This window comes from Cygnus atratus, chromosome 23, assembly GCF_013377495.2.
Source record: "Cygnus atratus isolate AKBS03 ecotype Queensland, Australia chromosome 23, CAtr_DNAZoo_HiC_assembly, whole genome shotgun sequence".
Classification (NCBI taxonomy): Eukaryota; Metazoa; Chordata; class Aves; order Anseriformes; family Anatidae; genus Cygnus; species Cygnus atratus.
Window position 1 is genome coordinate 5,827,476 of NC_066384.1, and position 138,530 is coordinate 5,966,005.

Sequence of the window (138,530 nt, forward strand, 5' to 3'; positions counted from 1 at the left end):
TCAACGGAGACGCAACTGCCCCCCTGGAGCTCAAACCTTGCCTCCCCCCCAAACCATTCCCCCCTCTCCCAAATCATCTCTCACCATTTTTTCGCTGCCAAAGCAAAAAGTCCTGTTTAGGATGATGCCAGAAAGGACAGATTTGCCCCCAAAAGCCCGACCTGCCGGAGGGGGGGCGGAGGAGCAGCCGAGGATCCGAGGGGGGCAGCGGGCGCTGCCAGCCTTCGCTGAAGGCACAACGTGGCCTCGGGCTGAGAGGAGGAGGAGGAGGAAGGCGCGAGTATGCTGGGACACGGGTGGTGCTCAACGAAAGTGTACTCAGGCACTTCAAATTAAAAAAAGAAGGAAAAAAAAAGAAAACATTCATTATATTCATTAAAACAGCCTGAAAGGGCCGTGTTGAGAGCAGCGTCGGTATTGCCAAATTCAAGCATTCGAGTAGCGGGGGCAGAAACCCCAACACGTGGGAACGTCCGGACGGGCAGGAGGTGGTGGCTGGTGGCAGGGCGCGATGTCCCCAAGGGTCCCGGGGGTGGTGGCACCGCGGGCAGCCCGGCCCCAGCCCCCTCGGTGCAGCTACGGGCGCCTTTTGGGAATGAGAGCCCAGGTCTGTGCCATCCCGGCTCCAAATCTGATGCTTTAGGAAGTTCTCCACGGGACAGTGACGAAGCAGCCCCGCTTGTGCCATGCTGCCACCAAGCTGCAGTTATCCCCCGCAGGTCCGAGCTGCTCCAAACAGGCTGGGTTTTGCCCCAAATCCCCTGTGCTTCGTTCCTGCCCGGCATGCAGGAGGAGGACGCGCTGCTCAAATTAAAAACCAGGTCTGAGAAACAGAAGAAAACGGTGTCCGCTGACCGAGCCCACGTCCCCACTGTGTCCCCATGTCCCTGCCATGTCCCCACCGTGCTGGCCCATCCCAGGGGGCTCGGGCACAGCACGAGCTGGGTGCTGCAGCACCGGGGGCTTCCTTGGGTCTTTCGTGGGCGACCTGTAGATGTCGTGGCCTTGCAGCTGTCTGCTCGGGGAGCCGACCCGGCGGTGGAGCCCTTGGACTTGCTCAAGCCCCTGCTCGGCTCTGGTTTTGGGGTGCGGGGCCCCCCGGCAGCGGGAGGAGGGCGGGGGGAAGCGGCTCGGTGTGGTCCCCGTCCCCCGGGATGGTGGTGGTGGCGTCAGGCTGCTCCCAGGGGTCCTGTCCCACGCCGGCCAGGGTGGATTCAGGGCATGGGGTTACCCAGACCTGGGGAGCAAAGGAGAGAGGTGGCGTGAGGGCTGGTGCTCGTGTGTCCCCATGCGTCCCCACGTGTCCCCGTGTGACATTGAGCGAGAGGACATGGAGTCACGGCCACCAGCACCCACCAGTTGCCCATCCCTGGGGACAGAGACCCGTTGGGGTGGCCGGTGGTGGTCCTCACCCTTGTCTCACCAGGACCCCCAGCCCCAGCAGTGCAGGGCAAGCACACAATGGGGACACGGTGCCACCGCTGCAGCTCCACGAGACCCGGACCGTGGCGTGGGACATGCACATCCTCCTTCTACCTCTGGGTGGAAACCCTCCCACACGGCCAGCTTTAATCCAATTACAGCTAATTGGGAGCTGCCTGAGAGGCTTTAATTTCACAGGCTGTAGGCAGAATGGATTCATCCTGCCTCAAGTGCCTGTGGAGACACAAGGGACAGCAGCCTGCAGGTATGGCCCCGGGCAGGGGCTGGCACAGAAACAGCACGTTTGGCCCCAAAAAGAAGCACTGTGGGGTCAGATGGTGGAAACCCACAAAATATCTGGCTCCTGTAACAAACTTCCAGGCCCTGTGAGCCCCGGCGTCTCGCTGGCTTGAGCTGCAAACCAAATATCCGAGCTGCTGCCATAGCACTGGGGGCCCAGGTACACCCCCCCCCCCACCCCGTCTTCTCCCGCATGTTCTATTTAAAGCAAAGCCATGAGGGTTTTGCAACCTTCATGAGAGCCCCTGTCCATCCCTGCGATGGATTTGGGATTCTCAGCCTCAACCCCTGCTCACATCCAGCAGCACTGGGAGGAATTTGCTCCTTCTGTCTCACTTGTACGTCCCTGGGAGGACTGAAATAGTGTGGGGCTGGTGCCGGGCAGGTGGGCACCAGGACCAAACCTTCCCAAACACCTTTCCAGAGCCCTGACAGCTGCAGCACACCGGGATCATTGCCAGCACTTTCCCTTTTCCATCGCCCTTCCCTGGTCCCAGCCCCTTCTTCTCCCCCAGCCCAGGTCACCCCAGCCCCGGTGTCAGCCTGTGGTGCTCAGGCCGTCTCCTCTCCCCAGTTTCCCCCCAAACCAACCCGTCTGCAATGGAAACCCTATCAAGGTGCTATTTGCCCCACAAAGGCAGATCCAAAGGGTCCCCCCCATGGCAGGGACCATCCAGGGGACACCGCGTCCCCAGGGGATGGGCTGACCAGGACAGGGCACCCGAGAACACCCCGGGGTGGTGGGTGCTGGCACTGCTCCTGGCAAGAACCTGACGATATCTCGAATGCATTTGTTTCGCCGCAGTCCCCTCTTTGCACATACAGTTGCCTGGTATGCCCTTGAATTTGCATATGAGACTTAAAATATAATTAATTGTTTGCAACCAGCAAAGCCCGAACGAGGCTAATCCCTGTAGATTTTGCAGCCTTATCTCATTTGAGCATTTGTCTAGTTAAGCTTAATGGGCAGGGGAGAGGAAAGAAGTCGCCGAGTGCCTCGCCCCTGGGGGGCCTGGCCGGGCAGAGCCCGCACCTGCTGTGCCCCCACCCCACAGCTCCTGGGTGCCACCCAGAGAGGGGCAAAAATCCCCTCAAACCATCCAGCACCCAGCTGAGCCCCCAGCACCCATCATCTGGGTGGCCCAGGCTTATGGAGGTCCCCATTCAACCCACGATGAAGCAAAGTGGGGTGTGAGCCCCTTCCGAAATCCACTTTCCATTGCGGCAGAGCACACTGGTGGCCCCAAACCCTTTTTGGGTCACACAGGTGGCCCGAGGGGGTTCTCAGGGCCCTGAGCAGCCCCAAACCCGCCCCCGGTGCGCACTCACGTGTACAGCGGCTGTAGCTGTAGGTGCGACGTCTTCTGGGGCGCCTGGTAGCCATAGGAGTCAAACCCGCCGATGAAGTCGACTGGGGAGAAGGGAGAGCAGCGGGATGAGCTGGGCAGGGGGCGAGGGGCTCCCCCCACCCCGTGGGGCCTCGCTGCACCCCGGGGATGCGCTGCGCCCGGCCGCGATGCACGGAGCCGGACCAGCCCCGGCACAGCAGCCTCGTGCGAGGGCTGGACGAAGTGGGTGAAATTACCCTATCATTGTCTGCAGAGCGGGCATTTAAGGGGAATTACGGAGGAATTACGTCTCATTTAAAGCATGTAATTTAGGAGGATCGCAGACACCAATACAGCAGCTCTCGTGCCCGCCGTGGCCGCGTTGCCAGCCCGCTGGCTTAATCCTCCTCCGGCGCTGTGAGTGCGGAGGGCAGAGTCCAGGGCCTCACCGGAAGAGATAGGGCAGCACGCAGGGCACCCAGGGCCTTCCCCACCCCCATCCCCATCGGTACCCTGCAGATGTAAGGTCTTTCTTTGGTGCTGGATCCCATGGCAGCATCGGGAACACTCCACGAGGCCAGGCACCGCAGGAGCTGCAACGCAGCCACTTGCTCAGGAGCGACCCCACAAATGCCCCCGGATCCGAAATTCGCCTGGGTTTGCCCTCGAGGGAGGCCGCTCGCCCCTTATTTGTCTTTCTGACTTAATATTCAGCCAGCTCTCAATTTTGATGGCACCCATCCATTTCCAAATCTAATAAGATATTCCATTAAAAAGATACATTTGAATCTCGGCTACAGCGGCATTAATATTAAAAGCGTATTGAACGCCCGAGTTTGTTTGAGTGTCGCGCAGCCGCCTGGAATGCAAACACGCTTCAAAGACAGCGGTGGCAGATAAGCCCCATGCCAGATCCCCGGATCCATAAGTGAGTTATTACAACAGGCAGGGTCCAATTTCACACAGAGATTTTTGCCTTTCTGCTACAGCGGTTACAGAGGTGGCGGCAGGGAGAGCGCACCCTGGAGATGCTGAGCCCCAGTCCCGGGCTTCCTGCAGCTCCCCCAGGGTTTTTCCCAGTGCTATGATGGGATCCAGCACCAGCAAAGGACCTCGCACCTCCATGCACCCACCCGGATGCATTCTCGCTAGGACACGGGGGATGCCGGGCGCTTCTCGGTGGCTTTGCTGCGCTGGCGGCCGCAGCACATCGCTGCCTCTGCCCGGCTGCTGGGGCTGCCAGCTGGCATGAATTAATTAATGGCAGATGAGCTTTTAATGGGGCTGGATGGCCACGGCCGTAACTGCCTGTTTAATTGTTGTCGGGGTACTCAGCACTTCCATACGGGTGGTTGCGGTGATTATTGTTGGAGCGAAATGCACGATGTAGATTATAGAAGAATTAGCCCGCTTCTTGGCTTAAATTTCCCTTTCTGCCCCCGCTCAGAAGCACAACATATCCTACAGGGATGGTGGGGATGATTTGCTCCTGTCTGGTGGCTCTGGCCATGGGTCTGTCCATGGGGACGCTTGCCAGGAGGACACAATATGTCACATTTCCTGGTCTCCGCGTCCCATGGGGCTGTCGGAAGGAGGAGGCAAGGGGAGGCTGAAGCTGGGAGGTGTGAGGATGGCTGCAAACCCACTGAATCCGATGCTGATCTCCTGCACCCCGTGGTTTGGGCTGCGGCACGGTGACACCTTGGGGTGCCAGCAGCAGAATGCTGTGGGACCCCCTGCTGCCAAGTGCAAACCAGCACCTCCCAAACAGGGCAGGAAACAGCGAAATGGGGACGGGAGACATCTAATGGGGCTGGGCTCACTCCAGGGGGGAGATTTGCTCTGGATTTATCAAGGCTCAGAGGCTGCTGCATGCAGCAAGGGCAATGGCTTGGTGATGGTCCCTGCTGTGATGCAGGTCTGGAGGCCCTCAGGGGCATGCTCTGTCCCAGGGGGGTGAAACCCCACGCTGGGTGGCACCAGTCCCATTCTGCACCCCAAGGTGTGACCGCTGCCATCCCACAGCACCCGTGGGAGATGTGGCAGCTCAGGGCTGTGACACAGAACTGGAGGGACTGATGGCATGAGGTGATATGTCACACCCCGACACAGTGCAGCTGCCTTCTCAGGGAGGGAAAAAGGGGCAAAATCCCAAATAAAATGATCCCTTCACCTGCCCCGAGCCAGAGCTGCCTGCGCCCCATGCTATCTGGGATGTTTTTGCAGTGCTGCAGCTCGCCCCTGTGACTAATAGCAAAGGCACTCACAGCTGTCTTCTTCCTCCAGAAACACTTTGCTGACATAGCAGGCGTAGACGAAGCCAAAGAGCTGCAAAAGAAAAAGCGGGCAGAGAGAAGCCGGTTATCGGGGCGAGCGGCACCGCGATGAGGGTGATGGGGGGAGGATGGATGGAGCTGCTCCTGGCGCTGCGATGATGCCAGGGAGCACCCGGCTGGATGCTGGCTTGGGGCATAGAGGTGGGATGCCTCCGGACCCCAACTCCCTTGCAACCCCCGGGGCTCCCCAGGAGCTTTGCACCCACATACGACCCTTTCCCCTCTGCCGTTTTGTCCCCGAGGTGAGAGCGTCACCATCTCATTAAGGGGGGATCCTGCACTTCCAGCACACAGCGCATCCCCATGGGCTCAGACTCCCAGCAACGTGCTGTCACCGCTGTTCTCCAGCTCACAGCACCCGTGGGACGCCAGGCGGGGAGAGGAGCAGCGCCCCCGGTGCCCCGTGCCACTGACGCATCACCTGCCTGCTGGGCTCTGCAACCCCCTGGTCCTGCAGCACCCAGCCCGCACCGTGCCATGTTTTGGGGAACGCAGGCATGGACAGGGACCTCGCACGGGCCCCGTTTGCTCCCCTCTTCCCAAACACAGCTGAGCCAAAGCCACCCACGAACTATAACTGGGACCGAGGTGTGGCAAGGTGCTGGGACATCTCGCTGGAGCCCAGCAGCTCGGAGGAAGGTGCCGGGGGGCCCTTACCGCCAGGAAGATCTGCGCGGCGCTGCTGACCACCTCGATGTACTGGTAGTCCAGCAGGCAGCCGCTGACCGTGATGACGTGGTGGTCCTCGGGCGCCAGCTTGGAATTCAGCACCGGCGTCACCAGGCAGCCCGGCCCGTTCTCCATCCACCACGAGCGGTGCAGTGAGGTATTGAAGGTCATGATGAAGTCCCGGTCCTGCGGGAGGGGAGCAGAGGCACCACCTTGGACCCAGGGCTCCCACCTGGGCTCACAGGGTGGGTGGACAAAAAACGGGCTTTTCCAACCCGAGGATGCTCCACGAGTAAAATCCCCACTGCAAAGCTGCACGGACGTGGTGCTCTCACTGCCCACTGCCTGGAGCCCCCACTGAGGGCAGGTCAGCACCGGTGGGTGTGTTAATGAAGTGCATCCAATTAACCCACTCCTCTCCCTATCCCAAGGTTGCCACCCCCAGGGTTTGCTGCCCCTGCACCAGGCGTGCACGGTGCTGAGCTGAAATTCAGCACCAGCAGGGGCTTGGGCTTGCTCCCGGGTTTCAGCTCCTAAAGCCATGTGCTGCGCGTTCCTTCCACGCAGCCATCTCCACTGCGAAGTGCAACGCTTCATCATGACATTAATTTTGCTCTTTCCATGTGAGAGCTGTCATTTAACATCCCAGGCTCAGGCTAAGAGTGCGCTGGTGGCCGTCTCTCTGTGGTATTTTCAGCCACCCTGGGTATTTTCAGCTGCCCTGTCCATCCTGTGCATCCCTGGGGGTTGGGGTCTCCCCGTCTTCCCTTGTCACTGGAGCAGCACACAGACCCCAGAAACCCTCCCAGAGCCCCAGGAGACCCTGGAAAAGTGGGGCCATGTAGCACAGCATTTACAGCAGGATGGAGACCCTCCTCTGCTCTATCTCCCTACTGTCGTGTTTGGAAGTGATGTCACCCAACTCACACCGCCCACAAAAGCCAGGCAGTGCTCAGAGCAGGCAGGGGATTAATGAAGTTCCCAGCTCATCAGCCTCACTAATTTGGTGCCCCCGAGGACCCTCCTGCACCACACCACCACGTTGCTCTCCCACTGGCCCCATTGGTGTCCCCTGCTCGGCCAATCCATCCGTCTGTCCATCCGTCTTTCCCACCACACCCCTACGGTCAGCGCTGCACCCGGCAGCACCCATCCCTGTGAGGATCCCCCAGCACTGGGGGGTGCTGCACCAGGGGCTGGGGGCACCCCAGGGGCTGGTCCCAGCTGCCCCAAAAAGCAGAGCCAGAGGCATGGGGAGGGAGAGGAGAAAGGGGTGGGATGGAAGCGGTGGGATAGGATGGGTTGGGGGAGGGATGGGATGGAAGGGATGGGATGGAAAGATTGGGACGGAAGGAATGGGAGTGGAAGGGATGGGAAGATTGGGACAGAAGGGATGGGATGGGAATGGAAGGGATGGGATGGGAAGATTGGGACAGATGGGAGGAGGAAGGTGAGAAGAGGAAGGCCAGGAGGCTGCAGCACCCAATGCCACGGACACCTGGGGCTTACCTGCGACAAGTGCCCGACCTCCAGGTAGAAGCAGATGATGAAGGCGTTCCAGCCGACCCACAGCACCAGCCACACCGCGTACTGCCGGCACAGAGCGAGGCGGTCAGGGCGCGACGCCGTGCGGCACCGCGAGCATCCCCCATGCCCTCCCGCTGCCCAGCTCCCCCCAGTTTAATGGTACCCACCATGATGAGGTATTTGGATCTGTACTGGATGGTCCCGAAGATGCCCAGGATGACAGCCATGATGTGTAAAAAATTGGCCAGGATGGGCGCCCACTGGTAGCCCAGGAAATCAAAGATCTGCCGCTCCAGCGCCGCTATCTGGAGAAGAACAAAGGAGGGGACAGCGCAGGGAATCAGTCACCGCGGCAGCTCCGCGGACATTAAAGGCAAAGAGCATTGTGTAATTAATGAGAAATCCCATGGACAATTAGTTACAATAGACTGAAACGTCTGCATGATTCATTGGCCGGTGGCAGGCAAATACATCACGGCGGGCGAGGAGTTACTGGGAACGTTCCCTGGCGGGTGCTGGGGATGGGGTAGGGGGAGCCGTGAGCCTTCCTCCCCCTCCACGATGCCCTGTGTGCCTCGGTTTCTCCACTGCTCAGCCTGTGCCGGCAATAATTCCCGTCCCATTTAGGGCACGGCCTCCCCTGGTATTTTACAGGACATTTTTCTCCCTGTCCTCACCAGCTCGCCGCGTGCCTGCCCCACGTGCACCGCCCTCCCTGCTCAGCGCCCCTCCGTTTTGATCGCCGTTATCTTCTGTAAGCCACGAACACGGAGTCAGAGCAGCTGTAAATACCACACGGCTGCCAAAATCAAGGACGGGCACTGCTGTACCCGCCTGTGAGCCCCTTGTTTATTTATGGCTGCATTTGCCACCAGCTCTGGGTCCGTTACTCCTAATTACAGAATTAGCTTCAGAAAAGGTGGTAACAGAGGTGCACCATGCGCCCTGGAGCGTTTGCTGACTGTTTTAAGTTAAAAAACAGAGATCTGAGGAGTGCGTTGCAGTGGGTTTTTAGGGGGCTTTGGGGTGCACGCATCAGACACCCCCATCCTCCTGGGGCCAGGGCAGCAGCAACACATCTGCGGCGAGATGCATCTCCAGCAGCATTGCCAAAGAAAAAACAAAAACAAAACCTCTTTACATTTATCTTTCTGACAGCCTGGCCCCGGTTCTTCTCTCTCAGAGATGCCCCAGATTTACCCAGCAAAGCCAGCGAGCTGCAGACCCGAGTCCTCCCTGCAGCAGCTGCCCTCTGCACCGCCCTGTGCCTCAGTTTCTCCACCGTGAACCTGATGTGTGTGGGGGGAAAACGCCACAGAGGGGGATTATTGTTAAAAAAGAGCAATTTGGACAAAAATCAACACGGAGCTGTGGCTGGCTTTGCTTGCAGAAGGGCTTTGGGTGTTTGCTGGAGGCGCTGGGCTTTCCCGAAGTACCCCAGGGGATTTACAGCTGGGGCTGCCCCCAGGGCCACAGCACCGACGCCCCGTGAGACCCTGTTGGACCCTTCAGCCCCGCTTAATGAGCCCTAATTATAGGAGAAATAAACGAGGTGGTGAAAATCCTTCCCTAAGTGCTTTGCAGGCACAAACCACAGCAAACGTATCTCATCCTGCCTGGCCGCCAACGTGCCCTCAGCTGTGCCTCAGTTTCCCATCCACAAAGCATCACCTGCGTTAGTGCTCATTGAGCTGGGTTAGTGAGAGCTCTAACTAAGGGACATTTTAGCCAGCAGAGGAAAGCCATCCTGGCTCTGTCACACCCGACACAAAGCTACCATGGAGCCCCCGCAGCCCCTGGGGCTGGGCTGTTTGCATTGAGGCTTAATTCACTCCCGCGCTATTTAAACTCTCCAAGGAAACAGCCTTTGGAAATACTCACAACTGGGCTGTAAATCTTTTAAATCGAGGGATGTAAATAATAAATGATACAAGGAGCGTGGTGCTCGGGTTTTATAGCCATCCATCGATCTGGTGGCTGTTGACGGAGCTGCTTAGCAGGAGCGAGACCCAAAGCTGCAAGGTTTTGGGTAGCGGCAAGCCTCCGACCCAAGGGATGGGGCTGGGAAGAGCCCCCAGGAGCATCCCATGGAGCCAGGGGATGTCCCCGGTGCCACGCAGCTCCCTAACCCCAGCTCATCGAGCTGGAACAGGCTGGAAGAGCAAGGATGAGCTGAGAAGAGCCCAATCGAGCCGCACAGCCCAATCCTTCTTCATTACACAGAGAGGCAAAATTAGCAGCAGACACTGCGGCCCCCCCGTGGCTGAGCGAGGGCTGCTAATTGCACCGACAAATGATGCCAGAGCTGCCCCAGCAGGTAAACGCTGCTCCGCGTGCACCATTACTTGAGCTTATTCCCTCACCACTAAGAGCAAATCCTGCGTCTTTCAGCCTCGTTGAATCTTGCTTAAAGCGAAGGAAAATAAGGAGACAAAGAGCAAACGTGGAGATGTTGCAGCGAGCGCTTAACGGGCTGCTCCAGCACCCAGAGCATCCTCTCCCCACCCTTTAGGGGAAGGCTCCAAGGCACCCAGTGCCACGTGGTTACACAGTTTTGGACAATACATGAAATGTGGCCCCAAGCAAGGCAAGGGCAGCCAGCAAGCCCATCCGCAGGGCTCTGTATCGCCTGCGAGAAGCCTCCAAAGAACCTGAGCAGCCTCCAACCCCCAAAACTCAGCCACTTGCAGAGCTCAGTGCAGCTTCCCTGTGCTGTCCTCCTTGGGTCCCAGGTACCAATTTCCATGCTAATAATATCCCATTAACCACCCACCCTCGTTAGCACCCTGCTCCTCCCCTCCCCCCGTTATTGCACCAATATCGCAGGTGACGCTCCTGGGGGCACGGGACTGGGCAGCCCCACACCGGCTCGCTGCTAATTAAGATAATCCTGCAGCTGATCAATGCAAGGAGTTTTAGGGCTCCCTCTTAATTAAACACTCTCTAGTTCATCGATCGGCCCAAAAGTTCCCTTTGCAGCAAATCATACCAATTAGCTGGGCACAGGCGCACGCCAGAGTCCTGTTAATTGAAACACGGTCCCCGCAAAGATTTAATTGTAATCAAGGAGCCGAAGTGCCTGGGCTCTGTCAGAGCATGGGGAGGTGCCCTGGGGACAGCAGGGACAGGGCTTGGCCAGACCCAGAGCCCAAGGAGCCGGAGCAAAATGCGATTTTTTAGTGGTGCTGACACCAAATTCAAGTGGGAAGGAGCTTCCCATTGCTGTCGTCCCCAGATCGCCCATGGTCGTGGCACCATCGCTCCGCCGTGCCCCGTGACGCTACCTGGATGAGTTTTCCCAGCCCTTTGCTCGCAGCCTGCACTAAGTAAATCGTGAGACAAGGGCGGAGAGATGAGCTCTGCTCCGGCTGCATGGGCAGAGCTGCGCAGACCCAATTCACCAAACAATTCGTGCGCACCCGCGCCAGATTTCACAGCAGGCTGGAGGTTTCACAGCTGCAAAGCCCCAAATCCCTCCTGCATCCGAGACCTCCCAAACCAGAAACCTTCCTGCCCAGCAGCTGCAATTTTTGTTCTCTTATTGCTTCCACCCCTGTGGGTACAAGATAAAATAATAATGGCCGTGGTGACAGTGGCCGGGGGGCTGCAGGACTTTGGTGGCATTTGTGGGGCTGTGGCAGGAGATATGGGGCTCTTTTCTGCCCCGTGGCACAAGGACCTGGGGGAAATGGGGAAGAGCATCACCCACCCATGCTATACCTCTCTGAAACAACATGTCTGCATAGTGGCAACAGAGTTTGGGGCCGTCCCTTCTCCTCATGTCGCCAGGAGCCACCACGGCCCCAACCCCCCTGCACAGACCCTGCCTGGGGTTTACGGGGGCTGGAGCCAGCAGGACGCGGCAGCCGACCCTCACATCACAACTGTCACAGCTAATGGCTCTTAGAGCCCTGTCCAAAACCACTTAATTACCACCGAGAGAGGCAGTGGCCAGAGGACGTGGCCGTGGGTGGACACAGTGACCCCAGGGCACGCGTGTTGTGAGGACCCCGCAGCGCCTGCATTATTTCCCCTCGTCCTCCCCCGGGGATGCTCCGTGGCTGCAGACCCCCCCGCGCTCCATCCTCTCGCCTCAGCTGCAATGGGGCTGACACGTTTGCTGACACAGATGCATAAATATATTATCCCGGCCCCCAAAGCCTCAATAATTAACCGGTGGAGAGAGAAGGGAGCGAGCTCCCATGCTGGAAAAAAAACCACGCTGGGGCTGGGGGAGGCTCCCCTCCACCTCCCCGTAGCCACAGAGGAGCTGGGGGGGGGACACAGTCCCTCCGGTCCCTCCCTCCTGCTTGCTCCTGAGCATCCCCATGGGACCAGCGAGAAGGATGAGGCCAGACACCCCAAAAAGCACCGCAGCTGCTGCCTCTTCCTTGTCCCCCTGCAAAGCCGCGGAGCCATGTGTGGATGCTGAGCGCAATGCGTGCGATGACTTTGGCTACCGCAGCCTGGACAGATCCCGTCCCGCAGCATCTCCTTGGGATGCTCCAGCCCCGCAGAGAGGAGGTAGCAGGGGAAATGTCCTCGCTTGCTGTGCCCTGCCGGTGCCACCTGTCCCTGTAGTGCTTGGGGACCCCCCCGTCCCCTCCCCACGCTGCTCCTGGCTGTTGCGTGCTTCCAGCCCGGTGCCTCCTCCCAGTGCTTGGGGAGAAAACAGGAGCGATTTTCCCGGGTTGTGTATTTATGGGCTTTTAAATTAAAGAGCAAACAAAAGCACCGCGGCGTGCTGGCTGCCACCACGGGACCCCTGACACCCCCTGCCCCCGAAGCCCAGGGGCACTGAGGGATGTGGGACCACGGTGACACAGGGGACAGGTCCCCGAGGGGTTCCCAGCCCATTTTCCCGTGGTGCCTCCTCGGGGTTTGCACAGCGGGGACGGCCCCGGCCAGGCCCCCACATGCCCTTCCCTGCCCTGGGCTCATCCTGCTCACTCTTTCTTACATGGGCAGTTTTGCTACGGAATAAGAGTTTTAGATGTTTTTCATAAGCAGAATGCTTTCTGGGGGAGAAATGTCATCTTCTTCCTGAATGAAAACTCTTTGTGTCTTTTCTTGCCCCCCTCTGGGAAATATCAGGAGGAAAATACTCCCTTCACCTGCCAGCATGGCTTTGTTGAAAGCCTCTGAAGTGCGACGGGCAGGTTTCCTCCCAGCTCTAAATGTCAGCAGCAGAGCCTGGCGACTTCCCCAGGGAAGCAGCAGCAGAAAAATGGTGTTTTTGGTGGCTGGGCAGGAGGAAATCCCCTTTTTTTTTTTCCCTTTTCCCCAGTCTCTACCTCCAGCTGCCCAAATTCCGCCCTGGCTCCTTGCAGCAGAGCTGCGTGGTGCTTCTGGAGGCTCAAAATCCCCAAACCTGGAGCAGGACAACGTACACTTGTGCACGGTGCTTGGAGCGGGAGCAACACCTCCCCTGCTCCCTGGTCCCCAAATGTCCCCAGCGCCTTGGTGTCCGCGGTTCCCTTGTTGTGCCACAAATCTCTCATCAAAAGCTGAGCGAGGGAGAGCAGGCAGCACGGGGAAAAGCAGCTGAGAAAGGCAGCCAGTGCTGTCCTTCAGTGTGGGACAGGATGAACAACCATGGCCCCTGCCTTCAGACAACTGCTTTGGGGCTGAGCAGACTGGGAAGCAGCCGGACATCCCAGTACAGCATCCCAGTATGGCATCCCAGTACGACATCCCAGTATGGCATCCCGGTATGACATCCCAGTATGGAACCCAGTACAGCATCCTGGGATGGCATCCCAGTACAGAATCTTAGTATGGCATCCCAGTACAGCATCCCGGTACATCAACAACATCCCAGTACAGCATCCTAGTATGGAACCCATTACAGCATCCCAGTATGGCATCCTGTGCCAGCCAGGCATGGCAGGAGATTGGGAAGGGACATCACTGGTGCCTGCTGCTGGCATTTGTCCCTTCTAATGCGGCAGTGGTGTCACCAGCCAGGTGATAGGGGCTCCAGCACCAGTCCTGGGACCGCCAAGGGATGCTGAACCCCTTCCAGGTGCTGGGCTCCGTGCACTGGTGTTGGACCCCTGGGGAAAGCCCAGGGGGGCCCTCCAGGAGGGCTCAGGTCTTGGTGCTGCTCACATCCCAGATCAACTTCCCAGGGGGTCCTGGAGACCCACACAGCCCAGAGCCCATGGGGGGAAATAGGGTAGAGGATGAAAAGATGAAACCCCAAATGTGAGATGCTGCAGGGGGGATTTTTAACCCCAGCTCAGCATCAAGGATCAACGATCCCAATACGATTCTTGGCAAGGCGACAACGTGCAGCTCAGCTTTCGGGGGCTGCAGCGAGGCCAGAGCAGGCGGCAGAGCAGGATGCGGCCCCCGGGCCTCCTGCCACGCTCAGCGGCACCGAGCTCGATGTCAGCAGCAGCATCTGGGCGCCGGGGCACAAATCCCTGCTGAAAGCCCCGCGCACAATGCGGCAGGCTTAAATCCACCCGTCCCGTCCCCGCGGCGTGGCAGGAGCCGAGCGCGGATTCATTGCCCCCCGACGGGCCATTATCCTTCAGCCGGGCTATTTCCTTCTGAACACCATATGCCGGGGGCTCACCAGGGATTTACTTTCATTTAGCTGCATTTGAATAGATTTTTTCCATCGCAGATTCCCTTCTGCTGCGGCCAAAGATGCTGCGAGCGCAGCTCCCTGCTGAGCCCGCGCCGGCCGCGGCTGCTCGCTGCCAGAAATGCCCCGTTTCTGGGAGGTTTTGCAAGAAATCCTGGGGTCCGGTGGGAAACCCTGTGGTTAGATATGTTGGGCAGGATCCGACCTGGCAGTGGGGTGTCCTGCGGGAAGGGAGGTTTGCTGGAGCCCCCAGGAAGGTGGCGGCACTGGGTGTCCCCAGGCAGGTGCTGAGCGGTGCTGGGCTGAAGAGAGCGCGTGGGACTGACCGATGGATGGAGCCTGGGCCGGATCCTGCCCACCAGCGGGGCACCCTGCGCTGGGGCACCCCCAGCACCGCACCCGCACCCAGGAGCCGCACATCTCCACTTAGGGAAATTGGCTGCGATTGAAATCAATGGCAAGCGAGCGAATTGACTATTAACGAGGTGCAAATACCGCTGCGAACCCAGGGACTTCATTTAATGACTTGGAAACAAGTTCTTGACCTACTTCCGACTTGCAAAATCCTTCGCGAAATCGCAGGCGGCGGCGCAGACGAAATAAATTAAAGGAGCCAGCGCCGTGCCCCCATGCAGCGGGCGGTGATGGGCTGCCCTGCGGGCAGGATGCGGCCCCAGGGCCCAGCTGCAGCCCCCCTGCATCACGGTCATGGCGCGAGCACGAAGTGGGTGAAAAAGGTACAAATCGGGTCTTTTGCTGATGGTTGTGCACCGAGGTTGAAGAGAGTGGGCTTTTTTTTTTTTTTTTTTTCCAGCCTCTGCAGGCTTTGTTAGCCCAGCAAAGCCCCTGCTGGGACCTCTCTGCCCCCAAATCCCAGCACTGCTGGATTCACATCCTCACGGATGCCCTGATCAATGGGACGAGATTGTGGGGGGGCAGGCAGAGCTCTGGGGTCCCCCCCGGGCTCCCCATCACCTGCCGAGCCCCGGCCGGCCCTGGCTGTCTCTTGCCATTTTTTCCTCCCCGTTATTTATTTAATTTCGCCGGCCGCGTTGCCATGGGAACGCAGCAGCAGCCCCGGCTGTCTAGACGCTGCGCCCCAGGAGCCCGGCACGTGGGCAGGATGCGACCCTGGCACCCATGGGTGCACCCACCGCGAGCATCAGCACCGTCCCAGGGCACCCTCCGGGCCCCGGCACCCCCCGGCCCCTTCCCAAAGCTGCCCCAGCTCCAACAGCCCGGGGCTCTCCCTGGGGGATGCAGCCCCGTGGCAGCTGATGGTGCCAGCCCACGGGTGTCCCCCAAAAGTAGTCCGAAAGTCACCAAGTGCTGCACAAGGCAACTTACAGCCAGCACCCTCCCATTTTTGGGGTTTGGCTCCAGTTTAGGGAACGGAAACTGAGGCAGAGCACAGAGGTGCCTGATGGGGGGGCGAGCATCTCAAACAGCTCACATCGGGGACCCCAAATCCCTGCCGGGGCTGTGACACCACAGGCAATGGGCTCGGTTCCTCAGGGTGAGCCGAGGTGGGACCCACAGGGCAGGAGACCCCCCCAGAGCCCCCAGACCTCCGAGACAGCAGCACCCCAACAGCCCTGCGCGCCCCCAGACCCACCAGGCTCCCGCTGCCTCCGCGCTCGGCGTGCGTCACCCCGCGTCCCCGCAGCGGTCCCTGCTGTCACCCTGCCCTGCGCAGCGAGGAGCCCCAGGCGCTCCAGCAAGGGACAAGCCGGCTGAGCATCCTCTCTGCAACCCAAAAGCGGGGTGGTGGGGTCCCACCGCGCAGCGGGGCTCTTCCCGAGCAGCCCCATCCCACCCACGAGGAGCTGTTTGAGCTCTTCTGGAAACCTCCGCGCAGCCAATGGTGGCAGCCAGCTCATACGGAGGCTCGGAGCACATTCAAGTACTATTTATACTGCGCACAGGCTGGAGATACAATATTGCATCTATTATTTTTACAGTTATATAAATGCTGAACCGGAGCGATAAGGCTGAGATGAGACTTGGGTGTTTTTTTTTTACCGCCGCTGACAGAAAGACAAGGAAGTCAAAGTGATTCATTCCCACACTTCCCCACCAGAAGTTGCCTCCCGGTCGACACCCTCCTGCAGACAGGCTCCATCTGACAAAGCATTTCATGGGCTGCTTTAATTGTCCCCACAAATGGCCTCAAAATGGTCCCCAGGGTCCCTCAACTGAGGTTGACAGGGGGGTGGCCCCATGCCTTGAGCTGGCATCAGGGTCCTGGGGAGGGATGGGTGCAAGGGACGGAGCAGGGACACAGGCAATGGGCCAGACCTGCCCTGGAGCTGCTGCTGTGCCTCAGTTTACCCACCTGGGAAATAGGTTAAGTCCTGCTCTGTTCAGCATCGCACGCAGGAGCATCTGCAGAGGATGGCTGGGCTTTGCTAAGGAGCACAGTGACAAATGACATTGCCACCATCTTCTCCTCAGGGATATCCCCACGTCCCTATATGCCCTGGATGTGCCACTTTGCTCCAGTCGCTGGCCCCTTTCTTGAGCCGTGGCAATTGAAGAGCTCCTTTCATTAACATCCAGCTGATGGGAACAGCGAGCGATGGGATGTGACGGAGGCTTTGGTGGAGCTGAGCAGCCAGGGCCACCAGCACCGCCAAGAGGGGCTGGTTCCTCTCACCCTCATTGCCAGGCTAACGGGGAAACTGAGGCATGGAATGGCAGAAGACCAGAAGCCCAAACCCTGGAGGAAGGCAGACACCAGACTGAGAGCAGCTCCTGGCTGCAAACCCATGGAAGCACCAGTGGGGACGGCTGGGTGGCCTGGGGAGAGACTCGGACCTTTCTGAATTACTACTTGTAGCCTAAGTTAGGCCAAAGGGAGAAATCAAGGGAAGAAAAGACCTGGGCAATGGCCATGGCCACCCATCGCATCGCATATCGCATCCCATCCCATCTGATACTGCCTCGTCTACGTATCCATACCATCCCAATCCCATCCCATCCCACCCCATCCCATCCCATCCCATCCCACGGCAAACAACCCCCCAGGCCCAGTCCAACACAGTTTCCCAATCCCCAGCTCAGCCTCGGTGGCACCTCGGCTCCCCCAGCCCTGTAGAAGCCACGAGGGAGATGGCCCCAGGTCGCTGTCCCCGCCGCAGGACACGTGGCAGTGACACCAGACCAAGGCACTGGCACCCAGCTGAGGGCGGCTGCTGGGCCAGGGCACGGAAACGTTGGCAAATGCCCTCCTGCAAATGCCAGCTCCAAACAAACACGCTTTCAGACAAATAAAACTGTGATTAATCAAGCACCTCAATTAGACACAATGAGCCACGGCTGATGATTAAGCCAAAGACTCACAGCAGAAAGCACATTAGCAGCATGGACACTTGGAGGCTGAGAATTAATTAAAATGTAGCAAAACCCCCCTAAAAAATCCCTAGTAAATGGGGGAGTGCGTGGAGGAGGGGGCTTTCCCCACGGGTCTGGGGATGCCGAGCAGAGCCATGTCCCTGTCCCAGCCCGGCTCCTCCGTGTCCCCAGCGGTGACACCGGGGACGTGGGCACCTCCACCAGAGCACGGCTGCTGTCCCAAGGCAGCCTGAGGGATGTGCCCTGCACCTGAAGGGCATGGGGGAGCCTGGCAGATTGTTTGTAGAAGCTCGATGCTGAATTATATTATTGAATATAGAAAGTTGTCTTCTTGCGTTAACACAATATAGGGGACACCCACGGGGAGGTGACAGCGAGGGTGGCTCTGGCCAGAGGTGCTGGTGGCCTCGGGGAGCTCCCACAGCTTAAATCTGGGGGATGCAGGGGGACAGCAAATGAGGTGGGAGGACAGGAGAGATACAGGGAACCCAAATCCCTAAATATCAAATTCTGGGGGTGAGAGACCAGCCTCCAAAAACTTGCAAGCCCCCAGCTCCTGACCCGGCTGGGATGGGAGGGCTCATGGTGACACAGCTCGAGAGCCGAGCACGGGGTGAGGGCGAGATTTGCTGCCGGCTCCTGGCTCCCAATAAAAGGCACCGTTTGGACAAGGATTAAGCCGCAGGCAATTTCGATGCTAATTCTTCTGGTTAAGTTCTTTAGTCCAACATCTGCAAGAAGCAAGAGGTAATTTCCCCCGGATCTCGAACAGCGACTCAAAGACGCTGCTAATATAATCTGATAGAGGGGAGAGGGGCGAAAAGAGAAAGGGAAAAAAAATCCAATTTACTGACTTATTTAGTGACACCTTTCGTAATCAATTCTCCCAGGAAAGAAATACTGATTAAAGCCAACCGTATTGCTATGGAAACCGGCAGTCCCTCCTCCCACGACATGCAGGCTGCAAAGAAAATCGGGCGAGGAATCTGCCTGGTAACAACCGCGCTAATGAACCGGGGAGCAAAAATAATCCCCCGGAGCATCGCCGCCGCCAAAGGAGCAGCCGGAGGTGGCCGCTGAGGAGGCGAAGCCGCACGTGGCTCTCAAATATTGGTTTTAATGGCAGGGCAGAGCTGCCTGCCAGGAAGGATGCCCCTGGGGCCCTTTCCCACATTGGGGATGAGGGGCTGGATTGGTGCGCGGAGGTGGCACCCACGGGTGCGCTGGGCGGAGGGCTCACCCTGACCTAGAAACCCTCCCCCAAACCCCATCCATCCTCCCTGTCCCATCGCGGAGGGCACCCAGGTGTTCCCCCCAGCCCCTCCATCCACCAGCCCCGTCCTTAAGCGCCCATCCCAGCACCTTTAGGAGCTGCCCTCCCTCTCCTCCCACCTGCTGGGTGCCCAGCCACCGCCTTGGCCGCTTGCCCTCGTTTTTCAAGCCTCTAATTCGAGCCACTTAGGACGGGGAGTGACAGTGGTTACGGGTTTCATATGCACATATTAAAGGCGAGTTATTGTCAGCCAGGGAGACGGATGGGCCCGGCAGGGAGACGCGGCGCTGGTGGCTCCATAAATCTTCCCAGGGGCGGAATGCAAAAGCAGCACGCGGTGGGAAGCGGCCGCGGACGGCGGCAGCACGAGGACCAGAGCCAGAGCTCAGCTCCTGGGGGCTCCCCCGAGCAGCCACAAGGCTCTTTTGGGGTTCTTTAAGGAGCGATGGGCTGTGCAGGACATCATTAGCGCTGCCGTTACTATTTAGGAATTTAATAGCAATCCCATTTATTGAAAACCCAACAGCCCAAAACCCATCTTCCCACACCGGCAGGAATATTGGTGCTGGAGAGGCACAAAAGCTGGAAACAAATGGGCACGCATGTATGGATGTGCAGCCCTAATAGAACTGGAGCCCTTCATATTTCCAACAATTGCTGCACGTTAGCAAAATAACAATTGCTGTTAAGCATGCTGCCACCTTTCCCATTCATCACGGCGAGGATTTAATAAGGCGCCTTAGCAGAGCGCGCCGTGACCACCAGCACATTATTAAACGCAGCGATTAGCAGCTGCAGTGGATGGGAGCTCATTAGAGACTTCTTAAACATCCATAAAAATTGCTTTTATTAATTGGTTATTCCTCTTTTCATGCCCACCGCATTAGGCTGGCACCGAGATGCTGTGAGCATTGGGGCCGAAAGGCTCCAACCCGCCCCGAGCACCCCAAACCCTACAGCAGGACATCAGCCACCCGTGTCCGATGGGGACACGGGACTGTCCTCCACACCAGGCTGAATCCCACTTCAAAAGGTCATAGGGGGATGGGTTTTTTTTTCCCCCAAAAAAAACAGTTTCTTCCCCCGAAAGCCACCTGGGATGGATTTGCCAGCTGGGACGCGCGTGCTGCCCCAGCTTCTGCACCCAAAGCGTGCCTCTGCCCTAAGCCATCGCCTTTTTGGTGCTTCCCTATGGGGGAAGAGGATTTCCACGTACAATTTCAGGGGAAAACCCAGCAGGACAGCACAGATGGCCTGACAACAGGACTGGGGGCCCCACTGGGGTCCCCACAGATGGGAAACGGGGCTGTCCTCGCTCAGCGCAGCACCCAGGAGCACCCAGCAGCACCCAGCCCCACCTCCTCCTCCTTGGGGTCCCCGGCCCCATTAAGGACGGTGGTGCTAATTGCAGGGAGGATGCGGCCCATGGATAATTCATGGCGGGAAGGGGATGCGGGCAATGCCCATCGTTAGGGCTTGCTTTGCTTTGTCTGGTGAGTGCCACCTCCCCAGGGTGCCCCGAGCTCGCAGCCTCCCCGCAGCCCATTGTTCGGGTGCTCGAATTAAAAATAATTGGGGCTGGGAGCCAGCGAGGGCGGGTGCAAGAGACACAGCCCGAGGAGAGCCGATGGCCCCAGGGGTGACGATGAGGGGACAGGAGGGGATGGGGATGTGCTCCCCCGGGGCAGGAGGGGACCTCGCCAGTGGTGAGCTTCAGAGAAAAAAAAAAAAAAAAAGAAAAAAAAAAGGCCTTTAATAATCAATTGGTATTTATTGAGCGGGCCGTAACAATAACAGCCTCCTGCTGCCAAATTAAATCCGTGTTTGGAGTCACCGAGTCAGGGACGTGCTGCGAATTCCTAGGTGGGTAAAAAGCCCCGGTGCTGATCCCAAACCAACCCCGCTGCTCCCGGGGTGCCCTCGGTCCTCACACGGTGTGGGGGCTCGCTGCCAGCCCCGTCCCTGCAGCTGCCCAGGGGACGTGCCCCCCGCAGTGCTCCCGCTGCCCCCCGCTGCTCTGGGGGGGGAAATTGAGCCAGACGTTGCAAAAATGGGTCAGGATGGACAAAAATGGGCCAGGATGGATGAAAATGGGCCGGGACGGACGGCATCGCTGGGGGAGTCAGGTCAGCTGCTGGGGGTTTGGTAACTGCCCAGCGAGGGGCTGGGTGTGGTGGTTTTGGGGGGACAGGAGGGGACAGGAGCAGAGGGGGGCCTGGAGGCACAGATTGGATGCTGGTGAGCCCCCTTGGGCTGTGGGGAAGGGGCTAGGGCCAGGTGTTGGGCCTAAGTGGGGAGAAAAGGAAGAAGGAAAATAAAAGAAAAAAAGGGAAAAGGGAAAATGAAAAAAAAAAAAGGAAAAAGGAAAAGGGAAAAGGGAAAAGGGAAAAGGGGAAGGGGAAAAGGGAAGGACCCCGGTGTCCCCGCGGGACCACAGGAGCGTGCCCAGGGGATGAGGTATCAGGCAGTGCCCCAGCCCCAGGGTGACATGTCCACAGCTCCCTGCAGCCCCCAGCCACAAAAGGGGACGGGGTACATGCCCCAGTCCCATCACTTCCCAAATCCCTTCCCCCAAAGCTTTTCGTGTTCCAGTCCCCATCGGGAGTCCAAACCGAGGCATCGGCTCCTTTCGGTGTCCCCAAGCTCTGCTCCTGGCTCTGCCCTGCGCGCGTGCAGCAGGGAAGGAATGCACTATTGATCGAAGAGACCAGACTGGCCCAGAGCACTAATTAGCCCTAATCAAGGCAATTAGCCTGAGAGCCAAACAGGAGGTCAGCACTCTGACCTTGGTCCTTGCCCTGCCTCGGGTTGTGTCCCCTGTGTGTGGCAGTGACCCGGGCCAGGCACAGCGGCTGCGTCCCCTGCTCAGAGGAGACGCGGGGTGGCCAGTGAGGATGAGGAGGGTGCTGGGCCACAGCCCAGTGACAGGAGAAATGGTGACAGAAACTGCCCGGAGCATCTCTGCACAGGGATGCCCTTGTGTGGGGTCCCAGCCCGACACCCCCCAAATACCCCTCTGGTTCCTTGGGGCATCAGAGCACCTCTGGCATTCACCCCTCAAAATCTACCCTCCTTCAGCCCTCTCCTGAAGCTCCTGTTTGCTAAAACCCCCTCGGCACCACCGGGACGTGCCGCCCCTGTGCTGGGCACCCCGACACAGCCCCGCATCCCTTGGGGCTCCCGGCATCGGGTCCCTCGTGGAGCATGGGGAAATCTCACCCCAGAGAGGGTCCCCGTGCCCACGGCACCATGCACCCACTGGGAAAATATGATAATCCTGAATAATAAGGCAAAACATGCAGGTGTGGGATCCCAAGGGCACCCACAATCACCTAAAGCTGGGGGGCTTTGGGTATCTCCACGGGGAGCGCTGCGTCCCGCACCGTGGCCTCTGCCTGGGTGCAGGCTGATGGGCAATTGGCGTTTTCTCCCCCAAATCTCCTTCTGCCACAGAGTGAAAAGCGAAAAATGTGCGAAATTTCCCAGCCAACCACGTCCGAGTGGTTATTAATCTTATTAATAAAACACTTGGGGTTTAATGTCCTGTTTAAATATGATCGGGCTGCTCTGTGCCAACTTTTCCTTTCCATTTTTTCCAGGCTGTTACATACATATTTTGAAAATTGAAATGAATAGTCACTTGCAGGACAGGGAGAAAAGATGCCAGCGGTCCCATCCCGCACCGTCCTACCTCCGAGCATCCTGCTGGGGTGGGATGTTTTGTCCGCACACAACTCAGCCTCTTCCCAGGAGACCTTAAACTCCTGATGCATCCCCTCCAGCCAAAAACCACCCCCAGCTCAGTGCTGTGATGGGGACAAGGATGTCCCTGGCCACCCAGGGGACAGGGATGCACCCCACATTGCTGGATGAGGCCGTGCCTGCAGCGCTGCCTGGCCGGGCGCCGCAGCGATCAATACGCAATAACCTGCATCTGCCGGCCGGCGCTGGAGGAGCTATCAGACGTGGCCGGCGCTGATGGGAATGTCACAGTTTTGTGCCTCTTTCCTCTCTGCTGCCTGTTTCTGGTGTTTTTCCTCCCCTTTCCATAAGGATCTCCCCGTGGCATCGGTACCCAGCGATGGCTGCAGCACCCATGGGTGCCCAGCCCTGCTCTCTGGAGGGAGGCGATGCCGGCAGGATCCTGCTCCCAGGGAGGGCATGCAGTGCCTGCGGGATCACAGAGCCCTTTTCCAGCCCTATTTCCCACCATGGACCATCGGCACAAGGCTGGGAGGATGCTCACTGCTGTGTCAGCACTTGGTGAAGCGGGATGTCAGTGCCATGGGCTCAGCGCTGGCTCTGGGTCCTAAATAGGGACCTGAGCCATGGAATGACCCACGGATAGGATGTGGGTTCACTGGTGGCTGTCCCCTAATTTCCCATTAAGACCCCACAGGCTGTTTTTTACCAGCAGCTTTCCCATCCCATGGTTACGGAGTGCTTGAATTTCAGGGCGATGAGTTTTGAGGCGTCTGATCCCCAAATCCTTCTCAAATAATGAGCCCCCCTGGTTCCCCCCGTGCAGCAACCATCTGCTTGTCCAAGAAATCCAGGCAGAGGAGCCCGTGTCTCCCTCCCAGGGGGAAAATGTTGGGGTGCAGCAGTGCCAGAGGGGCACGGGCTGGGGGGGAGCATCTCCCTCTTTCCCATAGGGACGTCATCCCCCCTGCCCCCTCACCGCCCCTACACCAGCCGGCCCCACCACCAGGAAGCTTCACCCTCCCGAAATGTCTCACCTGGGCAGGGCGAGGCCCCTCTCTGGCACACCAGTGTCTGCTGGAAAATAGGATTTCTAGCCCAAATTAAACCAAGTAGGCCCGGACTGAGGTGTTACTTCCCCACACGGTGATTATCTCCCGGCCCGGAGCTCACCCGGAGGCAGAGTTCAGAGCTTGCAAATAAACAAAGCAGCCAGGAGCGCGGCCAAGATGTTTATTGATCCGGGAGCCTCGGGCTCCCGCTTCGCTCCGCAGCCAGCAAAAGCCCCGGGCGTGTGTCACCGCTTCCGCTTGTCACCACGGGGACGGCCCGGCCAAAGCCAGCACGACGGGTGCACGGGGCCAAGTCCAGAGCAGCCAAATGGAGCAGGGCAGAGCTGCTGTCTCCTCCAGCAGTGCTTTTATGCCTTCTCCCACAGCACCGAAAGGGGTGCTGAAGGTTCCCCAGCCCAGCACGCAGCCCCTCGAAGTCAAGCCCCAGCGCACTCTAACGCTTCCCCAGCTTCCATCCTCTGATCCCAGCTGCATTGATTTTTTATCGTGCTAATTTTTTCTAAAGGAAAGCCACGCGGGGCTAAATCAAATCGCTTATCAGCAGCTAAGTACTATTATGTTAACGCCGTTACTTTTATCAGCCAAACTCGTGAGCTCATTGAGAAAAAAGACCAAGTTTTGTTGGACAAGGCTCATTTTGCGAGACATCAATTACGCCACCGTCTTTTCGGCTTTGCTGATCACATCATGCATCAGCCTCTCCTTCCTGTGCTTTTGCAGGTCTTCACATCAAGCCAGGCTGCCCACGGCTTTCTGGCTCACCCCAGTCATTTTTTCTCCACCCCAGCCCTCCAAGACATTTTTTCCAGCCCTCTGAATGGTTCCCATCGCTCCCAGCTTTGTTGCGGATCAGCATTAATGATTTAGAGAGATCTTCCAGTGGTCCCTTTAATACTCTTGGGTGCGCATTAGCTAGCCCTGCAAATTTAGACATACTGCGCTTTAATAGCGGTTTTAATTGAGAGCTGTAACACCATTCCTTCCCAAACGCACACCAATAAACCTTTATAGCAGACTGTCAAGCACAGCTCTTTGTATGAATAATGCAGGCACACGTGTGCACAACAGAGGATGCTCATGCACGCAGACGTCTCACCATGCTGGGATGCTTCTCCGTGGCCACCTGCACCCATGCTCCCTACCGCAGCTCCCGGGGTGGCCGCACAGGTTGGTGACAAGGTGGGTTGGGGTTTCTGCACCTGCCTGGGCACACGCAGACCTCTGATACATGCACATGTCATCGCCGGATCCCCTCGGTGCTGCCCACCCTGGAACATCCCCAGCCCTGCCCACCAGCTCCCGTTGCCCCGCAGCATCCCTGGCCCTCGCAGCATCCCCTGGGCACGCACCCACCATGCCTGGCCCGTGGCGAAGAGGCGCGGGGAGCCGTGGGGTCCTCCATCCGTGATGCCGCTGTCAGCCCCGAACCCAATTTCCATGGCAACCATGCAAATGTGAAAGCTTTCCATAATCATTAGGGAGCAGAGCTGAGCAGTATAAACAGTGACTGCAGTAGATTACATGCCTATTATGAACAGTCGCGGCTTCTGAGCACTGGTAATTATACCTAATTGTGCATTTAATTGTGTAATTGAAAACCCACATCCAGAGTTCAGCCCGGGCTCCGTTCCCCCCATCCCTGGTGGTGGGGGCAGCTCCGGTCCCGCCGCTCTCGCGCTGGCCCCAAGCATGGGCTCGGGCATGACGGCAACCATGCGAGGACAAAAGATGCCCGCAGCCATCAGAAGCTCTCACCAGCGATGGAGCCGGTGCCAGCAGTGGGTGTGCGCCCGCGGGGTGCACGGTGCAGTGGGGACAAGGGGGGACGACCCCACTGAGGGTTGGCTGTGGTGTCCCAAAGGGATGGCACAAGGCAGAGCCAGGGACTGCAGTGGATGGGACCATGCGCTGCCCTCACCCATCCTTCATTAAGCCGACGCCCTGGGGTCACTCGTTAGCTTCTCTCCCAGCTCCTCGTGCGGGCTCGGTCATTGTAGGTCGCATCCTGGAGGCTCGCATGTAAGAAAACCCCTCGGTGGGATGGGCAGGTGGGATGGGACAGACACGCGGCCCCACTCTGCCTGCACCTCTGACCCTGGGAGGCTGCAGGAGGAAGGAGGCCAGTGTTGGCATGGCACAGCACGGCATGGCACACTATGGCACTGCTTGGCATGGCACGGCACGGCATGGCACTGCATGGCATGGCACACCATGGCACGGCGCGGCACAGCACCGTCTGGGCAAGCTCCGGCAGGCTCAGCCAGGCGGGAGGCACCAACAGAGCTTTGCTTTCCCAGCCAATTAAAGGAAAAGGAGAGGAACAAAGAACAGAACAAAACACTTCGGAGAGATGCCGAGGGGTGGTGGGAGTGGGGCGAACAACGAGGCGCCCCCCTGCCTCCGCACCCCACACCCAACCAGCCCTGGGAGGAAGGCGAGGCAGTGGGGCTGCCACCTCCAGCCGCCACCATTAGGCTTCAGAATCAACAAGAGGAGCAGCTCGCAGCTCCCGCGTGCTGGCGGCGGCGAAGGGCACGGCAGGTTTGTTTTTCATCTGGCCAGCTCAGCAGCTTTACTGCTCGCATAAAGAAAACATAAATTCCCCCGACAACATCGGGCGTCCCGGGGAACGGCTGGTTTAATCAGCAGCCATGAAGCCGCCAAACTCCCAGCCCCCAGCCCAGCAGAGCCACTTCTGTGTTGCGAGCTGACCTGATGCTAGCAGCATTGTGGCCTCTTGTTCCTGGATAGTTGGCATAAAAACAGAGTTTTGATTTCATTTCATCTCATAATCATAAATATCTCCAGCCAGCCCCTCTTGAGGCTGAGTCGTTGCGTGTCTGGCAAATGACTCACTGGTTTCTTAGCCTTTTCCTTGGAAAATCATAAATAGAGGCAAACTCTGGCTGGCATTTCTTCTCTCCCAGGAGTGGAAACACCCGGCACTTGCAGCCCTGGCTCACTGCGTGCTTCGAGGCAGCGGTGAAGGAGCATTTGCGATATCTGGATGATCACAAGGGCTGGGAACCATTGCCTGGGGTGCCACAGCTCATGGCCACGGGGCTGGGCAGAAGTTTGCAGGCAGCAAACCAGCCCCTGGCCTGGTTCAGGTGCCACCACGCAGGGCGGCCCGCCTGGAGGAGCATCCTCTGCCGTGTGCGGCCTCCGGGCTCCTCTACTCCCAGAGACCAGGACTTGTGCCACCGCTGCAAGCCCCAACCCCACACAGAAGTGGCCCCGCCTTGCTGCCACCCCACCGGCACTGGGTGCTCAGGGGCATCTCCCCGCACCCAGCAGGGCTCAAGCTGCTGCCTTCTGGTAGCCCGGAGCCAGCGACGAGGCTGGCAGGGTGCTGTGGTGGCCACCACCGCCTCAGGGAGCTCCAGCTGGAGCACGCACATGGTCCACAGCCTGCCCAGAGCCCCGAGCAGTGGCAAACATCCTGCACTGGTGCTGGGATGAGGCAGGGTGGCTTCGTCCCACAGCAGGAAGGCGTTTCTGCCCAGGCTCCCTCCTGGAGAGCATCGTGCGGCCTGGGAGAGTTGGGAGTACCCAGGGGTAGAAGACCCACCAAAAAGGGACAATTTTGGAGCCCATCCTTGCCGCAGCAGCACTAGGACACACAAGACGAGGATGGGGTGGAAAGCCCGGCCTCAGGCTGCATCACAAAGTTTCCCGGTTGCGTGCAGGAGCTGCTCTCCCAGCCTAGGAGCTCACACTGATTTGTTTCATTTCCGAAAATAAACGCATCAAAATCTCCTCTCTTTACAGAGCTGGAGTATTTCCCTGCAAAATAAATGCCAACAAGACTCTTGTTGAGTTGAGCAGCGAAGGAAAAAGTGACCGAAAGCCAGGAAACTCCCGCACACAAGGAAACACCCATCATTTTTATCCTGAATAAGCGGGAACAGAAGCGAGGCGCAAAGCAAGACTTCACCGACTAAACCACAGCAGCGGGGAAGTTTCAGGGCACGGAAGGCGATTCCCGCAGCATGATGTTCTGCTTCCCCAGCACCAATTTGCTTTGAAGCATCCCTTAGCCCCAGGAAAAGCCGCTCGCCACCTTTTGCAAGGTCAGAACAACTCCGCGGCCATGGCCTTCTGAAAGATAAAAAATGAATGGGAGCGACGCCGGGAAGAAACTGCCTGTCAGCAGGATGCCACCATCATCTCCAAAGCTCTCTGCAAGAGCAGACACTGAGCCTGTTTCCATCACACACATCACCGCCTCTATCCACAGCGCTCCGCCGCCTGGTCACCCCCCAGTCCATGGGGACATCGCAGGCTGGCCAGGCGACGTTTTGGCAATTCCCTCCCTGTTTCCCTTGCCACGACGAGCCCCCGACAGTCGCTGAATGGTGGCAATGTAATTCCACGGGTGCCACTTGGCTACCAGGTTCAACAAACCACCCGCCTGGAAAAGCGCCTGGATAATTAATTGCAACCTCCGTGGTTGCTGGTTTTATCAGAAACCCCCCGAACGCCCCACATGCTCCCTTCGGCTGGCCCTCTGACACCAGCCTGATGAAGATGGATTCGCAGGTGGTGGAAAGCACGACACACAATTATTGCAAATATCCACGATCCCATTAAAACGAACCCTGTCTGTCCTCTCTTCCCCCAACGTGTGAGTGTCCCCAGCCCGCGAGCAGACCGGCCCCACTCAAAAGCAGGAGTTTGCAAAGTGCCGTCTGTGTCTCCAAGTTTTGCTGTTGCCACATCTCAGGCAAGGGACCCGCACCCCAAGAACCATCCGTGGAGCTGCTGAGTGCAGGATGGGAAGCCACCCTCAGCAGCTAACTCGGAGAAAAGAGACTGCAGCTGGAAACAAAGCTCACACCTGCTCAAGACACATCCCCAGGCACTGACAGCACTGGGAACTGTTTCAAATCCGTCTCCTCTTCTGCAACTCCAGCAAGCACTGGATTGAAGCAGGGGAGGAGGGTCACATTTCTTTTCTCTTTGCCTTTTTTTTTATTTGGGTCGCACTGAAGCATCCCCAAGCTGGTCCCACAGCAAGGTCACCGCTGAGACGGAGCGGGTAGCGGTGACAGCAAGCATTTCGCACTAAGCACAACCCGGCATGCTGATGAGTGCACGGCCCCTCGGCTTACCAGCTGCAGGCAGCAGAATCCAACCAGCGTACATCTCCCATTGCATCTCCCCATGGTTTCCCAGCCGGAGCCTCGGATTTCCCCCACCGTGGCTGCGCGTCGCCTTCCTCCAGCTTCTCACCAGCCTCCCCTTCGCCAGCAGAACCGCCACCCGCGGATCATCAGGGGGGCACCAGCAACATGTCCCGCTCTCCAGCCTCCGGCCAGCCTCGGTACTTTCTTCACAGCAGCCCTGCCGCCTCCCGCACCCTGCCAGGTTAGCACAGAGGCGGGCTGGGCTCAGAAAGGGGCATCGCCCCCCTTCCCCGCCTTCCTCCCCGGAGCCCCGCTCCCCCCTTCCCCGCTACAACCCCATCCCCCGGCGCAGGGGCCCCGGGGCCGCGCACACCTCGCCACCCATCCCCGGGGCGCGCAGTTTTGCGCGGAGCCCGCCCGGCCCCTCTATTGTCTCTCCCGCACAGCCGCGCTCCGCGCCCCGGGGGCGGGCGGGGAGGAGGCGGCGGGTGGGGTCGGGGGGCGCGGCGGGCAGCGCTGGACGCGGCCGCCGGAACAAGGCCACCCGCGCTCCCAGCGGGGCCCGGCGGGCGGCGCGGCCGGGCGGGGGGCGGTGCGGCCGTGCATGCCGCGCCCGCGCCGAGCCCTTCGCGGCTTCCGGGCGGCCGCGGGCGGCGGGAGTGCGGCCGCCTCCCCGCAGCCGGCGGCGGGCGCGGCTCCCGTTCGCGCCAGGCTTTCGTTAGCGGGCAGTAGTTTTGCTTTTTAATTGCGGATTTTTGTTTTATTTTTTCCTCCGGAGGAAGGCTGAGGGGGGAGACCTGCAGGGTTAGATCCTGGTATGTAAGTGGAAAGGGCTGGAGAATCGCTGATCCCCCCCACTCTGCCCCAGCCTGTGTCCCTTGTGGTCCGCAGGTGGGTGGTGCCTGGACACTGAGCACAAGGACCCCACAGCCACCTCCTCTGGGGGCACCCTGGGGTGGCCGTGTCGGGGCAGCACCTGGGCTTGCAGGGTTGACAGATGCTCAGCCCTGGGAGCAAAGCCCCGGTGAAATCCCCAACAGAGCCCTGGTCACACATGGCTTCCCAGGGCTGGGAGCAACCTCTGCCTGGACAGACACCAGCCATCTGGCTTTGTGCCTCTGCTCCCACAGGGCTCAAATCTGGAAGATTTGGGCAGGAAGGTGGGTGCAGAGAGAGCTGGCAGGGTATGGCCCCTAACAGCCATCCACCCTGCTTGTCTTTGTTCTTTCTCCACAGCACACCTTCTGGGGGAGCGGAGACTGCAAATCTGCCGAGGAAAAACTGGGATGGTGCTTTTCCAGTGCGTGAGAAACCTCCCCCAGAAATGCCACCCAGCAGAAGAACCTAGGAACACTTCACTGCTTTTCAGTTCCATGCTTTCTTAAACCTCAGCCCCGATTTTTATAGCAAAGCATGTACTAAACCATTCCTGAGCACAAAGGCACCAGAGCAGCTCTGCGCTGGATCCAATGGGCCACAGCCTTGCAGGTGTATTTGTGTGTGTGTAGGTCTGGCCATGGTCTATCCCAACCCATCCAAAATTTGGAAGGACCCAGCCAGACCACACATCCCTGTGCACTGCTGGGACCAGCCTGCAGTAGCTTCCACTCCTGGAGCTTTTCTGTCATCCTCCGTGGTGGGAATTTCTCTCTGTCCCGGTGCAGTGTGCTGGCACGTGCTCCCAGGAGTGTTCTGTGAGGTACTTGTGTGGCCAAAGGATAGGGTTTGTAGAAAACACTTGGCTTCTGTGAATGCAAAATACATACTACAAAAATTTGGTGGGCTCACAAAGCAATGCCCTTAAACAGGGACCCGGGAGGGATGGCTGAAAGCAGTCTGAGCTGATGGGTATTTGAAAAACAGGAACTGCTCCTCCTGGATTTAAGCAAAGGAGGAACCTGGGCAGAGGGACCTGTTTCACCCCGTGGATCAAAAAGGATGAGGCCCCAACCACCTCATAGCATCTCACTGGCAATTACCAGCCCAATGTGCTCAGCTCAGCCCTCCCTGTCAGTGCAAGGGTGCGAAGGCTCAAGTAAATAACAGAGAAAGGCAAAACGCACTGATGTAAAATAATGAAAGCGATAAAACCAACACAATGGTGCTGAGATCCTGCCTGGCTCTCGACCAGGTGGAGTTTTGCAAAGAATCAATTTTAGATTAAAAAGGTCAATATACCATGTCAAGCTGCTTCCCTAGAAGGCAAGGAGATAACTTAATTTGTGAGCAGGTGGGAAAGGGCTGAACATTTTGTCACTTGCTCTGCTCACAACCCGCCACCTTGCCTCTGGACCTGCGGCCCTTCGCTTCTTCTTTTTTTTTTTTCTTTCATGGAAAGGAAAAAAACAGATGACACGCAAATTATGGAGGAAATATTAGGAGGAAATTAAATCAGGGTCACATTATTCATTCATGGAGATGGGAGGAAGCTGTGAAGATAAGTGCTTTGATGTACACAAGACACATTGTTCGTGGAAAGCCATTCTTTTTCAATATCGCTGGCTTTTTCAAATGGAAATGCAGCACGTGGGAGATGACAGCCTGCGCTCGGCTGCCCGCTCATTAGGGGTGCAGCAGCCCCATGTTAACGCACCCCTTGGTCTGCAGGCTCTTGGCTCTGCGGCAGGAAGTGCCCAGCCAGCCCTGAACCGGCTGCTGGGTTTGCAGAGGGGCCTGGAAATGCATTCTTTGGGTTGCAAGGAGGGAAGAAAGAGGTATCAGGAGGACCTTGGGTAAACTTTGGCAGGGCTGGGTGCTGGATTTGGGCTCCTGTTTACACCTGGAGGACACCAGGGTGCTTTATCATCCCTCTGCCTGCTGGAGCCGGGCTTGCACTGATGCAGCAGACGCTGCCTGTGGCTCCAGCCTGCAGCTCGTGCTGCTGCTTTTCTCCCTGCCCTTCTTGCCCTCAAAGCTGGCTGTGAGGGTCCCAGCCCCACGTGGGGGAGCAGCAGCTCCCAGCAGGGCTGGGGGCATCTCTGCGTGGAGCCTGAGCTGGGGTGGGGCTCGGCTTCCCCGGCACCTGCTCATGCTGGGAGGTGGTGGCAATGCCAGAGCCACATCCTGAACCTTGCCGCTCGAGGAGCCCGGGCATGGCATGGCCCCGCGGGTGTCACAGCCCTTTGGGGGATGTGGTGCAGTATTGGGGATCCAGCACAGGGGCTCCCTACAGACCTCATGGGGTGCTCAGCTGCGGGATGCAATTGGGAACATGACTGAGAGGTGTGGAAATGGAAACCAGCAGCAGCAGAACCACTACCCCAGGTGCTGTTTGTCTTTTCTTTATATTCTCCATTTATTACACATCCCAAAACTGCCTAAAGGACAGCTTATAATGCCAGCACAGGGAAGAAAACATGAGCAGCTCTGCCCTGCCAGCACAGTCATTTCGAGGGTCCCCAGGACCCCAAGACATCCGCAGGGTCGTTGTCTCCTTCGGTGCATCCCCGTTGCTGCAGGAGCCAGCTGTGGGGCAGAATCCAGCCTGGCCAAGTTCTCCTTCCCCAGGCTATGAGGAGCCAGATGGGATGAAATCCCACATGAAATCATGAAATCTTCGCCTTCAACCGAAGTGGGATGTTTTCAGTAAAAACCACCTGTATCCTCCGCAGCCCTTCTGCTAGAGAGAGATGTATCTGCTAGGGATCTAAACGGAGCACACAAAAATGTTAGACTTTTAACTGGTATTTTTACTAAAAATTTCTATTCTTAGTTCAAGAAAACCAACAGAGGACTTGTTGGTTTTCTTTTTCCCCAAAAAAATCTGGAACAGAAAGAAACCACAACACTGGCAGCTTTTGCTTTCCTTTCCCAGCCGGTGCTGCAGCCAGGGCTGCTCGGTGGCTGCAGGAAACGCTGCGGGGAGCTGCAGGACCAGGACTTGAGGCACTTGTGTCCAGCTCAAGAGTCGTTCAATATTTCCAAGCAGAGCCAAAAAATAGCCCTCAAGAAGAGAGCCAACAGCACTCGCGTTTGAGCAGACCAGCAAATATTTAGGGGGAAAAAGCACCAAATCTGTGCCCAGGGTTTGGGATCGTCCCCAAGAGAGGGGCTGTGGCAGCTCCGAGGACCTGGCTGCTGAGCCAAAGCCGAGCAGTGCCCGTGAGCATCTTTTAGCAACTTGGGCAGGAATTTACAGCGCCAAGCGGTCTCTCGGAACAAGCCAAAATGATCGTTTTGGCGTGTTTATTGGCAAACAAATCTTCCAAGAGGACCCATCTATCTGGGTTACGGTGACAGGGAGAGGATATTTATTTCCATCCGTTATGCAAATCAGCGCAGGGTGACCACGTGCAAATCTCCCTGCCGCTGCCGTGCAGGCAGAGGTCACACGCAATTAAACAGGGTGGGTGACTGGGGCTCCCGCATGCATCCCCCTGCCTGGCTGCTCCCGGCAGAGCTGGCCCGCGGGTCGGGGTTGGAGCCAGCACGGGCAGTGATGGAGCGCCCCAAAAACCACAATTTAGTGCCTTTAGCAGGGACTGTGTTTGTCCTTGCCACTTTGCTCAGGCTAAATCCCTCCCACGGCTGGTGGGCAGGTCAAATTTAGTGGAGCAGCCATGATACATACACTCAAGGGCTGAAGGTCTCCTGGATCCATGCTAATGAGCCCCTAATTAACCAGAGGAGGGAGTGGCAGAGCAGCCCTGCAGGTGTGATGCAGGCGGTGGCTTTGTGAAGCTCAGCACCCTGACAGGGGGTGGCCGGGTCTCAGCTGGGTGCTGGGACAGAGCCTGGGATGATGGATATTCCAGCCATGGGATCGGAGATGTTCCAGCCATGGGATTGTGGATGCTGCAGCCCCAGGATCAGGGATGTCCCAGCCCCAGGATCAGGGATGTTCCAACCCTGAGGTCAGCGATGTCCCAGTCCTGGGATGGATCAGGGATGCTCCAACACCGGGGGCCAGGATGCTGCCTGTGATGGAGAGCCCAGGTCTGGGCATTGAGCTCAGGACACTGCACACCAGCCTGGACCCAGCACCTCCAGCACAGGTACCAGCAGAGCAGCTGGCCTTGACCCCAAATCACTTCCTCCTCGTTTCACCCAGCCCCAAATCCCGACTTGGACCCCCAGGGGACACCTGGCATTGATCAAGCAGCACGTCCCCCACCCTGCCTGCGTGGGGCGAAGGGAAGGGACACGATGGAGCAAACCCAAGGGCAGCTCAGTGCACGGGGCACTGCGGCTTCCCCAGCCTCCTCCAGGAGTAAGCACACATCTATTTAACCACTGTTTCCCCAGTTTTAACATAATTACCTGTCAGCCTGCCAGTCAACATCAGCTCCTGCAGATCACCATTAACGGATCATTGTTCAGCCGGCTGTTATTGAATCGATATAGAAATTAAAATGCATTCTTCCCATTCTTTCTCAGTTGTCATCTTATCTCAGTGTCTAGCTAAAAGCACGGCAGATTACAGAATCCATCATCATTTAGCCTTTGTAGCTTGCAATATTCATAATTAACAAAAAAATTCTATTCAGTTTCTCATGTAATTTAATTAGTTTTCCATTAAATAGAGACTAAATATCATCTAATCCCCCAACAGAGCAAATAATTGTTTTCCATTCTTTTAGAAATTATCACTTGCGTATTGTAACTATCAAAATTCATTATGAGCCTCTGAGCAGCAATGGGAAAAGGTGTGAAAAGCGCTGGTGGAAGGACAGGGCAGCAATTAGTGAGGCAGGTGGGGATGGAGAGGGGGCGGCAGGCTCAGGGCTGCCCGTGGCTCTTTGCCACTGCTGCTCCGGGACCAGGTCGTGCCCAGCACAGGGCTCAGCAGCACCTGGTGCAGGATCCGGCCCCGTGCCCCAATCTGGGACACACTGTGGTGCTCCAGATGCCTCATCTGCCTCCATCCAGGAGTGCCTGCTCAGGAGGATATGGGATGGGGACAGGGATGGGGACAGGGATGGGGACAGCCACGCCGTGCGAAGGCAGGCAGCAGGGCTCGCAGCCGTTTATCTGGATCATGGGACAGATTTAATTTATAGAGGAAATCTCTCAAGCAAATACGTCCCTTGGAGGAATAAACCTGTTTAAGAAAACAATTTTCTCCGTGCCCGGATTACGCCTTTAATGGCTTTCTGCTGTAGTGCCCTGGAGCTCATGCTGCTCCGGTGTGGAAAAACCATCTGCGAGTGCATGTATGCATGTGCATGGGTGTGTGCATATGTTTGCATGCATGCGTGCATGCCTGTGCATGCCTGTACACGTGGGGCTCAGCCAGCTGCAAGCCCTTTGCACAGATTTGCCATGGTTGTGTCCCAGCCAGCCCTGCAGTGGGTTCTGTCCCCGGGGGCCTCCAGGGTCCAGCACCAAGCCTGGGGGCCGGACCCCCATGGAGGTGGCGCGGGGCTGTGGCCGTGCTCGCCGGTGCAAGGCTTTGGCTCTGCAGAGCGTGAAAGCCGCTCGGCTCCAAGTGCCCCTCTGGGGGCTGTTAGCAGCGAGAACCCCCATTAACTCGCCACCCTTCCAGCCCCCTCAGCAAATTAGATTAAATCCACAAATTGTTAGGACGGGGCCATAGCCACGGCTCGCTGGGCGCGTGTCCCATTACCAGCAGGTGGGTGCCGCTCCTAAATCAACTCTCGGCTCTCTCCAGGGGCCAGGACATGAGCAAACGCTCCGATTCATCTCCCACCTCCCTGACGCAGGGAACTGGGCCTTAATTGCGGATGGTAATTGGCAGCAGTAATTCAGATCTGTGGCCGCCTGCATCTCCCTCTTCACCCTCCATTGGCATCGGATGTTTAGTTGACCAGTGAGGTCCCCAGCGCTGCGCAGATTTATCCTGCAGCACTCGGATGGGCACAGGGACCCCCCAGGGGTTGCAGGAGAGGGGCACTCACTTGTGCAGCGAGTCTGCTCATGCTCGGGTGGCACCGCTGGGCTCTCCCGGTCTGTTTATAGGAAGGAGATGCCCTAAGAACAAACCGGCCCCACTGCAGAGCTTGCTGTGCCCTGGCTGCCCCCTTGGGGCAGGGGGATTAGTGTTAATCCAGATCATTTCCCTGATCTGGGTCACGGCTGCATGGATGCAGAGTGGATCCGTCCACCGTCAGCTGCTCTCCTCTTCCCTTTCCTTTCCTCAGGCAAAGCTGGAGCCAGCGGTGAGCCTCGGCAGCGTCGCTCATCCTGGAGGCCGAGGTGGGTGGAAGCAGCCGGCCGCATCCAGGCACGACGTTGGCACGAGGCGGGGGTGCGGGAGGAGGCAGCAGGGCTCCCTCTCCCAGCTCAGCGTCACCGTGAGGCCCCACCAACACAACAAAATCAGGGACTTGGGGCAGGGGGAAAGAGATGCCCCCTCCTTGGCTTCCCAGCAGGTTCCTGGGTTGCTAATTAGGGAAAAAAAACAAACAAACAAACAAACAAAAAAACAAACAAACAAACAAAAAAAAACTTTTTTTCTTCTTTTAAACAAACACGAGTCAGGAAAAAAAGCAGTTATTATCTTGTCACCACCAGCTAAGCCCCGAGAGCCTCTCTTCCCTCCGACACTTGGGCATACGTTCAAATAAACCAACAAACCCTCTGAGGATTGTAATAAGGTCTATTAAGCACTAACTGCGAGTGCCTGCACGTCCTGGCTGGGCGGCCTCAGCGAGGGGACGGAGGCGCGGTGTCGCTGCCCGGGTGGCTCTGGGAAGGGCTGGCCTGAGCCCCCGCGCTCCCAGCTCGATCCCCAGCTCTCATTTACACACGTTTCAGGGCATGTTATTTAATACCCTGCAGAGTTAAAAATAAATCCTCCCCTGCCTCCAGCTCTCTCCGCCTGGCTCTTCAGCTGGAGGGTGATTTGTTCGTGTTCACATGCATTCATTCACCACGATCGGGCGACAGGTCCTCCCTCGGCTGCACCGTCCCCTCCCCAGCCCTGGCCTCCGCCGGTTCCCACCACGGGGACAGACCGCGGTCGAGGCAGCAGCAGCTTTGCAAGGATCTCGGGGTGCAGCAGTGCCGGGTCCAGCCCCAGCGGCCAGGAAGGTTTGAGCAGGCTGACTCGTCCCTGCTGGGAGTCGGGGGAACGTTGGGAGGTGGAAGCTGAAAACGGACCAGGATCAGATCAATTCAGTGTCTCAGAAGGTGACGTGAAGCAAACCTGGAGCTCTGCTGAGTCCGGACTTGATGCTTGAATCCTTCAACCCTGCTACAGGGAGGGTCAGTGAACGGCACGGTCACAGATGACGGTTTCCTGCGTTCCCGAGGGCCGTGGGCAGCCTGCAGCCTGGCTGCAGTGAGCTGAAGGACACAATGCCAGGACAGGAACCGCTCCACGTGATGGGGACAGGGCAGCGTCGCACACCAAACACCTAACACGCTGGGGAATGTGCTCTCCTTGCCCTCTGGGAGGTGCAGCCACATTTCCAATCCTTAAAAGCTGCTCCATCCGTTCTGGCCCTGAGTGTGCCAACCTCCAGCTTTTCTCTTCTCCCCACGGTGGGGAGAGTAGGGGTGAGAAACGCTCAGAATGTGTTTGTGCTTCTACTGTGCAAAACGCACCAATTTTCCACCTCTTAAATATCTGGTGGCTGCAGCAAAGGCCTCCTGATCAGACGCACACCGAGACTGCATGGGACAGTCCTACAGCTGGTGCGGGAGCATCGCATGTTTGCTCTTCATCATCCCACCCGACTTGCAGCCTTCCGCTGGGACAAGGCAGAAAGCCAGCGAGATGTGAGTAACACCTGAGCCACGGCATCACAAGGAGGAAAAAAAAGGGGGGAAAAAGGATGGAAAGTCTAACAGCTGGAAGCTGAGATGGACACGTGCAGAACAGAAATGAGTGTGTACTCTTCAAGGCCAGTTAATTAACATCAGGCAACCACCTGCAGCACAGGGCACCTCCCTCTGCTGTGAGTGCTCAGAGAGACTAGCGTGGCCACATTCGGCAGCCCCCAAAAGCCCCTCCTGAGCTGATGCAAGGTGCGCTCACCCCACCTTGTCCCAGCTATCAGCCATGGGTATCGAGGTCGGGGACACCTGTGCCAGCATAGCCCACGCAGGTCCCTGTCCAGGGAGGCTGAGCACAGATTTGGAAACGCTCAGACTACGTGGGACGCACAGCTGAGCAGGGAAGGATGGGGATAAGCCAGTGGGGAAGGAACTTAAATTGCTGGAAGGGAAATTGTTTTCTCCCACAGCAACTCTTGATGTCCACCAAAAAATAAACTGGTGGACAATAGCGGTGGAAATAATTGGTAAATCCATAACATACATCAAACCCGCTGGAGGGCCTGCTACCATCCTTGCTGCTCAGCCAGGGCAAAGAGAAAGGCAACCAGGCTGCTTCCTCCACTGCTGAGCCCTGAATACACTGTGCTTGCCATACGACTCCCTCCTTTTACATTTATTTATAGCAGAAGGCTGGTTGTACTCAAAACAAGAAAATAGGATTCAGCAGTAGCCTGATAATTATTTCCAGTGTGGTCATTTTTATTGCCATGAATAAAAAATAAAGCTGCTCTTCTGAAGTTAAAGTATACGGCTTCCCTGGGTTATATACGAGTGTGGGCCTTGATCTAGCACTGTACAATAGAAAAGTAAAACAGAACAATAAATACCATCCACACAGTTCTTGTAAAAAGCTGTCTATTTCAGTTTTGACCATATAAAAACAACCAAGAGAAACTGGACAGGGAATATACAAGCCACAGGTGGAATTTAAACAAATTGTACAAATTTCAGGTGATCTGGGTAAGGGTTTAGTAGTCTGTTGTACAGCCAAAATCAAAATCTCTTCAATTCTAAATTTTCCTGCTTCCCAAAGAAGGGAAAAAAAAAAAAAACCAAACAAGCTGTACAGCAGGACCACGCAGACATCGCAGCCTGCAGAGAGGGCTGCTTGGCTCATCAAGCTGCTTCAACATTTTCCCGTTACCGCAAGTGTGAGAGGGGGCTGGCACCGGTGAGAAGCAAGTCAATCCTACTTCTGTAAACCAAAGACTTCAAGGGCACAAACCACACCGTCTTCTCAGCTTCACTGGATCTCCCCCATATACAGCCGTTTGTCACTGGATGCAGAGAGTACTGCGAGAGAGGAGGAAGGGAAGAGAGGCATACAAAAATTAAACAGAACAGTCTGAGAACTCCACTAACGGCACACCATTTGGATTTAACTACTCACTTCTCTCACTGTAAGCTATCCGTAAAGCCCAATTTCATTTGCTCCCCAAAAATGCTTCATTGGACTGCTACTCTGACACCTAACCACACGCTGCACGTTCTGGCTGCCGTTCCCCTCTCCCAAGACAGACATAAAGGCACGCCACCCGTAATGTCTAAGCATTAAAACGGTAAAGAGAGGCATATAAACACACTGTTAACGCTCTCAAATATCCTGCAATGTTATTTTCTCTGCAAGGGGTGTTCAGATTGCGACTCAGGCGCGGCCAGCAGGACCACATGCCACTAGAGGGCACAGGCTCGCTGGGAAAGCTCGGTCGGGTTGCTATTATTTATCAGAAGAGCGGCAAACTGCAGATGGCTCTCGGCTATAACAAGACACTGAGCAGCCCTAATTCAGAAAAGGCTGTTGAGGGGATTCAACACCCAAGTGTCGAGGTAATGACAACCCCGTCAGAGGAGCGCTGTTCTCGACACTGACAACTGTTTCATTCAAGTCCATGCGAGATCTGGGGGGGTTTGCGTGAAGCTCGCAGACTGATGTCTATAATCGTGCTCTCTGGGTGCTCTTCCACGCAGCTGAGTGTTGTGGGGTGAGTGGAGCGAGTTACAGGATTAATGGTCCCAAACGTTAATAGGAATCAGCCGCTGAACTCGCGTGCAATGACTGGATGGGTTTTTAATTTTTACTTTAAGATGAGCGATTGATTCACAAAAAGGAGCTCAGCGGAATACAAACAATCCGCTCCAAACTGAAGAGGAGAGATTGCTCTGCTCTTCCAGCACCGTCTCTGATCTGAAGACAGAGCAATGAATAACCAAGGAACAAGGCCATAATTCACTGCCCTGAGTCCCCACCCCCAGGCTGCTGCAGAGACTGTCATCCTCGGCACCACTGAGCTCTTGGCTTCGCTTCAGGGCTGACTTGTGTCAATTTTTGGCCGAAGCAGTGTGGTGACCTGGCCGATGGTGCAAGTGTTTCTGTAGAAACAAACAGTGCCCCACGGTCCTGCCCGGGCCACAAAGTGCGCTAAGGAACTGGTACCAAGGCTGGTCTCAGCTAATGCTCCGTAATTGAAAGAGCTCCGAAAATGCCACTGAGAGCATCTCCTCTTCCACCAGTGGTACGTAGTGCCGCACCTTCACCCTGGAGCAGGACATCTATGGAACCGTTGATAAAAAGGACTGCACAAAGAGCCTTGTTTGCTTCTTACACCTTCTGTGAAAGTTAGAGACCCTGGGCTGACGACACACTTCCAGGTTTCTATAACTGTCATGATGTGATCAGTAAATTCATGGTTATAACAAACTCTAGTACCAAAAATATTTTGGGAAGTCCTGGACAGTGGCAGTAGCTCATGGCCACCCCCGGCTCATGAACAGGCCATACCACCGCAGGCCAGAGCTGCACTGCTGCTCCCCCAGGTCTTCATCTGGGCAGGACACACGGGTGGGGTAGAGCCTCTTCACTCAGCCCAGGTCCCAGCTCCAATGGATGCCCACAGTGTATGCTCCCTTTGTAGTCCTGAGCTACGGATAACACCTTCCCCCAGGTCTGTCTCTGGCACTCAGGGCACTTGGCCAGTTTCCGAGCTGTTTTCTGGAGGACTAGCTCAGCCAGCCCTGGAACTATTTCCCCAGCTGACCTGATCTGGGGAGGACTTACTGATAGGCTCCTCTGGATGGAAAGCCAATTCGTTCACCGACCCAGCGTGGCCTGGCAGCTTGTACAAAATCCTCCTGGATGTGGTGTCCCACACGTAGACGAACCTACAAGAGAGTCATGATGAGAGCAGGCATTTCTAAAGGGAAAGCAGCCGCCTCCCACACCAACGGCTGCTTCCTGCAACGGTTCACCACCCAGGCTGTAATAACCACAGCTGTTAGCGTGGATAAACAAGGAGCCTGTCAGGAGCAAAACGCTGCACTGCTGAATTCAGAAGAGCAAAGGTCTGAGCAGGTAGGAGCTAACATGCCAGCTCTGTGCTAAAAGCCTCTGCTGTCACAGCACTGCGGCACCATCTCATCCATTGCGGCATGGAGATGGATGAGGCCACAGAGACCCTCGGCACCGCAGCCATACAGCGGGCTAAGGGACAAAAGAAGCGTCAGGAGAGGGGAGGACACCTCTTACTCTTGCAAATACCTGCCTGCAAGCCCAGTGGTGGCTCCCAGTTCAGGCAGACAAGCGCTTAGGAGGAGCCTGGGTGCTCCCCCCCAGTCCCCGCTACAATGCCATCCCTCCCAGCCAACAACCTGTATATATGGATTTCTTCCTGCTGGGCCATTAAAGTCATAATTCACTTCTGAGCATTTATTAGGGGGCTGATCAGATTGCATCGAGCCCTTTGATTGATCTCCTCCGGGTCCCTGCGCCGCACCGCAGCCGGGTGCTGCCCGCGTGCCTCACCTTGGCTGAAGGACAGCGCCGAGACACCGGCGCTCCTCACGCAGCGGGTCAGAAATAAACCGCTAGCACCAGGCACCACACAGCTCTCAGACTATTCTTATCAATGGTCTCCGAGTGGGGGAAAACAGCACCTTTCTGCTAGCCACAGAACGCAGCCTGTCCCCCGGGGGTGTCCGTCACTGCCTGCACGGCGCGGCAGCCGCCTGGCAGCTAGCACTAGTTCCACCGGGGAACAAAGCGATGCTCTGACCCGTTATGGAGAGCTTCCGTAGGAGGGAGAGGCTTTTTTTTATAAATCAGAATGGAAGAGCTCTGAGAAATGCACTACAGCCAGGCAAGGTGACGCTGTATTCCACCCGCACAGCCTCCTTTCCAAACTTAACAGCTTCACCACACGAAATGTCGTTTGTTACACGGTTCACAGCTCTTCAAAAAAAATCAGCAGCTTGGGAAAGCTGCCAGTGCTGGATTACACTCATACTGCCTTCTCGCTTTGCTCTTTAGGTAGGTGACTGGCATCTAAAAACAAAATCTGTCAGGGGGCAGAAGGAGAAAGGGGCAGAGCAGTAATTGGCCGGCTCAGCGCGGGGAGCAGCTCTGCCACCCTCACGCTCCAGAGGCATCGCTGCGGCCGCTTACAGGGGGCGCTGCACAGGGTGAGGGCACGAGGGACAACCAGGCGAGAGTAAAACACATGTAAAAGCCACCTATAACGTTACATTTCCTCCAAAGGCAGGTTGCTGCAAACGCCACTGTGCATCACCACGTCTCTGCCGCCTGAACTCAAACGTGCTTGGGATCAGCGGCCCTGTATCGGCCCCGCACGTAACCCAAGCTCTGAATGCCAACTTGGGGTGGGACCAGTGCCACCAGCAGGGAGTGCCTCCACTTCACCTCACCCGCTCCTTCCCGTTGACAGGGCTTTGCAGATCTGATGAAGGACAAGATTCGTTTTTACAATTAGGCCTCTCTTCTGGTTGGAAGAGAAGTGAGCTGCTTTGCTGCCCAAAAAAGCACTGAATCCCTCACAGCACTTGTTGGTAAGGCAGAGAGGACACCGACACTAGTACAGGGCGGACGGGCTTTGTTAGAGGCTTTCATTTTCAGGCCGGTGCTATTCTTTGGATTTTCTTGAAACATGTGAAAAGGAAAAATGAAACCATCCCACTTACGTCGTGAATGTCATTTAAAGCAGCATTTCTCCAAGCACGACTATTTAATCTAGCAGGTAAGAGCTGTATCTGATGCTTTCTGAAAGCATTCTGCTGTAATGTATTTTCTATGGCATGGCAGAACAGGAAAGCACTTTAAGTAGCTGGTTTTACAATAAACCTTCTGAAGGGCTCAGAGAAAAAAAAATCAGGTAATTGTCCCTCCAACACAAACACACACACACTCCACATAATGCAGAGAAACAGAGTAACTATTGGAGAATTACTTCTTACCCAGACACATGAAATGTTCAATCTTGCTTTGCTTTCCCAGCAGATACTCCTCCAAAAAAAATTAAAAACTCAGGGGTAGCAGAAAGATTTGGAGTGGCCTCATCTAACCTGCCCTGGGACCTGACTGTGTGCTCTTCACAACGAAATTTCACAACAAAGTTGCAGTCAGACCACAGAGCTGCAGCAGCATCTGCAGGACTAACCTAATGGCCCAATATTTCACGCCACACTTCAGCGTGTCAGGTTGCCCGCCCTGGGACCTGCCACAGCATCGGCGCATTAACAAACAGGTATTCATCACCACGTGCACTGCTGCTGCAGCCCAGCAGGACTGGAAAGAAGGGTCACGTCTCAGCCACCTGCCGTGACAGCCGGCCCCACTATATCTGGACAGTAAGAACTCAAGCTCTTCCTATCCTCCATCAGAAGCTCATTAATTTGCTGATTACTGCTGCTTGGACTCTGGCCTGCAGGAATTCCTGTCTCGATGTCACCGAAAGTGCATCTGGATTTGCTCCAGTGGGGATTGTATCCTTCACGGTGACCTTCAGTGTCTGGCACAGCCCCTCTGTTGGCTTCCTCCCTCTACCCAGTTTAATCCCTGGTAACCTTGCTTTACAGAATCTCTGATTTACAAGTCCAATACATGCTAATTTAGGCAGATCTATTTCCTCGCGCTTGTTAATTAAAGCAAGGATTACAAATGATCCTTGGAACACCACTGGTGCTCCCTGCTAGCTGCCACGCAGCACTCTGACTGGTATTTGTGGTCAGCACAACCCCAGCACCACGCACCACTTCTCTACACTCCTGCTTCTAGAAGAGTCTCACGCGAGTCTGCTGGTATGACTGCAAGAGACCCAGTCTACTGCCAGCTATGCTCCTGTCATCTGCTTGTCCATCTGTTGGACACAGAGACTGAACATAAGCAGTAATGGAGCTCTCTAGAAGGCTTCTGACAACAAGAAGAAGGATTTTACAACTATATAGTTCTCCTCCGCTGACGCAAAGGCAATATAAACACATCAGTACTATAATCACTGCAGACAATGCTCGCAGAAGACTGCAGGGAGTTGTTTGGGCCTTCGCACCTCTCTGCGCAGTTCTGGCTCTTCATGTGAATTTTAGAGTTGATCCAGCTCATTTCAGGTGTGATTGCAGAACAGTTTGGGACTGATGGTAACAGAGAAACACGGCGATAACTCACCTGTCAGCGGATCCCCCTGCTATTTTACTTCCATCCGGGGACCACGAGCACCTCAGAAGATTCTAAAATAGAAGAATGCGCACAGATCCATTTCCAAAGGAAGATTTAGCTTTTCCCTTCCCCTTGAAATAAAATCACCAAGAGACTTTAAATATCATGTGCACCACTATAATGATCTCCCTTTGGAAGATAGGAAGGTAATTACAGATTTTATTTTATTGCTGGAAACATCCAGTGTCTTGTTATTTTACACAATGTAGATAGTAAATGTAGAAAATACTTAATTTACAGCTAATTATAGCTGAACTGAGCTAAGAAATTTTGTTACTGCGGCTTTAATTAGAATCTGACTTTGTGCATTAATCTTTCTTTGAATCCCTAGTAAAGTCTTTCTGGTTTAAACTTGAATTTAAAAAACAATTTACAGAAAACTTAATAGACAGGGGCAGCATGTTATAAACAATACTTTCTCAGTCTGTAGTACACTCACCTTTTCAAAATTATGCACGTTCCCCTGGAAAATCTTTACACATCTCTCTTTGGGGGCAAATGGTCGCACATCCCAGATGCGAACTGCAACAGAGAGCTCACAGTAATTAGCTGGATGGCAGAGGGATGGGGGCAAGGTCAGCTTCTAATGATCAGAGCCCTGCTCACATTCCTTGCTCTCTTCATAAAAAGGTTTCCCCAGAAGCAAAAGGAAGGTACCAGCTTTCCTCTTGCAGGAAGCTTTGATATGAAAGGTAAAATGCAGAAATTTATAATGGTATCAAGATCCCTGCCAACGGGAAGGGAAAAATCCCCAACAACCATTAAACAAATGAGCCACCGTCTCCTTACATGAGCATTTGCTTTACAATAATACGTTTTGTGATCATAGTTCGAACAGATCAGCTTTGCTGAGCACCCATATGCAGGAGACAGAGAGGTTGGAAACGGCACCGCCATTCCCTGCTGCGAGGAAGCAGCCAAACCAACCTGACAAAAACAAGACCAAGATTACATTCCACTGCCTGTGCAAATAATTTGTGCCACGGCTCAAATCCCTCTTGCCCGTTGGAAGACATGACAAAGCTCTCTGATACAGCTGCTCCCTCTCTCCAAAGGATGCAACTGTCATCACTGCAGCAACAGGAATTCAAACTTTATCTGTGGAGCTCAGCTCCCCTGAGCCACCCCCATGTCTGACTCTGATTTTTCTACACTGAACAATTCAAGCTGTTCCTTCCTAAATGCCACACACATGGCTACCCAAAGGCTAGCAGGAGAGGGCAGGGGCTGACAGCTGTCTGCACAGCTGCGCTGCCACATTCAGCAGGATGTACCTGTGTTGTCCATTGCGTTAGAGAGCAGGTAAGAGCCTTCTGAACTCAGACTGAGGCCTGTCACCGAGTCTGCGTGTCCTCTCATCGTGTACGTGAGCTTGTTCTGGCGAAGGTCCCACACCTTTCAGACAGCGGACACAAAATGGCAGCTTAAAAGGGTAGCCAAGCCCATCAGAAATACCATTTCCAAACCATTCCATACAAGTACTGATCAGTCATCTGATGAAATCAGCTTTCAGTTTCAGTTGGGTGGGGTCTCAATGGCTAAAATATAAGGCTATGATTTTGCGTGTTGTAGGAAAAAAAAGGATTTGCCCCTTAGAAGGCTCCTTACTTAACGTGTCCAACTGTGTTAGCAGCAAGGAGCCAAATTACAGCTGCCCCATGCAGGCAGGAATCCTCTTCAATCTGGCTACAGCTCTCCCAGCTCCCAAATTCCACTGACCATGGCACAGCGCAGCAGTTGTCAAAGCCCCAAAATTTCATGATGTTCTTTCCCCAAGAGTTACGGCCGTTCACGGGGCAGTCAGAACAGACGTCCTTTCAGTGCTACACTTAGCGATGGCCCTCTGACAAGAACATGCTCCCCATGCCTAGGTAAGACTGGAGCCTGAGGCTAAAAAGACAGCAAGACTGACTGAGCTGCGCAGCTATCAGGAGAATCTCAGCTACCAAATGAATGAAACACTGAGCGCGCTCTTAAATAAGAACTTTCCACAGTAGCAGGTGACAAAGTAAATTACAACAGCATACTGGAGCAGAGGGCAGAGAGTTGGATGTGTCACCAGATTTTCTTTAGCCGACCTCATACATGGCTCTAGAGCTTCTGGGAGAGGCACCGACTGCCAGAAGAGCTCGCATACCACCTCAGCTCCAGTGTGACAGCAGTGCTAAGATGCGTGGCCAGGAATGCCAGGGCTGCCCAGCCAGTCACGTGGCAAACAGCCCTGAAACAACTCCCTCAGAGTTTCTTGGCCTTAGATCAAGACAGAGGTTGGACACGGGAGGCTGGCACAGTTCTTGTGACTGTAAAAATCGACCAACGGCCTTCCGCATTTGTCCTTGACCAACGCGACATTTTGCACGCTGTTACAAGAGATTTCTGATGGGATGGAAAAGGTGAGCACGGCTGGAAAGGCACATGAGGACACAAACATCATACCTTAATGTCGTTGTCAATGCCTCCAGATATGATCTGATCGCTGGTGTCATTGAAGGTTACAGCCAAGACCTGGTATGTGTTCTGAAATGTCTGGACGGCTGCTTTTTTCCTGATATCCCACAGCTAAAAAGACACGGCGGTTATAAAACTTACATAGAGATATTTAACAATAAAATTACAAAAAAATTACAAAATTGCACATATACTTTGCAGAGACTCAAACCGCTCTGCTAAAATTCACTTTTAAATCTCAAAAGATCTCTACAGAAAACACAGTAGAAGCCCGGTGTGATTAAAGCATGTGACTTTCCTTGTTTAAAGCAAGAATAGGAGGAAAGAAGGCAGTTCAATAAAAGATTTCAGTAACTGCTTGCCATTCTCATGTTTTGTTAACCTGATTTAGTAGAAAAAGCACCACTGAATAGAGCAATCTTGCTAACCCCCATCCAAAAAATTACAGAAGGAACAAGCAAATTTCATTTTTAAATCGAAGGTTTTCGATCACAAAACTGTAAGATCAACCAAAGTGTGAATTTAGCCAGCTTAAATGGGAAGAACATGAACAACTCTTTCAGAGATCCCACCTTACTTTCACTCTAGACTATCTCCACACACAACACACTGACCTTCACTGTCCCATCGTCACTGCCCGTACAGACAAGCTGGGGTCCTCGCCTTGCTGGGTAGCAGGAGTTAACGAATGAGGTGTGGCCCTTCAGCCTCTTCACTCTCTCTCCAGTCTCGCTGTCCCACACAGCCACCGTCTTGTCTGTGGATGCTGAGAAGAGCATGCTGTGGAGAAGAATCCCCATGAGCTTCTCTATTTCAGAAGCATTGCTCCCATCCCAGCTTTGTTACTCTCTAGTCCCGAGACCAAAGCTTGAGATATCAAGTGGGAATACGTCGTTGAATCATAGAATCATTTAGGTTGGAAAACTTAAGATCGGCAAGTCCAACCACTGCCGAACACTACCAAGTCCGCCACTGAACCACGTCCCTTAGTGCGCACCCACGCGACCCAAATACCTCCAAGGATGGCGACTCCGCCACCTCCCTGGGCAGCCTGTTCCAGCGCCTAACCACTCTTTCTGTGCAAGAATTCTTCCTGATATCCAAGCTAAACCCCTCCTGGAGCAACTTCAGACTGTTTCCTCGTGTCCTAACACTCGCCACTTGAGACAAGAGACCAACACCCTCCTTGCAGCAACCTCCTCAGACAGTTGTAAGGAGCGACAAAGTCTCCCCTCCGCGTCCTTCGTGCCAGAGTAAGCCACCCCAATTCTCTCAGCTGCTCCTTGCGCGTCTTTTCGAGTCCCTTCACCAGCTTCACTGCTCTTCTCCGCAGTGAGGGACCAAAACCGAACACGGTGCTTGAGGTGTGCTCCTACCAGCACCAAGGACAGAGGGACAAGCACTTCCCCGGTCCTGCTGGCCGCGGGACTATTTCTGATGCGGGTCAGGGTGACGTCGGCCTTCCTGGCCACCTGGGCACACTGCTGGCACCCCCAGGTCCTTTTCAGAGGGGCAACTTTCCAGTCACTCTTCTCTAAGCTTACACTGCTGCGTGGGGTTCAGGTGACCCAAGTGCAGCACCTGGCATTTGGCCTTGGTGAAGGACATGAGATCGGACTCAGCCATCGATCCAGCCCACCCAGCTCCCTCTGCAGAGCCTTCCCGCCCTGAAACGCTCCCACCCAACTTGCTGCCTGCAAACTCGCTGAGGGTGCACCTGATCCCCTCGCCAAGACTGTTGACGCAAACATTAAAACCGGCCCCAATACTACGGAGAAGTTCTACGCCCAACTTCAAAGAGAAACGTGGAGTTTCAGAGCAGGCAGACTGCCAGCGGGACAGCTATAGCGGAGGTGCTCCCACCAAACCCAATTTCTAGAGATACCTACACAGGTATTGCTCTTCTGCCTCCTCAGCCACTGTCTGGGATGACAAGACAAGAAGGAAAAACTGGCAACCTCTCGGTTCAGATGCGGTGGCGGAAGAGCCTTCCAAAGTGACAAATGACTCCCGTGTTTTCCTTCCCTCCCCAGCCAACCGCTTCCCGCACAACCAACGCGAACATTCAAGTTTCTCCCGACTGAAATCAAGGGCCCTCGTGGGTCACAGGTGGCCGGGCCAGTAGAGCAGGCGCCACTCCTAACCCAGGAAAGCCACAGCACAAGCGTTTGCTGTGAGGGTTTGCGGTGTGGCTGAGCAGGGGCAACGAGGAGGCTCCGCGAGGGGCTGCGGCCAGCAGAAATAACCTTCCCTCAGGAACAGCGGGGGCTGAGGCAGGAACGTGTCGGCGTGCCACCCACCTGCCGTCCGTGTTGTAGTGCAGCTCCATGACCGCCCCGCTGTGCCCCTTCAGGGTCGCGTAGTTGTCGCAGTCCCCGTAGACGTTCCACAGCACTAAGAGAAAAGGGAGAGGGAGGCAGGGGGTTGGAACTGGATGGTCTTTGAGGTCCTTTACAACCCAAACCACTCTATGAAAGGGCAAGACGCGTGGAGACACGCCTGTGCCGCGCACAGAGTGATTCTCCAGAGCTCCCACGTAACCACAGCCGCCACCACCTCAAAGCCAGGGTGGTGCACAGCAGCAAAGCAGCACCACGTGAGCCCCAGAAGAAGAGACTCCGCTTAGAGCTGACTTACAGCTTTAGATCAACTTGATTTTATCAATAAGTCGTCGGACCTTCACCTCGGCAAGCCAAAGCATCGGTAACTGTGCCTGCAGGGTGCCGCTGCCCAGCACAGACCCACGGCGACCTCTGCAAGGGCCTTGGGAGGACTGCGATGAGCTGGGCGGGCGGCCAGCCCCATGCTCAGCAGGGTCCGCGGCACCGTCCCCGCCCCCCTCATGCTCAGGACCCCAGCTGACGCCTGACACGAAGCCACCCCACAGGGCGGTAGAGGCCAGCCTCCCGACAAGCTGAAAGCCCCCGGGGCCTGGCCTGCTGTCACACAAGCCCAGGATGGCCAAAGTTGGCAGGGACCTCTGGAGATCATCCAGTCCAACCCCCCCGCAGAGCGGGATCGCCCGCAGCACCTTGCGCAGGATGGCGTCCGGGCGGCTTTTGAGTATCTCCAGAGAAGGAGCCTCCACAACCTCTCTGGGCAGCCTGTCCCAGTGCTCCGTCACCTCCCAGTAAAGAAGTGCCCCCTCACATTGAGCCGGAGCCTCCTGGGCTTCAGTTCGTGCCCGTTGCCTCTCGTCCTGTCGCTGGGCACAGCTGAAAGGAGACCGGCTCCATGCTCTCGACCCCCTCCCCTCGGATATTTACACACGTTAACAAGCTCTCCCCTCAGCCTTCTCTTCCCCAGGCTAACCAGGCCCGGCTCTCCCAGCCTGTCCCCGTACGAGAGGTGCTCCACTCCCCTCATCATCTCCACAGCCCTCCTCTGGACCGGCTCCAGCATCCCCACGTCCCTCTCGTCCCTGGGCAGCCCAGGACTGACCAGCACGCCCCGGACGCGCCGTACTCACGGATGAGCCTGTCGAAGCCGGCGGAGGCCAGGGTGTTGCCGCCGGGGTGGAACTTGCAGCAGTACACCTCCCCCTCGTGCCCCGACAGCAGCATGATGGGCGCCTGCAGCGAGGAGCAGCGCGGCGGGCCCTGCGGGGGGACAGCAGCAGCCGGCTGAGGGGGCAGCGAGGAGGAACGAGTGAGCTGCCCCCCCACCCCCCCCCGAGCCCCCCAGTGCCCACTGAGCTCCCCCTGACCCCTCTTAGCCCCCCCAGCCCCCCTTCTGCGACACCCCCGAGCGTCCCAGCCCCCCTTTCCCCTGCTCCCCCCGACCCCCTGAATGTCCCCAGCTCCCCTGATCCCTTCCCCAGCCCCCCCGCCACCTCAAGCCCCCCCAGCCGCCTTTCCTCCAGCCCCCCCAAGCCCCTCCAGCCCCTTTGAGCCCCTCCAGCCCCCCTTCCCCCGAACCCCCCCATCCCTCCCAGCCCCGAGCCCCCCCTTCCCCCAGCTCCCCCCGACCCCCTGAGTACCCCCAGCTCCCCCCAATCCCTTCCCCAGCCCCCCCCACCATCCCGATGCCCCCCACATACCCTCAACCACCTTTCCTCCAGCCCCCCCAAGCCCCCTCAGCCCCTTTGAGCCCTGCTTCCCCTGCCAACCCTGATCCCCCCAGCTCCCTCGATTCCTCCCAACCCCCTAAGACCACCTTCCCCCAGCTCCCCCCGGTCCCCCTGAACACCCCCAGCTCCCCCAATCTCTCCCCCAGCCCCCCCCCCCACCTCTACTCCCCCCCCAGCCCCCCCCGGCCGCCTTTCCTCCAGCCCCCCCAAGCCCCCCTAGCCCCCCTTCCCCTGACCCCCCAATCCCCTCAGCCCCCTGAGGCCCCCCCTTCTCCCGGCCCCCCCATACCCCTGCCCCCCCCAAAATCCCCAGCCCCCCTTCCCCCAGCCCCCTGATCCCTCCCAGCCCCCTTCCCCCAGACCCCCCCCCACCCCCCAAGCCCCCCCCAGCCCCTTCGAGTCCCCCCAGCCCCCCTTCCCCCCCACCCCCTCAGGCCCCCCATCCCTCCCAGCCCCCTAAGACCCCTTCCCTCAGCCCCCCCCGCCCCCCCAGCCCCCCGAGCCCCCCCCAGCCTCCCTTCCCCTACCCCTAACGACCCCCCCCAGCCCCCCCCGCCCCCTCATACCTCCCTCCCCCCCCCGCCCCCTACCGCCTGCAGCAGCGCCCCGGGGGCCGCCTGCCCGCCCCCCCCGGCTCCCCCCCCGGCCGCGGGCGGCTCATGGCGGGGCCGCTTGGCGGGGCCGGGCACGAGCGGGAGGTCGGGGCCGGGGCCGGGGCCGGGGCCGGGGCCTGGAGCGGGGCCGGGAGCGGGGCCGGGAGGGGGCCCAGGCGCGGGGCCCTTCCGCTTCTGCTGCTCCAGCATCGCCGCCCGCCGCCCGCGCCCGCCCGGCCCCCCATTGGCCAGCCGCGCCGCCTCCCGCGCCGCCCATTGGCGGAGAGCCGCGGGAAGGCCCGCCTCCTCTTGACGTCCCCTCCGGCGCGCCGTGGCGACGACGAAGAGGCGCCGGGCCGCCGGGCGCTCCCCTGGCGCGGATTGGCCGCGCCGAGCAACGCGGGTGGATCCCATTGGGCAGCGCTTGGCGCCCGCCAGTATGGGGCTCAGGGATTGGCTGGGTGGAAGGGAGGGCCGGCGGGTGAGGGCGGGGCGGAGGGGGCGAAATGGCGGCGGCCGGGGGCGGTGAGCGGGGGTGGGCCTGGGCCGCTCCTGCGCCTTAATTAGGGAACGAGCTAGTTAATTAATTAGCTGGTGCTCTTCAAGGTGCCGCTGGCGCTGGGGCGAGCGTGCGGTGAGGCGAGCCGCGGGGCTGCGGAGGGCGCAGGCGGAGGGATGGAGGCGCTGCCCGAGCTCTACGCCATCTTCCGGGGAGAGGTGCGGGGCGCCGGGGGGCCCTGAGGGGCCGGGCCGGGCCCTGAGGGGCCTCGGGGGGGCCCTGAGGGGCCTCGGGGGGGGGGGGTGGGGCCTCGGGGGGGGGGTGGGGCCGGGCCCTGAGGGGGCCTCGGGGGGTTCCTGGGGCCGTCTTTGTGCTCAGTCAGCCCCGAGGTTAGGGGGAGCCTCGGCGTGCGGTTGCTCCCTCGCACTCCTGCGTATTTACCGCGCTAATTTTACAGGAAAAATCACCTCGCGGTGCGCTTCGGCGTCCCGTGGGGGTGCTCAGAGGGTGATTCCTGGCCTTACCTCTGCTGTTCTTTTTTAGCTCTTTGAGTAGCAGAGCGTACGGTTGGCATTACACCGATACAGTCAGGGGCTTTGTATGTTGGGGTCTCAGCCTGGAACAATCCTTTTGTAGAAGGAAACTCCTTTGCCTTCCGTCTGTGACGCGGAAGTTCACTGCCATAATTAGAAAATTATTTTAATTCTCCAGGAAAAAAGTTATAGGAAATTAACTTTCAATTGCATAATGCTTTACCTTATTTTCTTGTAACTGTTACAACGAACTTGAAGCCTAAAGGCAGGAAAGTAATGGACTTCTTGTAAGTCAGCTTGCTGTTAACGGAGGTTGACTATGCATTGCTGGATTCAGGACCACTTCCCAGTTCTCGGTATGTCTCATGCTTTGACTTTATCGGTCTGGGCTGAGAGTTGGAAAGTCACGGTGAGGTGTGGAGCTGGTTCCCCACTCTTCATTCGTCCCAGGAGGCTGCGTAACCTTGCCTGTAAAATTGTGATGCAAATTAAGTTGGGTTGCAGAGAAAACGTAGGGACTGCTGAATTTTCTCTGAAATATTTCCTGCTCCTGTACCTCACGTAACGTCACTAATGTTAAAGAAAATCAAGCCTCTTGTTTTAAAACATATGTTCCTGGCTGTTTACACACACAGCTGTACACACATAAGACACCTGCTGTGCTTGCCTTGCTGCCCTGGAGCTACCGAGCGCTGCTCTCTAACCTCCGATGCCCCAAGCAAAGGAAGACTGGGAACCACGTGGGGTTTTTGTGCATGTGCTGACCTGTGCTCTGAAAGGAGGTGTTTTAGGAAGGGCTTTCCTTTAAACGTTGTGTTCATTTTCTCCACAGGTGGCGTCTGTGACAGAATATGGGGCATTTATAAAAATCCCAGGCTGCAGGAAGCAAGGTTTGTTTCTTTTATTCCCGCTTGGTTTCACGTTGATGTGTAGAAGCCAAACAGCCAGCTTCAGAATGAAGACTTGTCGTTTTCTAAAAAGCTCAGAAAAAGGGTTTTTAAATTAGGAAGAAATGGAGGTTCTCAGTGTTTAGAGTTTAGGTGGTGCCTTTGCGTGAAGAAGGAAAAGACTCAGTGCTCTTTAAATGTGCCTTTTTGGTAACTTTGGTATATTTTAGAGAATCGTTTCGTGGTGTTGGACAGACACTAGAGAATTTCTACAGCTTCATAGTTTGTACCGCTTATTTCTTTAATTGCTAATTTGAATGAGTTTAATGAAAACTAAAATGAAGCTCAAATAAGACAGCGGTTCTGACTTAAGTTTTAAAGCTCTGCTCGTGCTTGTGGGAAGCTTGCAGAATAAAAGAAACTAATTTTACAAAAGGAGCAGCTTAAGCTTGGTGTTCTGTTATTTGCCGGAGGCCCACAAGTAACCACTTCTCTGTCGTCCTAACGCGCCCAGTTACTTCAGTGCCAGTTCTAATAAAGGGTTTTGGACCGAAGTGTGGCTGCTGGGGGGAAGTTGCCTTGAGGTGCAGACAGGCCTTAAATTGTGAGCCAAAACAGCAAGGTGCTTCCATATTTACCGTTTTTTTTGGTAACCCTGTGGCCCATGTGGGTTATTTGTGCAGATTGGACATGAAGCGTTCTGGCTGCGTGACCTCGCAAGCACAACGGAAGATCGGGGCAGCCGTGGTTTTTAATGCTTCTGACACTGCCAGCACTGTGTTGGGTCGCTGGTGCGTGAAATGTCCTCTTTGTTCTCCGTTGATCACACACCTCTAGCAGTAAAAAATTCTTGAGCGTGCACCCTCAACATATGTATGTTGCCTTATAAATGATGTGTGTGGTATTACTCTACTTCTGTACGTCATAAAACATAAAAGCAGAAATTAAGAGAGGAGGAGCTGAAGATGAAATAAACACTATTACGTCTTTATTTGTTAATGGTGCAAAAATACGTTCTCTTTTTTCCTCCCAAATTGCGACCAGGCCTTGTTCATAAGACTCACATGTCTTCCTGCCGGGTGGATAAGCCCTCGGAGATAGTGGATGTCGGAGACAAAGTATGGGTGAAGCTTATTGGAAAGGAGGTAACGTTAATTCTCGCTTCTTTTGTGCTGTGTAGATGAAATACATTGTGGTGAAGTTTACCGCAAGAACAATGAACTACGAACGTCTGTGCACAGTGGCTGTGTGTTCCTGTCACTTTGTCAGGGGTACGACGTGTTGATTTTTACCAGTGGCTGGGTTCTGCCTGCCTTCACGTGTGGCTTTGGGCACTGGGTTTCTGTGACTCACAATAACGGAGCTCGGGAAAAGGGACTTCATAAAAGCTTTTGACCTGCAAGCAACAAATCCGTCCCTTTCTGTGTCCGTGCACCCGTTCTCAGCCATCGCTGTGTGATTTGGTAGCTGAGTGAGCAATTTGTGAGAATCCCAAGCTAAGAGTTAGTAAACAGGGTTCAGTAACTGCTTTGAGAGACAGGCCTGTTCTTAGATGATGTGATGTTTTGTTTTGTTTTTGTCCTTTCCAGGAGGGCATCGTTGGCAATGAATTAGGCCTGGGGGGGAGAACTTTTTTTTCTTTGAGAGATTATTAAATCTATATCTGTGTATGATTTTTTTGTTTCCTACAACCTACGCTGCATTTTATTACACAAACATGACAATAAGCACGTCTTCTCTATTTAAAGCTTACTTGGAACAAAGACTAAAGACTCTTGCTTTGGTGAGCCATGGAAGCAAAGAAAGATGACTGTTCAGGAGCATTCAGTTCAGAGCTGCACAGGTTTTTGCCTCTTTAGAGGTCTTTTCGAAAAACGGTGATGAGGCTGATGTACAAAACTAGGACGTAATTTTGTGTGAGGTAAGGGAAAAGGGTCGAGAACGCTTTAGTCTCCTTTACAGTAGAGAACGGATGTATGAAAGACTTCACAGACCCTTTGTAGCCATCTGCAGTGTACATTTCTTTTTAATATTGTTTTTATAAATTTCTATCAAACAGCTGTTTTCTCGGTCTGGAACAGTTGTTGGGTTCCTGGTCTCTGTTGTAGAGGCAGAAGCATGTTGGAGAGGTGAACAACAGAAGAGTTCATTGTTTGATTGCCTGCAAATAACCGCATAGAACTCACACGTGAACAAAACAAAAGCCTTCAATAGCAGCACTGGTGAAAATGCAGGAGGTTGTGAGAGAGGCTTCAAGAGAAAACGTCCAACCTTTGCACTTGCTTCTAAAGCAGTGCTGTCGTGATCAGGGGCTTATTAAGATTCAGAAGATGCTAGCTCCTAAAACGGGTACTTAGAACGTTTCCAGTCTCATATAGATATGGAAAAAGAGGTGTGTGGATGTGTGTATATGTGGATATGCACGTACCGCTACATTTTTCAGAATGTGAGTCAGCCAGAGCGCCAGTCTGGGGGAGCTCCCTTGCAGTTGATTTGCTGGAGAATTGTAGCAAAGCCTCCAAACGTGCACGCTTTTCTCAAGCACGAGTTTGGTCATATGGAAAGCAGAATCTGAAGAGATTTATAATTTGATTTTATTGTTTATGAAGCTGTTAATCAGAATACTCTACAATGTTAATACATCTATAGGATAAAAAGAACAAAATCACTTTCATGTAGTATCCTTTTCTGTGTCTTAGCTACTAACTGACAATTTCATTCCTTCTCTGCAGGCCTCCAGATGGATTGTATTCATGAACACCACTGTTATTTACTCTTCTTGTTCCATGTCTTCCAGATGAAAGATGACAAACTGAAGCTTTCCCTCTCCATGAAGGTTGTTAACCAAGGCACAGGAAAAGACCTTGATCCGAACAATGTTGCCCTTGAGTAGGTAAATCTACTGAGTTCAGCGTGGCGGGTCAGGCGGGTTGCTACTACCTGCTTTCCCTGGCCTTCATTCCCGGCCCTCCTGCCGTACTTATCTGCTGCGTCCTCCCTCCCTTGGAGGGTGAGGGGGTTCTTCCCGAGCCCCTGGGGGATGCCGTGGTTGGGAGGAGGGCTGAGTAAAGGAGCTGCCTTGGTTGTGCTGCTTAGAGGCTGGCAGAGCTGCAGCAGATGACGGCGTAACGTGCTGCTACTGATGGGGTTTATACTAATGTATAGTTGGTTGGCTTCGTTCTTCGGTTTAGCTTAGTGGTGCTCTTAGAGCAACATTTGGAGGGGGGAAAGTCTTTAGATTGTGCCTATGTAAATCTACAGGACTGAAGCGAGGGTGGATTGAAAGTGGAACTTTCCTTCTCTTTCCAGTCAGGATGAGAGGAAAAAACGCATGTTCAGGGACTACACTAGTCAGAAGATCACGCTTGAAGCTGTCTTGAACACTGTGTGCAAGAAATGTGGCTGCAAAGGTATGTTTTTGTAGGGTTTTGTTCTGTTGTCTTGCCACGTAAGGACTGAATTTTGCTTTAGAGTGCCTCTCTTAGAGGAGAGCTACGTTTTTCATCACTTGTTATGCACAGGAAAGACTTAGCTAAACTCCTTTAAAAAGATTTGTTTCTTAAAGTTGTGTCCCTGGCCTTTCTGTGAGGAACAGTTCTGCTGAGTACAGGTTCTTCCTGTGTTAAAGCCTCTCATAGCCGAGGCTTTGTTCCAGTTCTGCATGTTAAGAAATAAACGTGTGCCTTCACCAAACCATTTAACGGTGGTCAGAAAGGTCAGTGGAAAGGACTTTGCATTGTGTTCCCAGCTAATCAGCAAGCTTGTGAGCAGCTGTTTTAGAGCTGTTTTAGAGCTGCTCACAAAATTAAGTATTTTTACTAGGTAAGTTTTGTATTTTGCCTAGTACAGGAACGAGGAGTTGGCTTACGTGGTGCTTTTGCAAGATGCTGAGGTGTAAGGTAGTCTTTTATATGTGTAATTTTTGCTGCACCCTACTTGTTGTAGAGCAAGTGGTTAAGCTGGAGCTGGTGCTGTTTTGGAGAAGGTTTATCAAGGCGGCTGTTAAACACCAGCATGGTTCTGTGCAGTGGTAGATAACTGTCTTTAAAGTACCGTTCTAAAGAAACCCCAAAACTTTAAACTAGATTCTGCATGTTTCCAGTCTGCTTTTTACTGACGCCTGCTCAGAACAGGCAGGCAGATGCTGTCTATCTGCAGTTTCTGCCACCACTATTAGTAGATCAGCTTTGAAGCCTTGAGTAAGAAGGGCAGAACTAGAGTGAGCTGTCTCCTTAGGTGTTTGTGGCTTTCATCTCACCTGCTGGATGTCTGTCCCAGCAGTCCCTTCCTCGTGTGCTTTAGGATTCTGCTTAAGCCCTCACCCAGATTTCCCTGTTCAGACAAGTGTCTTAGCTTTGCCTGGTGAATCTTTCCAGAATGATGTGTGTTGCACTTGCTCTCCTGTCTTGTTTAATTAGGGCATGTTAAAGTTGTAGAAATGCTTGGACAAAAACCGTACAGTGTGGATTCCTGTAAGGTGACTAGTAATAAGGTGGTTGTTGGCGCCTCAGGTGTCTGAAATGCAGCCGCACGAAAAAAGCGTGTGGGAGGAGGGGTTGCAGCTTCAAACGCTGTTTTGCAGGTCACTTTGCCAAGGAGTGTTTCATGCAGCCTGGGGGAACCAAATATAGCCTGATCCCAGAAGAGGAGGAAGAGGAGGTGACAGCAGCAGAATGTGAAAGGCACAAAAAGAGCAGCTTGACTGATGATTCTTCAAAGAAAAGGAAAAAGGTATGAGGTGCCCTACTGCTGACCTGCAAAAGTGAGCCGGATTGGTCTGTCGTGATACATCTGTGATTTACCACAGCAATGCAGTTACGAGCGGGCAGTTCTGGGCTGAGGAAGTGGCTCAGGTCTGTGCATGTGCTGTAGCAAACCAGGAACCTCTTCTACAGGCTCTAATAGTAATTCTTACACTTCCTCCTTTTATTCTTGTCAAACCGTCCCTCAGATGGCTTTGTGCTATTATATAGGTATAATAATGCACAGCTTCCAAAAGAGTTTCTTTACAGGGAGAGGGGATTTTTTTTTCCCTTGTGTTCGTGAGGCTCAGTAGAGCTTGTGTGGGTTTCCTGAATTTCTGTGGTTCTTGTCAATAGCCCTCCTCTGTCTCTTTGCTCTTATTCTATCAACTTTCTTTAATCAGAACCAAACACCCACTGCCGCCTTGCTGCAGCGCGTATCCTGACCCAGGCTGTGTGACGTGAACTGGGCTTGTCTGCGTGTGCCGGGCTAAAATCAGGGTTTGTGTTTGCCCAGGGAGCCTGCTCCATTCCCAGGCCATAAAGCTATAAAGTTCCAGGGATAAGAGAACTCTTACGTTTTGTGTCTCTGAGTGTGTTTGAACTCTGGCTTCAGAGCGTGTTGGTTTTAATGCTTAAAAAAAAAAAAAAAGGAGGGGAGACCCGAATGCCAAACAGGAGTCCGTGGTGCTCTGTCTTATTACACAGAAGTGAGTGTTCCGCTTAGAGACTTCAGCAAGGAAACCATTTTGTTGGCATCCTTCACAGCTTGAGTCCTGCTCTCAATTACACTTCCAGAGCTTTTCAATTTTCTTTCCTCCCTCAGCTCTGTGCCGTGTCCCCTTTTCTGGAGAGGGTCAGCAGCCAGGAAAGGCGGTGAGATTTCCAACGTTTAGAAACAGGTTAGGCTGAAGAAGGGGAAAACGTCGGCAGAGGTGGTGAGGTGTGGTGCAGCCTTAGCTGATCTTCCGTGCGTTCTGCCAGCAGGAGCGGCACTTTCCTTTTCACAAGGACTGTGCTAGTAATCCGCTGGCAAGAACAAACTTCTGAGGGCTTAGTTCTCATAGGCTTGCTGTGCTGGTGGGGGATGCTGTAAATGCTGGCTACAGGGAAAGGGGGAGTCAGTGTGTTTCGATGGCAGCACTCGGATCGTGACTTCCAGTCGTGTTTTTCATTGACCGTTTGGTTTCCGGCACCTCAGTACACTCTTACTTGAGAGGGGAGTAGCTGGGACTGCAAGTTGTGACTGCACCAGAGCAGGAGCTGGGTGTGTGGTGGCTTTCCTTGCCTTAGCCTCTGGTCTTTGGCGTACCTGTCTGTCCCAGAGTCAGTGCAGAGCCAAGTTGGTGTTAATTTGGTGCTTACTCTGCAGCTCCTGTTTGCCCAGTAGCGCTCTGAATAGCCGATCCAGTTGTGAGAGCAGGGTCTCACTCGGTCCTGGCACCTGGTTCCATCCCGAGGTGTTCTTTGTGTCCCTGCTATGTAGGCGTTCATTCAAGAATGCCTTGGACTTGTCTGTGGGGTGTCGTTGCTCTGCAATGTAGAATACACGTTTTTCTTCCTGTTCTGATCTCGGGAGCAGGCAACTGAGCTGAGCTCGCCCTCAGACCCCAGCCTGACCCTGACCTCTCTGGGCTCCAGAGGTTGGTTTCTGTCCCGCCGTGGTGTGGTGGAAGAGCAGGGTGCTGGTAACACCTCCGCAGGGCTGGCTTCTCCTGCCTCGGGTTCTCCTCCCTCTAGGAGTGATGATGGTTTATCTGGTCATGGCTCGCTCTGCCTTGCAGCGTAACTGCTATTTAAATGGTACAGGGAGAAGCTGTACTGGGAGGTGCACAAATAGTGCTTTGTTGTATCGGTGCCTGCCCACCGGGGCAGGGATTCCCTGTGGAGTCTTGCCCTACTGACACTACAGGATATGTGGGTCACTGTCCTAAACTTGTTACTGGTTTTTTTCAGCTGTGGATTTACAGCCTTCCCTTACATGTTGCTTCTTCCTTTGATCTCCTCCCTTCTCAAGGAGGAGATCAAACGTTTTCAGATGTTTTCCAGCACTGGAAAACAAAACTTGCGAGCTTTCTGGAGGCAGGATGTGGGATCCTGAAATGAATAGCTCCCTTGTTGTCTCGGGTGCCTGCTGTGATCTTGTCTGGGAGCCACTGTGTGCTTCCCTGCTTGCCCGGAGCACCGAGAGGGTTTGCACGGGATAGGAGTAGCTGGATCTACCTAGTGACAATTGCCTCGCTGACCCCTTCCCATATGAGGTTTGTAACAGATGTAGCAGTTATATTTTTTTAATGAGAAGATAGCTTCCTGTCTACCAAGGATCTGTTTGGTGTCATAATAATAGCACCAATGCTTCTGGCTGTTCGTTATCAGCATTTTCTGAGCCCTTGATTTGATGCATCCTTGCAGTTCCTGGGTGCTCTCCCCTCTCCTCAGAGACTCCTCAGGGAGATGCTCCGGGGTCCTTGCTCTCCCTGTTCTGTCTGCCTGCCATCCCCATGGTCGCCATCGTCGGTAGCTTAAGCCCAGTCACTGTGTGGCTGCCCAGCGCTGGCGTTGGATCCTTCCTGGTTGGAGAGGTCTGCTTTGCTGCTCTCGTCAGTTTGTAGGACTCCTGGGGAAATGATCTCAAAGGCCCACTGAGGGTTTTTGTACCAGTGGAATCTCTTCCATGCCACAATGGAGATACAAAGTTCTTCAGTTCTCTGCTTTTCTCCTGCCCGAACCCCCGAGGGACAGCTGGAACAGTTCCTGGCACAAGAGTGGGCACAAATCTCTCTCCTTACAGGTGACCACGTTAGTTCTGGGCACGTGAGAGCGCTGTCCTGCCTCCCGTAGTCGGAGAGAAGGCAGGGGCTGGCAGCAGAGGCCGAGCTGCTGCTGCCACAGCGCTGTGCGGAACTACAGAGAGCATCGGAGGAGCCTTTGACAGCTGTGCAGGCACGTTGCTGCGTCCCTTTCGCTTTTAACTCCGTGGGTCACCGGGTGAAGGAGCTCCTATGGGAGGCACGTTGCTGCGTCCCTTTCGCTTTTACTCTGTGGGTCACCGGGTGAAGGAGCTCCTATGGGAACACGGCAGCGTGCCCGTGCTGAGCCTGCGTAGGAGGGAGGCGTGCTGAGAAAAAACAAATCCTTCCGATCCTTCTCTCCTGTCTGCTGAGAAAAGAGCTGCTGCTTCAGCACTAGCAGGAGCGCCTCTTACTCGGCTCTTGCAGAAAACGCCCCGTCTGCTCAGAGGCATTGATTAACCTGGCCCCGCTGTAGCTTTGGGATGGGCGTTGGAGTTGCGTGGTGAACGTGACCTGCGACAGCGTGTCGGCAGCCTCTGCTGCTCTTTCTGCCATGTGAAAGTTTTCCATGAGATCTTGCACGTGGTTTTTTTCCCCACTTAAAGCCACACCTCAAGAAGTGTTTGTTCAGTGACCTGTGGCTCACCCAGTCTTAATCCGTCCTCACCTGTAGCTAGTACTCGTTTCACAAGTTCTTCAGTGGCACTAGTTTAGGGCACGGCAGAGTCGTGCTCGCTCTCTTCACACGAGACACTTTTCTCTTTAACGCCCTTGTCCGTCTCTGACCTTTGCTGTATTTATTTAATGGCCATAGCCTGGATTCTTCTCATCAGATTAATTCAAGCTGGAATGGAATAATACAGTTGGGTTTACATAATTCATCTCTCTTCTCATTAAACTGAGAGGTGGATTTTTTTGTTGCTGTTTTTGGATAAACCTAGAAGGAATACTGGCATCTCTGTGGAGAGGCAGGTGGACGTATATCTGGAAATTTATTCTCCTCTTTTCACAAGGACAGACGTAAAGTCTCTAAATAAAACCATAACCCTGCAAAGAGCTGGTGAAAAATACTTCTTGGAGAGTTCTGGGCACTCCCCTCTTATCTCAAAATCGAATACTTCTAGAAGGAATGAGCTGTTGCTACATTCCTAGAACGTAGCCCTGAGCACCTTTCCTTGCAAAGGACAGGAAGCAGCCCGCTGGGCTGATGTGGGCCCTCCTGGTAGGGGCTGCTTCAAAACACCTACGGCAATAGGCAAGCGTTATCGGGCTGAGGCTCAGCTCTCAGCACAGCTCTTGTATCTGAGGGATTTCAAAGCGGATCATGCTCAGTTTTGGTAGAATTGTAATTGTTAACCAAATTGAGCAGGACCTACAAAGAAGTGTAACGGTCTTCGTGCTCCGCCGTCCCTCTATGAGCATCGTGGTTTTGTTTTTTAATTTATTTTCTTTCCATTTGGAGTCTGCCTGGGCAGAACTCTCTCAGGATGTTCACACACTTGCAGTGTTTGCAGTGCTGGGGGAGTGGCTGGGTGCGCCTGAGAACCGAGCTGAGCCTGGCTTCATCCATCAGCAGCAAGCCCTCCTGGAGACCTGTCCCCAGCTCTGGGCGTGGGGAGGCTTTGCTGGTGCTGAAGGCAGAATTTGGGCTTGAACCTTGGCACTGAGGTAGAACCCAGGGAAGGGCTCCCGCCTCCACGCCGGTGTTTCCTGGTGAGCTGTGTGACCGCCCAGCAGGCGCAGGAAGGCGGCCGACGCCAGCCCGTCGGTGCTGCGATGCCAGCACTTCAGAGAAGTCTGTAGCCTAACGTCTTCTCCTGCGTTGGTGTGAGTGTTTTGGCTGAAAAGCGTCCCCAAAACATCCACGTGTGTGCTGCTCCCTGTGGTCCTGAAGGGACCGATGTGACATCCTGTCTTGTCTTCAGCCTTCACATGCTGAGAAAGTTTCCCAAGCTCTGGAATGATGCTCCGTTAGCCTGAGGTCCGCTCAGACTTTCTCACCATGTGCACAGACTGCAGAAGCTTGAGAAAATTCTCCTTGCTGCCTCCTTTTCCCTGGAAGATTTAACTCTTCCCAGTCCTTAGAAGATGATGGTAGGGCTCTGCTTCTCCCCTGGCTGTGTGGGTAGGGAACTTTGCAGTGAGCTTGCTTTTGCCCCACAGAAAAGCAGGCTGCCAGACCTCAGTTATCGTAACGCTGCTGTGGGGCTCCAGAAACTGACACCTGCCCCAATTCTGCCAGGTGTGTGCTCAGCTCAGCCTCTGCTCTCTTCCCTGGGTCCCAGAGGACTCTGCTCAACGTCCAGCTCCACGCCGTGCCTTGTCTTTGCTAGTGTGGCTCCCTAAAAGAGTCGTTCTGCTCGATATTGAATAAGCCACCGGCTCTCTTCCTTCTTTGTCCTCGACTGATAGCGTGCAGGTGGTGCTGTGCCGTGCAGCCCGTGCTACACTGATGTCTTCAGCTGGGCTGCTTGTGTGCCACTGTAATAGGAGAGTGTTGGTTTTAGACGGAACGTGTACAGACTTCTGCCTTCCTGTAAGCCAGTAAATTAATCTTCATGTGGAAACTGCTCTTGCCTGGAAGTGGCCGAAGCTAATGGAAGAAATGTCTCATGGGGAGGAGGGGGAGAGCCCAGCCTTCTCTGTGCTCTCTGCGTTGAGGCACTTTTTTCCCCAAGCAGCCTTAAGACGGCTCGTCCTTCGTGGTGTGGCACTGGAGGGCTACCAGCAACCGAGAGAAATACCCCGTAAGAGCACCCCTAAATCCAGCGTGGGCTTGGCTCTGACCTTCTCACCTGCCTCGGTGAGCTGCCTGAGCACCTGCAAGGCAGCAGCAGCCGCAGCGGAGTCGGGATGTGCAAGTCATCGCAGGGGATTTGGTCCCCGTCTTTGCCTCGCTTTTTGTGCTGAGCTCAGCAGCTGCTCCTGGCAGCCGTTTCTGACGGCTGAGTGCTGGTTTCTGAGCTCGCAGCATGCGGGTGAGGGAGCACTCGGCGCCTTTCTCAGCCTTCCTCCGGTGAAGCAAGTCGTCTTCAGGTGAATGGTTTCCAGTTTTCAGCTGAGGCGGATGTTCTCCCCTGGGTGGGGTGGGTGTGTAGCAAGCCTTGGGCAGCGCCGCAGGCACCCGAGGGAGGTGCAGTGACTCAGGACGAGCACAGGACCGGCGTCAGCGCCGGGTTCAGCCCTTCAGCGCCCAGCTCGGTGCCTGGTTATGTTGGAGCAGGTGGAAACGCTTCCCCACGTGAATCACTCCGGCTTTGTGCAGGTGTCCGTGGCTGATTGCTGCTGTTCCCTTCACCTTCCCGTGCGTTCCTGCCCTCTCCCTCGGCTTTCTGCTGGGTTGGCTGGGGCTGTACAGAGCAGCTGGCCGAGGGGGAGGCCTCCCAGAGGACTCGTTGTGCCTGTCGTCCTGGGCCTTGCACAACTGGGCCTTTGGGCTCGCTGCTGCTTTTGGTTTCCTCGTGAAATGGCCCGATCGGCCCCGCCAAGGCCTCTTCCAGTAAAACTCTGCGAGCCCAAGGATGACCTTGAAGTCACTGGGAACACTCGGCAAAGAAAAGCAGCAGAGCTGGTGGCTTGGGGGCTCCAGGCTTCTCCTGTTACACTCCTTTCCGCAGCGGAATGCGAAACATGTTTTATATGACAAAGGCTGAGAGTGTTGTGTTTGGGACTGCCTGACAGCTGTCCATCTCCCCGAAGCCTGGGCAGCGCTGTGCTCCCAAAACAGCATCGTTCAGCCTCTCTAAATTAGAGGTGGTGAGGGGGGAATGGGGCTTTATTGTCTGGCTTACCAAGGCTCCTTTTCCTGGTCCAGAACTCCACCAAAGTGAGCGCCCTGGGCTCTTCCCACCTGCTGGCAGAGGCTCAGCAGACTCGCTGCTGCTGACAGCTCAGCCTTCCGGAGGCAGTGCCCAGCTCTGGCTGTGGCTCCTTGCTCACGCTCCGTGGTGAGGTTGTTCCCACGAGCTCACTCTCACTCCAGCTGTGTTTATACAAACCCACGCTGCGGTTCGGTGCTTCCAGGGGAGGCCGTTCCTCGGGGGCCCACGCGTGGGGAGCGCAGCGCTTGTTAACTGAGGCGGGGTGACAGAAGTCCAACTAACCTTCACGGAGTAAAGGTAAAGTGTGCGTATGGGGAAAGGAGCCGGACTACAGCTGGGAAACATCCCTTACCTAGTACAGCTACGTGTGTCGCTTGGGCCTGGCTGCGCCGCTATTGCAGAAGATACTGCGTGCTGGCTTGCAGCGCGTTTGGGAAAACTGACCCCAGACCTATGTGTGCGGGTCCAGGGCAGTTGGCGCGCACGTAGCTCCCTGCAAGCAAAGCACCAGCGCACGGCTCAGAGCAGGAGCCTTGCTGGCTGGGCTGCGTTCCTTGCTGGTGTTGTCTAAGCCCATCGCAGGCGCTGGCCCCTCTCTGCTCCGTGAAACCGGAGTTTGCTTCTTTCTTCGTGTCCTTTTTACGTCCTTGAACTATAATAATAATTCGTTGTACCCGTCTGCCAGGGAAGGGAAGGCTTCTATTCAATGCTGATGTGACTGTGGAAGAAATGAGTGGATCCTTATTGGAGGCCGGTAGTGCTGGAACCTTTACGGCTCTTGGCAGACTCGGTTCGCTTTCCAAAATACTACATCGTGGACACGCTCATCTGCGTGCTGCTTTAGTTTATTTCCCAGAATCAAGGGATGTTAGAGAAAACACCTCTCTTTTTCAAGATGATCGTGTATTTTTCAAACCATCTTCCGGAAATATACCTGAAAAAGACTTCCCTCTTGCTCCAGGAGCTGGTTTACCTGCCAGTGTCGTGGCTGTTCAGGGAAATAGAAGGGTGAGTTGAACTGTGATCAGCTCTGGATGTTTGCCGGTCGATGCCCAAAAGCAGACCGTGCCAGCTGCTGCCTGCCGAGCAATTTGTTTCCCCGTTTAATGCAACCTCCTGGAAATGGGTGTCCCTCCCTCTGCCAGGATGAGAGAGCCGATGTCTCCTGCTCAGACCTGGCGTCGTGCAGCAGGCGGCGTTCACGGCGGTGCCCCCGTCCTTCTCCTCCCCGCTGGTGCCGGGACCGTTCGGTTTCTGCTGGTGCCGCCTGCAGGGCGGTGGAGCAGCGGGCGGGGCAGGGCTGGTGCCTGGGCTGTGTGCGTGCTCTCTGTGCAGCTGGATCAGGTCCTCCCCCCTCAGTACTGCTGTCTAATCACGTAGATATAAATGGCCATCCTGTGGTGTTAATGTCTGTCTGCCTTGGGATTCTCGGCCTGCTGAGATTTCAGGAGGTGGCGGGCTGCAGTACTGATTTCAGAGTAATCTGTGCTTGGTGGCATTGCAAGATGCCTCAAAATTGAGAGTTCAGATCCCTTTCCAAGCTCTGTACGAGGTTTATTGCAGCGCCACGTGTTCTCTTTCTGCACGCACTGGTAGGGCTCTCCAGCTCTGTGCAGCTTTTGCTTCAGGGCTTCACAGAAACGCAGCCTGGGGGCTCGGTGATGCCCCGACCCCTGCCCGCACGTGGATGTGTGCAACTTGTTTTGAGATTGTGCAAAGGGGGTGCTTGCTAAAGAGCACTTTCCTCATCCCAGCCCTCCTCTAGGGAGGGCCGAGGGAAACTGGGTGTTGGAAAAAGCAGTTTCGTGCCCTGGGGGCGGGAGGGCTGGTGTGGGATGCAGCCGTCCGTGGCTGCTCTCAGGCTGAAGGGCCCTGCGGGGCAGTCCCTGCCCTCTCTCAGAGGATCCCAGGTGTAACTGTGGTGGTTTAAGGTTTCCGGACTGTTCCTCTGGTGTTTCAGCAGGCGTTTCTTGGGTTTTCAGCTGCGCTTGGGCTTTGCAGCGAGGAGAAGGGTGTGCTGTTAGCGCTCCAGTGCATTAGCGCCCATTTCCTGGCAGGCTGTGGGCCGCTGCTGCTGTGGGGAAGCGGGGACAGCGCTCGCCTCCAGCTGGCTGCGTTAGAAACCATGTCATTGGCAAAGGGCCTCATCCTGCCAGCCCCTATAAAAAGGAGCAGCCTTAAATAATGGAGTGCGCTCTGACTCTGGAGGGATGGCGAGGGCGTTCTCCTTGCGGTTTGAGCAGCAGTGCTCAGGTTGGGGTTGGCATTTTGGGAACCCCACCTCTGCGGTGCGGCGCCCGCTGCAGCTGTGGGCTCCCACAGGTGCTTACGTCCAGACCACCTGGGCAGAGGCTGCGTGCGTCGTCCTGCGTCAGAGCAGGCTCAGCCCTGCCACAGCTTTTCGGGCTCTCGTGACGGCACGTGGCTCGGTGCCCTGGTGAGCGCAGGTGATGGTTTTCCCACGTGCAAGGCTTTGTTCTGCTTCGTTCCGTAGGAGAAGAAGAAGAAAAAGAAGCACAAGAGTAAGCAGTCCTCCGAGTCTGACTCAGACAGCTCTGACTCGGACAGCGACGGGGCTCAGCCAGCCAGCAAGAGGGCCAAGCACTCGGGGAAGACCAGCAAGGCTCAGAAGAAGAAGAAAAAGAAGCATAAGAAGAAGACCAAGGAGTGACCGGGCGGACAGGGGCACCGGTATTGTGAATCCCTGGAATATACTGTTGGGAGCAAGCAGGACTGAATCGGTGTGCTTCTCACACCAAGTCACGGAGATTCCTTCTTCCAAAAGTAACATTGAGCCCGTGCTGCTGAAGTTGTTGATGTTGCTGTAAGCTTTCCTATTACCTTAGACGTGGGCTGCCATTTTCTCCCACCGAGGCCAGTGGCCATACCTGCCCAAACAGGCTGATTGCACCCGTTCATCAGCAGCTCTCCTGTCCTGTAGCCTCCTGTCCGGCCGGGTGAGCTGCTGCCGGGCTCCTTGCACAGCGTCAGGCAGCCGCCCCGAGCCCGTGTGACATCAGCCCTGATCCCGTTGCCTGCACAAGGTGGAGCCGCGCTGCCTGGCCGCGCTCCCAGCCCTGCTGCGTGCACACGTGCTGCTGGCTCAGAGCAGCCGCGGGGACCGATCGCAGCCCCGACCGACGCCGTCGCTGCAGAGCAGCTCAGAAAGGGCCCCGCTGTCTCTGCACTTGCCCCTTTCCCAGCTCAAGGCGTCGGTAACCCTGCCTGGAGGGGGTTGATTCATGATTTGGTCTTGCTACCCAAACCCTCCCCCTGCCCTGTTCATTTTGTCTGTAAATATTGAGAGTGGGAGAGTAAGAAGCAAATTGGTGAGTGGAGATATTTTAAGTAAACATTAACTGTGGTGTATTTGCTGCCTTTGTAAAGGATGGAAAATAAATCTCTCAAATCTCCAGTTGTACTTTGTACTGTTTTTTTCTTTTGTATGCCCCACACTTCGTCTTGAGCAGTGGATGAAAGGGCAGCCTCCAAGCTGAGCACTGCCTGCATCAGAGGGGACGTGGCTTGTGTTAAGAGCCTGTGGAGGTTCCCTGGGGGTGGCTGTGAGGACGTGATCCCCCCAAGAAGCCCTGTGGAGCAGGTGGTGGGGCTCACGGTGCCTTTTGGTTATGACCTGGAGGAGTGACCGCGGTATCAGTCTCGTTACTGGAGCTGGGGGTCAGGGGAAGGCAGCCCGGAGGGCTGGGGCAGCCCTGCAGTGCTCTGCAGCTGCTCGCTCCAGCTTGGTGACCTCAGAGGCAGCCTGGAGGGTGCAACTCATCCCTTCCTGGGGCGGGTGTTTGAAATTTGGAAGGGGGTGGCTGAATCACTGGCCTCGGGCTCTGAGGGAAGTGAGAGCGGCACTGGGAGCATGCCATGGCCCCACACAGCAGCTAACGCAGCGGGAGGGCTCAGAGCTCGCTGGGGGCAGCCGCCCCGCGTCCCTGCACTTCGCTGAAACCGGGCCACGTCCCGTGCTGCTTGCCCAAATCCCAACCTGGCAGGGCAGGACTGGGCTGGGTGCGGGGGTTTGGCCCCTGGGCTCCCCCAGCCCAGCCTGCCTTCGGGCTGCTCCCGTCCCATGCCAGGACCCGGCGTGCTCTTGACCTTGACTCCCTGGGTGCCCCGCGGTCAGGCACGTCACATCAGCTGATGCTTTGGCAGACAGCACCCAGCCGGGTTAGTGCTGGAAAGATCACTTCTGCTGGCATGGCGCGTGCTCGTATCCTGAATGATTTATAGCGGAGCTGCCACCGCGGTTAACTAATGTTCCCCCCGAAAAAGCCGGGCTGCGTGTCCATCTGTCACTGCTGCCGCGGTGGCAGCGGGTGGCAGAGACCCCGGGTGTGTCGCACGGCGGGGGCTGCAGTTCTTATCCCACAGAGGGCTCGTTTTGGTCCTGTCTGTTGGGCAGTGGCTGATGCAGGGCTTTTCCCCCACGAGGGTGGTTGAACTGTGGGTGAGGTGTTCGCAAGACCCATGGGTGCCCTGGGAGAAGGCAGCACACACTGCACAGTTTGGGTTTGTATGCCAAAAAGCCTTTTTTTTTCCCACATACACCGGTCACAGTGCTGTAACAACATCGCTTTTATTTTTCCACGTGGGTTCTTCCATTAAAAAAAAAAAAAAATCCAGGAAACACAACACCCCAACCCCGACCAGCCCCGCGAGACCGCAGCATCGGGGCGACGCGGCCCCGAGGGGTTCGGAGGGCTCCGGCACCGCGGCGAGCCGTGCGCCGCGCGGGGGGACAGAGGCAATTCGGTGATGGATCTGGCACCGGGTGACGGGCAGGGAGCTGGGCTCGGCGCCTATGTCGCCTTCTCGTAGGTGCGGGTGGAGACGACGCTGCCCATGGTGAGAGTCTGGGGGCAAAGACGGAGCAGGGAGGTGAGCACTGGGGGCTGCACCACGTGCAGCGGGGGGCCTTGTGCAGCCCCGGATCTAAAATCCTTTTTATTTCCTTACCAGAATCAACTTCCCGTCCTTCAGCTCCCGCACTAGCGATGTCTCCTTCCCCTCCCACTTCTGCACGTGGACCAGTTTGCCTCCATCCAGCGTGACCACAGACTGTGGAGAGAGAGCAAAACCGCCGTGACCCTCGTGCCCATGCTCCCAGCTGCCTCGTCCCTGCACCCAGGGGAGTGCTGGGGTGCCTCCGGGCGCTGCTCTTCCTCCTGCGGGGCTCAGGGACCGGCTGCGGGTGCCTCCTGATAGCCCTGGGTCCTGCCCTAGTGCTGGCATCCCACCTGGTTTTGACAGCACGGGCCGCATCCTGCCCTGGCCTCCAGCTGGGTCATGGCCCCGGCTGCCCCCGGCGAAGCAGAGGGCACCAACAGCCCCAGCGCGGGCACTGAGCGGTGACCCTGCCCTCCCTGCCCCGCGGCTGGCGCAGGGAGCCCTGCCCAGGGCCGCATCCTGCTCTGGAGCTGGGGCGCCAGGACCTGTTCCCTGCCATTCCCGCGCTGGTTCCAGTGCCGGAGGCGATCAAAGGGGCGGTGCAGGGACCCGCGCGGCTGTGGGTGCTTTGAACCGGAGCGCTGCCTCCCCCCAGGCTGGCAAGGGCTTTTGGGGGGGGGGGGGCTGAGCTGGCGAACAAGCCCCTGCTCATCCGGGCTGCTGTTTGCACAGCCGCTGCTGTTGACTCAGCCCCAAGAGCCCGGCCGGTGCCAAGGTTAGCGTGACAGCGGGCTCGGCTGCGCCGCGGGGCAGCTCGGCACGGGCGGTGGCACCGGCTGCCTGGCCCCATCCCGCCCTGTCCCCCTTCGCTGCGGTGCTGCCCCGCTGCTCGGTGGCACCGCGGGGCTTCCTCCGCCTCCCGGTGGCATTTCTCAGCTCCAGCCCAGGGGACTGCGTGTCCCCAGCTGCCCCAGCCCCTGCAGCCTCTCGTCCCCTTGCGAACCCTCCCGGGCACCCAGCGCTGCTGCCCTCCTGGAGCTCAGGCACCCGGGGACTGAGCTTGGCTTGTCCCATGGCTCGTGTCCCCGTGCTGCACGGGGCCCCCTGCACCTCGCTGTCCCCGTGGCTTGGGTCCCTGCAGCCTGTGGCATGGGTTCTTCCATGGGTTGGGGCCCCAAATGGCTTGGGTCTCCCCATGGTTAGAGTCTCCCCATGCTTTGGGTGACCCCACGGTTTGGTTCTTCCCACACTTTGGGTGCCCCCGCTGCACAGACGTTCCAGCAGCTCGGGCGCCCCACAGCCCGGGTGCCCCACAGCCCCGCACCCCACACCTCTTGGGTCCCCCCCACTTTGCTTGCTCCTGGCCTCAGGGCACCCCACGGCACATCAGCTCCCTGCTCAGCTGCCCGGGGGCTGCCAGCCCGGGCCCCCGCGCTATTGTTTGCCCTCTGGCCGCCAGCCGAGGGGCGTCTGAAGGGCACGTCCCTGGCTGCTACACCCGTCCCTGCCACACACCAGCAGCCAAAGTGCTTCTAGCATAGTTTCCACCAGCCCGAGCGGAGCGGCCGTGCGTTTGCTGCGGAGCCATCACGAGACGGAGCGGGCAGGTCGGTTACAAACAGTCGAAGCCGAGCGTGGAAACAGCTCCCAGGGGCCAGACCTGGGCTCTGCTGCTGCCCTGGTCCCCCTGCAGGAGGGGCGGCCCTGGGGGGGCTGAGCGGAGCAGCAAGGCGGAGGACAGGGGCGTGCAGCTGGGTGTCTGCCCGGCACTACCGCCTTGCTCGCGCTCACCCTGTTTCATCCCATCCTCCCCCTGTACCCAGCCCTCGCGCCTTCCTCCCCGCGGCCCCCGGCTCAGGAAGGCGTTTTGTGTCCAACGAGCCCTGTGGGGGCCCCCGAATCTCTTTTGCAACACCACCACCCATCTCAGCAGCTCTGGGCGCCGGTTGCGGCATCGCCTTCCGCAAAATCCCCGCTGCAAGCGGGGGCGAGGGCGGGGGGGGGGGGGGAGGTGGCTGAGCGCCGGGCCCTGGGGGCCACTGTTCCAACGGGGAAAAAAAGGAGGGAGGGAAGGAGACCCCCGGCGTGCCGGGCTGGAAGCAGCGCACAGCCCTCACCTTGACGTGCCTGTCGTCGGCCGTGGTCTCGTCGAACTCCTCGCCCAGCTTGAAGCTGATCTCCGTGTTCTTGAAGGTGCTCTGGGTCTTCACCGTCACCTTGTCGCCCGCCACCTCGATGATGGTGGTGGGTTTGGTCAGCCCGGCCATCTGCCTGGTGGCGAAGCCCACGCCTTTTTTTGGGGGGGGGGGGGGGGGGGGGGGACAACGATGCAAAAGAGGGGGGGGGTGAGGCGGCGGGGCAGGATGCGGCCATGCCTGCCTGCATCGCCCCAGAGCCTTCCTGGGCTGCTTGCTCCTGGGAGGGGGGCACGGGGCTGCTGCCCACCGCATCCCCAGGGGGACCTGCTGGGGGGGGTGGGTCAAGAGGGGGGTTCCTGGGGGTGCTGGCATCGCTCGGGGCCTCATCCTGCACCAGGAGCTGGTAACGCTGGTGCTGAGCAGGGCGGGGGTGCAGCCGCTGTGTCCCCCCCCGGACCGCTCCGGGGCTGCGGGCTCATCCCGCCCGGGGCTGGGGGCACCCCCTGCACCCCCCGGGGACACCCCCTCCGCCCCCCTGCTGGAGGCTGCCCGGGGGGGGGGCTTCACCCGCTCCCATCCCCCCTCCCCCGCACGGCACCGGGCTGGGCTCTCCCATTTATATTTTGATTTATTTTTATTTTATTTTTTTATTTCCCCCCATTGCAGCCCCGCAGAAGGCAGCGAGCCCCTCGGCCGCACCCCGCTGGGGAGGCTCGTGCAAGCAAGCAAAAAAATCGATAATAAATAAATAAATAAATAAATAAAGGTGGGGGGAAAAAAAAGGAAAAAAAGGGGAAAAAAAGGGAAAAAAGGGGGGGAAAGGGGGGGAAAAAGAGGGGAAAGGAAAAAAGGAAAAAAAGAAAAAAAAAAAAAGCGATTTCCGGGCTGCCGAGCCGCGCAGCCCCCCACTCACCCAGCGCCTTCATGTACTCATCGAAGTTGGCCGTGTCCACCAGCTTCCAGGTGCCCACGAAAGCCTCCACCATGGCGAGGTCGCGCGTGTCCCCGTGTCCCCGTGTCCCTGTGTCCCCGCGGCCCTGTGTCCCCGGCCCCGTCCGCGCCGCCGCGCCCGCAGCTGCCGCCCAGCGCCGCAGGCTCCTTAAATACCGTCCCCATCACATGATGGGGAAGAGGCGACGGGCTCCAGAAATACCCCGGCGGGGACGGGCACCGCTGCCAGCCGCCACCCCCGGCCCCCCCCCGGCAGCCCCCGGTCCCCCCCCGGGCACGGCGCCCCCCTGCACGCTGCGGTCGTGAACGCGCGTGGGGCTCCGGGGGGGGGGGGGGGGGGGGGGGGCGCCGGGCGCGGCCGGGGCGCTGCCAGCAGCCGTGTGCTGAGGGTGGCGTGGGCCCCGAGTGGGGAAACTGAGGCACGGGGCGTGGGGTCGGGTGTCCGTGGGGACACCGTGACCCCGTCCCTGCTCTGTGCCCGCGTGGGGGGGGGGATGCGGGTGATCGCGGCGGGGCTCTGCGTGGGGGGGACACTGGGGATCAGAAAAGCCGTGTCCCTGCTCCCACCCCCAACTCCTATTTAACACCTTTTGGACCCCAAAATCGGCCCCAGCCCTGGGGTCCCAGCCCCACTGGGCTCAGGCTCATATTTCTGCAGCCCCGTGGGTGCTGCCCCCCAGGACAGGGTCCCCACTCGTGCCTCGCTGTTCCCACGGGGCTGGTGACATCCGTGCGCGCCCCACCGCGCCCCCCCTGCCTCAGGCTCCGGTTGCAGCCTGCCCGGGGATCGCTGTGGCAGTGGGATTTTGTGTCCCCTGCCCCACTGGGCACCCGGCCGGGCTCAGCTGTCACAGCTCACGGGGGACGAGCCTCCTGCTGCCACCCTGTCCCTGCCAGCGGTGCCCTGCGGTGACAGCTCCGGGGATCCCGGCGGTTAAAGTGTCCCCAGCCCAGAGCCAGACCCCTGCTGGGCCCCCCCACGTGGGGTTGGGTGGCTGACACCTCGGGGACACGTTTGTCCCAGGAAAGGGGTGAGGGCAGAGCCGGGGGGTGGGGGGGGGGAGGCGGGTCAGGCTCCTCCTGTGCAATTTCGGTCCATGGGGTCATGGGGTTTGGGGTCCGGGTGGGAGGCGTTGGGTGTCCCCAAGCCCCTGCACTGCAATGGGCATCGGGGGCAAAGTGACCAAGTCTGGGTGAGACCCAGGGACACTTGGTCCCTTCCCCCGGCCCCAGGGTGTCACCGCAGAGACCCAAAAATAGCTGGGGGCTCAAGTTCAGCCTCCTCCCAAGGGCCCCGGGGAGGGCTGTGAGTGGGAGCCCCTGTCCCCTGGGGAGGACGGACAGCAGCCCCCGTGGGGAGGGAGAACACACGGCGCGTGGCTACACGGAAAATGCGCACAGTTTATTACCCAAACCAGTCCTCATGAAGTCGACCAGCCGCCCCCCACGGGGCTCAGCGCTCTCTGAACACCCTGGTCCTGGTGCCGCAGGGTGGGGACAGCCTGGAGGGGACAAACAGGGCAGGGGGCTGTCACCTGTCCCTGCTCCCCCCCCCCCCCCCAGTGCTGTCCCTGGGCACCAGCGTGCCAAATCCGCACAGCCCTGGGCTCCGCACGTGCACCCAGCCTTCCCTCGAGGCAGTGGGATCGTGAGACGTGGATGTGCGCGCGCACAACACCCACGCGCACGGACACACACCCGCTGGAGCACCCATGCATGTGGACACACACCCATGGGGACACCATCGCACACTGACACCACGCACACGGACACCCGTGTGCACGGACACCCACGGGTACGGACACCCACAGGCACGGACACCCATCCACAGCAGCACCCACACACACGAGCACCGACGCAGGTGCACGTCCACACATGGGGACACCGTGGCACACTGACACCCGTGTGCACAGACGCCCACGGGCACAAACACCCACGCACAAGGACACCCACGCACAAGGACACCCACCCACACAGCCACGCAAGTGAGCACCCATACACACGGCCACCCACCCGCAGAGGCACCCATGCCTTATTGCACACTGACATCCATGCACACACACACACGGGTGCAAAAGGTACACACACACACGAGTGCAAAAGGTGCCCACACACGTGGGTGCCCATGCCCCCAGACACTCACTCACAGGAGCACCCACTCGTGCCCACACCCACGGAGACCCACGGTGGCTCTGGGTGCCACCCACCCCGCACGGCTCTCACCCACCCCGACGCTGGGCAGAGCTGGGCTTTAGGTTTTATTTGCTGGTCCCACGGTGACAGTTTTGAGTGCCCCCCCTGGCCGTGCCACCAGCCCTGGGGACAGGCTGCATGGCCTGTCCCGTGCTGCGGGTGGCCCTGGCAGGAGGGACGGGGCGATGAGTGGGGCTGGGGATGCCGAAAACAGCATCGCCGTGGTCACACCATCCAAAATCACCCGCATCCCATGGCAGGGATGTCGCCTTCCCAGAGGGTGGCTTTGCGAGGGGCTCCCAGTGCCTGGGACTTGGAGAAACAGCTGAGGTCCCATCTGCCCCGGGGCAAGGAGCACCCTGGGGTGCTCGGCTCCATGGGGGACCTCTTGGTGAGGTGCTGGCTGCTGGGGGGCTGCACTCTCCGGCCCGTTGATGCCCCCCTCTTTATCCTCAAAAAAAAAAAGTTAAAAAAAAAAAAAAAAATGGATCCTGGATCACCCACTGGAAAAAGGACAGGACACGGACGTGGTACCCAAAACATCACAGTGAACAACACACTCAGACAAACCCCCCCAGGGCTGCTCGTCACGCTCCTGGCGTAGCCCCCCCGGCACGGCCGCTGCCGAGAGGAGGAGAAACGACCCCCCCGGCGCAACCCCTCCGCTTGCTTCTGCCCACGCCATGGCAGAAGATGTCCTCCCGCGGGGCCAATGTCCCCGTCCTCGCCCCCCGGCGTGGGTGTGAAGCGTCCCTCGGTCCCCGTGGGTCCCCGCGCGGCTCCTCTCCCGCGGGGCGCGGGCGATGCTGTGGCTGCATGGCGCCCCGGGAGGGCCAGCAGGCTCCGGCCGTGCCAGGAAAGCTGGGCTGGTGCTCCACGGCCTCCCTTCTCCCCGGCGGTCAGAAACGCGGCCCCGAGCGGGGTTAGGACGTGTCCTTCAGCTCGGGGCTTCGGGGCTGTGGCGGGGGCACCTCCGCGGAAGGTGACTGCATCTCCTGGGAGCTGCCTGTGGTGGGTGGAAGGAGGGCGGTGAGCGGCTCCGCTGCGTCCCCCCCACGTCGCCCCCGGCCCTGCCAGCACCCACCTGCGCTCAGGGACATCTCGGCCAGCTTGAGGGGCAGGTCGGAGGGGCTGACGCCCGCCGGCGAGCCCAGGATGTCGGGCAGGGCATTGCGCCGCCCGGTCCTCCCGGAGGATGCGAAGTCCAGCACTGGCTCCACCTCGGTCATGCTAGCCCTGGAGAGACACCGTCCCCTCCCCGTCAGCGTCCCCGCGGGGTGGTGGGGACCCGGCGAGCCCTCCCCCATGGGGCTGCCCCATCCCCAGCGCCCAGCTGGCAGATTTGGGCACTGGAAGACCCTCTGATTGCAGCATCATGGAGGAAGGGGATGCTCAGGGGTCCAGGACCCTCCACCCTGCCACGTCCCCATCCAGCATCCTTACCGGGCGCCCTCCAGCCTGGCCCGGCTGCGTCTCCGCGGTGCCCTGGGTGCTGCTCTGCTCCCCGGCCTGCGGCTCCCAGGGGCTGTGCGGGGATGGGGGCTGCGGGCTGGGTCCCCCCCAGCTCCAGCCTGCGGGAGGCAGAGCAAAGGGTGAGCGAGAGCTCCTGGCTCGGGAGGGGAGAGGCTGCGTGGCACCCAGCACCCTCCTCCTGCATGTCCCACTAAAGCAAGCCAGGGAGTAAAGCAGGGAGACCTCGGTGGCAGGCAGGAGATGGGGATGGTGGGGAGGGATGGAGGGATGGAGGGACGGAGGGACGGAGAACAGAGCTGGGGACACGGAGGTGGCACCTGGCTGGGAGCTGCGACCTCAATGGAGGCTGAGAGGGCACTAAGGGACCGGCTGCTCAGCCAGGAGTGAAGGACGCGCTGTCCCCAGCCTGGTCACGCACAAAACGAACCCCCCAATGTCCCCTAGGGAGCGGCTCTTGCTGCTGACAGCCCCTCTGAACCCCCCCGGGATGGCAAGCAGGGGGACATATCTCTGGCCGGCCCGGCACGCATCGCTGCCAGGCCCTCTGGGGAGGTTTGCTCGGCACCGAGGAATATTTGGGACTTCTGCACAAGGCTTTCTGCAGGCTGGAGCTGCAGATGAGCATTGCGGTGGGGACAGGGGTGGCACGGACGGCACTGGGCTTGGTCCCCCCTCCCCGCAGCCCCTCCGCCAGCCCGCGTTCCCCTTGGGTGTTGCTTCATGGGGTGAGTTCAGGATTGCCCTCCCTCTGGAGTCGGTGGTGTGCCGGGGGGAAGCAGGCAATGCCCAGGAGCCCTGCCGCTGTCCCCCAGCCCTGCTGCCCCGGGGAAAAACTCACCACTGTCCCCCTCGGAGCGGCTCTGGGGCGGACGGCGAGTCGCGGTCCCCGCGTCCGTGGGAGCAGGCGGGACGAGTGACCCCAGCTCGGGCTGCGGGCGAGGAGAAGGTGAATGATTAACCTGGGCTGTGAGTCACGGGGCAGGATCCAGCCCCGCGCTGCCTCAGGGCCGGACGAGAAACCCCGGGCCCTTTCAAATGGGGAAACCGAGGCACGGGAGCAAGGTGCAGGTGTGATAAAGGCAGGGGCTGGGGCTGCAAACGGGCACAACCGATGGCACCCTGCGGCTGCGTGTTTGTGCATCAGCACACGCGTGTGTGTTTGTGTGCTCAGGCTGTGCTGCTGGATGTGAGCACATGTATGTGTGTGTACACAGGGATGTACATGTCCATACGGATCTGAGCTGGATCTGTGCACACAAGGAACCCTCTAGCACGTGTATGTGCACTCAGAGCACTGCCATATGTATGTGCACGCAAGGCACACGTGTGTGCACCTGTGGTGCCCCATGGACCACGTAAGTACATGCATGGTGCCCTCTGGCACGCGTGTGCACCCCTACATCAGCACCAGGGCTGCTCCCAGAAGCTGTTAGCACCAGAGGAGTGTCACCTCTGGCTCGCAGCACTTCTCATCCCTCCACACACAGCCAAGTTCCCCTCTTTCACCCCACACCAAGCACCCCACAGCTCCGTGCCCTGCCTGGCAGGAGCCGCCGGCCCAGCAGCGCCCTGCTCCAGCCCCAGCACACGGCTGCAGCATCCGAGCTGGTGCAGGAGCATCCCTGGCGGTGCGGGAGCACCCGCTGTGTCGCCCTGGCAACCGTTTGGGAACAGGGCCTGGCTGCTCACGTACAGGCCAGCGGGGCGGTGTGAGCGTGAGGGTGTGCACAAGCATGCTCACGCACATGCATAAACTCATGCACGCACATGCGTGCACGCAAACATGCAGAGATGCATGCACACGTGCACACCCATGCAGAAATGCATGCACATACACGAGTGCACGTGCCCTCACGCTACACACACACACACACACACGCACACACAGTCGCCCGCTCTGTGTGCCCAGCCAGGCACATCCCATCAGACAGGAGCCCTGCAGGGCTGGATCAAAGCTGCTTCCCGGCAGCCCCCGCGGCTCTCGCTGGCTCCAGCGCTGCAGAAACGTGCGGTGACATCCCTCAGGACCCGGCTGGATCCTGCAGCCGTGTCTCCTGCAGGAGCAAGGTCCAAGGTGCCAATGGCTGCCCCATGCCCAGTGCTTCCCCTGGCCCCGCAGGCAGGGAATTAACCCCACTGCAGGGCAGATAATGTTGCATAAACCCCAGCCTCCGCCCTGCAGTGGGATTTCCCCTCCGAGCAGGGACGTTTCCGTGAGGCTTAGTGTAGCCTCTATTTTAAAAGACTCCGGGAGTCACATGGAAGGTCCTGGGGCTGCTGGCTCACGCTGTAATGCCCCTAATGGGATAGAGGAAGGTGGCGCAGAAATAGGTTTTAATCCCCCTGATAGATGGGCTGCAATTTAGGATGCTTGGGTGGGGTGGAGAGAGGACACGGCATGGGGACACAGCGCCTTGAGCATCCCTGACAGCGCTGGAGTTCTATGAGAAGCACCAAGGATCATAAAACTCACAGGAAAACAGAGAGGATGGGCAAATCCTACCCTGGCTGTGTTGCTGCCAAACACAACTCCCCCCCAGGGCACATAAAATAAATGATCCAGGGTGTTCAGGATGGAGGGGACATCACGGCCTCGGCTGTGGAGTTTTGCCCTTAAGACGGATTCATTTAATCACAGGAATAAGGATTTTCCTTTTTAACTTCTAAGTGGATAACGGATCATTTACTAAGCTGCAAGTGTGGGTTTGGGCCATTTAACGTTCTTGGGTTGACTTTTGAGGATGTTTCTTCACACTCTTTACCTCCAATGGAAAAGGTCAGCGTTGTGTCCTCCAGTGGATGGAAGGCTGGAAACGCTGCAGCCCACAAGGAGCCTCCAAAAATCCACCCACAACCCCACGATGTTGAGATTATTAGGAGATGATGAGCGCAACTAAAAATGGGAAGGGTTCATTAACCATAACATTGGACACCAGTGAGGGCTGCGAGCTGGGAAGCACAGAGCTGCCCTGTATCAGAAGAGAACGGGAGCATCGGCCAGGAAAACCAGCGGTGGGCAAAACCCAACGGGGCTGATCTGAGCCCACCCAGCAGCCCCTGGAGCCTGGAACAGCAGCTGGCCATAATTAAACACCGGAGGCAATGTGGAGAGCTGGAGATCTCCCACAGCAGATTGGTCTTGGGGTTTTTGGGAGGTGATCTGGTGCCTTTGCCCTGGTGCAGCCCCAAAGCGTCAAGCCACGGCCCTGTGAGCTCACCCCAAATGCTGCCCAGCCTGAGAATTAGAAAAATTAGAGAAATAGCTGCCGGGCTATATTACACCCATCCTTGCAGCGTGACCCGCTCTCCTTTATCTCCAGGGCACCTGCTTGTGCTTGAATTTGGGGGATTTGCCTCCCCCACCAGTTCTGGGCACGCCAAAGTGTCTCTGCTTCACCTGGAGGAACCCTCTCCTTCCTTCCCCCTGCTCCATCCCCAGTCCCCGTCCCTTCCCCGCAGGTAGGCAGGACCGCATCTAGGGGGTCTTCCTCTCCAGACCCTTTGCTTGTTTCGACCCATCCCTGCTAATACAGCAGTCCTGAATTATTCCAGCCCAACCGCCCCCTGGGTTACACGGACATCTTCCACCTCCCTCCACGTGCACCTGCCAGCTGGAGGCTGCTTGAGTATTGGCACCTGGAACCGGTACGGGGCCATCAGGGAGAACGAAGGGCCCCAAAATGGGAGGCCGATCATCCTGATCCTCTGTGACTCCTGGGTGCCACCCCGGAGGGGGGCACAGGAGGTGATGTGCTGCCGAAATCCACCGGGTCCCGCGGAGCAGCGAGCGCTGTGGTGCTGCTCCGTGGATCTGTCCCAGGATCTGAGCTCGGGGCTGACAGCGAAGCGCGGCTGTATTTAATGCCCTCATTAAAAGCCAGGAAAAATCCAACCTGAGTCTCTCCAGACAGGATTCCAGGCTGTTTGCATAAACTGTCACTTTTGCTTATAATGCTGAAAACACAAATCAGAGCAAGTCCTGCTCGAGGGGAACAGTGAGACCAGCTCGTGCTCTCGCCGACATCCCAACTCAAAGCTTCCCCGAGCATCTGAAGGGCAAACCCAGACGCTGCCAACATGAATCTGGATGCCTTCATGAGACAGAGGCATTCCCCAGCCCTGCAGACCCCGATGCGTTCCTGTCCATGCCCTAAGCCATGGGGCAGTACGGCCTCCAAAGGCTGCAGAAATTCCCTGCAGACCTGGGCTGGGCCAGGCTGGGGTGGGAAAAGTGCCTGGGGGGAACTCAGCAGCTTAATCCCAACAGAGCCCTGATGAGCACCTGTCAGCCAGGATTTCCTAGAAGTTCATAAATTGATAAAATTGAGTCATCTCCCCCAGGAGCAGCAGCCCCTGCGAGATGAAGGGTGTCTGCGCTGGCCTGGAAGCACTGGGGATCCGAATGAATGAATGAGAGATGCTCCCTGGTTCCTTCTCAGAAATGCTCTTCTTAATAATTTCCAAATATTGATAGGACAGGGAACAGCCCCGTCTGGGTGTGTCCCAGTTGGGCACCAAAGGGATGCAGTCGCACAAAGGACGCGCACACACATCCCAGCACACGAGCCCCCGGCCCCGTGGCACAAAGCAGATCCCAGGACTGCGAGTGCCGTCCCCCACCAAGCCCAATCTCTTGGGAGCTGGGGATGGGGCCCTCGAAAGTTTTTTGGCTCGGTGGGCTCACGCCTGGCTGAAATCATCCCCCCAGCCTCCAGGCACGATGCTGACCCTGTCCCTTATCAGGACCAGCATCGCACCCCTGTGTCAATGCATTCTGATGGTGCCAAGTGGCCTCCTTGCCCCTGGGCATCGCGTTTATCCATCAGACTGCAGCACCCCTGGTTGTCCCATCCTCTGCGGGTTCCCCCCTGCCTGCACGAAAGCAGCGGGGCCAGGAGCGGCCGTTCCCAAAGCTCCCAGGCTCTGAAAGCAGCCGGGGATGTCCTCATCCCAGGGAAGGATGGACGCTGCTCCTGGGACACCCTGGGCTTTGCCAGCCCCTGACCTCTTTCAGGGCTTGAGACCAGCACTGCCTACACCCCCGTCGGCTAATGACCTCTAATTGCTGGCAGAGCCGTGTGTCCGGAGGAGGACAGAGTGTGAGGACAGGAATTTCTTCCTGTAGCTTCCCTTCCACCACGTCTCAGTTGCAAAGAAGGTGATCTAATGGGAGGTAATTACATTGATTGAGCCCTCGGTAATACAGCTCCCACTGTAACCTTTAGTTAGCTGCTGTGATGACGGTACAAACTATAATTTTACATAATAAACGTGTCACCCACATCTAAATTGGTTTCATTCTTTAGCAGTTTCAGGCTCCCTCCTTGGCAAATGGCTCTTCAGCAGCTGCTCCTGCCGGAGCCAATGGACCCGATCCAAGGGGACAGGGACACACGGAGCCTCTTCCCAGCCTCTCCCAGTGCAAACCCCATTTCTCCATCCCCAATCCCGCAGCCCGATGCTGCTTTCACTCACAGCCTCTCGCCCTGGTTCCCACGCTCACTGTAACCCAGATGCCGGGTGCTTTACAGCCTGATTTTGTTCCCTGTCAGCACCCACTGGGTTGGCAGCTGCTGCGTCCTCCCCAGGGAGCTGTGCTGGGCATCCCTGGCCACGGGCTGCTGTCACCAGGAGGGCACTGTGCTCCCAGTCCCGGAGCTGGGGACCGTTCCCTGATCCCTGCAGCCGGGTTGGGGTGAACACACCCAGCAGCGATGCACCGTGCCTCCCATCCCTGAGCACCACGCTGACGCTTGCACCACATCCAGGAAGCACGTGGGGCTCCCCGGCTTGCTGCCTCCATCCCAGCCCCACACAGGTCTCCCCACCCTGCAGGATCCCCTTCCTCCAGATCCCTGGATCTGCTGAATCCAGAGACACTTCTGGGGACACTGCTCCCTAAAACACTCCAGCTCCTGGCCCAGCCGGGCTGCTCACCCCACGGGGAGCCCCCCTCAGCCCGCGGGTGCTGCTGCTCAGCTGGGTGCTTTGGAAACTGGGAGCGGGCTTCTCGGCTGTGCCAAAACAGCAGAGCATGTGCAGGAGCTCGGATAATTCTTTGGGGAGCCCAGCCAGCTGATGGCTTGTGGGGCCGCGGGCTGCAGCTGGGACCCGTGGCTTCCTGGGGACCCCCTCTTGGGTACCAATGCGCCCACCCGCTCCCCGGCAGCTGGCAGGATTTCTCCTTCCCAACACAACTCACCCAGAAAGGGAGGTGGAAACCATCCTGGGGGGTCCTACATGTCCCGCTCCCCGGCACATCCCCTCGAGGGGACGGATTTGGCTTCCCATGGGTGGGAAGGGAGAGGGAGACATCACATGGAGGTGGGCTGAGCCTGCAGATGCTTCCCCCCTACGTGGGCGCTTGGAGCATCTCCGGGATTCCCCGCTGCAGGAGCCATCCCCAGCGCTGCCCACCCGGCCCCGGGAGCTGGCAGGGAAGGGTTTGAAAGCCAGGGAGGGGAGAGATCTGGGATCAAAGGCATGGTTTGAAATCCCCAGCCCCGTGCTGTCAGCGGTGATGGAGCGGAGCCGGAGCAGCTGTGCCTTGGCTGAGCCCAAGCCACCTGCCTGAGGGACACGGGCACCAGGAGCCAAGGTCAGAGCGGGTGGTGGAGCCCGTCCCCATCCTGGTGACACCATGGGACGTCCTTCACGGTGTGTGTGGAGGCAGGGCAGCACCGAGGGCAGCACCCCACAGCCCAGAGCGCCCTGTCCTGCAATGGTGGCTGCGACCACGGCCACCAGGACGTTGGGCTCCTGCAGCAGGGGATGTGCTGCCACCTCCCACCGCTCCCCTGAGCAACGCCATGTCCCTGCCACCTCCCGAGGACCCCGGTTTGGAACAGGCAGGGCACCCCCGTGACAGCAAGGGCTGAGGTGTCCCTCGGCGGACAGCCCCAAGGTCACAGGCTGTGAGTCCTTGGCGGGGCAGGGGACAGCCGAAGCAGCCATCCTGCCCCTGCCATCCCCTCGGTGGCACTGCCACCCAGCCAAGGGACAGGAGCCAGCTCCGGGGTCCAAAGGGACCTGATCCAAGCAGTCACGGGGGCAACCTGCCAAAGCGCTGCCCTGAAGGCAGCAAGGAGGGGTTGTCCCTGGGGAAACCCCTTGGTCCCGAGGGGATGCCTGGATGCCCAGGGGAAGGCGTGGGATGAGCAGGGGAGCGGCGCTCAGCCCATGCCGGCTGTCCCAGTGCTCCCGCTGCCTGCATCCCCCTGGCCCCGAGGGGGGAACCTGCTCTCAGCCTGGGTTCAGGGGAGCTTGGAGGGGGCTTGGAGGTAGCTGAGGTGAGCATGGAGTGGGGCGGAGGGGACGGCGGTGAGCCTGGGACCTGCCAAGGAGGAGGGAGCTGGGGGTGACGGGGCCAGGATGGGCCCGAGGTGCTGCCCCGGGACCGATGAACCTTGCTCAGCGCCTGACCGCTGCTCACCCGGAGCCACCCTGGAGCCACCAGCCTCTGGGCAGGATGGGGGACACCACCGGACCCCTGAGTGACACCACCAAGCCCTGCTCAGCACCACAGCCTGCTGCAAACTTTCATCCCTCCGGCCCTCAGAGCACCACCATGCCCTGAGCACCCCCCTCTCCTTCCTCTCTTGGCCCTGCTGTGCTGCCACGGAGGGGGCCAGCACCCAGGCTGGGCTCGGGGCCTCCTTGCACCCACAGCACCCACACCCAGCACCCAGCAGCTGCTCACCTGGGCTGTGCAGGATCTGGCGTCGGTGTTGATACTGGTGCCGGTGTTGATACTGATGGTGGTACTGGTGCTGATGGTGATGCCGGTGCTGATGGTGATACTGGTGCTGGTGCTGATGGCGATGCCGGTGTTAATACTGATGCTGACGGTGATGCTGGTGCTGACGGTGATACCGGTGCTGATCTAGGTGCTGACGCTGGTGTCAATGGTGATGACAATGCCGATACCAGTGTCGGTACCTGTGTGGATACTGGTGCCGGTGCTGATGCTGGTGTCAAGACCGGGTCTGATGTTGGTGCCGATACCGGCGTGGGTCCTGGTGCTGGTGCCGGTCCCGGTGCTGATGCCGGCGCGGATACCGGTGCCGATACCGATGCCGGTGCTGCCGGTGCCGATGCTGATGCCGGTGCCGGTGCCGGTGCCGAGGGGCCGCCCCAGCCCCCCCGGGGCGCAGGGCGCGGAGCCGCCCGCACAATGCCGCGGGTCCCCGCCGCCGCCGCCGCCTCCCGCACGGCCCACGCGCGGCACGGGGGGGCCGCCACGCACTGGGCCCCCCCCGCCGCCCCGCCCTCCCCCCGCCGCCCCCTCCCCACCGCCTCCCCGCGGCTGCCGCGACCCCGCCGGGACCCCCCCGGCCCCGGGCAGGCTCGGAGGGGGGGGGGGACGGGCCCCCCCCCTAGCCCGGGCCGCCCCGCAGCCCACCCCCGGCTGGCCCCGCACTTGGACGCTGCCCGCCCGGGGGTGCCAGCGCCGGGGCTGGGCGCACCCTTCTCTGCCCGCCCCCCCCCCCCCCCCCGGGAAGGGAAGGGGTCGGGTCCCAACCTCCCCCCCCCTCCCCTCCGGGCACCCTGCTGGGAAAAAAAAGGGGTGAAAGCCCCGTTACGCCTGAAGTGGGTCCTTGGCTGCAGCCCTGGGGACAAAAGAGGGTCCCACGACCCCGGGGCGGGGGGGGCCAAGGAAGGCGCTGATGTCCCCAGCCCGCACCTCTCGGTGCTTTGCTTTCAGCCCGGACCCGTTTCCAGGATTGGAACCTTTGTAAGGAGGGGCAATAAGGCGGCTGCACCTCCCTGGGGTGTGGGGCTGGGAGCCAGGCTTGGGGATCGTGGGTCCGGCCGCTGAACCCTCCTGGGGCACCCGCGTGGGGCTGGGGTGCGGCAGGGCTGCGGGGTGGGCGATGTGGGCTCCCCACCTGTCCCCTCATCTGGGCCAGAGGGGTGAAGGAGGAGAGAGGGCTCAAAGAAATTCACATTTGCAAGCAGGAGCAGCAAAACACCTCCCCAGGCCCCAAAATGTCCCCTTCTGGCTCGCGGGGAGTCCCCAGGGGTGGGGAGCTCGGTCCTGAGCGGGGCTTACAAGCTCTGGGGCTCAGCAGGGCCTGGCTGCAGGAGCACGGGGTGCTCACCAGCGATGCTTTCCCAGGCTCTGCAGCCTCCAGCAAGGCAAATTTTTCATGCCCTGCGGTGCTGGGGTCGCCCAGGGACACCCTGCCCCGCCGCTCGGGCACGGTGACGGGCGGCGCGCGGCTCCCGCGCTGCCAGCAGGGAGGGAGCCTTTGCCAGCCGCTATTTTTAGCTATTTTTAGCTGCTCACACTCTGCTTTCTCCTTGACTGTCTCCCCTCTCCGGAGCAGTCTCGGGCCAGGCATCAGCGGGAGGCGATGTTTATCCTGGCACCTGATGGCTGTGACACCGGCTGTCGCAGGGAGAGGGGGGCAGCTGCCATCCCCCTGCCCTGGGAAACGTGTTGGAGCGGGGAGGGGGCACTGGGGGGGACTGGGAGGGGACACTGGAGGGAAGCCTCCTCTTTGGGGAGGGCTGGAAGGGAGCCACGCTGGGGTGTGAGCAGGGGGATGCGGTCCTGTCCCCCGCTTCATCCCTCCGCATGCTCAGGAACTCCCGTTTTGGAGAGGTTTGCAGGCCCCGCTGGAGCACCCGAGGGTGGCTTTCCCTTCTGGGTGCCCCCAAGGGATGCTCTGCCCTGGGGGAGCTGGGGGAGAGCTACAGCACTGCCCCCATTTCCACCCCCTGAGCACCCCCATGCCACTGCGGGCCCCTGGGGATGGCCAGGCCGAGGGAGCTGGGTAAACTGAGGCAGCGCAGAGGTGAACGGAGAGCAGGGACAGGGGCGCTCTGACCAGTCGGGTCCCAGCTTTGCAGTGCAGCCTCCTGGTGCCGTGAGCAGCAGGATCTCCAGCTCAGAGCCCTCTGGGCAGGGTGAGCATCACTGATGGGGGTACCCGAAACAAAACACTGATGCCCCCGAGACCCTTCTTTATCCATCGGGGCAGCAAAGCCAGGGTCAGACAGCTCCCAAAGGACAGGGTCAGACAGCTCCCCATCTGCCACCCACTTTAAATTATGTTTGCTACTAAGGAGAAAGGCCCAGAAGACGGCGGAAACAAGCTCGGGAGTGTTTGATCTGAGCCACCACCACTCTGCTGGCCCCCCTGGGGAGGGATGGAGGTGAAAAAGCAGAGGCAGGCAGGGAAGGAGTGGGTTTGTTTTTCTGCAGGTCTGATCTGGGCCAAAAGTCACCTCGGAGGGAGAGCAGCGCTTTGCTATTCCTCTGTCAGACCTCTCCTCGTATTTTCCAGCCCTGTTTAGGCCCTGATTTCTTGCAGGGTACACGGGCAATGTAGAGGAAAGGTTATTCCTGAGCTGAGCTCACCGCTGGGCTGAGTCAGTCCCTCCGCTGAGGCTGCCCAGGTTTCGCTCTAGGAGGGCAGACCAGGGCAGCAAGGCGAGTCCTGGGGGGGGAAAAAGAAAAAAAAAAAAAAAAAAAGGTGTGTATGAGTTAACGGAGCATAAACGAAGCATCTGAAAAGCTGTCTTAATGGGCACAAAGAGCTAAAGTCTGTTGTTTGTGCTCCAGTAACTTCCAGTAACTGGGAACTGCTGTGTTGGCAAACTGGCCGAAATCCCTGAAATTGCCGAGCATGGGGACAGCGAGTGGCCATTGCAGAGTGCCACCTGTGTGGGGCATGGTGCTTCCTCCTCCTCTTCCTTCTCCTCCTCCTCTTCCTCTCCTCCTCCTCCTCCTCTTCCTGCTGTGGCAGGGATTTGTGCAAAGCTCCCAGCGCCCGGCTTGGGCTTTTTTTATCCCTGGCTGCTCTTCCATTGACATTCCTAGCTGTGCCACCGGCTTCAGCGCTGCTCGCTAACCCCTTTTACAGGGAGCTAAATATAGCCCAGGCAGCCAAGGAAAATCTGCTCGGCTGGGCACGTGGGGCTCGGCAGCGCTTCTGCAGCCTCGGCTGGTGCCGGGAGGGTGCGGGGTCTGGGTGGTGGCAGTGCTCACCCTGTCTTCTTGTCCCTGTCCCCATCCACGGTGAGCATTGTGGCACTGCTTACTTTGATGCATGCCGTGGGATCTCACCCCTCTCCCTGCCCCAGCATCACCATTTCTGTCCTACCTGGGTTTTCCTGGGGTACATCCATCTGCACTGGGGCATTTTAGGCTGGGGAGTGGTTGGAGTTTGTCATCAGCCCTGCTCCTGCCAGCAGGATCACAGCACAAAGCCCCAGCTCGCTGCTGTGCCTAATAAAAAACCCCGTGCGGCTCTGGGGATGCACGTGGGTGCTGTGCAAAACGCACGGTGCGGGGAGTGAAGCCAAGCCCTGTGGCACCCATGGGCTCGCTGCTGTCCTGTGCCATGGAAGGAAGATGTGGGGATGTTGTGGAGTCTGCCGAGGGGTGGATGTGGGGTGGAGCAGCCCCTCGGCACCGTTGTGCGTGGGTGCAGCCTGGTTTCTGCCTCTGCTGCCAGCCAGCTGCTTCCACTGGAGCCACGGACTCGTTAAGAAGACACTGATCTAATTGTCTCCACGTTGGTGCTGCTGTTTTTTTTTTTTTTTTTTTTCCTTTTTCTTCCTTTAAACAGAAAGGAACGAGGCAAAATGCTGACTAGAGAAATCTAATTGGATCCCCATGGCTCATTAGACATTTCTCCAAAAGGAATAATCGTTAAATCTGAAAATGAGCAGGCTAGGAAACGGCTCATGGCGTGCACAGCTTTTCACAGGCTTCTGCACATCCCCTGCAAGCCCTGTCTGGGCCACGTTTGTTGAGACATCTGGTGGCACTGGGGACACCCCATCACCTGTGGGACTGGTCTGTCGTGGTGCACAGAGCACCATGTGCTGGGGTGGGAAACGCACGTGGGGAGCTGGGGGGATCTGTTCCAGATTTTGGGAAGACATCCCGGGAAAGCAATGCTCAGACCTGGAGCTGGGGTGAGCTGGGGCTGGCAGGAGCTGAAAATGTCTCAAAGATGGAGTTACGGCTGCAAAAAAAGAACCACGTCCTCTTGCCAGGTGGAGCACGGGCACCTCCAGGTTGTGCCCTCACCCCACTGCCTGCTCCCCCACCTCCCTGCCCCTCCACCTCTATCGATTTGGATCCTGGGGCCTTGGAGATGCAATTTAGCTGATCATGGAGCCTACCCTCCCCAAATTTTCCACCCCTTGGGAGAGCCAGCAGTCGCTGTGATGGTGCAGAAGCTCCTACATGATGCTCCAATCCATCATCGGCTCCGCATCTGGCCACCGCAGTGAGAAGGACAAACGGCATCCGTCCTGACTTGGCAGGGAAATGCGAAGGCAGCTGGGAGCCCTGCCTGCGAGCATGAGCTGAATAAAGCTTCAAGGGCAGAGGGTGGCCAGAAATTCTTGGTCCTTTGCTTTCCTGGCTGGGAGAGGCTTTGGAGAAAGGGTCACAGCCTGTTGGGTGATGAGCACTAGGTTTGGTGGTGGTCTGTGGCTTTTCTTATTGAAAGCAGCAGCCGTGGCAGCCCCACTGGCCCTTAAGGCATCCCAAATTGGCAGAAGGGCCGCAAGGAGGGTCCAGGCTGCTGAAGGTGTGCTTGGCTGCGGGTTTCTTTTGAGGGCCGTGGGCTGCAGGATGGGAGGTCGTGGTCTGGGGGCTGCCAGGAGGGAGGTCATGGTCAACACAAGTGACAAAGCAGGGGCTCGGGTGCAGAAGGCTTTGCAGGTTGGCGGTGGCCACCCCAGAATCATTCTGGATGAGAGCCGTCTCCCAGCAGACAGCCCTGCTGCCCAACCCTTCCTTTTTTATCCACTGGGTTTGAATCCCTGCTCCCGTGATGCTGAGCACGCTGCCTCTGCCCGTAATTAAAGGCCCTGCAATCACCCGTCCCCAGTCCCGTGGCTGTTCATTACTGAAGAGCTTAGCGCAAAACTAATTCCCCGACTCAAAGGCGTCCTTAGATAAGGGGGAGATACTTCAATCTTGGGACTTTGGCATTTATCCTTCCCATCCCAGGCTGGCTTTGTGCTTGTCCACTCCTGGAGGCCACCAAGAGGGGCAGCAAGGACGAGACATCTCACTGCGGGGGGGCAGAGGGGGCAGCTTCGTTCTTCTCCTCCTTGCCTGGCCCCAGAAAGGGCAGGGGGGGACCCGGGGACCCCCCCTCACCTCCCCGTGCGGATGAGCAGCACCCCGAGGTCTTGAGCACTTCCCTGAAGCACCCAAACCACGAGGCTGTGACGTGCTTGGTGGTGGCCTGGGGCAGACCTGAGGGGTCTGGGGAAGGGTCCTGGGTACCCCAAAACCTCATCAAGGGGTGGGGCCAGCTCCCAGGGAGCCTCAGGGACATGGGCATCAACACCCATCTCCCCAAAATGTCCCTGCTTGTGTCACGCCTGCACTAGACAATGCTCTGGAGGAAAGGTGTTTGAAGGGTTGAGCTTTTTTTTCCAAATACGGACTCGATTATTAATTATTATTAATGACTGTAATGTAGGTTTATCCGTGAATAGCATCGCCCAGGCTCAGCAGGAACCCTTCTGGCTGCGCCCACGGCTAAGCTGGTATTGTCCCAGTTACTGTCACACGAGGCCGTTTGTTTTCCACCCGGGTCCCGCCTGTGAGGATGTCCCTGGAGCAGAGTCCGGTCCCTCCATGGCCACTCTGTTGCCACCCCCAGACCCCAAATGCCCCCATGCAGGTGGAAAGTCACCCCCTGAGCCTGGTGCCTCAGGTGTTGGGGAGGAACGAGGGGAATTTCTTCGGGGCCAGGCTGCTCCCAGCCCTGCTGAGCACCGGGGGTGATCTGGGGGCTTCTGGCACAGAGGGGCTGGCAGCACCCCACGCGTCCCTGGCAGCTTCCCCGTCCCGTGGGACATAAAGCCAGCGGGCCCTTTGGGGATGGGGACAGCAAGGGGCAGGTGGCTCCGGGCTGGTGGCGGTGGCATGGGGAGCCCCCTCGGTGCTGTGACACGCGTGGGGAGCGCCCCCCCTCCACGCAGCCGGGTGCTGGGACCTCCTGGTGCTGGGGGTGGTGGCAGGGACATGGGGACATCACCTCGGGGACGGCAGGGCCGGGAGCTGAGCGCACCCAGCTCATCCCGGCACTGCCACCTGGCGGCACCGGCCGAGGGGACGGACGGGACGAAGGGGACAGTGGGGACGGAGGGGACGGTGGGGACAGGGACTGGGCACGGGTGGGATTTCTGCTGCACGCCGGGATCCCGCTGGCAGCTCCTGGGGGCCCCGAGGGGCTCGGGCAAGCTCCGGCTGTGGGCAGAGGCCGAGCCCCGCAGCGCTGCCCGCAGGCTCCCGACGCCCTCCTCTTCCTCAAGGACACCGAGGGCGCGGCAGGTGCCTGGCCCTGATCCTGCTGCAGGCCTCCCTACCTTCTGCACTGCCTGAATTTGGGGCCTGGAAGTGGGCTGGTGCAGCCAGGTTGGTCCCAAACCCTGAATTACGGATGCCAGGAGCGGAGCCGCAGCTCCCGGAGGGCATCGGCATCTGCTGGTGCCCCGGCTCTGCCGAGCCCCTCACACCTCGCCCCCAGCCCTTTGAGAAGCTCCTGCTCAGGTCACAGCCCTTTTTGCAATGAATTTCGTCTTGAAAATTGAATTTCACCCTCCAGCCCTGCTGGCACGTCCACGTCTCCCAGCTCTCTGCACCTGGGCGCTGTTTCTGTCCCACTGAAGCTGGGAGGCAGGGGGAGAAGAGGAAGATGGGGATGGCTCCTACGGGATGGATTAGCCAGCCTGGAGACTGAATCCTCCTCTGTGTCTGGAGCAGGGAGAGCAGGGAAAAGTGTGCTGGAGCTGGGGGCTGTGCTGGGGCTGGGATGCCTGATGGACCTGTGAGACCCGGTGGCTGGGAGCAGCAGTTGCCGACCTCGTGTCTTCCATTGGCAGCTCGTGGCAGGGGCACATCTCACTGCACAGGAGACACCCCACAGTTAAAACTCACAGGGTGTCATTAATTTCTCTCCTGAAGCCATACACCAGGAAACCCCAGGCCCTCCCTGGCAGCATCAGCTACTCCAGAGACAAGACGTGGGTGGGACCTGACTTGGAGCTTCCAATGTGTCCCAATTCACAGCAAATAAACTCAAAATACCTCCTAGCTAGGGTGTTTGCAGAGGACAAGCTCCTGGTTCAGAGCCGTGTCTGAGGACCTGAGCCCTTCCCCATGAGCTGCATTACCCTGGCCCCTGGGGTGAGCACCACGGTTTAAAAAGGATTTTAAGGTACCTGACCGTGTTCAGAGGAGGGCAACAAAGCTGGCTGGAGGGCTGGAGGGCATGTCCTGGGAGGAGAGGCTGGGGGCACTGGGTAGCTCTAGTTTGGAGAACTGGAGGTTGAGGGGTGCCCTCATTGCTCCCTACAGAGGGGAAGCAGCGAGGGGAGGTGCTCACCTTCCCCGGGGGATGCTCGGACCAGACGTCGGTGTGGTGGTTTTACTGTGGTAGGCAGCTGAACGCCACCACTACCGCTCTCTCACTGCCCCTCCTCAGAAGAGGAGGGGAAGAAGAAAAGGAAAGAAACAACTCACGGGTTGAGATAAGGACAATTTAATCAAAGGAAAAATAATTATCAAGGGAAAAATATTATTAATTAAATAATTTAACTAAAGGGAAAAGGAAAATGGAAAAAGGGGGGAAAAAAAGGAAAGAAAAACAAAGACCATGTGGAAGCACAGAGGAAAGAAATTTCTCCACTTCCTACCGATGACTGATGCTTGACCACATCCTTGAAGCAGGGCCTCAAGGCACGTAGCCATTGTTCAGGAGGACAGATGTTTTCACAATGAGAGCCCACCCTCCCCCTCTGCTTGCTTTTTCCACCTCTTATTGCTGAGTGTGACACCACATGGTGTGGAATATCCCTTTGGTGGGTTTAGGGCAGCTGCCCTGGTGATGTTCTTTCCTCCCCTCTTGCCCACCCCCAGCCTGCTGGCTCTGGGGGGCTGGAGGGCGTCCTGATGCGGTGCCAGCACTGCTCAGCAGTAGGCACAACACCGGTGTGATACCAGGGCTGTTCCAGCTACACGTGCAGAGCACAGCGCTGCGTGGGTTGCTGCAGGGAAAGGTGACTCCATCCCAGCCAGACCCAGCACAGTTAGGGAAAACTTTCCCGGTTGTCAGACACGGGAACAGGCTTCCTAGAGAGGGGGCTGTGCCTCAGCTTCAGCAGTAGTCTGGCAGTGGGACTTGATGATCGCTGTAGGTCCTTTCCAGCCAGAACTATTCTATTCTACTCTACTCTACTCTACTCTACTCTACTGATCCTATCCTATCCTATCCTATCCTATCCTATCCTATCCTATCCTATCCTATCCTATCCTATCCTATCCTATCCTATCCCATCCCATCCCATCCCATCCCCTCTAACACCTCCCTTCCCATCTCCACATTCCCACCCCACTCCCCGATTCCCATCCCACTCCCGGGGCTGGGACATCCTCCAGCAGCCCCATCTCCCCCCACCCCTTACTCTCCGGCTCCCCCCCCAGCACCCCCCACCCTACTGACCCGGGCTCCTCGCCGTGCCGGGGGGACCCTCCCGTGCCCCCCCCCCCCCCCCCCATACCCGGAGCCCCGGCCCGGGCCCGCCCCGCCGCTGCCCCCGCCCCGCCGCTGCCCCCGCCCCGCAGACTCGGGCCCGCCCCGGGGAGGTGCCGCGCCGGGCCCGGGGACGCACGATGGGGGCCTGCCTGGGGGTCTGCTCCCTGCTGAGCTGCGTGAGTGCCGGGGCAGCGGGCGGGCACCGCGGGGGGAACCGGAGCCGAACCGGTTCCGAGCCGCAGCGGCACCGGGTTCGGCTCCGGGACGGGACCGGAGGGGGCCCTGGGGAGTGCTAGGGGCACCCGGGGCGGGGGGGGGGGTTGGGGGCACCCGGGGGCTGCGCCCCGGTGCAGTTCTGGGGGGGACAGGGGGCAGCCGGGCCCGCTGCAGCCCGGGGGGGCACAGGAGGCACGGGGCGGGGGAGGGGAAGCGGGGGGGTGCGGCCCGGTGGAGCCGGAGGGGCGCAGGGGACCCCCAGGGGAATGCGCGGGACCCCCCAGAGGGTGCCCCCCTCTGTACCCGGGGAAGCAGGGGACCTCTCGGGGGTTGTAGGGACAACCGCGGGATGCCCCCCTCTATACCAGGAAAATGCAGGGGCCCCCTTCGGAGTTTAGCAGGGGACCCCCGGGGGTGCCCCCCTCTGTCCCCGGGGGAAGCAGGGGACACCCATGGCAGGGGGGCTCACCGCACCCAGGGCTGTCCAAGGGAGCCCCGTGGGGTTCGTCCCAGGGAGATGCGGAGCTCATGAATGTCGTGCTCAGGGGGATCCCACAGTACCAGGGCACCCCCCAGGGGTGTATCTCATGCACCTGGGGGGGCTGTGGGGAGCTGGGGCACTCTTCTTACAGCACTGAGGGAAAATGGGGTCCTGCCTCAGCACCCAGCTCCAGGGAGGGTTTGGAGTATCCTGGGCTCCCGGGGCATCCCAGAAGGGGGGCTCACATCCTGCCCCGATACACCCCGGGGTGGGAAGCAGGGGCTGACACCCCCCTGAGCCATCCCCAGCATCCTGCCTGTGAACGAGGGGCTGGGAGGGGGGCTCTGTGCGGGTGCTGTGCCCGGTGCTGTGCCCGGTGACGCAGGTGGGTGCTGCCAGTGCTGTGCCTGGTGACACGCGCCCGGTGCTGCCTTCCTGGGCACGGGCTGGGGCAGGTCCCCGAAACCTCCCCGCCTGGCTGGGAACGGGAACGGGGCCGGGAACGGGGCCGGGAACGGGGCCGCTTTCGCAACTTGGCCTCAAAGTTCTGAGGGTTTCACTTGGCCCCGTTGGCAGTATCAGAAAAGCCAGGAGTTACTCCGGGGCAGGGCTGTGGAGGGTGTTGACATAATTCTGGATATTTCCGCCCCCCCCCCCCCCCCCCCCCCGAAAACGTTTTGGCCCAGGGTAGAGTCACTTATAGGTTCTGTGTAGGGTCAGACCCCAGCATTTTGCCTGGCTGTGGGGGCGATGTTGGGACCTGGTGCCCTGGGGTTCCCACCTCCCCAGCCTGCGCTGACCTCGTTGCCTTTGGTACTGATTAATCTGCCAGCTCATTAGATGATGACTGGCTGCTTGGCGTTGCTTTTGGTTGACTCAGTCTCTGCATCCTCAGGGGTGTGGGGGCGAGGGCAGCCTGCAGGAGGGGGTGGTGCTGGGTTGCTGTTGGGTTTGGGCTGTGTAAACGGTGCCCGTTCTGCGCCGACTGCTCCCGCAGCTGCCGTTTTGGCAGCGAGCTGTATTTTGTGAGGATGTCGATAGTGAAACCGGAGGGATTAATCTTTAATCTGTGGCAGCTGAAACCTGACGCTTCCTCATCAGTCCACCACATCTGTGGGCCGCTTCCCTTCGTTGGCTTTTTCTGTCCTGCTGGATCCACCTTCGTACTCGTGGGCATCCTGGAAAGCCCACTGGGGAGGTGCAACTGGGCGCTTCCAGTGCTGTGTTCCTACAGGAGGCTTCTCTTGCCTTTAATCCCCTTGCTTGCTCAAGAAAAACAAAGGAAAAGGCTGAAATCAAGAGCTGCCTCTTCCTTTGTAAAGGTGCTTGAGAAGGGCAGTTTGTAGGCACGGTCCTCTGTGACAAAGGGCCTCCTGGTGACGTGGAACTCTCAGGTTACCGCCCTACCCCGTTATGCTGGGCGGTGCCTCCCTGTGCTTGCAGGAGGCCATAAAACCTGAAATGAGGCCACAGAGCTTGTCCTGAAAGAGCCTACCCTAAAGTCCAGCTCTGGTTGGACCTGATGATCTTAGAGGTCTTTTCCGAATTCAATGGTTCTGTGACTATGGAAAGCTCCAGGGGGATGTGGGCTCCCCAGAACCTCGTACCTGCAGCACAGTAATGCACATATCCCAGGGAAAATGGGATGCGTGGGGTCGTGTCTCCTGCAGGGTTTTGCAGATGCTCGAGCGTGGGGTGCCGTGCAGGAGCATTCCCGCGTGTGAGCGTATCTCCCGGCCGTGCCCAGCCCGTGCCTCTCTCCCTTTTGTCTGACTCTAACCAAGCCCTCGTTGCTTCATTTCTCTTTTAAGCAGAAAGCTGTGGGTGCTGGGGATGAGGTTCTGCACAGGCTTTGGGTTGTGCTGTGATGCCTTTGCACATCTTGCCATGCATGCCGTGGTCACCCTGCGACCACAAAGCCTGAACAGCCTCAACGGTGGGAAGTGACGGCAGCAGGGGGCTGAACCCCCAAATTCAGCCACCAAATGACAAACCGCATGATTTTTCAGGCTGTTTTCAGTGGCCATTTTCTTTCTTTTTTTTTTAAATTTATTTTTTCAATTTGAAGGTTACATACAATAAAACTGACACATTTTAAATGCATTCTTGCGCAAATGGTGCGCTTAATGAGCCTACAAGGAAGTAATCTCGAATTGAAGGCTGCTTTTTCACGTTCTCAAGTCAAAAGCATGAAGTGATGTCCCTTGAGCAGCTCCGTCATGGTCCCCGAGGAAAGGTGGGCTCCTCTCACCTGCTCAGCACAGCCTCTGGCTGGGCTGGATGCTGTATACGTCACGGAGGAGCTGATTTTGCTCGAGCAGTGATGTGCTGAGGTTTCCAAAATAATTTCAAAGCTTCCTCTAGTGATTTTGGGGTGTCAAAGTGAGCGCTGTGAACCTCCACGCTCCTGCATCTGAGGAGGAAGCTGCACGTTTGATGTCCTTGCACAGCCACCCGAAAAGCTGTGTTTCTTTTCTGCCATCTCCGTTTTTTCCCCACTAATTTTAGGATAGAGGGATGTGTATTTTAGTTGATATGGACAGATATTTAATTAACATTGATTGCTGGGCACAATTAAGGAAGTGTGTAGCCTTTTCTGGGTAGTAATGAACACACAATGCACACATCCGTGTTACGGGAGGGAGCTGAGCCCTTCCAGTGTCTGCAGGCCTGTGGCTGGCTGAGGCCCTTCAAGTGCAGGGCAGAAAAAGCTGCTAGAGGGGAAGAATAAAAGAGTCAAAAGCAAAATAAATCGATGAAGTTACTTGCAGATAGAGGGAAAGCAGTTTGGTGGGGGCCAGCAAGTGGGATAGATATTTAACACAGGACCTTTTGCTTGTATGACCTACGAGTGGGTTAAAGGTTCAGAAATGTTTCTTGAAATGTTTCTTACGTTGTTTATTCACTAACTTTATGTCCTTCTGGGAAATGGGGGTTTTGGACGTGGCCCTGCAGATGGGTGGCACCCTGGAGGTGATGAAGGGCTGAAAGTTGTCCCTGTCCCGATCAGTCACATCCGGACCAGGACGTGGTGGCCAGGGCTGGCTGCTGGCCGTATCCTGCCCTCCTGCCTCCTAGCCAGCATTAAACCCGACTTCATGCAAAACCCCTCGGTTATTCTTCCTTTAAGGGCCGTGATTGCTGCTCAGGGTGCTCCAAAACCTTGTAGGCATTAAATAAGCAGGTGAATATCCAGTGGGAACAACGTTTCAAGGAGCGGCAAAGTCAAACTTGTCGAAGGCCAACTGCAGGGATGCAAACAGCATCTCCCGAATGCTTCTGTCACCATGGTTTGTGGGAGCTGGGGATTTGGGCCACCAGAAACCACCGTGGACTTCTGAGGATGTTGTGCCTCAGTTTTCCCACCTGTAAAATGGGTTTAGCAGCATGGCTTGCAGGGGGAGCTGGCTTCCCCATGATGCTGGTATGGGTTTTTTCCCCATCCCCTATTCGGTTGAAAAGGTAGCCTTAAATTATTTTGTGGACTGATTCGAAAGAGACGAGGCTGCAGCGGGGCAGGGCCTTTTTTCATGCAACGGCTGGAAAGAAAACAACAACAAAAAAACAACGAGGACGTGGATGTCCCCAGGACCATCTGCAGCAATTTCCGAGCTGGGTGGTTTCTGCGGCGATCCCCTTCCCACGGCCCCCTGGCTCTTGTTGCAGGTGTCCTGCCTGTGTGGCCCCGCATCATGCCTGCTCTGCGGCTGCTGCCCCTCGGCCAGGAACTCCACCGTCTCCCGCCTCCTCTTCACCTTCTTCCTCTTCCTTTGCACCCTCGTCTCCATCATCATGATCATCCCCGGCGTGGAGAAGGAGCTGCACAAGGTAACTCCTGCTGCCCTCGCAGAGGTTGCTGGACTTGATCAGGCTGGGGAAGGGGTTTAGCTTGGGATGGGTACGCGAGGCTGAATCAAAAAGTAATTTTTTTGGCGCGTGATGTTGCTTCTGATGCTTTTTTCCAAGCATCTCACCAGGAGAGGGTGTCATTGACCCTGGCTTTCCACGGAGATGACAATGTCATGGGATAAATTCCTGCATTATCAGTTTTTCCCAGCTGTCTACCCAAAAGGTTTCCTACATCCCAGTTTGGGACCTTTTGGGAAATGCCAGTGTCACCTCAGCTTCCCAGTGCCCTGCAGGGTGGCTTTGGCTGGGTCACCCCACCAGTGTCCCCAGCTGCGCCACCCTCTTGCTGGCCAGGTGATGGTGCGGGGTGCTCGGGGAGCAGCCGGGGCGCTCGCTCCTTATCTCCCCACCCCTGCAGCTCCCTGGCTTCTGCGAGGGCAGCGGCTCGGTGCTGGGGGTCCAAGTCCACGCTGACTGCAGCGGCTTCCTGGGCCACAAGGCCGTGTACCGCATGGGCTTCGCCGCGGCCTCCTTCTTCTTCCTCTTCGCCGTGATCATGGTGTGCGTGCGCAGCAGCAAGGACCCGCGAGCCGCCGTGCAGAACGGGTGAGAGAGCCCTCGCACTTGGCTTGAAGCACGTCTTGGGGGAGCCCATTTCATTTTTTTTTTCCCTTTTTGTCCCCGTTCTGTGCATGGGGAAGGGGGGGATAAAGCAGAAAGGAGGTTTGAGCTTGCTCTCAGGTTTTGGGTTGAATGCAACACTTTTGGGGATTGTACACCCCAGTGCTGCATGTACTAGCAGGTGCAATGTGCTGGGAATTTTGGGATTTGCCCAGCACCACTCCCATCTGGGGGATGCCTGGCCCCTGGCTCCTGAACAAGGAGCCGAGCAGTCCCTGAGCATGTTTCCCTGGGGATGCTGGTTTGCGGGGGGGGTCAGCAGAGCCCCCGCCCCAGTGTTTTGGGAGCTGCTGGGGGTTCACTCCTAGCGGTGATGGTTCCCGTTTGCTGACCCTGCCTCCTCTCCCCTCCTGCAGCTTCTGGCTCTTGAAGTTCATGGTGCTGGTGGGGCTCACGGTGGGGGCCTTCTACATCCCTGACGGCTCCTTCACCTCAGGTGAGGGGCTGCAGGTGGGCAGTGGGGGGGCCACGGGGTCTGCACCATGCCAGGGGCACCATCCTGCCCTCCGCATCCGTGTGTCCTGGCACTGGGTGCTGCCCCGATGCACCCAGCGCTGTCACGTTCCCATTGCTAACGTCTTCCTCTCTTCCTCCCGCCACCCAAGTCTGGTTCTACTTCGGCGTGGTCGGCTCCTTCCTCTTCATCCTCATCCAGCTCATCCTCCTCATCGACTTCGCCCACTCCTGGAGCCAGCTGTGGCTGCGCAACGCGGGCGAGGGCAGCGCCAAGGGCTGGTACGCAGGTCGGTGCGGCTGCGCCTTGCGCCCTGCTGCCCCAGGAACCTCATCCTGGGGCCGGGAGCTGCCCTGCAGCGATGGCCGGGGCTCTGCTCCAGCCCCCTTCCTTTTTTCCTTCCTCCCCCAGCCCTTTGCGCTGTCACCTTCATCTTCTACGCTGCCTCCATTGTGGCCATCGCGCTGCTCTATGTTTACTACACCAAGCCCCAGGGCTGCACGGAGGGCAAGGTCCTCATCAGCATCAACCTCATCCTCTGCGTCATCGTCTCGGCCATGTCCATCCTTCCCAAAATCCAGGTGAGGCGGTGGGGGGAGCCGGGAGGCCGGTGGCCCTGCCACCTCCCCCTGCGCCAGGATAAGCCCTGAACGTCCCCATTGTGTTTGCAGGATGCCCAGCCGCACTCGGGGCTGCTGCAGGCGTCCCTCATCACCCTCTACACCATCTTCATCACCTGGTCCGCCCTGGCCAACGTCCCCAGTAAGCACAGGGCATCCTCAGGCTTGCTGCCTGCCGCTCGGGGGGGGTGTGAGGCTGGGGACAGGCACTGACACCCCTGCGTGCCCCCCCCAGACCAGGACTGTAACCCCACGCTGCTGCTGCGGAACAGCACGGGCTCAGCAGAGGCTGCCCAGCCGCTGACAACATGGTGGGACGCCCCGAGCATCGTGGGGCTGGTGATCTTCATCCTCTGCACCCTCTTTATCAGGTGAGAATGTGGCGCGTGGCCCCTGGGACCTCACGGTCCCTCTGCTTGCCCAGAGGCACCGGGAGGATTTTAGGGGAATCGGTGCTGCAGCTTGTTCCGGGGTGCTGGCACCAAGTGCTGCCTGCAGAGCCATCCTGCTCCCTGGCACTGGGCACCCTGTGGGGTCCTGCTCACAGCTTTTAGGGTGTCAGGGGGTTTCTGCACGAGCCACATCTCCCAGACTGCTCTGCCACCCTAGGGACACTGGGTGTCCCCATGCTGGGGCACAGTCACCCTGATCTGTCCGTCCGTCCGTCTCTGCAGCATCCGCTCCTCGGACCACGCGCAGGTCAACAAGATGATGCTGACGGAGGAGAGCGGGGCCGGGGCGAGCGCTGGGGATGCGGCAGCGGCAGAGAGCGGGGTGCACCATGCCTACGACAACGAGCAGGACGGCGTCACCTACAGCTACAGCTTCTTCCACCTCTGCCTCCTCCTCGCCGCCCTCTACATCATGATGACGCTCACCAACTGGTACAGGTGGGCATCCCCCTGCTCTGCTCACCCCTTCTGTGGGGTTCTCCTCGTACTTGGGCTGGGCACGGCTGCTGAGGATGGGTCCACGTGTGAGCAAACTTCACAGGCATCCCAATCAGGGTTAATTATTTGGAGGTGGCTGAGCGCCCTATGGATGCGCTCTGGGTGTGAGTTTGCTGGGTACCCACTTGCAGCATCCCGCCCCCCATCCTTGCAGCATCCCCCCTGTCCTTGCAGCATCCCCGCTGCACCCTGGGGACATGGGGGGAGCAGGGAGCCAGCCCCGGGGTGTCCCAGGCTGCAGCACCAGGGCTGCATCCCCCAGCACGTGGCTGGGGACCTCGGGGCTGGAGGGTGCCACAGTGCCAGCGCAGCGCGGTGACGGATGCCACCCTCTTGCCCTTTCAGGCCTGACGAGAGCCTGCGGGTGCTGAGCAGCCCCTGGACGGCCGTGTGGGTGAAGATCTGCTCCAGCTGGGCCGGGCTCCTGCTCTATGCCTGGACGCTGGTGGCTCCGCTGGTGCTGCCGGACCGGGATTTCAGCTGAGGTGGCCGCGGGCATCCCCCCCCAACGCCAGGGGCAGCCCCAGCTCCGCCTCGGCCCCAGCCTCGAGTTTTGCACGTGGGTTGTGCCTTCTTGCAGGTTTTCAGCCTTAATTTAAAAGGGATAAAGTGCCAAGCAGGGACAGTCAGCGAGAGGGCTGGGACTTCCCTAAGGACGTCTGTACCGCTGTTACACTGCCCGTGCTTGCCTCGTGCCTTCAGCGGTGCCTCCAGCCGCCCTCCTCTCAGCCTTTCGAGGGTTGGGTTTGCACGAGCTGCTCTCCTCTTGCTTGGTGCCCCGGGACCGCGGTGCCTTCTGCAGGGGCTTTGGGGACTGGCCGTGACAAGGAGATGGGACCTGGCCACCAGCCTCTGCTGCTTCCCCAGCCAGCCTGGAAGAAAGCCAAGCTGGGGGCTGCGTGTCGTCTGTGTCCCCTCCAGCCTTTGAGGGTTGGCTGACTCCCCCAGGGCTCTCCCTGCCTCCTCAATAAAGTCTTGTTTGGAAAAAAGAAAAAGGCAGCTTTGTCCTTCTGGGGTCTTTTGTGGGGCCTTCTGGGGCATGTATGTTATGGATCCAGTGCTGGGGTGAGGGCACAGCGTGCGTGCAAGCAGGGGAGCAGCGTTTTGGGGCAGGGTGACTTGCGGTAGGGAGGCACAGCAAGCCCTAATCACAGCGGGGGCACCCCGGGATGGGGTGGGTGTGCAGCGTGGTGGGGGGCATGGTGGGGTGCAGCCTGTGCTGTGCTTCTGCCTGCTGCACCCTACACCCTGCACCCCGCATCCACCATCCTGCACCCCGTATCCTTCATCCTGCACCCTGCGGGAGACCGGTGCTGGGGGGCACAAGCAGATCTGGGGTGCACAGCAGGAGGGGGTGTGCAGCACGGCGGGGACCCCCCCCGTTCACGGGGGCACCCTGGGGGGGCCGTGCCCGGCGGTGGGCGCACGCCGCGCAGGGAGTCCCTGGGGACGGGGCGGGGGGGCTGTGCCCCGGGGGCCGCTCCCGGCTCCTTCCCTCCTCAGCCCCGGGGCCGGACCAGGGAGGAGGGAGCGGGAGGGGCCTTGGGGGAGCTATGGGGGGAGCCGGGAAGGGCCGGGGGGGCCGGGCCGTGCGGCTCAGGCGGGTCCCGGTGGCAGCCACGAGGTGGTGCTGGCGGCACGCGCTGCGGGGCGCGTCCTGCACCGTGCATCGTCGTGTGCTGAGGGTCCTGCCCTGCCCCGTGCGTCCTCCCCCATCGTGCGCGGTGTGTCCGGCATCATGTGTCCCGCGTGCTGTGTCCTGTCCTCTCCTGTCCTGCGTCCTGCGTCCTGTGCCCTTCACGGCGTATCCTGCATTGAGCGTCCTGTCCTGCGTGCTGTGTCCTGCGTGGCGTATCCTGTCCTACACCGCGTGTCCCGCACGGTGTGTTCTGCCCTGCATGGTGTGTCCTGCCCTGTGAGCTTTGCCCTGCTCCTTACACCCTGCACCTCACAACCTGAGTCCTGTGCCCTGCTCCTTTCATCCTGCACGCTGCAACCTAAGTCCTGCACGCTGCACCCTGCACCCTTCATTTTACATCCTGCATCATGCACCCAGTACCATCCATCTTACGCCTTCATTCATACTGCAACTTGCACCCTATACTCTACATCCTATGTCCTTTAACCTGCATCATGTCTTGTGCATGCTGCACCCTGCATCCTGCACCCTGCACACTTCAGTCTGCACCCTGCACCTTGCAGTCTGCATCCTGCACACTTCAATCTGCATCCTGCACCCTTCACCTTGCACCCTGCATCCTGCACACTTCAGTCTGCATCCTGCACCTTGCAACCTGCATCCTGCACACTTCAATCTGCATCCTGCACCCTGCACCTTGCACCCTGCATCCTGCACACTTCAGTCTGCATCACGTACCCTGCACCCTGCGTCGTCCATCCTCCCTCTGTCACCCTGCACCCTGTCGTGCAGCCTTCACCCTCCACCACCATTCACTTTGCACCCTGTACCTTGCAACCTGCACTCTGCAACCTTCCTGCAGCCCCCTCTAGGAGACCCGGGGTGGGGGTGAGCAGAGGAGCTCCGCAGCTGCAGCCAGGCTGTGCAGAGCTGTGACATGTCTTGGAGTGGCCAGCAACTGCCTAGGTCCCCAATGCACCCTAGGCAAGTGACACTTGCCCACACAACGTGGTCCCCACAGCCTGCAGGGCCCTTCTCTGCCCTTCTCCATACGAATTTACTGCCTGCATCTCCCACTGTGCAGGAGAGCCAAACCTGCTGCAGCTGGAGGTGATGCAGGGACAGGCCGCCTGTGCCAGCCCCCCGCCAGCAGCACGTCTCCTGCTACGGCCGGAATGCCTCATCCCCGGGATTTTCTCTGAAACAAGAAATCCTTTTTCTTTTCTTTCCTTTTTTTTTTTTTTTTTTCCCAGCTCTCCAGCTGGATCCAAACAGCTCTAGTGTGAAGCTGCGGGAATAACCCAATGGTTTGTTGGTCATTCCCATGAATCCTCTTGGGAAGGTCTGAATTGCACAAGGTGCTGCTACGAGATTTGTTTCATTTCACCCCTATCCAGTATCGATCAGAATATGGATAGTCTCAGCTCCCTGATTTCTTTATGGGGTATTTCAGACCTGTAGCAAATGCTCCCCAGTGCAATTATCATTGCACACCCAAAACATCTGAGGACACTGGGGCAGGTGAGTAGGGGGGCACATGGGCGTGAGCCCCAGCAGCACTGCAGGCTGCCTCCAGCGTCCCAGCATCCTTCTCATTTATCATCTGGCTGCAGGGCACCTTCAGTGGAAGGTCAATCCATGGGGAAGCCTGGCTGCTATTGCAGCCCCTGGCTGTATAACTTAACAGAATTACACACATGCACACACACACAAAGGAACAAAAAAAAGACCCTGTAGCTCAGGACAGGGTAACATCCCGAGAAGGATGTGCCACCATACAGTCCAGAATTATGCTTTGCTTGATGTCTCTGATGGAAAAGGGGTGCCCAGGGGAGAGTTCGCACACACAGCCACTATATAGAGGCAGCAATCTTCTAAAAAAGCCTTTTTGTGGTCACTGTCACTTCCAAAGGGAAACGGCCCGGTGCTGTGCATGTGCCCTGCATGCATTCCATGAGTGGAGCAGCCCTTTACATTCAAATTTTCTGGGTGAATATTTCGTGATCAAACAAATATCTGCCACATTTTGCTCAGCAGAAAGTGCCCAGGTCAGGCCCCCCCCCCCCCCTCATGCTGCTCTCGAGCCCCAGGCTGAGCAGGATCAGGCCATGCATCAGCCCATTGAAACACCTGTATCAGACCCCAGGCCCCCCCAGCTGTTATTGCCCTAATTCACTGTCCCTGGGGGGGGGCACCTTGGCATTGTGGATCTCAGGAGGAATTAGGGCAAAGTAGGAAATTGAGGAAAGCTCAGCAGCTTGCTTTACCAAAGATAATTGTGATCGCTGCCTTGCCAATTTGACTGGAATTAAGTAAAACAGAGGTGGGTGTAGGCTAAATCCCACAGGGGATGTCACCCTTCTGAAGCCCTGTGGGACACCAAGGGGTTCAGGACCTTGGTGGCACCTTCTGCAGCCCTCAGGTGGCTGGCAGAGGGGAACGCCAGGCCCAGGGCTGGGGGTCCCAAGCTGAGCCCCCCCCAGCATCAGTTTATTCTCTTTAATGCACGGTCTCTCCTGTTTTTATTTTATTCATGGGATTAACACATCAGGCAGCAGCCGGACTGGCTTTTGCTCAGAAGAGGAGGGGAAAGCGTTTACATAATTCATTTAAATGAGGCACCCGGGGAAATCCAAATTGGACTTCCAGCGTGTTTACAGTGCCACGCAGAGCCCCATGATCCGCATCTGGAGCCATTAATGCCTCCCAGACGGACCACAGAGCATGTATAATTAATTGTGGAGCAGAGCCATTGCCCAGCCTCCGAACAAACGCTCTCCCTCCCACTCAGAGGCAGCTTCATCAGCCCTGCACCCCCAGGATGGGGATTTATTTCAGGCATCTTTCCTGTCTCCCAAGAATCCCAACCAAGCCGACCCAACCGAGCAGCCAGGGAAGTGGGGGGTAAAAGCAGACAGAGGAGGGACCCAGGGAGTTGTTAAATCACAGCTCCTTTGCTGGCCTTGGGGATGAGAAGTGGTGATGAGGATGATGGGGTCTGCATTCCATAGCACAGCCCATTTTTCTATGGCATCAGATTTTTCTTCCATGCAAAAAGGAGAGATTTTGGACCCAACAGCAGCCCACGTGCTTCTGGGGCTGCTCAGGCTGCATTTGCCCCCAGACATCCCCATGTTGCTTTCTCCACCTTCAGCAGTGCTGAAGAGCGGAGGAGGGATGAGAAGGAAGACAGAGAGTAAAAAAAAATCATGCTTGAACCCTGCTGCCAGAGAAACATCTGTATCTATAAATACCCGTGATGTGAGTGGGAACAGGCTGTGTCTCCTGCAGCTCCCTAAGGCAGCGGAGCCACCTCGCCCCGGCTAACCTCATTCCAGCACATGTTCCTGTAATGCACACGAGTTGCTGCAGCTTTGCAGGTGATTTTGGGGGGAAAAAAGGAAAAAGAAAACACCCCCAAAAAAATCCCAGCCAACCGGAAAAAAAAAAAAAAAAGAAATCATCAGTAGCCCCAAGGGACCCTCTGGCATGTCCTGGGCCACATGCTGTTTCCAGCTCGTGGTTTTCCAAAAGCTCCCAGGCTGGTGACACTGGGACACGATGTCCCTCTGCAGGTCCCCAGCCCATAACCACCCCTTTTGCTGAGGTTGGGCTGAGCTTTGCCATCCCCCCCAGCCTGTCTCAAGAGTGCCTGGACCATCTCACACCATGTGCTGTGCTTACACCCTGCTGGTGTCTTTGCTGGTGCTGGGGCTGCACTGGTGCAGACAATGCCAGTTTGGCAATGGGTGAGGCTTTCCAGATCCCAAAGTCGAATTAACTCCGGGTCTAGAGACATGCGGTCAGCCCTGGATGAACTCAAATCCCTTCTCAGACAACACAGAGGCAGCAAGGGGGTGATGAGCTTGCTGGGACTCTGCAGCCCCACATTACCCATGCAGCAATTGGGGGGGGGGGGGGGGGGCACGTATGGGACACCCTTCAGGCAGCACCCTGGGGTCACCCCACATTGCTCATCACACAGCACACATCCTTCATCCCTTCTTGGAGGCAGGAGGCAGAAGAAACAAGCACTGCAAGAGCTAATAGGACATTTGCTTTCCCTGTCCCAGGGCTCCCTGTCTCTCTCCAATGCTCCTTTTGGGATTTCTTTCCTCCAAGCCACGCAGCACCACCGTTGTTCTTTTCTTTCTAGTATGATCTATGTTATCTGTGTTTGGATGGAGGCCACGAGCATCCCCTCCAGCCTGGGGCTGAGCACAGCATCATTTGGCTTGAGAAAGAGGGGCTGAGCCCCCCCAGGCTCCAAAGATTCCAGCGAGGCTGAGCAATGAGTGGAAACATTTGCTCCAATAGACGCTTGCACCTTTGCCTCTATCTTTCAGCTGGGTCCCATTTGCAGTTTTTTTTCCCTTCTTTCTTTTTGGCTTCCCTCCACCCAAAATGCCGTCGAGGCAAGGAGTCACGTCCCAGCCTTGCAAAGCCTGGGCTGGTTCCAGGTCCCGGAGAAAGCCCAGCCCCGGGAGCATCCCCTGCCGCCCGGCACGTAGGGCTGCTCCAGATGTCCGTGCTGGGAGCCCTGGGTGCTGCCGCACGTGTCCACGCTGATGGGAGCTGGGGAAGAACAGACGGGCAGCCAATGTCACCCTCCTCCATGGGGTTTTCTTGGGTGCACACCAGGAGCAGATTTGGGGCTTTTTTTTTTTTTTTTTTTTAACTCCTTGTTACAAGCAGGGTTTTTCAGAAGCCATCTCACTCCTCTTTTGCTCTCTCACTCATCCCCTTCTGCCCCTGCAGCCGGGGCCGTGCAGCTCCCCACATCCCCAGGGGCTCAGCAGCCTCCCCAGGGCCATCCCCCCGGTAACGCTGCAGTCGCAGGGCCGTTGGTGCTGTGGAGACTTAATGCCACAAAGAGAACACTTTCCTCTCTTCTCCACTAATTATAGCAGTGAATTCCAATGCAAGAAACAAGTTGCTCCCCTTGGTATTGAGCAAGCAACCCGCCCACCCCCCCGCCCTGGTTGCAGAGGGGTCTTTAATGGCACCTTGGTGCAGCCAGGCGATGCGGCAACATGAGCACTGGGCAGCCTGCCCTGGGCTGCAGATTTTCTGCTCCACGCTCCCTGGGAATTATCCCATGACACCTGTAGCATCCCTACCGGGGTCCCACTGAAGGCTGGGGTAGGTGTTGGTTGCATTTTGGGGGGCCCAGCAGTCCCTGGGCTGTTGGTACCCGCACAATGGAGATGCCATTTAGTGGGTGCAGCGGTGGGGATGCATTGAGCTGGCTCCCTGTGTCGAACACCCATGGGACCAACCCTTCCCAGCACTTCAGTCTCATCCAGGCTTCCAAATGCAGGTGGCCCATTAATAATCAGCACGATTTGGGTCAGTAATAAATAACGTAACATCACACCCAGCAGGGCTCTCACTGGAGCACCCGCAGCCAGCAGGCAGCACGCGTTGCGCTGGGGGAACATCTGCAGAGCCACTTCTGCGTGCTGCTGCAAACAGCTTTTGTGCTGGAAATCAGAGTCAAAGGGAATTGTTGCCGTTTCACTGACTTGGAGGAAATCTGATTAAAACACAAACAAGCTGAAGGGAATTGCACTGTACACAGAGCTGCCTGCCAGCCCAGCCTCCCTCTGTCCTCATGGATGGAGAGAAGGGACCGAGTGCAGGCTGGTCCCATCCCATCCCTCTGCTCTCCATCACCACACAGAGCAGGAGCCCCCCAGGCTGCTCGGTGCTGCTCACACTTGCAGTCAGACTCAACCTGAGCACACACTTCTTTGGCACTATTCCCTGCTTGGGCTGAGCAAGGCAATGCCGCTAAGCCATGAGAAGGAGCAGCTGGGCACACACAGCCGCTTGCATCCGCCTTCTCCCAAAGCTCTTTGTATCAGCTGCAGGGCAAAACCCCAGGGATTTTGCAGTGGGGCTGCTCAGGGGGAGATGGGCAGCTGGAGGAGAGTTGCTGCATGCCAGGGCTACTGGTGTGTGGTGGAGTTTGGGTGGCTGCTGTGTGACAGCAATGTGCTATGACCGCGAGGAAGGGATGCCCAGAGGTGGCAATCAGTTTTTGCTCAGCTCTGTATATTTTCTATGATTTATGCGGTTTGCAGGAGGTTGGACAGGGGAATGTGAAGGAGTCAAAAGGTAGGAATGGAAATAAGTCAGTCTGGAGGCTTGCATAAAAGCACGGAGGTGTCCTAGTGTAAGGCAGTGACACTAAATGTGCAAAATACTTTGGAGCTAATGTAGTAGGGTTGTAGTAATGTAGTTGCAGGAACCTTGTAGCTCAATCCCTGCACATTTGTGCTATTAATGGCTTTTTATGCACTGAAAAGTCTCTGCTGGTACTCCAGAGAGGAGAAGCTTCAGGCTGAGCTCTGGGGTCTGCAGCAGGGTCTGGCACACGGCAGTGCCCGCTCCTACAAGTCTGCAGCTTGGATTTGCAGAAGGATTTAAGGGCTTAGCTCCTGCTGCTCAGGCACCCAAGTGCCTTTGAGGGTCTGGGCAGGAGGATTTACGTGCAATTTGTCAGTGTCATTTTGTTGCTTCCAGTGGAAACAGCTGGGACGTGAGGACAGAGGAGGGTTCCCCTTGCAGCCATGCCCTGGGCTCCGCTCTCCAAACGCGCGCTGCAGCTGCAGCAATGCCTGTGGTCCTTCTGGATGCTGCGGAAGGACTCCAGACCTGGCTGCTGGTGGCTTTGCATCGCTCTTTCTTGGTGCCAGATAGCTTTGACTTCTCTACATTCTTGGGGTGAGAGCTTTAGCCAAAGTACCTAAAGTTCAATAAACGTACATTTGGGTGCTGGAGACCACAAAAGCCCCCAAATCTCTGCTGCAGGTGCCCAGCTGGCAGCACGGGGCTCTTCCTGGAGCCATTCCTCAAAAAATGAGCAGCCACACTGGGGCCAGCCCTAGGGACCTGAGCAGGGAAAGCAAATCTGCAGAACGAGCCTCCCTGCCGTGCCCCGGTGCCTGTCCCCACGTCTCCCCAGGGACAGCAGCTGCTTGGGCTGCCTCTCCCTTTCTCACAGTCTTGTGCTGTGCTCATCACGAGGATATCAAAAATAAATGAGCGGCTCTGGCCCTTGCCTGGGGAGTTGCAGCCTCCAGGGCTTGATGCGGCCACGGAGCTCAGGGCTGTATCTGTAAACCCACACGAGCCCATGAAAACCCTAAATACATCAGTCCCGACAGATGTTTCTCGATCTGCGCCCTAAATCCTTGGAGAAAAGTTAAATCCCTGTGGGACGCATCCTGCTGCATCCCCTCCATGCAAACCCCTGGGGGCTGCCCGGGCTGTAGCCGTTCCCAACCCTCCGCTGCGCTGCTCCTGTTCCCTCGTCCCCGTGCTGTTTTGGGGTGAGGCTGACTCACGCTCAGCTTGTGACCGGCTCTCAGCCCCGCTCACCTTCTTGCCCAGCTCCCACCAGCTGCTCGTCCCATCCTGCAGTCATTTTGTGGAGCAGCTCAGCTTGCGGGGGGCTTGTGCTCGCTCCTCTGGAAGGGATTTTTCACTTCAACCACGCTGAATTTTCAGGAGTACTTTGAATGTCAGCCCTGGCCTTCTGCTAGTGGCTTAGGTTTAGGTGCAAGGTTTAGGTTTAGGTTTAGGTTTAGGTGCAAGCTGGAAAATGATGATTTTTTGTTCTCCTCTCAGAGCCTGGCCCCACACAGGGATGCTGAGTGGCACCATCAGGAGCAGGTCCTCATGGCTTCAGAACCTGGCCTCTGTGCCTTGCTCATGAGAGCAGCAACTTAACCAGTGCCAAAAGCTTTGCTTAGCAGAGATATTGGACTTCTGCTGTATTTTCCTTGCCATTACTGCACATGGAGACGCTGGGGCTCGATGATTTTCTGGAGGACATCGAGGAGGCCCATTTAGAGCAGAAAATAGGATTTTTGGCCCCAGATTGCTGCTCTTCCCCTCTCGCGTGAGACAGGTCCAGGGTGTGCACATATGTGTTAGTTTTCATGAATTGAACAGCTTGGTCTGTGCTGAATGGCAGCTTCTGGTTTTCCTAAGCAGGGCTCCTTGAAGAAAGGGCTTCACTGCCAATGTCAGGGAAAAAAAACATAAAGATCCCACTTAGAAAAACTTTGCAAAGGCCAAGTGCTGTTAAATGAGCTGAGGTGATATAGAAATTGTCCCTTCTTACAAAAATAAAGGTGTTTTCCATCACCAGGGTGCAACTGAATGCACCAGGTTTCCTATGGGCAATTGAGAGGTGTGGCTCAGGTTTCAATTAAAAAAAAAAAAAAAGAAAAAAAAGAAAAAAAAGAAAAAAAAAGGTATTATGGCCTTTTTTTTTTTTTTTTTAATTCCTAGGAAATTTGGCTCAAAGATCTCCTTTGTTCACCAAGTATTTTCATGTTCTAAAGCACTCTGAATGTAAAATTTGAGGGTGAATCATATTTTTGCTTTAAATAAAACCCCTTCCATACTTAAGAATGTGTTTGTCATCGATTGTGTGACTTGTGTGATTGAGCGGTGGTTAGAAGAAATAAGGCAGCCAATAATTATCCCGAGGCTCCACCAAGGTGTGCTTTATTGAGGAAGACACGATGAAAGAGGGAAGAAAAAAGATTTTTTATTAGAGCAAATGATATAGCTAGAATATAAGGACCAGCTTTTAACCACGGACAAGACTATGTCCATGGATAACAGCAAGCATGTCCTTTTTTTCCTCCCCATGCTATTTAACCTGCTGATGGCAGTGACTCACCCTGCAGACCTGCCTTGCTTCCCTCCTCGCACAGGCAGAGCTGTCACCGTGCTGTCACACCAGGACAATGAAAGTCATGTTCTCATCTGCAAGGTGGATGAATTTGTTAAGGGATTTTTTGGAGCAGGTCTAGACACAGGGAAACGCTACATTTCCGTGCTGCAGGCCCCACCTTGCTCCGGTCGTTTTTCTGCTAACTGAGGAGCCCAGGGAGGTGCCGCTGGTCCTGGCAGCCAGCAGCTGCCTCGCACTTTGGTGGCCTTTCCTCTACTAAATGTCGTGATACTTTTTTTAGGCAACAAAGGCCACTTTGGGGAGCTGGCCAAAGAAGTTGGACAGCCTCCTACAACGTTCACCTGTCGGATGCAAGCTCAGCATTGCTCAGCCCAGGCCGTGAGAAGCAGCCACTGAGGACCATGTGCACAAGGGCCCCATCCACACGGTGCTGTGATGGGCAGAGCCCAGTTTTCTGTTCATCTTCCCATTTTGTCTCATGTGCTCCCTTTTTTGAGGTGACCCAGCTGAGCCCTGCGCTGGGGCCATGCCTGCCCTTTCTGCTTCGTGGGTCTGTGGAGGAGGAGGAAAGCAGGCAGGGAAGGAGGGTTTTGGTGCCATGGCTTGTGAGCAGTTTTGGGACATCCTCCTAGATGAGAGAAGGGGGGTCATGGTCCTCGGCAAAACCTGAGCCAGAAGGGGTTTAAAGCACTTTATAACCACGAAAGCTGATGTCTCTTCTCCTGACTCTCTGGTGCCATGCACACTGGATCCACAGTTGCTTCAGGCTCTGTGCCGGGAAGGAGAAAAGTGGAAAATGAAGAAAATATGGAGAAATGGCCAAATGTGCCTTGTCACCCCTGCAGGGGTGCTCTGGCCACCCTAAGCCGTATGTCCCTCCCTCACTTCCATCTTCCACTGGTTGTTTCTGGGGCCGTGGGTGCTGTGGGGAGCTGGGGATGTGCTGGGGACACGCAGAGCCTGGCTCTCCTCCTGCTGACTCCCTGCTGGCTGATGTGAGCCCGCCCAGCAGCATGGACACATCCTGCGTCCCCTGTGAGCAGCTGGTCGTGCAGAGCCCCATCGAGCCCAGTCACATCCGTGGTGCTCCTCTTTGGGAAACTGAGGCACGCTCATGGTCATCCATTGCACCCTCGTGCACCCAAACTGCACCCTGCAGACCTCAGCATCAGCCGGGTGGCTGGAGGGGTGAATACTGCAGCCCACCACAGCCTGCAGGGCTCTAAGACAGGGCTCTGGGGTAATTGAATAATTACCACGTCCTGTCCCTTACATCCTACAACATACCCATAGTTTGCCCCTGCTGTGTTGAAGCTCAAGCCCAGAGGACACAAAGCCATGGATGTTTAGCAGAGCCAAGAAAATGACTGAAGTGTCTTTGAAAACTGACTGCAATATGAACCGGAATCGCAGCAACGCACGAGGTGTAAGCCTGGTGGCCAGCAACCTTCAGAGAGCGGGGATTTGCCACGGACACCTGCTGGGGAGCAGGGAAGGAGCAGCCCGGAGATCTCCCAGCATCTCGGATGGACGGGCAGACAGAAGATGCTCTGCATGGGCCAGGCCCCCTTTGCATGACAGCCACTTGGGACGAATTAAAAACAACCCCAAAGAAATCTGGGTTTGCAAAGTGAGGGAACACAGTGTTTATATTGGAAACATCTGGAGCAGCAAACAATGTCTGCGCTCCCCGGGGGCAGGGGGTGGCAGACCAAATCCGTTCAAGTCTGTGCTCTGTTCCTCGGGAGGAGAGGTCATGGGGACCCTCCGGAGTCAGAGATCACCCCCGACAAAGGAGAGCGACAGCAAACATTTGGGAGCCTGCTGAGGTTTGGCAGCTCCCCACTGCAGCTTATTTTGCCTCGTGAAGAGAAGGCCAAGACGGGACCTAACAGCAGCCTCCAGCTCTTCGCAGGGCAGATAGATGATGGATGGTGGGGCCAGGGTCGCGGTGCTGGCAGATGGGAAAACAAGGAGCAGAGGACACAGGCTGAGGAGGTTTGGGAGGTCCTTCACAGGGGGGCTGCTGCAGCCCTGGGACAGACTGGTGGGAACATCTCCATCCCTGGAGGTTTTCAAGGCTTGGCTTGGCAAAGCCATGGGCAACCAGCTCTAATGATGGTGACAGTGCTGCTCCATGGGGAGAAGGGGCTGGGGGATCTCCAAAGTCCCTCTCAACCAAGCATTGTGTGATGCTACTGGAGGGAAATGCAAGGACCTGAAAGTCACCAGCAGCAATGCTGAAGGGGCAAACACCTTGGTGCCTCCTGCTGTGAGGCTTGGGCGTAAGCTAGGACAAGAAGTTGCTTGAGTTTTGAGCTATGTCCATTCAAAATGGATTCACCTGGATCCTGGAGTACAGGAGGACACTGATCTCTGGCACGGCAGGGGACACCAGGCTGCAGGGAGTGAGAAGGCTGGAGGCGGATGGAGGGAACATCCCAGGGAGAAAGCTGTGCATGAACCTTCCTCTGCTCTCCTGGATTGAGCTGTTCTGAGCTTTTCAAAGCAAAGGTCATAGTTTTTCATTTAAAGAAAAAAAAAAGTTACTTTTTTTTTCAATTTTTCTTTTTTTCAGCTAGTTTAAAAGCCTTTCAGTCACTTTGGGGAGCTCTCGATAGGAAATGGTCTAGACAGTTCCCTTGCAAAAACTTCTCTTTCCCACCGTGGAGGAAGGGCTGGAAGGAGAGGGAAGGAATCGGCTCCCACCTGAGGGAGGTGGGATCCCCCAGCCTGGATCCCGGCTTTCCTCTGGTCATGTGTGTCCAAGCAGTGGGGGCCGTGCAAAGAGGAGAAGTGTGAAGAGGGCTCTTTGGACTACAGCCACCAAAAGCAGGGGGGGCAGGGGGCAGGACCTCTGGGTACCCCATACCGTGGGGAGACATTTGCTCCATCAAAGCTGGTGGAGCACAGGGAACTGCACAGCCCTGCATTGTCTTCTGGGTGGGCAATGCCCAGTCAGACCTTCTAAGATGTGGGCAGATCTGCTGGGCAGAAGGGATGAGGAGCTGTGTCATGGGGAGCTGTGTAGTCACCTGTACAAACACACTCCCCAAAATACATACACACACACCCCTATATGTGTGCATACATATGGATGGATACGTGCAGAGATGGATGCAAAGCAAATAGCCCACTCCGTGAGCACATGCTTCACCAGGAGCTTTCTTCAAGCAGCCTCAAATCTGGACAGCCTCTGGGGCTGAGTGACCTGTCCTCATGTCTCCTCTCCAGCGGGGGTGATGAATGCGGGAAGGACATGCAGACAGGGAGGGGGCACAAGGAGATCTCCTTTTCACCCACCCACCCAACCCTCATGGCCCCGGGTTCTCCGAACACCCCAGATCTCATGCTTCCCTCAGCAGCTCGCCAGCTTTCTGGTCAGGGTGACACCCGGGTTGTTCCAGCTGCGGCACAGCTGGATCCGAGGACAGGACGAACGAGCCCAGTGCTTGTCTACAAACCAGCAAAAATGAATCCATTGTTTCTCAAACAATTTTGGGAAGCGGTTCTGGAGTCACCGTGGCTCTTCAGTGGTGGGAAAAGGCTTGGGAAGGTGGGGGGCACAAGGCTGGAGATCGCCTGCAACCAGACGGAGGGGTCTTCTCCTCCCTGCTTGGCATCACTCGGCTAGGGGGTCGGGGAGAGAGCTTTTCCTGAGCAAAATCCTCCTGTTCACAGAGGGGAGGTGTCCCCGCCACCGGTCCTGCTGGCCGTGCCTCCCATCGCAGTGTGACGCAGGTGTCCCCCCAGCACCCCCTGGGAGGCTGCTGTGCCCCACGCGGCGCCTAATTACTCCCTGCAAATGGCATCCTAATTTCCCTCCAGTTCGCTCTGTTTTTTGTCACTGACATGTTTTCAAGCTATTAATGACTCCCATTTGGGGTTATTCTTGGCTCTTCTGGAGGAAGCTGGGCTGCCAGCGAGCAGCCAGACCTCAGAGGCAGTTGTGCCAGCACCACGCCACCGCCAGGGAGGAAATCAAGCAGAACCCACTGGTTTTAACAAGTTATTTGAAAAGCAGTTGCTTTTGCCCATGATACTCTTCTTCCTGCTTTTCCTGCCCTGTAAAACACCATTCTGTCTAGCTGTAGGGCAGCTGCCAGCTCGGGGAAGGCAGCAGCAGGGCTGGGGACAGCCCAAGTCCCTCACCTCTCTGGGCATACCTGGGAACAGCCACCTCTCCCAGAAATACCCTTTTTCCAGCAAGTTGTAAGTCACAGGGCCACCCAGCACCTCTGAAAGCACTTCATCATTGCACCCCAAGGCAGGGAAATTCCTTCTAAATACGTATCATTCTCCCGAGGTCAGCAGGAGAGTGTGGGTGGGTGGGAATGGCTCCTGCTGCTACGGCTCCGAGCTAAGAACTCTCTGCCAGGCACTGTTCCTGGGGAGAGATAAAGCATTTGAGTGACTTTCTAGACCTCTGCATTCCCTGTTACTGGCCCTACAATAGCAGCTTTGCATGTGGCAGAAAACACCCTGGGAGATGCATGGAACAGGAGGGGACTTATATACATATATACATATATATATTATATAATATATTTAGTTCCTATGAAATGATTTTGCTCTGGCACCTGTCACTCGGGTCCAAATTTGCCCTGTGAAGGGGACAAAGAAGAACATGCACAGCTGTTTTGCCAAAAGATGAACCAAAAGCATGATGCATCTCTATACCGTCCATCTCCCTACATATCTTTTTCTTCCCAGACTGGTCTACCCACGTGCAATCTGCCACTCTGCAAGTTATCTAGTCTTCCATGAAGTCTCCAGGGTGTTGGTGAGGAGCTGCTCTAGTTTATGAGCATGCCGAGAGTCTTTTCTACAGCTGGGTTAAAATCTTTGTTCCTTTTCCCTTCCCCATTCCCCACATTCTCCAGGGAGACTGGGGAACATTTCCAGCCAGTGAGGAATTTTCCACCTAAACACTTTTCTGACTTAAAATTACTTATCATTTCTGCAGAAAACACTTAGAAAACAACTGCTCACTCAACAAATAAAAACCGTGGTTTCTCAGCTTCCAAAGAAAAGGAACTTTATCCTGCTTGGTGAGCACCAATAAATATTTTTTAATCAAAAGCCTTTGCTGCAAATAAGCATCCCCATTATCTGTCCTGAGGGGCCCATCCCCAGAGTTTCCAGCCCCCCCAGATGACGGCTGTGAGCCAGCAGCACATCAGCTTCCTGCAGAGCTGTTCAACTTCTTAAAACCACCAACACTCGGAAGGAAAGCCAAGGAACCCATCAGGCCCAGCCAGCAGGACTTGGCTGCCAGAGATGGTTGAATGCTGAACACACTTCTGACGATGCTGTTGGCAGCTGTGCTTCCCTGGGCTTTGCGGACCCATCCTTGGAAGTGCTGCTGCTGCTTAATAGTAAACACGTGGGCATCTCGGCCCCTTCCCCTTCCAGCGCTTGGGTGCGGAGCAGAGGTAGAGGGCAGTGATGCTTCATCTCTCTCCCCTGGTGAAGCGGCTCATCCCAGCAGGCAGGACCTGCCTGAGCTCAGGGCTTGGCAGCAAATCCTGGGCTGGCCTCGGTGCTGAGCTGGCAGCTAAATGGGCTCCTCCAGGCCAGAGACATGAAGGGAGGGTCAGCGTTTTGCTGCAGTGTTAAGCGCTGCCATCAGTGCAGGGATGAAGCTCCTCAGCCTTCCCCTTGCATTTGGTCCCCTGATTTACCCACTTCAGATGCCTCCTGAGTTCCCAGCCACCTGGGGTCTCCTGGGGCTGGGAACATCTGGAGGGGGTTCCCTCGCAGCTGGATGTCTGCTCCTTCACTGCTTGCATTGCTTCACTGCTACCCACGGCCACAAGGACTGGAAGACTTCCAGGAAGACTGCTCCCACCCCAACAAGTGCCTTGAAAGTCCCCTGAAGAGCTGCAGCAGGGCTCACGTGATACCTGGAGCCATCCAAGGCATGAAACCTGCCCACTGGTTTCACCACACAGGTTCTGGCAGCATTCACAGGCTCCTTTCCGCGGGTGAGTCAGGGAAGTCCCTGTCGCCAAAACTTTCTGCTGGGGCATGACGGCGAGGATAGTTTCTAACATCTTTTGCCCAATCCTTTCCATGGCCTGTCCCCCAGCTTGGCTGCTAAACCCCAGCACAGGCACAGCAGTGCTGAGGCTGCACATTTTTGGGAGCCTTTCCAGGTCCTCCAGACCCAAACCCTGATGGCACAAGGTCTGTGATCTGCTGTCACCAGGAGGGACAGCACGGGGATTTCTGCTCACCCTGGCAGGTTCTTCAAAGGCAATCTGAGCCCTCAGCCCTACATCCATCCACACAAACCTTGCCATCTGTGGTTGTCCAGACTGCAGATGTGCCTGCTCATCTTCCTCCTCACCAGACCCGGGCAGCCTTACTGTCCTAGCACACCACCTGCATGGCACGTACGTGATGGATGTATTTACTGGCAGTGTTTGAGCGAGCAAAGCTATGGCTGAGTTCCAGCGATTAATTTACAAAGAAGATCCTTAGTGCAGGAAGGGGGGAGATGAGTGCACCCCAGAGATGGGTATCTGGGTTCATGGGTACCTGGATTATATGGGTACATTGGGTATCTGAGTATCTGAGTATCTGGGTATCTGGGTTTAAGGGTATATGGGAATATGGGTACATGTGCATCTGGATATCTGGGTATAAGGGTATATGGGTATCTGGATATCTGGGTATCTGGGTATCTGGGTATAAGGGTATATGGGTATATGGGTACATGGACAAAAGCACGTCTCTGAGATGCGTGGCAGCATGTTGAGTCAGTCAGGAGAGGGACGTGGTGGCTGTGCTCCCTCTGGCAGTGTTGGCCTATCCCTGCCTCAGCCACACTGGGGTGACCTCAGCATGGGGACGAGGAGCTGCAGTCTCACTTCTGGGGAAGAACTGGGGCTTTCTCTAGTTGAGTTTTTACTCAGAAAGCAGCTTGGGCAAAAAGCAGAAGTGCCCCGAGCACAGCTGGGAGCTGCAGTGGAGCAGTGTGCAGATCTTGGTCCTGCTGGCCAGCCAGCCTGTGCACCAGCTGCTCCTTGTGCCTTAGCTCTGCTCTGTGCTGGGCGAGGAGCTGGCAGAGGCTTTTCCAAGACAGAAATCCATATTTGAGAGCATTTGGAAAAAATGCCTGCTCTTAACTGCCCCATTTCCATAGGAATTGAGCTCAGTTTCCACTGTATCACAGCACTCAAATTCCTGGGTTATCCCTTTTCCTCAGGTAGTGCTTGGGAGGGGAATAAGCCTGGGCTGGGAGTGCAGAACAACTGGGGCTTGGTGAAACACAGAGTATATGGCTTTGCTCCTGAAGGACGGAAAGAGGATTGGAAATTGCCAGCAGGCAGGCAGGCAGCAGGACAAAGCGCTGCAGGGTGATGCGTCCCTGGGGTGCTGGGGAGGGGAGATGGACAGTGACCATCAGCGGGGCGAGCATGGGCTTGGGGTTACAGGACCTGAATGATGCCTGCGTGGAAGCACAAGGCTTCCCCAGAGCAGGAGGCTTTGGTGGCTTCCCTTTGTACACACAAACCACAGAAGGCCCTTTGGAGCATAACGAAGAATGTTTTTTTCACAATAATTTTTCTCCACTTATATATAAGGATTCCTGCGAGGGGTCTCAGCTCTCCTCTGAGCACTTACAGGTCCCTGGGGGGAGTCCCCTGCCCACATCAGGGAGCAGACCCTCATTCAGTGGCCCAGAAAAAAAGGGTTTCTGGGCACCAGAAACCCCTCCTAGGACCACATCAGGTGCCTGAGGGCTCTTTGTCATTTCATCCTTAAAAACTTCCAGTGCAATGCATGAATCCGCTGCAGTCCCGGCATCCCAAGCTTGAATCACACCCCGGGACATGGGACAACAGTAATCCTATGATCACAGCAGTCTATATGTTAGCAAAGACAGCTATGCTCATGTTCAGAAACATCTGTAGAACATGCTGACCATGTCTTATCGGAATATAATGTGGGATTGATTATTTGATTGGAAGCATAGAGATAATATATTTAAAGGGTTGTAAAATCTGACCCGAATCACTTTTTGATTATTATTGCAAACGGATTTAAGCTTGGAGTTGCTGATATAAAAACATAAGTAACATAATTAGCAACAAACATCCGTGTGGTGAGGTTTCTTTTATTACTTCATAATTTGAAACAGAAACTGTTTGTGGTATCTTCTGGGAAAAAAAAATGCACAGAACGTCTGCTCCAGACAGTTTGAGACGAATATGCTGGATTTGATGAAAATGAAGGAACAGACTCCAAGGCCTGAAATCTGTTGATTTCTCTGCTGCTGTTATTTCCAGTTAAAGTGTCATCTCACTTGAATTTTCTATCAAAACTTTTTAAGATGGATTTGGAAATGTGTGAACCTCGGTCCCATCAGGATGTGTCTCGCACAGCATGTTCCATGTAAGGTAGCAAAACCCAGCAGTGTGAGCGCTTGTCTCACAGCTTTTCCTGAGACAGCTGCTGGAAGTGGGGATTTTTCACCATCTTTTTTACTGAGAAAGAGCCCATCAACAACGCCACACCGTCCCAAACCCAATGCTTGCTCCTCCAGATGACCCCCACCATCTGCAGATCACATCTGGCTGGTCACTGCGCTGGGATTCATTTGAAACAATCCCAAATCTTAAAAGGAAGAACAGGGATTCCCATATGCCATGACATCTGCAGGGAGAGTCATTTGCCCTAATGCAGCATCTAAAAATTAGACTACCAAAGGTTAACCAGTCCCCTTGGCTTCCCTGAAGGTGGCAGAGCATCTCTTAAGGGCAATTTGTCTCCTTGCGATGGGCTTCGCAGGCAGGGCAGATGACTCCCCATCTGGAGGTGCCTCTTGGTCTCTGCAGGCTACCAGGGAGCTTGAGGTGACATTTAAAGCTTAAAGCTAGGTCAGATAGCTCTCACTCCTAGAATTTATAAGTTAAAAGGTTTAGCACAAGAGTTCTGTGTTTTCCAGCCTCTGTTGTATCAGTGACCCAACAGAGGGGAGGAGGAGCAGGGAGCAGTCACTTGCCTGTCCTGAGAAACTCCAGAGTGTCCTGAGAAATATCCATATCGGGGAGCAAAAAATGTCTCTAAAGAAGATACCGAAGCTGATGAGCTAATTGTTGGCTCTGTTGACGGATATAGAAAATTTAGTGCCAGTGCTTCCACCATGGACAGATGTGGGGAGGATGTGAACAGCGGTTTCTTGGAGGACGTTTTTTTAGGAGAGGCACAGGGGGTATAAAGCTCACTAGGATCAGCCTGGCAGATGCTTCTGGAGAACCAAGGGAATAAGTGCCTGTAATAGATATATCTATATCTATATCATCTATATCTATATCTATATCTATCTATATCTATATATCTATAATAGATATATAAATAAAGGAGCTCAGTGAAGCCAGGTATCCTTCCCACAGGTCAAACCAGTGAAGGACTTCATACGTGGACAAAGCCTGTGCAGCAGGAGGTAGCAGGGAGCTAACAAAGGGTGCAGCACGAAGGGGAACCAGTGTTGGACAGGGTCATCAGAGCTAAACTCACCTATGAAATTCCAGGAAATAAATGTATTCCAGTAGTGCGAGCTGAAGATAGTCCCCATGAAGATGTGAAAGATCTTGGCCAACTGCTACAGGCAAAACACCAAGACTTGGAGGTGGTGGGGACTGTATGCTGGAAACGGTCACCAGCAGGAGGAAATCTTGGAGTTTTGGGCTCTGAACAATTCTGCAACTTAGCAAAAGTACTTGGTATCTGCGAGTCACATCAGGACAGCAGCGAGGATTACAGATACAGATTTATCTGCAGGTCTAACAGGGCACTTTCACTTTGGTGATGTTGATTTCTCTGCTGTTCACCAGCACCCAGAGGACATAATGTGTCAAACTGGAGGTGTTTGTAGATGAGAGATAACAACTGTTGAAAAATTAAATTAAGTGTCTTTCGAAAGTGTGAGTTGAGGTGCAGAAACAAAACAGCTGTAGCTGCAGCACCTGGGAAGCGGAGTGTGAGCTCGGGAATGCAGGAGGGTGATAACATCTCGCTGTTTCACCCAGCAACAGGTCCTAGAGGTAAATTGTCACCGGGCCAGGGAGAAGGAAGCGGCCCTTGGAGCCATGAGAAAGCATGTGGGCAGGTTTCAAGAGGCACATGTGGTCTTGCCAGTCCTTTTATGTGTGTTTTAAGTGCATGTGCTAACATTTATGTTCCAAGGGCCAGTTATGCCTTCATTTAACCCTTCTGTTTTGACTCACATGCTGGCAGCCTATATGTCCGCTCAGGAAGGGGGAACACAATAGGGGGGGAAATCCTCTATGCTTGGAGCAGCACTGCTGGCATCCCCTGGTCAGGATGGGGGTACGGGAGGAAGCTGCCCTTCATATGCAAGCAAAAGTTTGCAAAAAATGCATCCATTTGTCTGGAGTGCCTGGAGAACCTGGACACTGCTCCTACTTCTGAGCTCGCAGCTGCCCAGAGGAAGGAGGTGCAGTTCGGTGGCAGGGGATGCTGTGGTTGGCAAGTGCTGTGACACAGGGCACATGCTGTGTCCACCCGGAGCCCAGACACAGGTGACGAGGGGACATCTCCTGGTCACAGTGCTTCTGAGGATGTCCCAGGCCATAAAGCAAACACATGGCTTGAACCGGGGCTGTGGCATTGACCAGAGGGACAAACAGGTCAAGTGAGCAGAGCTCCTTCAGCAGTCCAGGATTTGCCCTCCCCAGTCACACTGCAGGTCTGCCCTCCTGCTGAAAACACCAGCAAATTTTCACCTCTCTGGTGTCAAATTCCTGCCTGTCCAAAGGGAACTGGCACAACAGACCCAGACAGGGTCATTTACCTTTTTCTCTCAAATGGAAGCAGAAAGATAAACGTGTTCTTTCACTTTTCCCAGGCAGCCCAAATCAGGCTGTTATAGCAATTTCAAGACAGCTTTCCTCCCGAGTGGTTCTCCGTCTCAGTCCTGGTGAAAGGGTCACAGCAGCCTCTACCACCAGCAGATAAAGGAGCTGGCGAGGGAACGTGCACAAGCACAAAGTGCTGGTAGACAGAAAAGCTAACAGCAGTTTTTAACTTCTGTGTTAAATCTTCAGCTCCACAAGGAAACCTAACGGACTGCTTGGATAGACAGCACAGAACAAACCTGATGCCTGTAAATATGGCACGTGAACTCTATGATGAACCCTCATGAGCAATACCTGGGTAAGTGTGGATGAGAGAGCAGCGGTGGATCCTGTCCATAACTAGAGTCTCACAAGCAACGTGATGCTAGTCTTAGCTGGAATTGCAAAGCCTGCTATAGCTGGAGAAGTGGAGGCCCATGATGTCCCGGCTTGGGATGTCTAGTCCCAGCTTGCTCAAGTGTTATGAGATTGATGTGATAAATGTGAGTGTTGTTTGCAGAGCACAGATTTGGAAAGGAAATCTTGGAAAAGCTAAATCCAAGACTGTCAAGAGAGATGTGGTTTCCTTTCCCTTTTTCTATCCATCACACCTGCCAAACACTAAGGGCAACCCCAAGAGAACATCCCACTTTCACTAATGGAAATAGAGTTTCAGGTTTGTAAGGGCTCACGACTTGCTGCCAGAGGAAACAAAGCAAGAGAGCTTTCTACTTTATGGATGTACAAGAGGTAGGGCATGCTGCACCTTAAATCTGGCCAGGTCAGAGAGCTGTGACCAAAGGATGGCTGAGGCTTGTACCATGCAGGTGCTGAGCGCTGGGGGAAGCAGCCTCCTGCAGCCGATGGACATTTTGAGAGCCAGCCCTGAGCTCTGGGAGATGGATGGACTGCAATTGGGCCATGTCTCATGTGGTCCATGGAAAGAGCAGAAAAACAGCAGTCCCATTCTTCCATACCTCTGAGCATGCCCTGGCCCGTTCCCAATTTCACACCTTTGTGCAGCTGTGCCCATGCCTGCTTCTGTTGGTGGGCTGCCCTCGGCCTGTGCTTTGCTCTGCTGCGACCTTAAGGGAAGTGGATTTCTCTTTTCCTCCTCCCACCCTTTGACTATTGTCCACAGAGCCTGCAGGTCCAGCAGGAGTGAGCACCTCTCACTGTGCCCACCATACCCCAGAAGGATGGAGCTGGGGCCTTGGGATGTTCTGGTGACTCGAGCAGATCTTAAAGCCAGGGAGTGGCGTGTGTTGGTGCCACGGTGCAGCACTCCCATGGCAGAGATATTTTATGGCCTGTGTTTTCTGTCCAAGGCCAAGTGAGATGAGCTAATGGTCCTCGCTGGTCCTGAAGTTCCCACCTCCAGGGTGGTGCCATGCACAGCATCCAGCCCTGAACAAGGCAGAGGATGAAGAGGTTCGGATCTGACCATCCCATGTTATGCATCTGGAGAAAAAGTTGCCTTTCCCTTAGTGTGTAATCAGAGCGGGTAACACTGGACATTGCCTTGGCCAGCCCCTTCTAAATCAGTGGTGTTTCCTCTGGTTTAAATCCCTGGTTTCCCCTGAAAAGTAAGGAAGAGATCTTCAAGGAAGACCCCTTTGTACTTAGTTTATAAATGCCCAAGCAGAGTCCCCCCCGTGGACATCTTCCCCCAGGGTGGCCACACAGAGCCCCACTGCTCTCCAGACCCTGCCACCTGAACCTGCCTATAAGAACCCAAATCAGCCCTACTAAAATCACCATTTTTGTGGGATCACACTGCTGTGAGGAAGGCACCGACCAGATCCTGCATCAGCAGAAGTCAGTGCTTTACCTCTGCAACTCTACCCCTGCAATTCTCTCTTCCCTCCTTCTTCCTCCTCCCAGTTTACCCCTGGGACAACCCCACTGGCATCTGTCCTCCAGCAGCTCCTCCTGCCAAGGAGCAGAATTGCCCCAAAAGTCCCCTGTGGTCCTACCACCATCTCCCTGCCTCCACCATAAAGCAGACTGGGACGCTGGCACTTTCCACCTCATGAGCAAGAGGGAGAAATGAGCCCTTAGGTTTTGTAAACACGAATTTAACAGAAATATGCCTTTCCTTCAAATGTTTATTTGCATGACCCGGCCGGTCAATCGGCCCGAAAGTACGGAGATGTTTTCTCAGTAGGCTTCGATGCGAAGCAGTCCAAGAATGCCGGGAATCTTCCACGGTGTCAAGTTCGACGTCTCAGGCCCGGGCTAACAATGCAGGACGCGGCTGAAGGTCTGCGTGAAACATCCACCCTCCACATCTGTTTGGTTTTAATCGGAGATTTATTATGAACAAAGGCAGCTCTTGGAAGAGATACTCTTCTCTGACATGCCTGCCTGGCCTGCTGGAGCAGATGGACAGAAATAGTTTTGCATATTAGTCAAATTCTGGATGGCTGTTCACCATAAACTACAGGCAGGCATGAGCAGAATGGACATTATATTGTCATTGATTTATAGAAGACCACAGAAAATAAATTCTAGCCTTGTATGGGGATGTTAGCCACTTAAGTTTTGGTATTGATCTCAAAGCCAAGAGGCTGCAACTCCAGGTTTTTGTAGCCCCAAAGCCAGTAGCAGTAAAAGTTTATATTATCCCTGGTGAATTTGTTCTGCACATTGAATTGGAAAACTGATCTGAGAAGCAGAATAGCAAATTAAATTGTTACACTGGAAACCTGGGGACGTATTTCCTAGGCTGCAGTTCCAGAACCTTGCTTCTTACTACCTGCCTTTGAAAAATAAATATTTAACAAGGCGAATGTATCCTCCTGCACTTGTAATTAAGGGGAGATAAATTGCATTCTTAATTATTCCCAACAAAAGGAAAAACAATTTCCTCCAAGATCGGTGAGAATTCCCATATCTCCTCGGTGAAATAAGATTGTAATGAATTGGGTGAGGAGCTGATTGAAACCAAGAGAGGACATTTCGCATCTGATGGGGAACGAAAGGCAGCGCACATGCCTGCTGCGTGGCCCTGGGTTCAGGAAGGGCTCTCTGGGCGCTCGCACTCACTAATGGACTATGGGAAAGTCCCTGTCCTGGACCTCAGCCTACCATTTCTAATACGAAGGTAATATTGGCTAGCACTCACAGGGATTTGGTTGCTGGAACATTTTTTTTCTTAATGCCAAGATAGGAATTGCAACATCTCATGGAAAAATGCTTTTAAAGCATATTTGCTGTTGGAAAATATTCCTATTTGGGCTTAGAATTTTCAAATATTGCTTCATATTTTATGAGAATGTTTTCCCATGGTTATTTTTATTAATTTCAAGGGTTTTTCTTAACATGTCCCAACTGTTAACAAAGTGATTTATCAACATGCCATAGCTCATATCAAATAAAATAAAATGCAGACTAAGAGATACACAGTCCCAGAGTCCCAGAAGTTGCGTTCAGAGGATGAATCCCAACAACCCCGCGATGGAGGAGCCCAGCACAAGGGAGGTGGCAGGGACACACAGCCAGGGAGAGGTCTCCCTCTGCCACAGCATCCCACCCATTCATTTTATTAAATAAAACCACACCAAGATGCTTTGCTGGGCCAAGCCTTTGCTGCATTTCGTTTTTTTTTTCACACTGTTATAACCTGGACTTTCTAGGTAGTAACAAATTGCACAGTCTTAACCCCAAACGCACCCTGCGGCCCCCTGTTGCAACACTTGGGGAAGTCACTACTTTCTGAACAAAAAGTGGCCAGAATTAGCAGGCTGGGGAAAACAATGTTTTAGTTTTGTTGTTGTTGTTATTGTTTTTTTTTTGTTGTTTTGTTTTTTTGCTTTCATCCCTCTAACTCTGCTCTTAGAAACTGCTGGATTGTTTTGGCTGAAGTTTACTCCCTTCCCTCCCCTTGCCCCTTAAAAAGAAAATCAGCCTGAGGTGGATGCTCCATTACAGAAAATTTCAGCACAAATGATTTAAATTAAAATTATAACTCCAAGCAGAGTCTTACAAGGGGAGTTTCAGAGAACCTTAATAGGCAATGATGCTATAGATGGGGCTAGTGAATCACTCCTTTTAACTGGATAATATTAATAGGCTCTTTGCACAATTATATCCAGAAACAGCAATTAAAATAAAAATCAGAGAGGGTATAAACTCTGGGCCAGATCCTCAGCCAGCGCTAATTGGTGCAGCACACAGAAACTAACTGACCTCAGCAGATTTGCACCGGTTTAGAACCCGCTCGCAGGAACTGGAGATTTCCTGCCTCCCTCCTTGTGCGTGGATTTTTTTTTCTCTATTACAGCCAGAGGCACAATTAGTTTAACCCTAACACTGGAAAGAAAAGGAACCTCTTCCCAATGAAAATGAGAAATAAGGCAGCTTAGGGATAATTGCTGATTACTTCCAGTTTGATAGGCTTTTATTTTTTATTTTTTTTAATTATATGTATATATATTTCAATTGTGAGAGTTAAATATAGCATCCTCCAGGACTTTTCTCTCCATTATATGATGAAGAGAAAGAGGGTAATATGGGACAGTTTTTTGTTTCAGCCTAAAAGCAGGTGCAGTATCTGCCTTGCTCTGGGAAGCAAAGGACTTCATTGGCTTCACCTGTAGAGAGAAGATCAATGCATGTGAGAAGTGTCCTGTTGAAAAACCAAGATTTCACTGCGTATTAGGGATGGTGCCTGCTTATCTCCAAAGCCTAAGCACATACAAACAGAGAGAAGAGAAAAACAAGCAGGTATGGATGGGCTTTCTCCTATTTTTCTTTCTCTTAGTCCAAAACCTGCATCTGTATTTAATCTATTACCAGCAGACAAACAATTTGGAAATTTCACTTCTCTATCAAGGTTTTTTTTTTTCTTATTTTATGCTACTTTTATAGAAGGTGTTAGATAACATCATATCATTGGCAAATTTATACGGCATTCTTGACAACTGAGAAGCTAAATGGCCCCCAAAGTACCATAATAATTTTTTTCTATTAAAAATGGGATTACATAAAATGAGCTTCTTTTCTCATACTTTCAAAAAGGTAACAAACAAGAACTAGGGAAATGAAAAGGAAGGAAGTTCTAAAATATATATGTTGAAGTCAACATCTGGAGATGCAGGAGATTTCAGCTTCATCTATCTACAGACTCCCGAGGAAAGCCTGTGTCATCCTGCACATGAAGACCAGCACCACGAACAGCCCTGCTACATCTCGGAGCCCAGGACAAGGCGCAGAAGGCATAGAAATGATGCTGAGATGCTTGGTGGGGTTTGCCTGCCCTCACTGCCTTGCAGCAAAGCTCGTCATATCCCTGTCTCCACTTTCAAATGCCTCTGGAGGGCTGGCCTCAGGGTGAGGAGCCCCCTGAAGCTCATGTGCTTTACTGAATTGTGAAATGGGCAGGAGGACACGGTGGGGCCGAGGACCTGTATCCTCGTGGGACGGCTCTGGATTCATGCCCCAGCCTGAATGGATCCTCTGCCCCTGCTCAGTGGGGCGGCAGGGTGGGAGATGTCAGAGCTCTCAGGGCTGGAGCTGGGGGGGAGCAGCAGGGAAGGCTGCTCTGGTGTCACCGTCACCTGGGATATCTGCTGGTGCCGGTCAGTGCGAGGGATTTTGGGTCTGCTCTGTAAAAAGCTGCTTTGTACCTGGGGTCCTGCCTCCTCTCCGCTCTAGCAAGGACTAAAGCCGCCCCTGCAAGAAGCCATCAGAGAGGGAAGAAATCCTGATGAGCCTCCTCGTCAAAGGTAAGGCAGTGAGAGACCCCGTCCCCGCAGCCTCAGCCTTGACTATCCGCAGCTCGTGCAGTGACGGTGCTGCCGTCACCCAAGAAGCCACAGCCTGTGCCCCTGCTCCTCCCCGCCCTGTGCAGGCTCTGCTGGGTCGATCCAACAGGCACAAGGCTGGGAGCAGAGCCCTGTGGGTGACAGAACCAGTTTGATCTCCCGGGCCCAATTAACGGGTGACCCGTGATCACCGTGCCACAGAGGTGCTCAGGCACCGCCACCTCCAGCTAGCACCAGTCGTGCCTGCCTGCTGGGTGTCCGAATCTTCATTTGATGCACAGCTGGAAGGAAAAGCCAAAGAGAGGGAGAGGCTTCAAGGCTTTTATTCCCTTGTTGTAAAAATGATTAAATACAAATTGAGACAGGGTTTCCACCTGCGTTACACTAGTCCCCAGCACGGAGAGGGATGGCTGTGATGGGCAGGAGCGAGGATGACGATGAACCTTGCTGCTTTCTGCTTACAGCAAGAGGTGAAAACAGCACAGGCTTCAAATCAGATGGAGAAAAGATTCAATCTCAGATTTTCCAGTCCCGCTGGGTTTGCTTTCCCCAGGGGGTGAACAGCTCAGCTACGTCTACGCAGACATTTTTTAGGCAGAGGAATGCTCTGGTTTGGAAAGGGGCCACATTTTCTGGACCAGCTGGGAGGACAGCATGGGTATGCCCCATTGCAGGACTTCTGCATGCATTTAGGACTGTGAGATGAGCTCCCCAGGAGCTGCTGATACCCATGTGGCCTGAAGGCACCTGAGCTGCTGCTTTGTGAACAGCAGCAGTGCCAATTGCTGCATTTGATGCCCTCCGAGGTGTTGAAGCGCATTGCTTGGAACAGCCTTGGAGGAGTCACAAACGTGTGCAGGGTGCAAGGAGCACAGCAGAGGCTCTGGGAAGTGGGCAGGCAATAGCAGCCTCCAGATCACTGCAGCCATCCTCAAACCAGTGCCTGGAAAAAGTACTTGGGCAAGCCCCAGGGTGCCTTCTCCTGCCCACACCATCTGGGTTTCAGGGTGCACTTCGATGGCCAGCCTCCAGAGATGTGTGTCCTGGATCCAGGAAACCTGTGGCCACCCAGGGTTGGGGATGGCATCTCTGGTGTCCCGAAGGCACCCATAAAAGCAGTGCAACAGGACAACAAGCCCTGCAGGGTGGTGTTGCTACGGGACAGCAGGGCCAGGGTCTGCTCCACGACAACGGCTGGCAATCACGAGCTGGGCATCACCGCCTCCTTTTCCTCCCAGCACATGACATCCTCATGAAATACAGTGCTTGGCTCTCCTGCTCTCTTTCTTAATGTCCTCTTCAAAGCTTCAAAGTATTTAACCCTGCAGTAAATTCACACCAGGAGAGAAGCTATGAATGTTATCTTCTTGCCTTTTTGAGGCAGAAGGAAGCAAAAAATCATTATTTTTTTTATAATGCCAAAAATTCAGCAGTAATGAGCAAGGCACCCCTGCCTCCCTAAATATAGTAGGATCAAATTAAAAGTCAAGATCTTTGTTGCTGTTAAAAATAGCTAATGAAGTGACAGCATTTGCTCAGGCGCTGGCTCTCCCATGTGAGCGCGCTGCCAGCCTCTGCCAAGCCGCAGATCATCAGCAAGTTTAGAAGTGACATGCACAATGGCAGCAACCAAGTTTTGTAAGCACAATCTGGGGAGAAAACAGTGATTATGCAAGAAAATATGGCAAAAACAACCATCTGCTTTATTTTCTCCATTTGTTTGCCCATTGGGTTTTGAGTCTGTAGGGCTCAAGTTTTTTCTATGTTTTCTCCAAAACAAATAATTGGCTTTTTTTTCAAGGAAGCCTGAGATTATCACATAATCACCTGCTGCCCAGAGGTGAGGTGGGGAGGCAATGCCACGATCCCCAGCAGGGCCAGAAAGCCCAGCAGGACTCGGGAGCGAGGTGTGCCTGGACACACGGACAGGAAGCAAAGCTCTGACCTCCCGCTTCCAGAAGTGTGTGAGAACCAGTGAACCCTTCCCCTCTCCCCCGGGACTTGTGATTGCAGAGACTTGCCATATAGCCTTGTAATTAATGTAGCGGATCCAGAGGAATAAAAAGCCTCTGGAAAAAAAAGAAAAAAAAAGTGTTTTCCCTTCTCGTGCCAAAACATATGCCTTTCATTACACCTCTGGCTTGTGTGTCTCCCATGTACTGCAGGAGGGGAAACAAACTCCAGTGATTTCACTGCTGCTCCCTGGTCATGCTCCTGTTCATATTTGGGGAGTTATCTCCCAACAGATAATGCTGGTTTGGAAAGCATCATCTGCGCCTGAAAGCCACATGGTGAGAAAGGGGGAAAAACCCCAGCCTTGCTGTTCGCTGGTAGTAAATCCTCCTTCCTGGGAGATGCCGGCGTTCCTGGATGCTGTCTGCCTTCGAGGCAAGGGTTTTGCTCCTTTCATCCCAGAGGTGCTGGGAGCAGCAAGCAGCGGGAGTCCCCTTTATCAGGCACAGTTGCAGGGAGATTCCTCAGCTTCATTTTCCTATAACTCATATTTAAAGACCAACAAATCATCCCGCACACATAAACACACACATGGAGCGAATCGGAGAGTGGAAAAAGGAGCTGCATTAAGAAACATGCAGCTTGGGGCAGCTTTTGGAGATTCACCATTAAATAGATCCTGAGGACCCCAAAGATGAATTTTTACGCACCCTGCAGAAGGGCAGGGAGCTGATGTGTGCCCAGAAATGTGGGTGTTCTTCTAGTGACACATCAAGCTATTCAGTCAGGTCTTCAGTGCTACAGGGCCGAATCTTTCACCCAGCTATTTTTATTATGAGTTTAGTAAACTGCATTTAAAAGGGTCACCTTCCTGTAAGCCTGTCCTGAGGGGAAGGGGTGGCACCGCATATCAGCCCCTGTCCTTGCATCAGCAGAGCAGAGGCTTGCCAGTAACCAAGTGCCCATGTTGACCATGGGGCATCTTCTTACCAGCATCCTCCCCCTGCAGGTGAGCGTGTGAGGAGGGGAGGCACCACAGTGCACACAGGTAGTGACCCCGAGTGAGCCATGTTTTAGCTACAAACACAGCCCAGCCTCTTCAGGTTGCTGCTGGCAGCTTCTGAGCCAGGGATGGTGGGGAGTAGAGGTCTTGCGGATGAACCGAGCCCATCCCCGCCCACTGCAGAGCCCCACGCCTGTCAGCAGCCACTGAAAAGCAGAAGCAAGAGTCAAGATGTCAAGGAGATGACTAAATAAAGATTTAGCCTCACGTCTGCTACTGGTGTGAATCAGCCCAAGTCCACGGACGTCAGCAGAGCTGAGCCCACCTGGGTGCCCAGTCTTCCCTGTCCTCACGGCCACCACTCCTCTGTGCCCTCTGCGTCACGTTTCTGCGCTAACAAAGCTGATGTGTCATGGTTGCAGATTAAATCAGGTGATGGAGCATGCGGGACAATGGCTGCATGCTCATGAGCAGCAGTACCACGAGCGTATTGATGTAATTAGCCCTGTGAAGCATGGTTCGGCCGCCTGTGTCTGTGTCCCTCCCACCAGACAGTCGTGCTGTGATGGGACGTGAACGATGACAGTGGAGGGTGTGCAGGCTGGCGGTCCCCAGCAGGACACCCCCGTGTCTGAGGTCAATTTCTGCAGGAGATGGAGGTGAAATCTGAGCACTGCCCACGCCACCCCCGGTGGGTGCAACATGTCTCAAAGATGTGGGACATCTACAGTTGAGGGACCAGGGGTGTTGTGCAGAACACGGCACGTGCCAAAGCTCAGCTGGTGCAGCCTGGCTCTACCCAGGGCCAGCCTCGAGCGTGCCTGCAGGTGTAAGAAGGGGCAATGGCATGGGAGGAAAGCTGGGATGGGGACCAGGAGAGCCAAAGCTCTGACTGCTGCCCACCTCACTCTGAGCAAGTGCCCTTTCCAGCACTCAGGGCACCTGTCCAAGAGCTGTGACCCAGTCCAAGCCCCTCCACAACCGCCTGATGGGGAGAGGGGAGAGAGATCCCAGGTTTTGGCACGTTCACAGCCCCAGGGGTGCTGGGTGGAGGTGGGGAGGTCGCAGCAGCAAAGCTTGTGTCCGAGCATTGTCCCATCTCTTTATTCAAGGAATGAAAAGGAGTTCAGGAGGCTACTCTAATTATTCCCCCCCATAATTAAAATGTAGAATTTATTCCTTCTTCCACCGAGCCTCATGCAGAGAATTAAACACAAGATTAATGAGGTGCCTAATGGTTTGTGTGGCCCCACTCAGAAATAAAGCAACTGTTTGCTCCGTGTGCGACTGGGTGTCTGTGAGCAGCTAGTTTCCCTCCCGATGATGTGCACTGCTACCAGTGACAATGGCAGATGGATGTTTATGCTGCTTGCCAAGCTGTTGGGAAAAGCACTGACGCAGATCTGAAAGAAATGCACTCAAACTTGCTGCTTCGGATCAGGGATTTGAGGACAACAGCTCCGGAAAGGAGCAACACCCTGGGTTTGGGAGCACGGCGTGGCTGCACTCGGGACTGCACGAGGTTGCTGTAATGGCAGGGTCACTGCCATCCTGCTGGGACACCAGCTCTTAACCAGAGGTGGCACAAAGCTGCTGGTGGCCCAGCACACGGTGTCATCCAGAGCCACAGCCCCGTGGGTGGCTGTGAGACGCAGCGTGAGCCCCGTGCAGGTCTGCCTGCATCCCTGGCGGGCAGCGCAAGTGTCAGCTCTATACCCGTGGCGTGTGCTGGAGGCCTTATCTCTTGCTCACACTCCTTCTTTTTTCAAGGACCACCCAGTTGAAATGCTCGCTTCCAAAACACTTGGCCTCTGTGCCAAAACCACACGGGCTCCGCTCTCCTGCTCCAGACACCCGGGCTTCTCCCTGTCATGGCTGGGACCGAGAAAGGCAGGCGGGGATCCGAAATGCCTCCTGTTCCAAGAGGCACAGACTTGTGCCTCTACATCCACACAGAACAGGAGCTCAGGGATCCAGGGTGGCCTGGTGTGTGCAGGCATCACCGCTGGGTTCACCACCCAGCCCTACAAAACAGGAACCACAGGTTGAAGGGTTTTCCTTCTAGAGCGCAGAGCAGGAGGGACCCCAGGAGGCTGCACAAGCCATACCCTGCTGGATGGTGCCACCCTATGTCCTGGGTGGGCACCAGCCTGGCCAGACCCCCAAACCACTGCTGAGACCCCAAACCTCCTCTGCAGCCAAATCTGGGACTTCCTTACTCTCCTATAAAGACGACATTCCCAAACCTCTCTTCCCTGGCACTCAGCGCCCCCCCTGGCTCCCAGCATCAGGGTGAGCATCGATTCCCTTCTTTTTGCAGCAACCTCTCGCATAGCTGAGGGCTGTTATCACATCTCCCTTCCTTCTAGACTAAACAAGCACTGTTCTTGCAGCCTCTCCCTGTAGGTCGTGTTTTCAGGACTGCTGATCACGTCCGCTGATCGCTTCTGGACGCCGTCCCGCTGATCATCGTCCCTCTTTAAACGCGGTGCCCGATCTGGATGTGCTTCCCCGGCTCCATCCTTCCTGGTCACTGGCGGAGAACGAGGATTATTTCACATTTCTTGTGGACAGCATTTGGATTTATACCTCCCAGGGGAGGGGAGAGGGGAGAAAGCCAACCCCTCCTTAGCATCTCCACTAATCACCAATTTGTAACGCTGCCTCCCACTCAGGCTTCCGCTGTCTAAATCACAACTCATAGAGCTTCAGGAACCCTCATCCTGACCCATCTTAGTGTTCCCTGCACCTGGAAAGGCTGGAAACTCATGATCTGCCCCAGCACACCGTGCTGAGAGCACAAATGGGTAGACAATACAGCTAGTCAGAAAAAAATCCAACTCCCATCCCCAAGGGGAGGATCAGAAGAAGCTTAATGTTCTTCTCATAGAAAACCAGAATTCTGAGAATTCTGGGCTGAAAACCAATAATTCCTTTTGTTTTTTCCTTTTTTCCTTTTTATTCCAGAAATGCTCTGCATTGTCTCGTGCATCTTTCTGGACCTTGGAGTTGGTTCTCTGGCCAAATCCCATCCCCCAGGACACTCCACTGCCTGCCTCCTGCTTACCACTCGGTTACACTACGGAGGGGTCTCCATCTACACTGAGCCATCAGAGACGTCATTCTTTGGCAAAAGTCATTCTGTTTTAGATGGACAAAGCAACCAGCGCAATCCAAAAAAACCCACAGTGTCCCAAAGGTGTCAACAAACCCAATACAGAAGACATCGGCTCAGCAGCAAATCGCTGGATGCATTAAGAACTTTTTGCAGAAGGTCTTGCTACGTTTTGCCGAGAGAAGGATGTGCTGATCTCCTCGCTGAACACACCAGGAGGTCCTGGCTTTGTGAAGTGCGGAGCGGGGTGCTGCTCTCCAGCATCCCCATCCATACCCTTGTCCTCAGCAAACAGCACGAGCTGGACGATCTGCTGCTTGGCCCCGGGCTTGGGAGCTTCAGATGACACAAGAACTGGGGGGGCTCAGCTTTGGCTTTTGTCCAAAGAGATTTGGGAAAGGTAGGCAGGGCAGGACTGGGCGCAAGCATAGATGGAAGCACATCCCCCGGTATGAACCAGCTTCCCGTCTGGTCCCTCCTCCCGAACTGCAGCCGAACGGGACACGGGCTGGCCGAGCCCATGCTGTAAATCCACGAGACGCTGCGTTTCCTAACTGAGGGGCTTTTATGGCCCTTACAGTAAGTAATAAAACTTCAGGAGGATTTTCCTGTGGTTAAACACTGAGGCCTGTTTTGGCCAGGCAAAGTGGGCTCTGCTCTGTCCTCCGGATGGAGTGGAGCAGGATTTATTGTTATTTATGTTTCAGTTTAAGCATTACTCAGAAGGTAGCATTAGTCATAAAGCTGGCTCCCCGTGCGGCTACCCTTGTTTTCCTTGTGTTTCTCTTCCTGCCTTTAGCTGAATTCCCTTTGACACCAGCCATCAAACATTAAACTGGACGTAGATCACATATTGTCAGGGGCTGGCAGGGTTTGGGGTTTGGCCTCTCTCCGCTCTACAGCTGTTTGGAGAGCTTGCTTTGCTGGAAGGAGGGTGGTCTGTGTCTTCTGCTCTTTGAAGTATAAGGAGCCCCCAGACATGTGCTCAGGCTCTGATGAGCTCTCAGCTCTTCCATGTTCAAATGTCAACTGTGGAATCATCTCGGACCTCCTGGGCTTGGGCATCTAAAACCAAGAGCACACTGCGCTCCTCGCCACGTGTCTCCATCTCCTACACCCCCCATCGTCCTGCTCACGGCTCCTACACACAGACAACTGCACCCAGAATCGATGCAGTGCTGGGTTGTTCCTCTCCTGTTGTTGGCCTTGCTAACCTTCACCCTCCAATTCACTCTCTCACCACCGCCACACTCCCAGGTCCCCCCGTGTGAGTGTGACATCTCTCTTCTGGCACTGTCACCATCTCTTCTGGTGGATATGGCTTTGTCTCTTCATCAGCCATGGGTTTGCTCCTGAGTGAAGGACACGGCAGCATTGGTGGTGGAGATCCTGAGCTTTGCTCTGCAGGCCAAAAATGCTCCAGCAGGTCTGCCCATCACTGCTCCCATCAGACAAAGCCCCTGGGCAGGTCCACAAGGGCTGCAAGCCACGGACAGTGGATCCCATGGAGCCATCCAAGGTCTCCACCCCCAGCATCTCCCCCAGCCCTGGACCTCCTCAGAGCTGCACTCGGTGCCTGTGCCCACGTGCCCAGCCAATGCTCTCTGCTTTCCTCCCGCAGCCTCCACACTAGGCAGTGGCTCCAAACACATTTTCCAAAACAGATTAATATTTACTTACCCAAGGCAAGGGAAAATATTCAAACAACAGGCGCCCTCCTGCATCGCGCTTACCCAACCCCTGGCGTTTTCCTCTCTGGGTGCTGTAATTCAGGACGGGGAAGGCAGACAGCCTTGATGTGGTTTTCTCCTTCTCCCGGAGTTTCTCCAGCATAGTCATCCCCTCCTCCACATGCCAAGTAGCTGCTCGCCTTCTTCTCCCAGCCAGGGCTTAATCGTCCTCCAACATTAGGAAGTTAATGAAGAAAGAGTGCACCCAAACACTTGGAGCTGGGGAAACAGACTTCTTCTAATTAAGAGTCCCAAACATGTGCCCTGCCAATAGACCGCTCTGTGCTTCACCATCACTGCTGGAGGTTTTGGAGGGGTTAAACCTGTAATTTGTAGGGGGCTTTTCACACAGCACCCGCAGCACTGCCCATGTCCTCAGGGTGTGTGTGATGGCAGTGAACTGCATGGGATCAGGAGGGAATCCTGCTTTACTATCTCATTCTCCAGCTAGCTAAAAGGCCTTGTTCAAAATACCAGAGAAACCCCAGCCTATGCTATTATTAGTTTTCAATTTTAAGTTAGCAGATTACAGAATTCAATCTCCTTTTTTTATAACAGGCCAGAGCAGTGCCCTGGCTCTGCAGAGATGCTAATATGTGATACAAGAAGCGAGAGCAATGGGGTGAGTGCAGGGAAACACACAGGGAGAGACCATGGCCCATCGGGAGTTGCAGGGGTGGAGGTCATAATCTCTCTGTTTTCTGCTGAAAGCCTTGGCTCCATCGGCTCCGTCAGCAGGGGCAGGCATCCATCTGGGGCCGAGGTCCCTCCACCTCTCAGAGGGTCCATGCAAACCTCCTTGGCTCAGGAGTAGCAGGATCCATCGATGCAGAGGGACTCTGCTTCAGACACCTGCTTGTGAGAGAGATACAATTCTGTGTCCACCCACAGCTATAATTGCTGAAATCAACTATAAATAAGCACACCCCATAATTATTTTCATGGATTCTCCTCTTTGAATCACAGTAGACTTTTGGTACAAAGCTTTGTGGAGAATAAATCAATCAGGGGAGACAGGACAGGTTAAGGTCCATGCTCCTGTGGCTGAGCCCAAAAAATCCCAGATGTGGATGCTGAGAGGGACACTCCTCTCACTGACCCCTGCACGGGACATCTTGCCCCTTGCAGAACAAGCTGGATCTGGCCCATGGTTTCCCTGAGTCTTGCTGCAAAATGCAAGCAAGCCTCAGCAGATCCAGAAGCAGTGGCCGAGCCATTAACAACCCCGGTGCTGCCTTCCTGCCTGCTGCTGGGGCTCACCGCATGTGGCAGAAGGGATCAGTGGGAACAGGGGGATGTGGGACTGGGTCCCAGCATTTCCAAGGATTTTGGTGCATGAGCTTAAACCCACTCCCACAGCTGGGACACTGAAGCACTGGGAGCTGCTCTGAGACCTGTGCTGGGGGTGCAAAGAGGAGGATTTCCCCTCTGCATCTCATGGGGTCTGCTGCCCCGAGGTAGGACCGTGCCTTCACAGATAATGGTCTCCCTTATTCTGCACCAGAGGTGGGAATTGCCTGGAAGAGAGAGGCAGGGCTGGCTTTTTAGTGCTGCTAATGCAGAACGATCCGTGCCTGACCCTCACATCACATGAGTCTTGACATGGCAGTGCTGGCCGCGCTTTGCAAGGCAAAGCCTGTTAAAGGCTAAGAGGGGAGCCTGAAGTTTATTGCCCTGCTTGAATTCCACATACCTCCGGTTGAAAAACAAGCCACTTAAAATGACAAAAGGGCCTGCTTTTTATTTACTGGAGTGGCAACAAAACTCTCCTGGATACATCTCGCTTGCAGGCTGCATTCACGCAGACGAGGCGCTGCCAGGCACAGACTGTCCTGACACCGAGCCATGGGTGGCTTGCAGGAGAGATGCAAAGGGTGCCGCAGCGATGCCTGCCTGGGGCTGAGGCTCACCCTTCCTTGAGTCCTTCCCTGACACCCTCCTGCCATGTCAGCATCCCTGTGCTGTTCAGGAAGGAGGCTGGATGGGGGAGATGGGGTGAAATCGGTGGTGGCTGTCCCAGAGGAGCAGCCAGCAGGGAGAGGGAAGGAGATGGGAAGGATGGGAAGGGAGGCAAAGTGCACTGCAAAGGGGCTGACTAGTATCCTAATGGGATGGAGAGGGTCTGAGGCAGGGAACGACTCCAAAATATTAAGGAAGATGAAAGTAGAGAAGGGGAGGAAGGAATGATGTGGACATTAGCTTGAGAGGGGAGAAGAGGAATGTCAGGGAATGAACACCAAAGCCACTGTGAAAGAGGGAGAGCCTCCCTCACCCCGTCGGTGGCAGTGGGACAGGAGAGAGGGGGTGAAGCAGCTCTTGGGGCACGTATCATGAGAGTAAATGCTGCTAGCAGGATTGAGCCAAACCGTGGCTTAAGAGTTTAAGAAACCAGCTTGCCCAACACGAGACCCTGCTTCAGCTTTGTTGAGTTGCAAAGAGCTCCATTTTTAACAGTTTTCCGGCTCCCAAATCCTCCAGATTTCAGTGCATTGCAGACAGACCGTGACACCCGCAGTCCCCTGGGGACAAGGGGCTGCAGAAGCAGGCGGGGTGGCTTTGTCTGAGCAATCAGCACTTTGCCAGCCAGCTCACCCCCTGCCATCCCCGCACGTGTTGGCAGGATGCAGATGCAGATGTCTCTGTCTGCCCGTGCGCTCTCTACAGCATTACATCACTGCAGTGAAGCCGCACCAGGTAGCAATGCAGCACACTGCAATGCGAGGGCCGGGGCAGGCTCTTCTGCTTCTCCCTCCAAAATAAACCACAGAGGCTCTGGGTGCGGAAGGGGAAGCTTTCGAATGGCAAATGGTGTTCCAAACAGCCCGGTCATCTGGGCGCTTGTTGCCTAGCTGTTGAAGGGCAAGTCCAGCAGGTGAAGGTACCTGGGTGGACACACACTGGGATGTGAGCCCGCAGTGATTTCTGCCACTGTGATTTAGAGGCTATGGCAGAAACAAAAGGCTCCACTCCACCCTTGGGTGGAGAAGCTGTCACAGCAACCACATCGGTGTCATTCCAGCATCAGGATGCAGGTTTCAGAGCTCAGGGTCACCCATGAAGGCAGAGGGGCCGGGAGCTTGCACCCAGACCCCAGGCACGGGCTGTCCCCGTCGGACGCGGCAGTGAGAGGATGCTCACCTCCAGGGCCTGCAAACGAAGGTGGCCATGTAAGAGATTAATTGCACCCCATCCTTGTCCACATGTAAAGCATACAGGAGGGGACCTCTGGCTGGGCTGAAGCCTAGAGCAGGAGGAGTGACATTAGTGTCTGAATGGGAGAGATAGCCTTGGCATTCGGGCCAGAGCTCCGAGCTGCAGTGTCCGTGCTGCTTCACAAACCACACTGGTTGTGTGTCTGTTTACAGACACTTCATTATCAAAGTGATGCTGATAAATTGGAGTGGGCGCCTCCAGGAATTTTTTGAGGCACAGCTTTGCAAAGGAGACTAAAAGGGCTAAATGTGCTCCGGGTTTACAGAAGGACTCTGCTGAATGACAGCATGTTGTCTGCCAGGTAGAAATGCTACCTATTTTAAAGGGGGGGACAACAGGTCGGAGTGCTTGCAGTGGTAGAACCTGGGATGAACCTAGGCAAATGAAAATTTAGGCAGGGTCTTGGAAAGTCTAAAAGGATGTATTAGAAAAAAAAACAAAACTACTTTTTTTTTTTTTTTTGTGGAGAACTTAATGGAGGATCAAAAAGTGACTCTGGAAGGCAATAAAAAGGCTGAGCTGTTTTCATATGAGTTATTTAGCTATCACCATATATTTTCTTCCTGTGATCCTTAAAGCAGCTATAGTTACTGATGTGCCGGATGAAGGGCTTGGCCATTATTCCAGATCATCATCACTGTTCCACATATATTTTTACCCCTATGAATTTTAGTCAGGCAAATAATTTGCTACGTGCAGCTTATTAGAAAATCAGAAGCCTTTTTTCCTGTTTCTCTACTGTGAACACAGAGCAGTTTATGTGA

The 138,530-nt window shown here is 56.1% G+C and overlaps 5 protein-coding genes across 6 annotated transcripts; 2 read left to right on the forward strand and 3 right to left on the reverse strand.

The window, feature by feature from the left end:
* Positions 1–357: 357 nt before the first annotated feature.
* Positions 358–29,170, reverse strand: NKAIN1 (sodium/potassium transporting ATPase interacting 1). Its single transcript, XM_035565082.2, has 8 exons — positions 29,082–29,170; positions 28,694–28,942; positions 7,750–7,887; positions 7,565–7,645; positions 6,044–6,241; positions 5,318–5,378; positions 3,052–3,133; positions 358–1,237 (listed from the first exon to the last, which is right to left on the reverse strand). The coding sequence occupies exons 2-8, from the start codon at positions 28,745–28,747 to the stop codon at positions 1,228–1,230; spliced, it is 624 nt and encodes a 207-aa protein (XP_035420975.1). The 5' UTR covers positions 28,748–28,942; positions 29,082–29,170; the 3' UTR covers positions 358–1,227.
* Positions 29,171–38,288: 9,118 nt separating this feature from the next.
* Positions 38,289–51,272, reverse strand: SNRNP40 (small nuclear ribonucleoprotein U5 subunit 40). Its single transcript, XM_035565086.1, has 10 exons — positions 51,060–51,272; positions 49,870–49,999; positions 48,701–48,794; positions 47,015–47,180; positions 46,389–46,511; positions 45,227–45,347; positions 44,392–44,474; positions 43,902–43,963; positions 40,506–40,609; positions 38,289–38,743 (listed from the first exon to the last, which is right to left on the reverse strand). The coding sequence occupies exons 1-10, from the start codon at positions 51,270–51,272 to the stop codon at positions 38,694–38,696; spliced, it is 1,146 nt and encodes a 381-aa protein (XP_035420979.1). The 3' UTR covers positions 38,289–38,693.
* Positions 51,273–51,548: 276 nt separating this feature from the next.
* Positions 51,549–67,730, forward strand: ZCCHC17 (zinc finger CCHC-type containing 17). Of its 2 annotated transcripts, XM_050715149.1 has the most exons (8): positions 51,549–51,587; positions 51,669–51,779; positions 52,927–52,984; positions 54,026–54,126; positions 55,779–55,870; positions 56,291–56,391; positions 57,564–57,712; positions 66,831–67,730. In XM_050715149.1, exons 2-8 carry the CDS (start codon positions 51,738–51,740, stop codon positions 67,005–67,007), a joined length of 720 nt encoding a protein of 239 aa, XP_050571106.1. In that variant the 5' UTR covers positions 51,549–51,587; positions 51,669–51,737; the 3' UTR covers positions 67,008–67,730. The 2 variants fall into 2 exon arrangements, with proteins under 2 accessions (XP_050571106.1, XP_035421029.1); XM_035565136.2 differs by lacking the exons at positions 51,549–51,587; positions 51,669–51,779 and adding an exon at positions 52,093–52,450.
* A 1,178-nt stretch (positions 67,731–68,908) lies between these two features.
* FABP3 (fatty acid binding protein 3) lies at positions 68,909–72,491 on the reverse strand. Its single transcript, XM_035565138.2, has 4 exons — positions 72,287–72,491; positions 71,353–71,525; positions 69,305–69,406; positions 68,909–69,201 (listed from the first exon to the last, which is right to left on the reverse strand). The coding sequence occupies exons 1-4, from the start codon at positions 72,357–72,359 to the stop codon at positions 69,148–69,150; spliced, it is 402 nt and encodes a 133-aa protein (XP_035421031.1). The 5' UTR covers positions 72,360–72,491; the 3' UTR covers positions 68,909–69,147.
* Positions 72,492–92,599: 20,108 nt separating this feature from the next.
* SERINC2 (serine incorporator 2) lies at positions 92,600–100,756 on the forward strand. Its single transcript, XM_035565148.2, has 10 exons — positions 92,600–92,686; positions 96,874–97,035; positions 97,475–97,662; positions 98,094–98,173; positions 98,343–98,480; positions 98,603–98,772; positions 98,863–98,953; positions 99,047–99,182; positions 99,486–99,701; positions 100,107–100,756. The coding sequence occupies exons 1-10, from the start codon at positions 92,648–92,650 to the stop codon at positions 100,243–100,245; spliced, it is 1,359 nt and encodes a 452-aa protein (XP_035421041.1). The 5' UTR covers positions 92,600–92,647; the 3' UTR covers positions 100,246–100,756.
* Positions 100,757–138,530: the final 37,774 nt, after the last annotated feature.

Coding starts and splice junctions, on each gene's coding strand:
- NKAIN1 (XM_035565082.2), bottom strand. CDS start 28,747: ATGGGGAGATGCAATGGGAGATGTACGCTGGTTGGATTCTGCTGCCTG. Junction 7,646..7,749: donor GATCCAAATACCTCATCATG/GTGGGTACCATT, acceptor CTGTGCCGGCAG/TACGCGGTGTGGCTGGTGCT. Junction 5,379..6,043: donor CCGCGCAGATCTTCCTGGCG/GTAAGGGCCCCC, acceptor TTTCTTTTGCAG/CTCTTTGGCTTCGTCTACGC.
- SNRNP40 (XM_035565086.1), bottom strand. CDS start 51,272: ATGCTGGAGCAGCAGAAGCGGAAGGGCCCCGCGCCTGGGCCCCCTCCC. Junction 40,610..43,901: donor GCAGGGGGATCCGCTGACAG/GTGAGTTATCGC, acceptor ACTCTCTTGTAG/GTTCGTCTACGTGTGGGACA. Junction 38,744..40,505: donor CCATCCAGAGGAGCCTATCA/GTAAGTCCTCCC, acceptor CCTCTCTCGCAG/TACTCTCTGCATCCAGTGAC.
- ZCCHC17 (XM_050715149.1), top strand. CDS start 51,738: ATGGAGGCGCTGCCCGAGCTCTACGCCATCTTCCGGGGAGAG. Junction 54,127..55,778: donor TGAAGCTTATTGGAAAGGAG/GTAACGTTAATT, acceptor CATGTCTTCCAG/ATGAAAGATGACAAACTGAA. Junction 55,871..56,290: donor CCGAACAATGTTGCCCTTGA/GTAGGTAAATCT, acceptor TTCTCTTTCCAG/TCAGGATGAGAGGAAAAAAC.
- FABP3 (XM_035565138.2), bottom strand. CDS start 72,359: ATGGTGGAGGCTTTCGTGGGCACCTGGAAGCTGGTGGACACGGCCAAC. Junction 71,526..72,286: donor TGAGTACATGAAGGCGCTGG/GTGAGTGGGGGG, acceptor CCCCAAAAAAAG/GCGTGGGCTTCGCCACCAGG. Junction 69,202..69,304: donor AGGACGGGAAGTTGATTCTG/GTAAGGAAATAA, acceptor CTTTGCCCCCAG/ACTCTCACCATGGGCAGCGT.
- SERINC2 (XM_035565148.2), top strand. CDS start 92,648: ATGGGGGCCTGCCTGGGGGTCTGCTCCCTGCTGAGCTGC. Junction 92,687..96,873: donor TCTGCTCCCTGCTGAGCTGC/GTGAGTGCCGGG, acceptor CTCTTGTTGCAG/GTGTCCTGCCTGTGTGGCCC. Junction 98,174..98,342: donor TGACGGCTCCTTCACCTCAG/GTGAGGGGCTGC, acceptor CCGCCACCCAAG/TCTGGTTCTACTTCGGCGTG.